This window comes from Nothobranchius furzeri, chromosome 18, assembly GCF_043380555.1.
Source record: "Nothobranchius furzeri strain GRZ-AD chromosome 18, NfurGRZ-RIMD1, whole genome shotgun sequence".
Classification (NCBI taxonomy): Eukaryota; Metazoa; Chordata; class Actinopteri; order Cyprinodontiformes; family Nothobranchiidae; genus Nothobranchius; species Nothobranchius furzeri.
The window spans coordinates 17,729,236-17,832,671 of record NC_091758.1 but is presented as its reverse complement, the minus strand read 5'-3'; the positions used below and the strand labels follow the sequence as shown (position 1 = coordinate 17,832,671).

Sequence of the window (103,436 nt, the reverse complement as noted above, 5' to 3'; positions counted from 1 at the left end):
CATTCAGCAGGTGATTACCAGGCTGCTACAGAGCCTGATGAGCTGCTGCACAGGTGTGTTGGAGCAGAACATGTGCTGGATACCGGCCCTCCAGGTCTGGAATTGAATTGCAAAATAATCAAAAGAAAAATAATCAACTTCTTTACAATGTTCCTTGTCCATTTAAACCGCAAACGGTACTGATGGACTTAGTAAAAGAAGTGAAGGAACTGAAAGCCAAAATCATTGAGAAAGACACAATAATTAATATCCTGGAAAGGCGGGTGGATGATTTAGAACAATATACAAGAATGGAGGATGCTATTGTGAGTGGGCTTATCACTAGGCACCGATCATATGCTCGAGTGACAGCAAATGCTGAGAACCAGACTGGTGAGACACTTGAAGAATCAAATACTCTTCAAAACCAAGTGTTAAATTTTTTTCAAATCAAAAATATTAATGTCGATGGTAAGGAAATCTCTGCCTGTCATGTGCTGCCTAAGAAAGATAAAAATGCAAAACAGGCTATTATCAGTTTCATGAACAGAAAGTCAAAAATTCACTTATTACAACAAACAAAAAACTTAGAGGATCAGCCGTGTACATAAATGAACACTTGACAAAGAAAAATTCTGAAATGGCAAGGCAAGCAAGGGCTGTCAGGAAACAGGGGAAAACACAGTCCACATGGACAAGGACTTGCAAAGTGTGGATAAAACTGCTCGGTACGCCAGAAGACGCTAAAGTGCAACTGATAAGAGATATTGAGGAGCTAGGGAAGTTTAAATGATGAAATTCTCAAACCAAATAGTGACTCATTACATCCTGGTAACTTCTTTTTTGTTCTTTTGTTATTTATTCTTGGATTTATATCGACTGTACATCTCATGAATATTTGATATATATCTCTCATCTAAAGATGAAGACTGGATTATGAATACGCTGAATCAAACAGAACTGGAAACATTTGTAATCACCAAGCATCAACAACAAAATAATTTAGATGACATAGACCCTGACATTAATTACTTTAGTCATGTAAACAGTGAGTGTTTTTATTATAGGGAACTACAGCTAAAGGAACAAATGAAGACAGATCAATCTTTATAAATGTAGTGAACCTGATTAGGCTCTTTTAATTATGTAGAGTAATGGTTTATGCTCTTTTATGAAAGAGGAACCATCCTACATATTTTATAGTTTTAAGAAGACTCAAAGGTTGTTTTCATCGATAAGTCGATAATATCCGTGGGTCTGTGTTTCAGTTCAATGAAGAGACAAGTTTGAAAGTTAAAAGATTTAATTCTTCAAATTAAACTAATGATTTTGAAATGACAAGCATAGGAAACAACAATCAACATTGGCAACTTTGTTGAACAATCTTTAACAGTTGATATTGTAAACTTGCTCAAATAGACCTTGTGTTGAATGTGCTGAAGATTGAGAGTGATGTGATTATGGATGCGTGTGTGCAAAATGTAGTGAAAATTGAGAATAAGGTGAGATGAATGCGTGTGTGTGTCTGATTTTGCTTCAGGAAGAAACAGGTGTCTGAGTGAAAAGTGATGGTTTGAATAAACTTAGGTTTTGTTGGAAAAGATGCATCAATGCTATCTATCGTGGACTGCCTCACCCTACGAGGACCCTCGTTCAGATCCGGAACGTCAGCGGACGATGTTTCATCCAGGTCACCTCAGCTGGCAGAGAAGACGAAGGTGTCCACCGATCCCGTCCAGAGATGCCCCCTGGTACACGTTGATGATAAAGCGTTTGCAGATGCGCTTTCTTAAGTTTAAATTACTCAGAAAATCAAAGACTCTGGACGAGTCTGCGTTAGCGGTTTCAATTCAGCTATTAGCGTGGGGGGGGGGGGGGGGGGACAGGAGCCGCAGGCTCCCTTCCCCGGGTGCATGTTCAACACATCCGAACTCTCTCGTTGACAAACTCGAACTGAATCAAGAACTGAAAACTTACCAAAAGCCTTTCTCTTCTCAAAGCAAAACTTGTGCGTCAGCAAATGTGTTTTGGAGTTTACTGTGAGAGAGTGTGTGTGTGTGAGTGTTTGAGTGAGTGTCTGAGTGTGTGAGGGTCACCACTAAAACATCTTCAAAACATTACTTAACTAAGCATTGATTCATTAGTTATTATGATTACCCAAAGCATAATAATCATTCATTTGCTTAAAACACATTTATAATGAGCAAAGTGATCAAATGATTATTTAACAACTTAAAATAAAAGAAAGGAAGTTTAAGACTTGTTATGTTATGACTAGCTTTTCCATGAGAACACATCTTCTGGCACTGCAGGTGTTCAGATGTTATGGTTTCTCCCAGACTCGCTGGCGTTCAGGTCTTAATCTGTGGGTGAAAGTTCTCAGCAACCCAGCTCTTGACCCAGCCGGGCAAAGTATAACCTTTGCACAGAAAACCCATATTTCCTCAAGTTACATCAATAATCCACATTAGTAGTAGAAGTCTCTGTGCAAACTTTAAGAGCATAAAGGCTTTTCTAAACAAGTTTAAAACTCCTTTTAGGATTATAGCCATATCAGAGACATGGATCAATGATGAAAAAGACTCAGATTTTGATTTAGATGGAAATGAGATGTACATTCAGAATAGAAAGTGTAAAAAAGGAGGAGGGGTAGCTCTGTATGTTGACAGATATTTAAGAAGTAAAATGTTACCAAAATGACAATGACACTAGACGAAGTAATGGAAAGTTTAACAATTGAGATAATAATGGAAAATCGAGTGAATATATAGTTAGATGTATATACAGAGCCCCAGGATCGGATATGGATAAGTTTAAAACCTGTATAGAGAAAATGTACACAAAAATTGGCCAAAAGGATATATTCATCTGTGGGGACTTTAACATCGATCTCATGAAGTCAAAACTGCATAAACATACTGAAGATTTCTTAGACATGATGTATAGCTTATCCCTGTTCCCGAAGATCACACGACCAACGAGAATTACGACACAATGTGCAACCTTGATGGACAATATTTTTACAAATTACGTTGAAAAAAATATGGCAGTTGGCATACTAATAAATTCTATTAGTGACCACTTACCTATATTTGTATATTTTGACATCAGCAATGGAATCAAAGAAAGTAGGTGTCAAAGGAAATCAGGGAAAGAGATATAACGAACAGACGATTTAATTGCTGCATTTAAAGAGGAACTGATGTCCCAAGACTGGGATGTAGTCTATAGGGAAGATGATGTTGACATGGCATATAGTAAATTTATTGACATATTTAAGACACTTTACAATAAGAATTGTCCAGTCAAGGTCATTAATAGAAATCATAAGTATAAAAATCTCCCATGGCTAACTAAAGGATTAAAAAATGCTTGTAAAAAGAAAAATAGTCTCTGTAGGAATTTTATTAAACTACGAACTAAGGAAGCTGAAATCAGATATAAAGTTTACAAAAATAAATTAACTGAAATAATAAGAACTAGTAAAAAGGTATATTACAGAAAAATCCTAAACGAAAATAAGAATAACTTAAAAGGTGTCTGGGATATACTAAACAAATTAAGGAATGGTGGGACAAAGAAAATACTATACCCTGAATACTTTACTGATAATCAAAGTGATATTTATGATAAAATAAAAGTAGTTAATAGAATGAATGAATATATTGTGAATGTAGGCCCAGAGCTAGCAGCAAATACCAAGCCAAAAAAAGACCGACAATAAGTGAACCATTGATAAAAACAAACTACCCCAACTCAATCTTCCTCTCAGCAGTGGATGAGTTGGAAGTTAAATCAGTTGTTGGTAAATGTAACAACAAAGTATCCACGGTATTGATATGGTGTTGGTTAAAAGAGTTATTGATGGTATTCTAAAACCATTAACTTATATATTTAATTTATCCTTCCAAACTGGTTTATTTCCTCAGAAAATGAAAGTAGCTAAAGTAATACCAATTTTTAAGCAAGGGAATAAACATCTATTTAACAACTACAGGCCAGTATCACTTCTTCCTCAATTTTCAAAAATCCTGGAAAAACTATTTAATATCAGACTAAAAAACTTTTTAAATAAACACAAAATACTAAACCATAGTCAGTACGGATTCAGAGAAAAGAGGACAAAGGCACTTGCAATAATGGAAGCAACTGAAATAATTAATACATTAGATAAAGGTAAATATGCTATTGGGAGTATTCATAGATTTTAGGAAAGCTTTTGATACAATAAAACACTCAAATCTCATAAACAAGCTACCACAGTACGGCATTAGGGGAATGGCACTGGACTGGATCACCAATTATGTATCTAAGAGACTCACCAATTATTTATCTAAGAGACAACAATTTGTGAAAATGGATGATGTCACTTCTGAAAGTATGGGGATTGCCTGTGGTGTCCCCCAGGGGTCAGTATTAGGACCTGCTCTTTTTAATATATAAATACAAAGCAAGGTTTGTGATAGTGGCGATGGCATGTCCACACTCTCTTCTGTAGCGTCATGAAGGTCCTCTAATTTGTGACAAAGGTCACATTTTTCCAGCTGGGTCAGACTGTGACTTTTAGTTCCACAGATTAATCGAGGAGTCCTGATGTCTGAAGAATATCATTCTTTATCTGCTGCTGTTCCGTCCCAGAAGAAGGACACTTCAAGTTTCACAATGATAATTTAAATAATAATTTTAATAAACTCTTTGACTTTATTGAGTTATTATAATCATCATAATCACTTGGTTAAGTATAAATGTATTTTTAATTACAAAAAATGAATTATTATGCTTTGGGTATAATTATGATTATAGTTGATGATCAGTAATGTGTGTTCAGCAAATCAGAAGGTCAACTTCCACTTTATCCATCTAACACAGTGTTTATCCAGATTAAGGGTAACTGCCATCACGTGTCGACTCATGACCAAAGCTTTCTTGCTCTGAGAGGGCGTGTTCTGAGGAGTTTGTTAAACTAACTTTCCAGCAGAGAAACACCAGTTCGTGAACCAACCACCATCACTGACGATATGGGAACTAGAGCCCTGCACAGGCCTAAAATCTGAGCCCGTGTCCGGCCCGGCCCGAGGAGGTGGAGCCCCAGCCCGACCCGGTCCGAAAAGGTTTTCAGGATTCTCTGGCCCGACCCAAGCCCGACTTTTTTTTTTAACCTTTCATAATGTTTTAGCGTGATAGAATGCTCTGCATTCTAATTATCTGTGAGAAGTGTTCTGCAGTAAAAGAAATAAAAGAAAAAATAAAAGAAAGAAAAACAGCATTCAATGCAGCTTTTTCTTTTCGAACAGAGCATATTTTCCGAGCGGCAGATGAAATTTATGAAAGCTATATTAATTGGATGCGTTTGTAAATTTATTCTGCTCTGAAAATGCGCTCTTGTGCAATTAGGAAAAAAAAGGAGCATTCTAATTTTCTGACTGCAGAGCACATTTTCAGAGCGGCAGATTAAATAAACGCCCCCAATTAATATAGTGTTTGTAAATTTAACCTGCCGCTCTGAAAATGCGCTCTCCAGTTAGAAAAATACCAGCAATGAATGCTGTATTTTTTAACTGCAGAGCAAATTTATTCACAGAAAAATAGAATGCTGCCGTTTTCATGAGAATAAAAGAATGGTTTATGACATATCAAAGTGGACATAAAATGGTATATTAGAATAGGGGCACATGTTTCAATCAGTAGTTTGAGAATTCGTTTATATAGGCGCATTTATAAACCACACAGACCTTAACTGAGCTAACGGTGTGTGAGAAGCAGGCAGGTGCTGCTGCGCTCAAGTGTTTCAGTTTTTTTTAATGAATTTGATTAAAAATAAAGGCGCCCGGCCCGGCCCGGCCCGTGTCCGAGGTAATTACATAGTCGTCGGCCCGAAGCTGACCCCCGGGCCAAGGGCTCCAGTGCAAGGCTCTAACGGGAACGGCTGTCCCTAACCTCCACCTGCTGTTCTGTCACGCCGATAAGAATAGCTTTGAATAAACGCAACTGTAACCAGCTGACGAAAAAACTCCTTCAGAGTTATTGACTTGGAGACGCAAATAGTTCCACCAGTCGAGTGACCCAAGGAGACATCTCAGGACCGATTTGGTCGCACCAGAGGTCCTTCTACCAACCTCGTGCCTGGAGGAAACCATCTCCACCTGACACTTCGGATCCAAAAAGGGGGTCTTCTATACTGGGTGAGGTAGACATTCTGACAGATTGTGTTTGATGCGTTTCTCTCTAAGTAAACGACTCAGTTAGCTGCAAAACCATAATTTCCAACCCAGAACGCGCTTCTCTCTCTGAAAGAAACCTTCTGAGAACATCCACGCATCCAAAAACTCTCATTTCATTTTAGCTTTCCATCCAGACACAGGTTTGCATTTTAAACAAGTTTAATATCAAAGCTGGTAAATTGTCATTCATGAATTGTCATTTTTAATTGTCATTTAAATTGTTGTTTCAAATCGTCAAGTTTAAGATTGTTAGTAATAAATTCCTCATTTTTAAACTTGCCTCATTCTTTGAAACGAAACACAGAAAGGTATAAATATTTCTGGTTATTGAAAAAGCAAAGATTCCTAACTTCTGATTCAAAAATAAACTTTTGCTATTAAATTTAATTATCTTAAATTAAACATTAATCTATAGATTAAAAATAGACCAAGTAGGGTGGTGTATGAACTTAAATCAATTACATAAGTATCCTGGATATTTATACTTGATATAAGCTTCATATGCTAATCTGCTTGGTCATTCTCAGAATCTACAACTGATAGCAAACAGTGTGATTCTAGTATGTAATAATACCCTACACTTCTTTCACCTCTCAGGTAGAAGTTGAACCAACGGTTGTAGACACTTCTTCCATATCCTCTTGGCTCTCCTCTTTCACCTCCTTCTCCTCTTGGGTAGAGGTTGGCGCTTCATCCATCTCCTCTTGCCTCACCTCCTTCTCCTTAGGTAGACTCTTGCTTCACCATTTTCTTAGAGATACTTCTTTGGCCTTTCACCATTCTGACACGATCTCAGTCTGTCCGTTGAAATGAATCTGAGCTTTTAAAAAGCCATGCAGGGCTGGTGGGGGTTGAGGGTCTCACGTATGATGGGTGGGAACTGTGAGGCTAACACAAAAGAGTTATCTTGACTCTAAGCAGTGCAGATCAACAATATACATCTTGACAAAAGGGTCTTATGTGTGAAAGACTAAGGCTAACACAAAACAGTTATCAAGCGTAACTAAAATTGGTTCAGATCAACAATACACATCTTCACAATAGGGGATTTCATGCACCATTACACCACATTCATTTCTTAACATACAGATCTTCACAAAAGAGACTATTGACAATACACCTGTCAATCTGGTTTATGCTAGGGTGGGGGAGCAAGGTCATTAGGTCAAAGAACAATAGACCTGTCAAAAACCTTGACGAAAGGTGGGTCCTTATATCTCTCTCTTGTAAACAGCCTGTGATGCAATAATCGGCCTGCGCATTTCCCCAAAGTAGCACATTTCGACGGAGAGCACGGATAGTCTGAACACTAGGGATGAGACGGATACTCGTTTCAGACGAGTATCTGGTACGGATAAAGCACTTTTGACGAATACGAGCATGAAACGAGTAAAGCTCATAAATATCTGTAATCGTGCTGAAAGAAAATCCTCATTGGATAACTGACTGTCTTCACGCTCTGTGATTGGCCAGTCAAATAGAGAGCCCGCCCCTCCCTACACACAAAGCTGCAGCCGGCCGGGAGCACAGTCTGTCCGGCTTATCCACGCACACACACAGACGGTAACAGATCTCGCTGTGATTGCTTTACTGTTGCTCACGCTTCTTCAGTTTTCCCTAGATTTTCTTCAGCTCGCCTCTTTTTCGGCTGAATATTTAAAGTTACTTTTTTTCGTAACTTACGTGGTGCATTTGACAAGACAGAGCTGACGTGCTGCGTTACTACCTCCGCTCCGGTCGTTTTATTTTTTATTTTCTTAACTCCCTCTCTCTCCCTCTCTATCTATCTCTCTCTCTCTCTCTCTCTCACACACACCTTAATCAACATTGTTTTGTTTAACTTTGTGTGGGGAAAATGCCAAGAACGTTAAGAAAAAAATCAGTTTAATATAATTAAAATTAAAAAATTAAAAAATATATCTAAAGTTGTGTCTGGTTCTAGCATTTCATATTTCCTAGTTTCCTACTGCATGAGTTCAGATGTATTAATTCATGCACTTAAATATTAATGTTCTGATTTTATTGAAACACTTGTTCTGTAATAGTTTCTTTACTATTGTGATCAAAAATATTTAATCTCAATTCTGAGGCTGCTCTGTAAATAGTTTTCAAATAAACAATACACATATCAACTTCTGATCAGTCCATATCTATTTCAGACTTTAAATAATATATTGATGTAAACCACACCCACTCCTGGTTAAACCACGCCCACTTTTGGGTTATGCCACGCCCATTCCGAGTACAGATACAGATACAGATCATTTAGTTGGTTGAACAGATACAGATACAGATAGTGGTGTACTCGCTCATCCCTACTGAACACCGTTCCCAAGCCCGAGTAAATGCAGAAGGTAGTCTAAGGAATGGATCAAAGGAAAAGAAAGATATATGGATAGAAGAACTGTAATGATGATAGCATCGTTTTCTATGCATTTTAGGGATTTGGGGGCATGTGACACCCAAAAAATTATTTTCCAGACCTGCACCACCTGATATTCTACCTGCACCCCTTTGTAGGGCTGGCTAAATCCGGCCCTGAAATACACTCAACAAAAATATAAACACAACACCTTTGTTTCTGCTCCGATTTTTCCATGAGATGGGCTTAAAGATCTAACATTCATTCCAGATACATAATATTACCATTTCTTTCAAACATTGTTCAAAAATCTGTCTAAATGTGTGATAGTGAGCACCGGTGCTTTGCTGAGATCATCCATCCCACCTCACAGATGTGCCACATCAAGATGCTGATCTGACATCATGAGTAGTGCACAGGTGTAACTTATACTGCCCACAATAAAAGGCCACCCTGGAATGTGCAGTTTTTTGCTTTATTGGGGGTCTGGGGACTCAGAACCGGTCAGTATCTGGTGTGACCACCATTTGCCTCATGCAGTGCAACACATCTTCTTCGCATAGTGTTTATCAGATTGTCAATTGTGGTCTGTGGAATGTTGGTCCACTCCTCTTCAATGGCTGTGCAAAGTTGTTGGATATTAGTGGGAACTGGTACACACTGTCGTATAGGCCAGTCAAGCACATCCCAAACATGCTCAACGGGTGACACGTCCGGTGAGTATGCTGGCCATGCAAGAACTGGGACGTTTTCAGCTTCCAAGAATTATGTACAGATCCTTGCAACATGGGGCCGTGCATCATCTTGCTGAAAAATGAGGTGATGTTCATGGATGTACAGCATAACAATGGGCCTCAGGATCTCATCACGGTATCTCTGTGCATTCAAAATGCCATCAATAAAATGCACCTGTGTTCTTTGTCCATAACAGATGCCTGCCCATACCATAACCCCACCACCACCATGGGCCACTCGATCCACAACATTGACATCAGCAAAGCGCTCACCCACACGACACCACACACGCTGTCTGCCATCTGCCCTGAACAATGTAAACCGAGATTCAACTGTGAAGAGAACACCTCTCCAACGTGCCAGACACCATCGAATGTGAGCATTTGCCCACTCAAGTCTGTTACGGCGACGAGCTGGAGTCAGGTCAAGACCCCGATGAGGACGACAAGCATGCAGTTGAGCTTCCCTGAGATGGTTTCAGACAGTTTGTGCAGAAATTGTTTGGTTATGCAAATCAATTGTTTCAGCAACTGTCTGAGTGGCTGGTCTCAGATGATCTTGGAGGTGAACCTGCTAGATTCAACCGTTGTATTTTACTAAAGTTGAAAGGTGTGGGCGTGGCTAAGCCTCAAACTTTGACCTGTCGCCACGCCACTCTTTTTTTCACAGCTCCCTATTGGACTCCTTTCACCCAATCACCAGCAATCTCTGGCAAATAGCAGTAGACAAGTTGAGGTCACTTGGTCTCCAGTACTGGCAGGTTTCAAAAAAAGGCGGCGCTTTGGGAGCATGGCAAAATTCGCCATGGAAATATGTTTGCCTCTCATTTCTTCAGTTATCGTGATATCGCCACAAAACTTCTGGTGAGTGATCCTAGTCTGACCCCCAATAGAAATGGACAGCTGAAGTTTGTCAGCGTGGCCTATTTTCTGAAATAGTGCCACCTAGGTCTATTAAAACTGTCAGCCCCAAGCCATGCTTTGACTGAGGATTACAAAAATTGGCTCACTAATGTAGTGTCTCAGGACCTACAAAAAAGTCTCATGCAGCCAAGCGCAAAGTTGCACAGGAGGTCGGCCATTTGGTCCAAGTACTCAATTTAGTGGTTTTCGCACACGTAGTTTGGATAGTGATGCCCCATCGCCCTTTTCACCAATCGCCTTCACACTTCTGCTATATACTCTTAAGACATGGGGGAAAAAATTCAACCGTCGGTTAGGGCTGGGCGATACTGCAAAAATAGAATATCACGATTTTTCCAATATTTTATCACGATTTCGATTTTATCACGATTTTTTATCCATGAATAGCATAACTTCAATTGCGTATTAAAGAAGAGAAACATTGAATAAACAAACATTTATTCATATTAGGGATAATCAACACAGTGCTAACACACTTATATTTTAAACTCACTCCAGAGATGATAAAAGCCCTGAGAGAAACAATTACAAAAATCAGTTTTTCTCGTTTTTCAAGTAACTTAACATAAATTAAAATCGTAAACATATTTAAAGTGCAAACATGTCAATTGCAAACGTATTGCGCAAACATTAACTTGTTCAAAATACTATGTAGCTCCCAGTTGCTCATGTAGTGGATAGTTAAGCTCAAATACGGCTCTGATGTGCAGCTGGACCAGAGATCGCTTGTGGTAGCAAAAAACTGTGCATTCTGAATATTTTCTGCAACTCTCACTTTGCATTCAGCGTACATGCGTGGAATGGCGGTGTTCGAAAAATACTTGCGGCTGGAAACCTCGTAGCGCGGATCCAATGTTTTTATCATGTTGCTACTGTTCGCACGGGACACAAATCTTTAACCAAGTGGTACGTCACTGCTTCTGTCACGCTGTTCCATCGTCTGCCGTCTCTGCCGTAGGGAGTGAGTTTTATGAGTGTTTCTGTTAGCGTTTGCTGCCTGGAAGAAGCACTAGTCGCTGCTGCTGCAGCCGCAGGCTTTTTAGCTTTAGCTGCCAGCTGGCTCTCATTGTATTGTTTGGGATGCCTTCTTTTCAAGTGATTAAACAAGTTTGTGGTGTTGCCATCACTTGCCTTGACGCTCTCCTTGTAAATGACGTTTCGCTGCTCTTTGTCGTCTGGTGAAAAACCAAACCAGTTCCATATAATGGACGAGGCATTCCTCTTCGGAACGAAAACCTCGTTGTCGCTCTCAGCCGCGGCCGAAGCCATGTTTGTTCACACACAGGTGAAAACAAGCGGGGCACTAATATATTACTATGACTCACTCTGATTGGTTAAGGGTCAAACAAAGGCGTGTCATTCGCCTGAGGTAAGTTCCCTTTTCATTCAGAGGCAGAATTTCAACAGCAGAGCTGTGAATCGTGATAAAAAGGTCTCTCAAAAATGACAGACCGTCAGATGTGTAGATCGTAAAACGGTCTAAAATCGTCATATCGCCCAGCCCTACTGTCGGATTTTTCAAAAGTTGAAAGGTGTGGGCATGACTAAGCCTCAAACTTTGACCTTTTGCCATTACATTACTTGATGTAATAACTTGCATGTGCATGATCAGATCCATATCAAACTTTGTCTGTGTGATCACTGACCACATCTCAAGACAGTGACACTGTGGACAGCTGACATCGCCTAAGCCCCGCCCCCTGACAACAGGAAGTCAATTGTTTAATGGTGAAATGCCCATATTTGTCCCCTCTAATTTAGTCAACATGACACTAAGGTCATGCACTGACTTCATGATGCTGTAATGACCATTCAGTTCTGATAGCTTTCCAGAAAGGGAGGGGCTTTGATGCCATGGTGAATTCTGGCATGACGCCGTGACCTTACGTTTGACTGTAACTTCCGTAAACAGCCTTCGATCTGCAAGAGACTGAACATGGCAATCAACAATCATGCCCTTTAGCCAATGACGCACAAACGGTTGGCGAACGTTGTATAATATCACCACAGCACCCCCTACATTTCTTTAAAACTGTAATAACTCGTACAGATGAGGTCACAACTGTACCGAACTTGCTATATGTCATCACACAAAGGCACCCAACACAATCCTGTGGTCATTGGTTGATATCGCTTTAGCTCCGCCTTCTGACAGATATTAGGCCCTGAATAACACATGCATGATGCAATTCACACCAAACTGCACACAAATGATTGTTGTCAACCTACAAACTTCTTCATGGGATATTTTCCTAAATTTGGGACAATGCCCCCTAGATACAATGAAACCTTTGTAACTTCTACAAAAAAGCTCCAAACTATATCAAACATGGTGGGAGTCATCACGCAACTGCAATCAACACACGTATGTGCTCACTCGTTCAAATCACTTTAACTCTGCCCACTTACAGCCTTTTGGCTTTAGATGACCCATGCAATGTTTGATTGATGCCAAATGAACAGAAAACCATCTTTGATGACCAAAGATGACCTCTATGGGATTTAGTTGTAAATGGTCACAGCGCCCCCTAGATAGGTTCAAACTTTATTAACTTCTAAAGACAAGAAAGGCATTTTACTTGGCTTGTGTCATCACATGACTGCACCAAACACATTGATGTGGTTGTTGGTTCAAATCCCTTTAGCTCCTCCTCCTTTCAGCTCTCTGGCACTAGAAAGCACACTCATGATTGATGCCAAACTACCCACAAAGCCATCTTTGACTCCCTAGGACCTCAATGGGATTTTTATGTAATTGGTCACAGCGCCCCCTAGATGAATTTAACCTCCAATAACTTCAAAAAACGTGGGGAGAATAGCATTAAACTTGGTCTGTGTCATCACACCACCAGTGTGGTAAAGATAGAGTATCCCCTAGTGGTGACATTGTTGCAAGTTCCCACATGCCAAAGACGGTGGCAAGAAACGGAGTCAACAGGTGGGCCACAGAGAAAAGATTGGACCCACACTGAAACACACTGAACTTGCTTATGCGAGTAAAATCAGCCAGAAGACAGGAGCCCAACTGCACAACAAGCATCCAAGCTGGGACAAAAGAAGATCAACTGAAGATAAAGCATCCCAGAACTGGACAAACCCTTCATGAAGAATCCAAGGGATCAGAACTTGCTTCTGGGAGTAAAATTGGGCAAAAGGTCAAGAAGTGTCTGACTCAACCATCAGCAGGAGAAGTGGGACTGAAGGAGACAGAGTGAAAAGAGCTCATCAGGAGACGAAAGGCCTTCATGGAGAATGCTGGACTTTGGAAGAAACTGAAGATCTGCTGCAAAGATGACACCAAATGGCCTGTGTTGAGCTAAAAAGCCTTCAAGAAGAGTCCTGGACATCGGGAAAAGACACCAAATGTCTTGTGTTGAGCTAAAAAGTATGAAACTGATGAATGACCCCATGACCTTGCTGTCGTGTGATAATGATGGATGTGTAACTGGAAAACATTTACTTTGTCTAAGCTGACCCAAGAAGAGTATAAAAAGAGCAGCTAGAAGCAGAGCTGAAACACAGTTGGGGCAGTCGACAGTGAGAGACAGAGCAGATTTGGGATAGAAGAGGTCAGGAAGATTTTAGCATTAGCATCCTCCACAGGGGATAGATTATTTTTATATTTACTCATTTTTTTGTATTTAGCTATTTTAGAGTTAGAGTTAGTGTTAGAGGATATTAATCTGAAGCTGAAGAAGATTTAGGGTTGGTGTAAGCTAACTCATTATTCTTAGTTAATTATTAGGATTAATTTCTCCTTGGGGGTAGTGATCAGTCTTATATCTACCCATTTTTTGTATTTTTTGATCTTGTAATAAACTTTTTGAAAAAGAATCCATATCCCTGATTCTTAAAGGTCCTCTTTAAAGGTTCGAGTTGGGCCCCGACCTACCATAAGGAGAGGTAAGCACATTAATTACAGGTTCCTGAATTATCAGGATTTGCTTTACGGTTTGTGACAGATTAATAAAAAGAAACCTTAAGTAAAGAAGCTAATCTTCTCCTCTCCCGTGAGTAACGAGATGTCTTAAGGATGATAAGCCAAAACATTAGTAGGTTAAATTAGGCTCTGTTTGCAAGTGTGAAAAAGTCTCCGCCAGCGTGGGTAGGTTGGATTAATTAGATAAATTGATAAATCTATGTTAGCCTGATCAACTAACAAGAATCATTTTCTAGTTACCACCGCTCACTAAAGCTGACAGGGACGCAAATTAATCCTAATAACCCAAAGAATTGTCAGCGAAGGATGGCCACCCACTGAACTTTGCCCTAGTATCTAAAACCACTAGATAACGGGAGTATCTAAAAGGAAGTGTGCTCTCACAAAGAAACATGTATGGCATATCATTTCTCCTTAAAATAGGAAACTGAAAACTGAAAATTAGGGGGTCCAAACCAGGGTCTAGTACAATAAAACTCACCGATGCCCCACGAACCCTGACAACGCAGTGCAGTCTTATTAAGTTCTAACGGAACCAGGTTTTAAAGGAACCGACAAATAGGACGTGCTCGCGACAACATGTGTAATTTAATGGTGGGCTCAGAGGACATGCTGAATCAGGGTGAGGTGCGGATGAGGAGACCGTTCGCGGTTTCTGGTGTCGGGGTGGTCGACATTTCTGTTCCGAGGACGTGCCCGGGTCACCCGGGCTGCCGGCCAGGCTGGAGCGGCGTGGAGCTGCGAGGGCCGAACGGCTGCTTGCAGCTTTAATTGATTTTGAGATCACTTATTTTACCCAATTATTTGTTCTAAACTCTACAGCATGCTTTAGTCAAAATTAGTTTTGACTCAAAAAGCCTGAGATGTGGTTTGGACAAATCATAACAAGAGAACAAAGCTGAATAAAACATTTTAGTTGGTTGAAATAAATCAAATTGTATGTATTAAAATATAAAAGTTAACGTGGTTCCTACGCATTTACATTTTTTAATTCATAACATAACTTATTGTTAATTTTGTTAAACATATCCGTCATCACCAGAACACCAAACTCACTCTTTTGACATTGTACTTCTTGTTATTGTCGAAGTTGAAATAAAGTTTTCGGAGAAAAAAACCGGAAGTTGCGTGCGCATTCTTCTTCGATCAAAACAAAAACACTTGAGTTCTCGCTTATCTCCGTCTTTACTAGGGTCCTTAAAACATGTTTATTGGGTATTGGGTGATTTAAAAGCCACTTCGGCAGCGTGATGGAGCTGCAAACGGTGCTTACAGCTAACGGACGGTTACCTTTAGTTGGTCGAGTTTAGCATCTTAGCCTAGCTTAGCGCTCCGTCAAATGGCGTCACCAGTAGGACTTCAGCCGCTTGGTCCCGACCCAGCTGCGCTACACGTCCGCTCTGTGTCTGGGAATAGGCCGCCTTTCCCTCGCCAGTGTCCCCGTCAGGCTGCTTCTATCCCGGGCAGTGTGATGGTGGAGTCGGTGGACGACGCGGAGGGTTTATATGTGGCAGTGGAGCGGTGTCCTCTCTGCACCACCTCCCGTCGCAGACTCACCTGTGCCAGGTGTATTCAGGCCGGGGACTTTGTTTACTTCGATGGAAGGAACATTGAAAGGTAACTAAACCTCACCGTGAGTGACAAAACTGTGAAGATGAATTCTTCTCATCAACTAACTCAAGCAGATTCACAGGTGTCCCTGAACTCATTGCGTCGAATATAGAAGATCCAAAATAGTCACTCGATTTTTACTTTGTAGGAGTTTGTTACCTTTGTCCACCAAATGGCAGTCTGGGTTTACCTGAGACCTGCAGGATATGAGCTCTTCTGTTACCATGGTGATCTAGCAGATTGGCATTATTGGTTCTGACCCAAAGTAAAAAATATCTAGTTTGATCAGAACTCCTTTTATTAACACTCGGGATTCTCCATCAGAAACATGTTATTCTCCCATAGTCTCACCTGTGTCAGTGCGCCCCAGGGCAGCTGTAGCTACAATGTAGCTCATCACCATCAGTGAGTGTATGAATGGATGAATGATAAACTGTAGTGTAAAGTGCTTTGGAGTCCCCTGACTCAGAATGGTGCAGGTCATTTATCATTATAATATAGCAGCTCCTTGTTGTTTTGACCCCAAATGACTAGAACCTGAGTTATAATTAAATTTAAACAAAAATATGAAACATTAATAAAATGTGCTCTTCATTTCAGTCTCGGGATAATCTAAAAGCATCTGTATTTCCACCAGAAACATGTTTGAAACACAGGAATCAGTTTTGTGTAATCTTTCATCATAAAGACTGACCTCACTCCAAATCCACCCAAAAATTAACAAGTTTACAGACTCAAAAGAGATTCAGAATATTTGTTTTCTGAAGTAGACAACAACCTGGTGTATTCATGTCTTAAGGGCTAATTTAATGCTTTATTTAACTCTTAACTGGGAATATTATTTCCATGATTTCCTACTAAAATGGGAAGAATTGATATAGTGCTGCTATTTTATGTACATTTTGTATCTCTGTGCAGATTTTATTAGCAAAGAGGATAAATGTGTCTCCTTTACTCTTAGAGGTTGCAGATCACTGAACACTGACCTCATCTGGACTTTGAGGACAATGCAGAATGTTTTCTATAGTTCTGATGTCAGGTCCTCTGAGTCTCATCTGGTTGTTTTTGTCTAGATACTCGGAGAAGTTGGGACGGCTGAAGAAGATCAACGAGGAGAAGGAGAAGCTGCAGCAAAGGTGAAGCCTCCATCAATCCAGAACAGATCAGTACTTCTGGTTCTAGACGCAGATTCCGTTTTTATCATAAATACTGGCCAACATCAACAACTCAAATGTAAAATTTTGCAAATTGTGAAAATATGGAGATTTGTCTTGGTCTTATTTTACTCAGCATTCTCCAGGCAATGGACAAGAGGCTGCAGGCTGATGAGATGGTGAGAATGTGTGCATGTGGAGAAGGGACCGTGTGTTGGATTACTGTTAAGAGCGGCCAGCAAGAAGGAGTGTTAATGTGACTGTTGTCTTCTCTCTGTCAGAAATGGAAGATCATGCTGTGTAAGATAAAGATTGAACAGCTGAAGGAGGCGGTCATCTGGAGCAAACGGGAGGTGAAGAGCGGTAAGTGTTTCTGGAGGATTGGGTCACATCATTGACAGTTCTTTCCTTGATGCTGCATCTCCTTTTGCAGATCAAGAGCTCCTGCTGTGTTCTCAGGAGGAGGCTCAGCGGCTGCAGCGCCGAGCGGTTCGACACCAGGAAAAAAGGGACAAAACGGAGCGCCACAACCGGCGTTTGGGGGAGCTGCTGGACAAGCGAACACAGGAACACCAGAGCAGGCTCAGCCAACTGGCCGCACTCAGGCGGGAGCACATCATGGAGCTCACCACGCATATTTTCCCTTTGCAAGAGGAGAAGCAAGGCAGCAGGTGAGTCAAGGACTCCGCAGCCTCCATCAGACACAATGAGCCAGATCGTTTCAACGCAGAGCTCGCTTGTTTGGGAGTGAGTGGTGGACAGACTTATGCTAAGCATAATTCTGTGCACACGAAGATGCATAAGAGACCTGGATGATGAAGCTCAATGGTTAAAGGAATCACTGAAGCGGTGTGAAGCGCTCCGTCGCGCGTCTAGACAATACCGTAGGAGGCGAGCTGCCATGGTTCGCCGCATGCTACAGCAGCGGGCTATCTAGGTGCGCAGAGCATCCCCCGGTCCCCCCCTCCTCCCTGTCCGGAACTCGACCCCACCAGTCTGAAGCAGCCACCTTGTCCGTATGAAGTCCGGACCTGTTACTAGGGGTATCGTCCGGTTTAATTACGGAAAACGTTATCCGGATGTTTGTATTCAGACACAATGGTCTTACGGACAGAGTCCGGAACATTTCCGTTTTTCATGGCCTGTCTGAAGGGGGCTCTAGATGCCTAATAAAGGATGGGTTAATAATAATAATCATCATCAAACTTATATAGCGCTTTATTAGGACACTCAAAGACACTTGCGTGAACTTTTACATCCACACACTGCCAGTGTTGGTAAGCTACAATGTAGCCACAGCCACCCTGGGGCGGTCTGACAGAGGCGAGGCTGTCATTTGACGCCATCGGCCCCTCTGACCACTACCAACACAGGCAATTTGGGTGAAGTGTCTTGCCCAAGGACACAACAGCAGAAAACCTCTGGTGGGAGCTGGAATCGAACCCATGACCCTCTGATCATGAGGCAACCCGCTCTACCACCTGAGCTACCGCTGCCCCGTTAAGCCCTGAAGCACCAGGCTTTAGGTGGTGGTGCGTTGGATGAAGCTGTGAGGAATGTCCCCATACACAACTATAGGGGTCTAGGGCTGAAACAGGTGAGAAAAGCTAGAAAAGGCGACCTATCCATGCTTTTGGAAAACAGCAAAAATTATACCATTATCCAAAAAAGCTAACCTACCTTTTAGCAGCTCAAATTGTAGACCAATTAGCCCACTGTCCACTCTGAACAAAATAATGGAGTTGCATATGATCAAATTCAAAAATATTTTTAGTAAATTACTTAAATACAGATTATCAACATACGTATAGAGCTAGACATTCTACATCTGCCCTGACTCAAATGACACATGACTGGAGTAATGAAACGGATAAGAAACGTTTGGTTGGAGCAGTCTTATTAGATTTTAGTTCAGCTTTTGATGTCATTGATCATGATTTTCTACTACAAAAACTACAGTGTTATGGTTTCAGTCCAGCAGCAGTCCTTTGGTTACAGAGCTACCTGAAAAACATGAGACAAACTGTTGTTCTATTTCGTCTAGTCTTAGCCCTTAAGCGAGCTGCTATTGGAAGGATGATCTCCGCATCAGCCAATCATGAAGAGCTTAAATGTACGCCCACCAATAGTGGGCCCCCTCGTGGTATATAACCGCAGTGACCCCACTGCTCGCCTCCTTTTTCTCTTCATGCCAAGCTGAGAGCTTCTTAAAGAGCAAATTTATCCAGAAAGAGCAAGATTATCAGAGAAGACTTACCAGCCATGTCCAGCGACGCCAGACCCTGCCCGACCTGCCAGTCGGGCTCCATTTCCAGCGGAGACCTGCACGCTAAGTGTGAGGTCTGTCTCGGGGCTCACCACGCTGGCCTGGCCTTGACCCCGCAGGCCTCGTGCCCGTTCTGTGCCGCTCTGCCCGTGGCAGAGAAGATTCGCCGGGTCGAGTACTTCACTCCCGCCGCCGACGAAGAATTTCCGGTGGCTGACTCGTACCCGCTGGACAAGGCGTTGGATTTCTTCGACGCCGGTCAGGAGCCGGCTGGCTTCAACCGGCTGGATGACGTCACCGACAGCGAGAACTACGACGAGGCGGCATCCCTCCTAGACATAACGGAGGTCGATGAGCTCCGCCCAGCGGGTCCTTCTGCCCCAGTGGCTTCTCGCTCCTCCCTGCCAGCAGTAAGAGCACTGCTCCAGGAGCTGCCCGCCATCATTTCTGCGGCAGCAGCCCACAAGGGGCTAGCTGTGCCAGAACCAGCCCCGCCTGAAGCGGATGATTTGGCGGGAATCTTCGGGGCAACTCAGACACGCTGTCTAGACCCTATTTGGCCGCGCTTTCCCGCTGCTATGAGCTGCTGGTCTGCCGCCTTCTCCGAGCCTGCCAAGCTCAAGGCGCCAGTCTCCACCTATGCGCCCATCACCAAGGTCGAGGGGTTTTCTGACCAAGGCTGGCCGTCCGTTCCTCCGCTAGAGCCGGACTTGGCCTCGCTGTTTGGCGCCAAGAACCACCTCGCTGGCCCGCGAGCTGTTCCCGCTTCAAAACATGACCAGCTGCTGACGCGGCTCACCGACCGCGCACATCAGTGTGCCTTTCAGACCGGCGCTGCAGGGAATAACATCGCCCTCCTTGCCTTCGGCGTCTCGAGGATGATGGAGGAGCTGGAAGCCCCCGAGGAGTCGAAAGCCGTCATTACTAAGACTGCTGATGCTATCCTCAATTTGTGTGCTGCTGTGCTCACCGGTTCTGCTCGCATCGCTGCCTGGCAGACCCTCATCCAGCGAGCGATCTGGCTCAAGGCCCTGCCCTCCATTCCGGAACATCTGCCAAGGGAGATGCTGGACGGCCCCATCACCACCGATGTTCTGTTTGGTCCCCATCTTAGGGGCGTCATTGAGAGGGCTCAGAAGACGGCCGAACTATCGGCTACGGTACGAGACCTGGTTCACCCTCGGTCAGCCTCGCACTCCGGCCGTTCTGCCAGAGGATGGGACGAACGGCGCGGAAGCTTCAAACGCCCAGCTGCACCGTCCGCTCCACGGAGCCGGCCTCCCACTTCGGCTCCACATCAGCGGGACCAGCGAGATGGCGGGCAACGGTTCCGGCGGGGCCAGCAGACGCCGTCTTGGCAGTCCCAGGTGCACGAGCCTCGCCGAAAGCAGCCACGGAAGTGACTCTTTGGGGGGAATGTGTGTGTACATGATTGTAATGATGTTGATGTTGGTTTTGAAATAAAACCCAAAACATGTCACTCAAAGAGCACAATCCTACAGTCCTCCGCAGAATCCTCTGCCGAGTTCTCACACATGTTCCCCACACCAAGCACTGCTGCACGCATACATGTTCCTGCAGGCAGTCATAATATACGGCCAACCGTAAGGGTGCCCTCCATTTGCGCTCCGGCCCCAGCATCCGGCCGGGCCCAACTCTCCCAGCTCTCACCACATCGTCGGGTGGGGCGAGATGTCAGGTCGCTGTCTCGACCACGCGCGGCGGCACAGTGCGCGGCTTCATCCGCTGGCACTCTGTCGCCCCCGTGCACAGGCTCGGCTCCCACTCGTCCTTCACTCTCGGACTCCACGCTCCGCGGTGCGGACCAGCCTGTTCCAGCTGTTTCGCACTCGCCCTTTCGAGCGCAGCCCTCCATGGGTCGCCCCCAGTTCTCTGGTACGGGCGACGGCGGTAAGGGCGCATGCACAACCCTCAGTCGTTGCTCACGTGACCGCGCACACGCGTCCACTGTCGGAACGCGCGCACGAGTGGCGCCGCCTTTGTATCATGAGCAAATGGATTTCGGACACCATTCATTGCGGTCACACACTTCATTTTCAGGTCACTCCACCTCCCTTCAACGGGATCGTGGAAACGACGTTCACATCGCAAGTACAGTCTCAGGCCCTAGAGCTGGAGTTGCGGGAACTTCTGTCCAAGGACGCTATTTCACGAGTCCCTCGCGGACAAGAGCTCTCGGGCTTCTACTCCCGCTACTTCATAGTACAGAAGAAGTCGGGAGGAATGAGACCGATTCTCGACCTGTCCCTGTTCAACTGCTCCATAGCAGTAATGCATTTCCGCATGTTAACGATGAGACAAGTCCTGGAATATGTGCGCCCCGGGGATTGGTTCACGTCAATCGACCTGAAAGACGCATACTTCCACATACCAGTAATTCCAAATCACCGGAAGTTTCTGCGTTTTTCGTTCAAGGGAGTTCAATATCAGTTCAATCGCCTCCCTTTCGGCTACTCGCTAGCCCCGCGCACCTTCTCCAAATGTCTGGAGACCGCGCTGCAGCCACTGCGCACGGAGGGAATGAGGGTTTTATTTTACTTGGACGATCTTCTCCTGTGCGCTCGGTCCAAGGACGAGGCGTCACAGCAAACCAGGAGGTTGACAGAGCATCTGTCGACCCTGGGGTTTTCTATAAACTGGGAAAAGAGCTCCGTTCTTCCATCCCAGTCGATTGTGTATCTCGGGGTGGAGTTGGACGCCTCCCTAATGAGAGCACGTTTGTCGCCTGCAAGAGCGGCAGATCTCTCCACGGTGATCTCCCGTGTACAACCCCGCAAGATCGTGAGAGCCCTGTTAGTCATGAAACTCCTGGGCATGATGTCCGCAGCCCATTCGGTGGTGCCGCTAGGCTTGCTGCACACAAGGCGCTTGCAACGTTGGTTCACCCGCTTCCGGGTGCACCCGATACGTCAGAAGAGACGTATGTTGAGGATTCCCCCTTCAGTGGGCGGGGACCTCGCTCACTGGGGGAACCCCTGCATCCTCTCACGCGGGGTTCCCATCGGACGTCCTGCGTCACACGTATCTGTGTTTACGGATGCGTCACTGTCGGGGTGGGGGGGGCACGTGCTTGTCCCATACGGTGGCAGATCGTTGGCCCTCCCACACGCACGAGCACATAAATGTGTTGGAGCTTATGACAGTGAGGAATGTGATCAGACACTTTGCTGCCCTTCTCGAGGGCCGTCATGTCGAAGTTCACACAGACAACCAGGTGGCGGCAGCCTACATAAATCGCCAAGGGGGAGTTCGATCCCTCCCTCTGTTGCGTGTCGCCACAGATTTACTGTGTTGGACACATGTCCACCTGCTGTCCATCAGAGCCATCTACATTCCGGGGGTCCTGAATGTAGCGGCAGACATCCTGTCGAGAGGGGGACCCCGCGACTCCGACTGGCGTCTGCATCCCGCACTGATATCACTGATCTGGATCAGGTTCGGGGAACCGTCTGTGGATCTGTTTGCGGCTCGCGAAATCGCTCAGTGTCGCCTGTGGTTTTCCCTGAGTCCCCGGGACGGACCTCCGCTCGGGGCGGACGCCTTCTCACACCAGCCCTGGCCTCGAGCGCTCCTTTATGCGTTTCCACCAGTCCCTCTGATTCCCCGTCGCTTAGACCGAATTCGGTCGGAACGGCTCTCGGTGATTCTGGTGGCTCCCAGGCGCTTGTCCGCGTCATGGTTTCCGGACCTGCAAGCGCTAGTGTCCGGCTCCCCGTGGAGGCTCCCGTGGAGGGCGGACGCCCTTCTCCAGGGGGATGGGATAATCAGACATCCTCCGGAAATAGGCCAACGGTTGTGGGTCTGGCCGCTGAGCGGTCACGCTTAGAGGCTTCTGGGCTGCCGCATGATGTGGTGGCCACGATTCAGAGTGCGCGGGCGCCCTCTACCATTGCGTCTTACGCTGCTAAATGGGCAGCTTTCCAGAAATGGTGCACGGAGCGGAATGTTCAAGCGCTCTCCTGCCAGCTGGCGGATGTCCTATCGTTTCTGCAGATACTGATGGACAGGGGCCTCACCTTCAGCACTATTAAAACATATGCTGCAGCTATCTCATCCTGTCACCAAGGGTTTGGAGATAGATCTGTTTTCAATCATCCCCTCACAAAACGTTTTCTAAAAGGTGTCAGGAGGAACAGACCTGTGTCCCGCCCGCTTTTTCCCCAGTGGGATCTAACGGTGGTTCTGCACGGCTTATCCAAAGCCCCATTTGAACCCTTGGACCAGGTCTCACTCAAGTTCCTGTCACTTAAAACTGCATTGCTGCTAGCGCTAGCATCAGTTAAGAGAGTGAGTGACCTGACTGCCCTTTCAGTGGCTCCCACATGCCTCAGGATCCGGGAAGATGGCGGGTCTGCTGTTTTATGCCCCAATCCAGCCTTTGTACCCAAAAGCATTAATGCTTCCTTCAAATCCAGGTCAATTTCATTGGCTGGACTTTTTCCTCCTCCCCATAATTCTGAGGAGGAAGCGGCTTCTCACCTTCTCTGCCCGGTGCGTGCGCTTGTACGGTATGTGTCACGCACTTCGGAGATTCGTCGTTCACAAAATCTGTTTGTGCACTACAGGGAGTCTTCCCTTGGTCAGGCGCTGTCGACCCAGCGTCTTTCACACTGGCTGTGTGAAGCCATTTCCCTCGCTTACACGTCATCGGGGCAGGATTCCCCTGAGGCACTCAGGGCTCACTCAGCCAGGGGGATTTCCTCTTCGATGGCGCTCCATAGTGGTGTGTCGATGGAAGACATTTGTCAGGCTGCTTCATGGGCTTCATCCTGTTCCTTTACTCGTTATTATTTACGAGATGTGTCTTCAGGTTCCATCACTCGTTCAGTGCTTGGACCCCAGCAGGCTGAATGAATGCTTATGGCACCCCATTGGCCTTGCTGAGATGGATTTCATCCTCTCGTGGATTATGTTTTTTTAGTGGGGGCCCCTCTCTTATCGTGCCTGCCTCAGTCTTTAAGCCTGGTCTGAGGCTGAACCTCCCTCACTAAAGGAGATTGATTGGGTGTGTCCATTGGTTGTGTTAACCAGTGTGGCGTAAACCCATCCAGCTGCGCTTTATTCCAATAGCAGCTCGCTTAAGGGCTAAGACTAGACGAAATAGAACGTTGGTTACGTATTGTAACCCCAGATTCTATGAGTCTAGTCGCAGCCCTTAAGCCACTTGGCCCCACTGGTTATGATGGAATAAGAGCCATTGGAGGCGAGCAGTGGGGTCACTGCGGTTATATACCACGAGGGGGCCCACTATTGGTGGGCGTACATTTAAGCTCTTCATGATTGGCTGATGCGGAGATCATCCTTCCAATAGCAGCTCGCTTAAGGGCTGCGACTAGACTCATAGAATCTGGGGTTACAATACGTAACCAACGATTTCAATGGAAGTTTTTCAGAAGAAAAAACTTTTTTGTGGAGTTCCACAGGGAAGTTGCCTGGGGCCACTTTTATACTCAATAGTCACAAATGATTTACCGTTTACCCTGAAGAATGCAAAGCTCTCTTTGTATGCAGATGATACTACAATCTATTCGTCAAAACCATCAGTAGAGGAAGAAGAACAGGTCCTGACTGTTGAATAGGTATTGAGTAATAGACTTGCTTTAAATGTGGCCAAGACTAAGTCAAATCAAATCAAACTGTATTTAGATTGCACTTTTCATGCATAGGATGCAACACAAATTGCTTAAACAGATTAAAATGACCCATATAACCCACATTCCCTCCCTTTCCCACACTTAATACAATTGTGACAGTTTCACCCCCATTCCACAAACCATTCCCAGACACACACACACACACACACACACACACACACACACACACACACACACTCGTCCACATAACACATTAAAAGACCACAGTTAACACTAGGCTGAGCTCAGATTGGACAGGTAATGAAAGACACGCCATCAAGGGGGCCATCTGGCTCGACAGCAGCAGCCAAGACACCAATCCAGGGCGCCCTGGGAGGGAGGGTGGCAACCCCCACCACTACCTGGGCACTACCCTAGGAGCGCTCTAGCCGCCGCCACTGACCACCGGTCCCGAGGCAGAGGGCTCCACAGAGGAAACACTGGAAGGATTAAAATATGTGACATGTAAAATATCCAATATAATGTGATTATACAAATAAAACAACATAAATGTGTAACACAACAGTAATTAAAAATAAATAAAACAAGCAATGCAATAAATAGTAATCAGTTAAAAGCTAAACTAAAAGTGTGGGTCTTGAGTCTGATCTTAAACATGAACGTTCTCTGCGACCCTGAGATCCTCCGGCAGCCCGTTCCAGAGGCGAGGGCTGTAATAACTAAAAGACGTCTTGCCGTGAGTGTGTCTCCTGACTTTAGGAATGACAAGGAGACGGCTGCCAGAGGAGTGCAGGGACCGCGAAGGTTCATATGGTAAAAGCAGTTGTGAGGGATAAGACGGGCCAAGACCATTAAGACACTTAAAAACCATTAAAAGTATCTTAAAATCGATTCTGAAACATACGGGAGCCAATGCAGTTCTAAAACTGGAGTGATGTGCTCCCACTTCCTGGTCTTCGTCAGGACACGAGCTGCTGAGTTTTGTAAAAGTTGTAGACCTGAAGTGTTGGGAAGACCAGAAGCAGGGCATTGCAGTAGTCTATCCTACTGGTGATAAAAGCATGCATCAGCGTCTCCGTATTGGCCCGAGAGAGAATGGGGCAGACTCTGGCGATGTTCTTGAGATGATAAAACCTATTTTAGTGATGTTTTTAATGTGGGCGATAGCTCAGAGTCGAAAATCACGCCCAGGTTTCTTAAGGAAGGATTAAAAGACATTGATTGTAGTTTTGGTATAAGTTTCTCTCGCTGGGCCTCAGGACAGATGACTAAAACTTCAGTTTTGTCCCGGTTGAGCTGGAGAAAGTTTTCTGCCATACAGGATTTATGTCTAAAATGCAGGTAAAAAGTGTGTCTATTGGCTGTGTGTCATCAGGAGACACAGAGATGTATATCATGTTTATGTTTATTTATTTGGCAGACGCTTTTATCCAAAGCGACTTACAATTTATAACCTATAGGGCATGTTGTGATCTGTGGGGGAAACCGGAGTACCCGGAGGAAACCCACGCACGCATGGGGAGAACACGCAACTCCACGCAGAAAGGCTGCAGCCGAGTTTCGAACCTGCAACCTTCATGCTGCGAGGCAACAGTGCTAACCACTGCACCACCATGCAGCCCATCATCAGCGTAACTGTGGAAATTCACTCCGTGTCTTCTGATGACGCCGCCAAGAGAGAGCATATATAGAGGTTAAAAGTTACTGGGTCTAAAACTGAACCCTGGGGCACACCACATGTGATGCTGTGTACCCCAGCGGAACAGGTATCCAAACTCGCCATAAAATTCCTGTCTGTGAGGTAGGAAGTGAACCATCCATGTGCATCACCAGAGAGGCCGATCTGTTTTAAGCGTACTAAAAGAATAGTGTGGCCCACTGTATCAAAGGCAGCACTTAGATCCAGTAGAACCAACACTCACCCTCCGGGCAACGTAATTAATTCTAAAATAATTTAAATCTTCAGAAGGGCCGTCTCGGTGCTGTGGTTCACCCTAAAACCAGACTGAAATTTCACTAGGACATCATTAGTGTTAATAAAATCATTAAGCTGAATGAACACAAGCTTTTCTAAAATTTTGCTTAAAAACGGTAAGTTGGACACCGGTCGGAAGTTGTTTAAGTCATTATAATCTAAATTGCTCTTCTTCAACAGGGGTCTCACCACCGCCTGTTTAAAAGCAGCAGGAAAGACCCTCGTCTGAAGCGAGCAATTCTTCAGAGTTAAAATATCATCTTGAAAAGAATCATAAAATTGTTTAACAAACCTTGTGGGAATAGGGTCCAGGACACATGTGGTGGGTCTCATTGAGGAGGAAACTATCTCAGCTTGAACCGAGACAAAACTGTCCAGTTTCCTCAGGTAGACACACACTCTCAGACTCATCTGATGCAGTTTTGCTTTGGAAGGATAAAATGTTACATCTCATGGTGTCTACCTTCTCCCTGAAGTGGGCTGCAAACTCCTCGCAAAGAGTGTCTGAGGGGGTTTTCTGGGAAGAATTAGAATCACTATTTAAAATATTAGCAATTGTAGAAAAAAGTACTTTAGAATTATTTCTGTTTGCTGTAATGATTTTGGAAAAGTAATTGTTTCTGGAGTCTCTAACTGCTTTATTGTATAATTTTAACTGTTCATTATATATTTGCTTATTTATTGTGATCTTGTTTTTCCTCCATCTCCTCTCTGCCACCCTGCAAGCTCTCTTTAGCTGCTTTAGATTTTCATTTCTCCAAGGAGATGCACGTTTTGACTTTAGTTTTTTGATTTTGTATGGGGCAAGCAAGTCCAGAGTAGATTTGAGTGTACTGTTAAAATCGTTGAGAATAAGATCACAGGGGGCAGTTGAATTAATAGGAGGGATCTTTTTAAAAGCTTCCAGAAAACCAGCGCCCACTTCAGGGGTTAGATGGCGTTTCATTACAGTTCTCACAGAGGTCTCCTGCTGAATAATACCGGTGATGTTAGAAAACACACGGAAATGATCGGGGAGTGCATCATCTCTGGAACCAGTTGGATGCTGCTGGATGAGCCTGAACTAAAATTAAGGGTGGCAGATATGATGGTTGAACAAGTAACAGAAACAGAAGTTTTGGGTGTGGTAGTTGATAGTAAACTGTTAATGTCAAAACATAAACGGAGTGGTCAGCAGGATGGGCAGATCTTCTCATATGCTGCCTTTCGGTGTGGTGAAAGGTTCACAGTTAGATTATTGTTCAGAGGTCTGGTCATGTGCTGCACAGTCTCATATTAAAATGCTGCAAACTGTCCAGAATAAAGCAGCTAGACGTGTGCTACGATGCTCACACAGAACTAATGTCAACTGGATGCACAGTTGTTTATCGTGGTTGAAGGTAAGATAGGGATTTAAGGCATCATTTCTTCTTTACTAGGAACATTATTACAACTAAAGTACCAAGAGTAATACAGTGATCCCTCGCTACTTCGCGGTTCGTTTATCGCGGATTCACGACTTTGCGGATTTTTTCTTTGGAGCCTTATTCAAGGGAAATTCGCCTATTCGCGTTATTTTTCACCGATTCGCGGTATTTTTCTATGCGAAATATCAAGAAATTCCTGGTTTTTTTTTCATCAATTTCATCATAAAATGCACTTTTTGTAATAAAACTATTAAAAAAAACAAGTAAAAAAATTTTTCTATGTAAAGGGAGGGTTTTAAAAGTCTGAATACTGAATACGTACCTGTTAAATAAATACTGTAAATATGGTGTCCCTACTTTGCGGATTTTCACCTATCGCGGCCAGGTCTGGAACGCATCTACCGCGATAAACGAGGGCTCACTATATATCAGGTGCTCCATTTTATTTCTGATGAGCACACCTATGAACCAGGCATGCTGTTGAGGGTAGGTTTATTCTGTCTAGAGTACAATAAACACCGCTAAGAGAACTGTAATGTACAGATCAATGGTTACATGGAACACATAACCCGGTCACATTATCAGGGAAATAACATCAATTCAAAATTCTTTTAAAGAGATATTTGCTCACCGAACACATTATGTATCCTCCTCATCCTAATGGAAAATTATTTAGGTATCTATAATTATTATGAAATTTAACCCATAGAGTTCTGTATTCTTTGTAATAATGACAAAACAAAATCAATAATGTATAAACGAGGTTCTGTGTTTTTGTTAATATGTATTTTTACTTTTATTGTGATTTTTGTGGAGAGAGAAATGTAAATATTGTATGGCAGCATTTCTGATAGACTCCAGTTGATACAGCTAATGGAGAGCTAAATAAAAAGAAAAGAAAGCCCCGTCCTCTTTGCAGCTCACAGGTAAACCTCTGAGTAGAAACGAGATTTTTAACCAGCTGGAGCTTTCAGATCTTTTACAAATGAACCTAAACTCCCACAACCTGTCATGTGAGCAAACATCATAAATTTCAATACTGGTATTTTGTTTCAGCTTGGATTATTGCAGAGGAATAATTCTGATTAATTTATGCTTATTAGTTATGACAGATGACACTGTCTAGTGTCGTTTATCACTAAACCTATCAGCATCAGGACATTTTTGGGTTTATGTGACCTGCTTTTAGCTTCTGACACCAGCACCACCTTCACCACCAGAACTTATTACACAAATAAGGTTGAACAGAGACTGAAATAGTTCACTAATGAGGGAGCCAAATATGATAAAGAGGTATAGTAAATGAGTGGTGCAGGTAAACGGGTCTTGTTGGTCGTAGCTCCAGTCAAAGCTCTAGAAGTCGAGTTTTCTGACTGAAGCATTTCATCCATATTTCATGTAGAAGGTTAAACTCTGCGAATGCTCCCAAATATACTTCAACTGGGCTCCAGAACAAGTGTTGGGTATTGAAATGAGCTCTGTGTTTGCCCATCAGAGATCCAGCTGATGTGATGGCGGGGTGTGACCCTGTGCTTACCTCCAGCACAGTGACCGAGCTGGCCGAGGCCCGGAGGACCACCTACCTGTCAGGACGCTGGATCTGGGACGACCAGAATGGGGAGATCAGCATCACGGGCGTCCCCGTTGCTCTGCCCAGCAACGGGGATTGCTCGGCCTACTACAGCTGGGTGGAGGAGAAGAGCACCAATCCAGGTCCAGGTGAGGCGAGGCGAGGACCGGTACTGGTGGCTGCCATGTTGACCCGTTTTGTATTTTGTGTTGACGCCATATTTTTTTTTCACTCAAGTCAGAAAGTAGAATATAAAATTTTTATGGCTCAAAGATAAGAAAACCTAAAAGATGGTTTCCTGTAAAATTCCATAAGCTCAATAGAAAATATTTTAAACGCATGTCAGGATTGTGAAAGGCTTTCTGTGATTGTCAGCTTGTTGTCATGGCAACACCATGAACCTGCTCCACTGGATGTCTTTAAGAACGTTTTTTCCTGTAATGAATAAAACCCATTTTTAATAGCAAGCTTTGGTTTTGGCAATGTTTAGTTTCAGAAAAGAATCGTGACACCAGTGAATAGGAGTCAACATTGATGTGTTGTAATCCGTTCCCCTGGAGATATAAAATCCAGCCCATAATACCAGGTCACAAGTTAAACATCTTAATATTCATAACCTTAAACATGGGTTTTAGAACAGCAGCTGTGCATGTGAACTAAGAAGTTTGCTCCTGTAAACACTAAGAGGTCTGCTGTGTCCTTCACAGTGTTGCTGTTCCTAGCTTTAATGCAGCATCTCTCCTCTCTTCAGCACTTCTTTTAAAAGCATGTTTTTTTCTCTTCAGGGTTTTATTTATGAACAGCGTTTTGTTTGGGTAGATTTTCATCTGCAGGTCAGGATGTAAGGTTCCTCTGTGGCTTCAGACGGGGAGCAGGTGTATGCTCTGGAATGCTCTGTGAAGCAGGTTATGAATTGGGTGATTGTTGCCATGGCAATTTTGAGCTCTTCAACAGGATCTGCTGGTCTGTTGCAGAGCTGGACCACATCAACCCGGCTCACACCATCAGCGCCGCTCTCTGCTACGCCACACAGCTCGTCACGACGTTGTCTCACATTCTGGATGTCAACCTGCCCAAGAAGCTGTGTAACAGGTGAGACACGTCAGGCTGCAGCAGTCCCGGAGCAGGTATCGTGTGTGTGTGTGTGTGTGTGTGTGCGTGCGTGCGTGCGTGCGTGCGTGCGTGTGTGTGTGTGTGTGTAACCCTCATTATTCTGGGTCTTCCTCAGTGAGTTCTGTGGAGAGAACCTGAGTCGGTACCGCTTCACCAGATCTCTGAGCAAACTGAACAGCAACATCCTCCATCTGTGCTTCTCTCAGGTCAGACATCAAGATCTAATGATTGTGCAGCAGCAGGACGCCGTCTGGACGCGTCCTCAGAGCTCCTCTTGTCCAGCTCAGTCTGATGCATGTTTAGTAATAATAACAGAAGGGACTGATAAAACCTGGTTCTGAACCCTGGACCTGTTTCTGTCTTCAGCATGTGGACAGTGAGAAGCTTCACCCTCATCACACTCTTAGGAACATCATGTTTCTGATCGCCCCTGACAACAGCAGTCTGGGCAGGTGAGACCGGTTCAGCGGGCTGTAGAGGTACCTGACCCAGGACCTCTCAGTGGGGTTCGGATTTAGGTTCATAAAGCTCTAGAGCAGCAGATGAGGCTGATCCACAGGTTCTGTTTGTAGGACCGGCCCATTTGAGGTCAGCGCTGACCTGGAGGAGTCGATTGAGTTTGTGGAGCCAGAAGTGTCTGGGTCGTTGGAGGAGAGCGGGGAGGAGTCGGTAACAGATGAGGAGACGGACCTGGGAATGGACTGGGAGACGGTACCCAGTCCTCGGTTCTGTGACATCCCCTCCCAGGTAGGAGCACACTTTAGCCTGATCTGTTGGACCAAATGGGTCGGATCCAGATGTTTCACTAAAAGCTGCCTCCTCCTTCTACAGCCCATGGATCTTTCCCAGAGTGCACTGCAGGTCTCCCAGCCATCTGGTAACCCTGGAGGAATGATCTCTTCCGCTGCTGCCTCTGTCACCTCCTGGTTTAGAGCTTACACCGGCCAGCGCTGATCCGGTCCGGCTGTCACACTCTTGGCAGGTCTGGGGCTGATGGGCCAGGTCAGACTGGGAGGATCCTGTGAGATGTTTATTCTGATGTTGACTTAAATAAAAGGATTTCATTGTTCCGTAACAAACACATAGAAAACCAATCGTTCCAGTGTTCTGTTCTGCAGGTTCGGGTCCAGCCGGGTCTGGGTCACAGCCTGGTACAGTGGCATAGATGTAAGCAGGGTTGTAATGGGATCGTTCATATTTGAGGTGGGTTTCTGGGTGGTGACTGGTTCTGTGCATGGAGAACAGCGACTGTTCCTGTGACTTTACAGCTGCATAAGACAGAAACTCGACCCGGTAAATAAATCAGACTCTGATGTTTCAGGATCTGTTCACTGTAACCCAAACCCAGTAGTGGTTCTGTACACGCACTTGGAAGGTGGGTGTGTTTACTTGTTTGGTTTGAAACAAAACTTAATTCAGGTCCAAGCGAGGACTCACTGAACCTGGACTGATTCTAACACACGACTCGATCAGAACCAGCTGGGATCAGCTGGGACCTTTCTGGACCAGATGGAGAACTGTGAGAACAGACCCAGCAGCTCTTCTGAATCTTTTTGTTGCCATAAATAAAGTGAAGGCTTTGGTGTCATAGTTTAAATGTTTGCATTTATTTTAGCTTGGTGTTTGGACCCAAATACAACAGAACTAATCAGGTTAGGTTGTTCCTGTAGGTTAGAGCAGCACATCTGGTTCTGCTGGTGCTGTGTTCTTGCTGACTTTAACCCAGGAACTTGTTTTTCTGCACAGAGAGGGATTGGTGAATGTGAGGAAGAAGAGTGAAATGTTTCTGCTGCAGCAGGATGGCTGAACTGGTCTCTGGAGTGGAAGCTGCACATGATGCTGGATCAGGCTGATCCTCTGAGCAGCTTTCTGTTCACCGTGTGAGCTGAGAATTAGCATGTTAGCTCTGCTCGGTATGCAGCTAATCCCACTGATGCTCAGCAGAGACCTGCTTCCTCTTCATCACATTTGGTTTGATGTAAAACACGAAAGACGTGTTTATCTGAATCTGTTGAGACACTCTTTAACTAACTGACTCAGAAATCAAAGTGGTTCTGTGTTGAAACGGAGAATCATCTTGTAATGTCCACAAATGGTCAGTTTTCACCTACAGATGACCTACAGGTCATCTACAGACCTGATTCAATCCTATGAGGTGAATTTTATATTCTAGCTGCCAACAAGCCACAAGATCCTGGACTGCTTGTTGACATCCTGTTCTTTCCAAGGTCCCTCGCAGAGCAACCCTTTTATTTAAACAACTCGCTTCAAAGAAGAAAGATTTTTAAAATTAAATATGAACTTCTGAAATTTACAAGCTAGATAATCATTAAACGTTTGCTTATTGCTACTTATAATTAAAACATAATGAAATGTTTCATTAATCTGTGCTCAATGGTTGTTTTAGCATGTTTACTTGACAAGGTCATAACATTTGCACTCACACAAGTAAGGTAAAGTTAAGCCCATGACACAATTAACCTTTTACCCAGATCAGAGCCTCCAGATCAAAGAAGGCATGTGTCTGAAATCCTTGGTAACATCCAAACTTATCGACCTTTGGTTGGCTACACAATCATAACATTAAAACCAGATCACGCTGGTGATTGTTCAGTTCTAGAGAAGGCTTCAGACCGGCCACCTGTCGCAACCTCTCTAAGATTTTGACACGTCGTCAAAACCTTTTTTTCTCACCTGCGAAGCTGATACAACAAAATAGTTCCTGCAGAACAAGCTGATTTGTTCAACTCCTTAAGAGTTATTCCTGAGACGCAAACTAGTTCCAACCGTCGTTACCTGGAGATGACTGGACTGACCTGGTCGCACTGGCAACTTAGTCTACGGACTTCGGTACACCCCACCCCAGTACTGTGTAGTTGTTAGAGGCTCTGCCCTCTCGGTCTGCTAGACAAAAGCATTTGTTGCATTTTTCAAACAGGAAGTGGGAGTTGAGTAAGAATCTAGCAGGGGGTGACTTGCTCTTTAGTAAAGCAAAAATCCTAGAATCTTATAATTAAACACAATACAGACCAGGCAAGGTGATATTCTATATTTAGAGTATCACAGCTTATTGGTCACAAGTAGAGTTAATATATATACTGAGTTAAAGTACCCAGTTTGCCAAACCCTACAATCTATAACTCAGTTTTGATGACGTATTTATTTCAGCTTCCTGCATTTTTCAGCTGAATTACAATATAAGGAATTGTACTCAAACCAAAGAACAAGAGCTAGAACATTTTTACAGAACAGTCTGATTTAATGTGATCTATTAAAGTGGTTTAGAAGCCAGGTGACAGGTGTTGCATCTATGTCTTACCAGCAGGAGGCACTGAAGTCCTGCTTAAGCACAGATTTCCTGATTCCTCCGATCAGGACCTGATGAGCAGAAATCAGGACCTTTTCCTTGACTCCTGACAAAGCTGACTATGGAGAACAATCCAGCTGATGAGCTGAAAGGGTTTTAAGGTTCCTCAAAGTCACCAGATGGAAGAGCAGAAAGCTAAGTACTAGCCAGCTAGGAAAGGAAAACGTCCAGCAGGCAGCTGTGTGCACAGCACATCCACCTCTGTCTAAAGGGCTAGTGTGACACAAACTAGAAAATAAAATGTGACCAAAAATAAAAACAAGGGATAGAAGATCCTTCGCAATTTATTTATCTTTTGTAAACAATGCATTCTTCACTGAAACAAGAAAGTGTTAAAGCAGAAATTACGCTCGTTACATGTTCAACATTCAAGTCATGAACGTCCACACAGAAGAAAGTGGAAATGGCGTACTCCACTTTTAGTTTATTATTCAAACTAAATGGAATCAAATAAACAACCTTCCTACTCACTTCTCTGTTTTTCACTTGTCCTTCAGTTGCTGTGGGCGTTAGCGAGGCAGAGTGATGCTTCTACACAACTCCAAGGCTCCATTTATTTTGATGATCTGATCACATGAATGAAGGGTCTAAACAGACCATTACAGACGGGCCAGTAAATGAGGCGGCTTTAGGATTAACGGAGACAGAATGTTGCAGAGACTTTTAATTGAAAACATGGAAGTAGCTGTTACAGATGCACCTGAATCTAGAGATCTGATGTTACCTCTGTACAAGACTCTCTTTGGGCATTTAATAAGGGCCAAGTCTCTAAAACGGATCCAGGTTCAGCTGCCAGTGCTATCCTGTGATACTCCTACTTCCCTTCTCCTCTACTGTATTGTTAAATCCTCATTTGTAAGTCATGTCAGAGACATGTCTAGAGACAGAGTACAAGTTTCGTGTTTGTTTTCTTTTTGATCATTTGATTACAGGAAATAATGGTGATGCCGAGTTGCATCCATAAGTGAAACTGCGCCAGAGTGTGTTTACATCCCACCTGCAGTGCAGTTTGTAGCAAGAACAGACAAAAACAGTTCAGTCATCACTTAGTCCTAAAAACTCACTGGAGTGCAAAAGGATCTGATCACCAGGAAGCCAAACAACTGAGTCTAAAAACAAAATCAGAATCATTTAATAAAAAATAAATCTCTGTAGATTGCTAAAAAAAGACAAACAGTACATGAACAATACCAGGTGTGTTCTGAGAAGGCCACTTTGTACTGATCCTGTAGAGGCCAGTTCTAACAGAACTACCAAACCACCAAGCACCATGCTCACTCTGAACCCACTGGGTGGTGCCATCGACCAAACATTTCTACTAGCTGGTAGAAAGTTCTAATTACTTAGCATAACTAGCTAATTATGCTCCAATCATCCATATGTCTCCATTAGCTTAGCAATCATATCTGTGCTACTTAGCCACGACCTTTAACCTGACCTGTTACAGTTAACAGCTGACAGTGTTATGAGCTAATTTTGAAAGTTTAGTTGGAGTCAAACTGAATGCATACCATCGATTAATAAATAACATGAATAAATTATCTCTGCTGTTGGAAAGTCAAGCCATGAAATCTCTGGCTGTAAGCCCCACCCACTCAAAGTCTCTTAATTGTCCCATCTTATTTTCCTAATAGAGTTGTCTCACATTTGTCCCCCTTCTCACGCATAAAAACTAAACTGAGACAAGCTCCAGATGTCCATGTCCACTGTTGGACAGACTTTAGAGAAAATCTGTCACATTTAGGATTCCAGGGACTTCTGAGGGACGCCCTACGCTAACTCGGGGAAAACCAAGAACCCTCCAGAATGTTTTGAGACATAAATGTCTCAAACAGCCCCAGCACAGTGAGACACGAGATTTAGAGACATTTAAGTGAATAAACTGGTTACAGATCTGCAACACCAACCAATGAGCTTTACTGGAAGAGAGAGATGAACCTAAATCTGTAAACCTGAACTCTAACATTCAAACGGTGGTTGGTGTTGTTCATCTTTGGTAGCAGCCTCAACCACCAATCAAAACTCAATCCAGATCCAGCAGGATGACTAAACTAAAACAATCATCTGATGAAAATGAGCTGATAAACCAAACTCACCATCTAAAACCTGATAAACTACATCTCCATTTTTACACTTTTAAGTGAGGAAAGCAGCCTTAGTTACACATCTGGGGTTTCCCTGTATCAATAAATAATTTTGTGAGCTACACTAATCAAGTATCCACAAATATAAGATCACTCCAGAAACAAGCCATCAAGGTGATTTTGTGCGTTTTACAGGAAGGAAGCCGTTTTTGATTTATATTTAAAAATGATTAATAATTCTCCTCTGAATCTTGCCATGTTGTTGTGGTTCCAGACAGAAAGTGTGTTTTGATTTGTACAGGTGTCCACTGTGTTTGTGAGACAAAGAGTTAGCTGTGGAGTTTAGCTGCTTGCTCCTTCTCAGTTTTCTCTTTGGCCTTTTCCTTCTCCATCAGCTTCTCCTCCTTCTGCAGCATCGCCATGATGTCGGCCACCTGGGAGGTAGAGATGTCGATGTCCTCCTTGTCGATCAGTTCCACCACCTGAAGAGCGTGAGGCAAAAAGACCAGGGCACTTTAGCAACCACTGAGCCTGGACCCCGGCTGGGTCTTTATGGTTGTTTTAATGTACGGACGAGAGGAGAGATGCTAGACATCACTTTTCTCCTTTGTACCTTGATGACATCATCAATGTCTAACTTCCCATCCTTGTTGTCATCAAGGGCCTCAGTGATCCGCAACAGCTTGTCCTCTGGAATGTTCTGGATCTGCCGCATGACGCTGATGAGCTCATTGATGCTGATTAAGTTCTCCCTAAAGGTGTAGAAAAGACTGTAAACAGGAAACAGTTACCGGCTTTGATGGGGTGTAAAATGTGGTGCAGACTGAGGTCACCGGGCGGTATCCATGGTTACCACATCACATCAGTCTGAGCCTCATTTTTACTGACCGCAACTTCTGGAATCTGTTTAGTTCAAGTGTAACAACACAGAGTCATTAGATCGGTTTTAACCATCTGAAGGTCAAACCTAAAAAGGAATTGGTCCTGACTTTGTGTCAGAGGCTTTATGAAATCAGTCTAACTGTTAGAGCAGGTAGTGAGGGTTACCTCTGAGGATCAGAACACAGCTGTTCTCTGCTGTGGGAGATTCCCTACCGATGGTGAACCATCAGGGCTACTTCAACAACCAGGCTATGTACTGGTACCAGTCTGTGGATCATCTGGTACTGGGCCACACAGAAGTCTAAAAGCTTTTATTAGCCTTAAGCATGCAGGTCAGTTCAGTGTTACTATGATCACTTATAAAACGGTGAAGGAATGATGAGAAGTACGTTTGTATTACAGGTGTCATAACTGACAGCTTTTAGTCAGAAGTCTGATGGGTTTTGAATTAAACCTGATGGTCTGATGTCTACCTAAGAATGTCCTTAAATGCAGCACTGCTAGTGTTGGGTTTATGTATGCTGAGGAGAGTCACAGTTCACCACTCATCTAGAGCAGCACGATGCAATGTTAGTCATCAACAAGCCAGGAAACGGCTTCTACAGCGCCTCTTACCTTGTGGCATCATTATATTTAGAAAATAATAACCTGTAAATATTTAAACGAACAAAGGAAGAGATCAGACCTGGTGTAATAAATCTGTTGAGTTAATCTAGATCCGTTTTAAGCCTTAAAACACCCTCTGCCACTTTTTATAATTTTTTTTTTTACAATCAATGGATGATTTGACAAAATTTATTTCATTACGAGGCAAATTAAAACTAATCCGTTTTTCATCCATTCCATAAAACTTTGGAGTTCGTTTACGTAACTCAGAGAAAACACAAATCTGTTTTCCTTTAGCTGGTGAGCAGCACTACACTAGTGTTGCCAGCAGGAGGCGCTGTACACAGTTAGACAAGGCTGTAACGACCAGAGAAAACACTCGAGGAAAAATCATTCATTCCCCCATTAAATGTCTTCATTGGTGGATCACCTCAGTTCAAAAAATGATATCAAAATAATTTAATACATTATTACAGAACTATGACAAAAAAAACTGTTTCTGCGACTTTCTCCCGATTTTAATGGATAACTGAAGAGAAGCCGAGCGTTTGATCACATCTTCAGACCTCGTCTGATTTTCTCCTTTTCTAAAAATAATTTTAGCTTCAGCTGAAATTATGTAGAACAGCTGGAGCTCATCTGTTTGTGGAGAGAGCCAATAGAAGGTCTGGTTTACTAAAACCAGCTCTTACCCAACAGGGGGAGTGGCTCCACTGTCCACCTGTCCGTCCAGGATGACCTTATCCTTCTCCAGCTCCAGAATGATCTTGTCAATGCGTCCGATTATCCGGGTCACCCTCTTAGACAGGCGCTGGCTGGCCTTGGACTCCTCTAAAGCCTTCTCCTGACCTGTCTTAGAAAACTCCTTCTTTATCTCCTCCAAATCCTGGAGAGAAAATATGGTCAGACAAGTCAGCCTTTATGTTCAGAAAACATCTGAAGCTTTTAGCTAAACTGAAGCTAAAGTTTGAATGGTGTCTGTTTCCAGACTGATGGAGGCACCTCGTTGTATTCCTGGACATCGTCCTTCAGCTCTTCCAGCTCTTCTTTCTCCAGAGTCAGCAGTTTCTTCTGTTCCTTCAGCTTTGAGCAGGCGTCACTCAGCAGGTCAATCTCTTCTTTGGTGATCTCCTCATCCTGTCCGACACAAACTCGTCAAACAACGGCTTAAATACTTTGCTCCTTCTATTGAATTATATTATTCAAACATTTTTCAAGTTGAACAGGTAAGAAATGACTTTTAGATGGCAGATAAACTGCAGTTTGCTGTAAAAAATTCTACATATGGAGAGAATTTAGTGAAGCCAAGCAGAAAAATCAAGACAAATGACCGTCGTAACTGTTTTAATTATAAAATTGATTGTTTTTAGCTCAGTTTTTCATTTAAAAAAAGTGACAAAAACAGCTGTTTAAAGTGTGCTGTGACCTGCTGCGGAGTCAGAAACATTTATGTGAGGCTGTGAGGTTGGCAGAAATTCTCATCTTACCTGTAGCTCTATGGACAGCCTCAGTTTAGAGAAACAGAGAATAGTTCTGTGCAGACTGACAAGCTAATGGCTAGTCACAGTGGGATCAGTAGATTACGGTCATCAAGAAGATCTTCAGTCTCAAAAAAGTTATTTCCTTTTACATAAACATTCATCCCTGTGACCATTTACATTCTACGGTAAATTAGCGGCCTGCAGTAGTTCTGGTTCAGCGTATGTAACACACGCTGAGGTCATTCAGACTGCTCTCTAAAGCAAGTAAGATTTTAATTGTTCATCTTTTTACAGAAACTAAATCCAGACAACCTCAAGGATCCTTCTAAGAACTGAGGAGGGGTTTAGACAAGACAGGGTAGATGGGTGTGTGACAAACAGAAAAGTCTGAAAAAATGATGAATGGAATTTACTATAAATGATAAAGTTAAGCTGTCTTCCTCTACGGTTGTTGCTCAGACCAGTAACTAACTGCCGTGTCAGCTTTAGGCTCGACTGTTCCTCTCTAGCAGATCAGCTCTCAGTTACCTGCTTTACAAACGAGTCTGCTGCTAGTTTGGGTTTGGGTTTAGGTTTCTGACATTAAAACCTTTTGCTGCCACAGGTCATCTCCAGGTTTATCCCACCGCTGGTAATGATAAATAAATGACTAAAGTCATCATTTGCACTTTTTTACTGTGTGGGTGTCGGAACGAGCCTCCACACAGTGAGAACAAACATCTCAGCTCTAAAGCCGATCTTCATCCGCATACGTCACATGTCACGTGACCAGGAAGCAGAAAAGCCATGTGTTAGGAGATCGTTTTGAGCCGCTGCTGTAAAAAAAAAAAAAGTGAGGCGCGAATCGGAAAAGCTTCTGCCGATCACAATTCGACAACAAATTATGACAGAACGGATAACACTCAACACACGTGGATTCTTCCTGATGTAAGAGATGAGTCTACTCTTTGATTTGTTGGTTTTGGTGTTGACATCATCATAGAGTGCAACATTCTGTGACTCTTAAAAAACAGTGAAACACTGAAAAATGCTGGCAGCGAATGAGTTAATGAAATGTGATGTGTTTCTAGACCAGGATACATCTGAGTACTTGGACACATTCAGCTGCTTTTGTGCAGCCCCATAAGGTCCTTCAGTGTGGACCAGGATGGACTGATGAAATTTCTTTTTCAGGACCTTTAGCTTTGATGTGACCTGCTTTTGTCAGCCAGTGTTTTCACCACTCTGTTGAACAGCTGGCTGTCTCCCACCGTCCCCGTAAAAAGGCAACTAATCTGTTTGTCCGCTTGCACGGCCAAAAGCTCCATGGTCTCCGCATACGTCCAGCCGGCTTTCCTTCCGGCCGGCGCGCAGTATACGTGACTAACGCGACCACCCCCTTTTTTGGGGGGGGGGGGCTCCCACACTCGCTCCAAAGGGATTAGCGGGGATGACACGTGTTTAGCCGTCAGAGGTGAGGGGCTGATGCAGCAATTTTATTACCAAGCGAGGCGGAACGAATGCCGCAATATTCGCTCAACGCCATGCCGGCATGGCACGTTTAAAGACGTACCATTGCGGTAATATTACGCCGATTTGCCGGCATGGTGTGTCCTATAAAAGCACCTTCTGACAGTGGTCTGAGCAACGATGTACTCTGCCAACCTGAACGTAGCACTGCAAGATGACCCAGAGTGGATAAGGTCTAATAAGACTAAAAAGGCTAACATTGTTTACAACTGCTGTACAACCCAAGCGTGAATCTGTGCACAGAAAAACAAATCCTACAGGGATCAACTGCTGTGGGGGGGGTCAGGGGAAGTGAAGGGGGCAACAATAAACCTAACCTGGAAACGAAACGGCTGCCACTGTTCGGACTGGGTCAAACGATAACATAGAAAAGAATGCAACAAGTGAGTTACAAAGCAGCCAAAGTCTCATAATAATCAGTAAAAAGTCTGATTTATATAAAAAATATTGAGGTTTGACAAAGACCAATAAAGATCAGGTCTTTAACAGGTCCCAAATGGTTCTAGTCTCAAGTGTAGAAAAATCTGACAGATTCAGCAAGTTTATGAAACTGGAACAAAGACAAGAAGGAGAAACTGGATATGATGAAGACCTCATCAGCATCAGCTTCTCTATAAGGCAGGAGATCAGTCAGTCTGCTGCTCTGGAGCATACAGGTGTGTGTTCACGCAACCAGGAAAGACATCAGGAACGACCTCAAAGGTCACTTAGACTCCATCATTCTACAGGAAAAATGTGGAATCATTCCAGAAAGCTGATGATTTTCCCAGGAGCGGACATCTAAGCAGGTTCACCTTGAGGTCAGCGGTCAATGCCTAAAGGCTCCATCTCAGACTCTACAGGTCTCAGTTAGCAGGTTAAAGGTCATGGTAGCTTTACTCAGATTAGTTTTATCTGAACCGCAAGTAATTTGGAACATCATCCCAACATGAAGACAATTAACCATCATGTACGACAGGATGAATGGAGAAACCAGCACCAATAGCTGCTCCCAGCGCGGTGGTGGAGGCATCATGGTTTGGGCTGTTCTGCAGCTATAAGACTCACTGAGTCTACCAGGAACTCCTCTAGAAACCAAAGTATTCTAGAGTCTAAATATGGCGTCTCTACCCAATAACTGAAGCGGAGACCAAACCATGTCACAAACTGGACCATGATCCTGAAAACAGCAGCAGATCAACAGCAGCAGGCAAAGAACAGAACCAAGAAACCGTCTGTGGTCCAGTCAAAGCCCAGACTGTAACTCGCTGTGGTGGGACCAGAGAAAACGTGTTTGTAGGTAAAACTGTTTGTTTTTCTACACTTGAGATTGGATCATCACAAGATAAACAGAGTAGTTTCAATAAAATAAAATACAAATCATTCATTTTATAAAAGGTAATGAGGGCATGGATTTTAAATCCAGCAAAAAGTGATACATTCTACTTAAATGCTGGGTTAGTTTTTAGGCAGTCTGTATCCTTCACAGTCAGAGAGAACACATTACCTTGGTTCCCTCTAAGACTGGAGCGGTGTCCCTCAGCGTCTCTGGATGAGCGGTTTTATTCAATTCTTCCTCGCTGAGCTTCACTGCAGCCGCTTCCAGCTCCAGCTGGCCTTCCTGCAGGAGAACAAACAGAGCAAAGAGCTAAAACTACAATAATTGCCCAAAAGAGAAAAAATCTCACTGCAGAAATAAAAGGCATTCCATTAAGTCCCTTTCTTTACATCAAATAATTTATGCATTTAAGAAAAATAGAAGGAAAGAATTTGCAGATCAAGTCTAAAATAAGCTATTCCCTGTAATTCATGCCAAACCCAACAGGAGTTCCCTATAGGCTTTATGTGAAAGCTGATCTTTGCAAGAACATAAAAGGTATTTTAACAACAATCTCAGATATCTAGTTAACATCTGTGTCTCTGAATAACAAAAGCAGCACCAGATTCACCTGGGCGGCCTTTTCTGCTGCATCAGCCAGCCTCTCCATCTCCCGGTCCTTCGTGTCTTGTCGTATTGCTGCCTCCTCCTGCAGCATTGTCTCTACTTTGGTCTTGTTGTCCACTTTGGACAGCTCAATCTCTGCCACCTTTAACTGGGCCTCTTTGGTCTGCAGACAGGAGGAAAGGTCGACGTGAATAAATATTACAGGTGAAACCTCCATATTTGCCTGTCAGCGGTCTGCAGAAAGGGTCATAGCCACCAGCTCTACTAGTAAATATCTTTCCGCTTAAATTAAGCTTGTTACCTTCTATGTTGGAAGAACCCTACTTATGTTTCTGTCCCACCAACCATGCCTCTAGCATCATTAGTAGCCCTAGTACCCCCTATGGACGAGACATCACTGCCCTATAACCTAGAGCCGGGGTTTTCAACTCCAGTCCTGGGGGCCAGTATCCAGCACGTTTTAGTGGTCGAGTCACCTGTACAGCAGCTTGTCTGGCTCTGCAGAAGCCTGTTAATTACCTGCTGATTGAAACCAGGTGTGTTGGAACAGAGTTAGAACTGAAATGTGTTGGATACGAGGCCCAGAAATGAATACCCCTGTCCTAGAGTTAAGGACAAAGACTGAAAAAGCAGCCCTTACCCATGAGCACCGTGGCTTTTAAACGGTCTTGTTTGAACCTAAGTACAAATCACTTCAAATGCCTCTGCAAATGTCTGCATTTCAGTCATTTTTTTGAGTTTCAGGGGAGCCATCCTAGCTTCACAACTAATAAGATGCAATGACAATAAAGGGATTCATTCTTTCATTAATGTCTTTGCAGGCAAATTAACTCCTGACTCATGTTATTGGGCTTCGGTGCTCTGGCCCCTGATAAGAGCTGCACTGAACCCTCGTTAAGACAGAAGATGACTCATTTCTGAAACTGCATACACAATTCCTCTGTTCTCTAAATGCATTACAGCTGGTTATGGTACATGTAGTGAGCAGCGTTTTTATGTTTTAAATTCCTTACACCACCTTGTAAAATGTGTTTTCTTGTTCTGCATGTCACTGTCAACATACCACCATTTCAGGAAGAGTTTGCAGTGTCGTTTTCAGCTGATCAGCAGGAGACAGAGTATCAGGGAGGTACATGGCTCGAGACAGAAGCAGCAGAGATGTTGGGATCTGCTGGTTCAGATGTAGCTCCAACCACTGCAAAAGGCAAACACAAACCTCTACAGAAGTGCTTTTGTGCACACCAGCCATGAGTTAAGGCTGTGTGTGTGTGTTCTCGTTACCTGGCTGAGCTGCTCTCTTAGTCGATCCTCTGTGACGCCAAGAGATCTCATCCCTCTCACGCGACATGCTGCCTGGACCTCGTTCACATTCAGACTCTCCACTCCCTCTTCGGCTATTAGCTAAACCAACAAACCACAGGAAGCAACAAGTAAAACACCAGCTGTAGTTTCTATAAATGATTTTATCCACATACAACGTAAAACGTAACTACAGGTACCTTATCATCTGCACGAATGGCCCTGAGCTTCATGATGAGCTGAAAGCGGAGAAAGTTATTGGTCCCGATGGACTGGAGCTCCAGAAGACGGCAGAGAGCCACCAGCTGAGGCCGAGACAGGTTGTCCAGAGTCAGCTCGTCCTCAAACAGTTTGGAGAATTTTATGATCTGCTCGTTACTCGGTCGTTCCCCAGAGTTCCTGATCTACAGAAGACATGAACACTTTACTTAAGACAGATTTACAAGCAAAAACAAAACAGTTAGAAATAAGAAACATGTACTCGACAGTTCTCATTATTATTATTTATTCAGGTAAAAACTCTGAGATATTACATTTCATCTGCAAGAGTGACCTGGACCCAGAGGGCAGCACAAGAACAATAACGGAGATTACACACGAGTGCAGCTTCATGTACCTGGAGTTCTCCTGCAACCGAGTCTGACAAATATATTTGTGTTGGTAAACAAAACAAAGAACAGTTTGACTGCTAGAGAAGTGTTTGAATTCTGTCAGGTTTAGGGGTGTGTGTGTGTGTGTGTGTGTGTGTGTGTTAAGGTTGGGTGATGGGCTGAGCCGTTACGGTTGTTTTTTTACAGGAGGCGATATGTTTATTTATTTATTTGTTTGTTACTGACGAATATTTTACACGTTACGCACAGAGAGGTAACAATCACGAAAAGATCTCCATCAGCGCATCTGAGCCTTTTCTCACCTCCTCCGCCTCTGGCTGCTGACAGTTCGTGGGCAAGTGGCGAGCTGAGGAGGGTTCTGGAGAGCGTCTGCGACACACTCGACTTCGTGCACTACAGCGCGGCGTTGAGTGGAAACCCTTCTATCTTTCAGAGTCTGGAAGACTTCTGGTTATTTCAGTTGGAGAAATGTTTCCTGATCTAAAACCTCGACTGAAGTAGCGCTCGTCGTTATTCAGCGCCTGCTTCGAGTGTGTCAGCAGAGCACGGATCCATCCAGAACATTATTTAAACAGCCACGAGTCTGTCTGAGGCACACGTCTAGAAGCTCATGACCTCTTCAGCAAGCTCCCTAGACACATTTGATGGCACACAAGCTGCAGGCGACCAGTTCAGGTTTACGCGGCGCAGGAGGAATGTGCGTTCGAGCTGCAGCAGGTGAACTGTTCCCAATTTAAGTGAAATCCTTGAATTGTATTGTTCGTGTTACTGGGGCATTCTGATCAGCTTGGTTGGACTAAATATTATTTAAAATGAATGGAAATTTAATGAATGATTATTCATAATTTAAAAGATGAAAGTGACGGGGATAAATGGATCATGTGACCTCTGGCAGCGAGCTGCCTCCTCAGAGTGCGTCCAAACGCAGCAGCGATTCCTTCCATCCCCCACTTATAAAAGAAAGACACCAGAAGTTTTTGTTCAGAAAGAAACATTTAGCTTAAATAAAATACCACAACAGTGGGCACCACAGGGAAGCAAAGACGAGGCTTCGTTTTAACATTTTAACCGTGTTTATACGTCACTCTACCAAACTACAAATACAAAATTAAACAAAAAGAAAATTATAAATTTCTCTTCCAGCAAACATTTGTGCTGCGATTGTATAAAAAATCTGTTTTGGGCTTCTGTGTTAAATCAGTCCGTGCGTCATGACGTCACATGCACGAATAAATCGTCCGTCGTCTTTTTTTGGACTGACGATTGGCGGTGGGAAAAACACAAATCGCCCAACCCTAGTGTGTGTGTGTGTGTTTGTGTGTGTGTGTGTGTGTGTGTGTGTGTGTGTGTGTGTGTGTGTGTGTGTGTGTGGCGGGTGTTATCTAGCCTTCTAAAAGTTGATTGTTGTCAGTTGTGGGCCTCAAACATAAAATAAACTTGCATTGAATTTATTTTCCCATAACTAGCTTTAGTCAGCGTGCCCCAGGGCAGCTGTGGCTACGTTGTAGCTCATCACCACCAGCGTGTGAATGTGTGTGTGCTATATAAATATAAGCCGTTTACTTTAACAACCACCATCTCAGCATAAATGGGTATTTTTATGTTTGTTTCTGTGAGAACTGGTGACAGCTGATGGTCTTTCAACTGGAATACTTTAACCAACTAAACCAGTAGACAAACCAGGGGGAGGAAGTCCAGCTTGGACCCCATTTCCAGGACAACAGCAGTAATGATTTTAGCGAGCAGCTGTTTCTGACAGCTGGTGCACAGTGGTGGTCATTTCTGCTTCATGAATAGATCAACATTATAAACTGGTTTACTTTTACTGAATCGACATTTATTAAAGAAGCACAAAATCAAATCTAAATTGGTCTAAATAATAAAACTGCTGGTTTTTAATGAGGAGTGGTCAGAAAAACAGCAGCAGGCAGAGACTCAGAAACACAAACTACTCATCCTACCCACGGCTCTTTGGTAATCACTACCAGTGCAGTGCTAACAGAAACAACTGGAGTGTTTACTGGTTTTAGTCTGGGATTGGGAGAGTGGGTTGAACTTCAGGCCCTGATCGGTGCAGAGTGGTCCTGGTTGGAGCTTCAGAACTGCATGACTCATCTGTTATGGCTGCCGGGCAGAGGGAGGTGAGGGTGCTGACTCACCATCTGGAAGAAGGTGGAAAACTCCTCCGTCACGTTGCCTTTGGCAGCCTTGTTCCTCAAAGCGATCTCCTCAATAGTGTCTTGCAAGAACTTGGCCATCTCCAGTTTGACCCTCAACTCTTTTTTCAATCTCTCCTCCTAAAAGAAAATACAATTATAAACAAACCACAGTTAAACAGGATTAAAACCACTGTGGTAAACCAAACCAGTTGTTAGTCTTAGAGAAGATAAAGCTCTGGTTACCTTCTTTGACTGTGTCTCAAAGGTGGACGGCAGCATGTTGGGGAACAGCTTTAACGCCACAGGAAGCAGAAACTCCATGAAAGGAACAATGATGAACACCAGGAAAGGCAGCAGTCTAAAGACGTCTGCACATGTTCTGAGAAACTAAAGATGAAAAACAAAAAAAGCTCAAAGGTTTGACACAGCTCAACAGAAACCGACTCCTATTTACTCCTGCAGAGGAGGCGGGACATCAATCCGTCATTACTGTTCAGTTTGACCAGGCTGTTGTTTATCTGGGCTTCCAGCAGAAAGGAGTCACCCATCAATGTTTGCCGTTTTCATTCCGAATTTCCTCAAAAACATCAGAATCACTTCTGTTTCATCTGCATGGAGCAGGATACCAACGTGAAAACTTTCGACCAACCCATTGTGCAGCGATCAACTGCTCGCCCTGGCTGGGACAAAATGACAGGAATGATCAAAAAGGGAGAAAGGCAAAACACAAGACTCTCCTTTTTGCTCTTTCCACCTGCATGTGGGCCAGTAGAGTGAAGGATTTAAGGCATCTCAACTGAAAAGGGCTTTGTCCACAGGTCCATTGACATGTATATCATCTCCTGGACATCGGAGCACGGAGGTGTGGGGGTGGTAAAGTTGAAGGAGTTTAGAGGGAGTAAATTAATGTGAAAGGAAATAGAGGAAAAGCCAACCCAGGTTAGTGATTGGGATGTAGATGAGTTTGGAACAGGCTTTCTGGGTATCTGCTGCAATTCAACACATACAAACTGGATCAAACGTGTGTGTGTGTGTGTGTGCGTGCGTGCGTGCGTGCGTGCGTGCGCGTGCGTGCGTGCGTGCGTGCGTGTGTGTGTGTGTGTGTGTGTGTGTGTGTGTGTGTGTGTGTGTGTGTGTGTGTGTGTGTGTGCGTGCGTGCGTGCGTGCGTGCGTGCGTGCGTGCGTGCGTGCGTGCGTGCGTGCGTGTGTGTGTGTGTGTGTGTGTGTGTGTGTTGGAGATGCCATGATCTATTCTGATTCCAATCTCAAACACAAGTATGCTGTGTTAATTATAAATATTCTAGAACTGTTGGTGGTGTTTAACCCTCTGGGGTCCAGGGTGTAATTTGCCATTTTTGACTCATTTAGAGTTTTCCTTTGTATTTCCAAAATAAAAACCATAACCACTGCCTTATGTGGTACCAATCTTTTCAGCACAACCTGGACTTTATGAATTTATACTTATTTTTTATATTTGGACATAAACGGGTTGCATATTAGACCTCAAATCACTCAAAAACATAAAATCCGAATTGGAAAAAAGTTGTTTATTTTACTGTGAAACCAAAAAACATTTATGACGAATGTTTTTTATAATTTAGAATGGCAATCTAGACTGTACATTTATAATAAAAAAAATAAATAAATATAGCAAATAACACATTTAAAAAATAAATTATTAGCCCTCTGGGGTCTAGGGTGTAAATCACCGTTTTTGACTCTTTTTGGTTTTTCTTTTGTATTTTCTAATAAAAACAATAAATATTGCCTTATGGGGTATCTTTTTTTTTCAGGACAACCTGGACTATCTGAATTTATACTTATTTTATTAATTTGGCAATAATGTACATGCATTTTGGAGTGGGGAGTGGCTCTGTCTCACGCCGAGATCTGACAGCTGCGCGGCGCCGCCCACTCCTCTTGTTGGATCTCCGAGGAGCTGGATCTCTGCCTTCATCCTCTACCTCATCATGACCCAACTCTTCTATGAGGAAGGATGGATCTGCCACATCATCATCATCATCCTCGCTATTTGCCTCAGACTCCGGCTGCGAGTCTCCGTCCACTTCCTCTGCTTCCAGTTCAAAAAACAGCCATACTATCTGAACTGCATGGTGGACATTTATCCTTATCATCCTTTATACAGGTGCTGGCCAGTAAATTAGAATATCATCAAAAGGTTGAAAATATTTCAGTAATTCCATTCAAAACGTGAAACTTGTACATTATATTCATGCAATGCACACAGACCAATGTATTTCCAATGTTCATTACATTTAAATTTGATATTCATAAGTGACAACTAATGAAAACTCCAAATTTGGTATCTCAAAAAATTAGAATATTCTGAAAAGGCTGAATATAGAAGACACCTGCTGCCACTCTAATCAGCTGATTTACTCAAAACACCTGCAAAGGCCTTTAAAAGGTCCCTCAGTCTTGTTTTGAAGGCACCACAATCATGGGGAAGACTTCTGACTTAACAGCTGTCCAAAAGACAATCATTGACACCTTGCACAAGGAGGGCAAGACACAAAAGGTGATTGCTAAAGAAGCTGGCTGTTCGCAGAGCTCTGTGTCCAAGCACATTAACAGACAGGCGAAGGGACGGAAAAAATGTGGTAGAAAAAAGTGTACAAGCTCTAGGGATAACCGCACCCTGCAGAGAATTGTGACGACAAACCCATTCAAAAATGTGGGGGAGATCCACAAAGAGTGGACTGCAGCTGGAGTCAGCGCTTCAAGAACCACCACGAGGAGACTCATGAAAGACATGGGATTCAGGTGTCGCATTCCGTGTGTCAAGCCACTCTTGAACATGAAACAGCGCAAGAAGCGTCTCGCCTGGGCCAAGGACAAAAAGGACTGGACTGATGCTGAGTGGTCCAAAGTTATGTTTTCTGATGAAAGCAAGTTCTGCATTTCCTTTGGAAATCAAGGACCCAGAGTCTGGAGGAAGAGCGGAGAAGCACAGAATCCACGTTGCATGAGGTCCAGTGTAAAGTTTCCACCGTCAGTGATGGTGTGGGGTGCCATGTCATCTGCCGGTGTTGGCCCACTCTGTTTCCTGAGGTCCAGGGTCAATGCAGCCGTCTACCAGGAAGTTTTAGAGCACTTCATGCTTCCTGCTGCTGACCAACTTTATGGGGATGCAGACTTCACCTTTCAACAGGACTTGGCACCTGCACACAGTGCCAAAACCACCAGCACCTGGTTCAAGGACCATGGTATCCCTGTCCTTGATTGGCCAGCAAACTCGCCTGACCTTAACCCCATAGAAAATCTATGGGGTATTGTGAAGCGGAGGATGCAATACGCTAGACCCAACAATGCAGAGGAGCTGAAGACGACTATCAGAGCAACCTGGGCTCTCATAACACCTGAGCAGTGCCACAGACTGATCGAGTCCATGCCACGCCGCATTACTGCAGTTATTGAGGCAAAAGGAGCCCCGACTAAGTATTGAGTGCTATACATGCACATTCTTTTCATGTTCATTCTTTTCAGTTGGCCAACATTAGAGAAACAAACATTTTTTCATTGGCCTTTAGAATATTCTAATTTTCTGAGATACCAGATTTGATGTTTTTATTGGTTGTCACCTATAAATATCAAAATTAAACGTAATAAACATCGGAAATACATTGGTCTGTGTGCATTGCATGAATATAATGTACAAGTTTCACGCTTTGAATGGAATTACTGAAATATTTTCAACCTTTTGATGATATTCTAATTTACTGGCCAGCACCTGTATAAGCCTAATAAAAGCCTACTAAACTGCAGAGACAATATATCTGTCCGGATCGCTCCAAAATATGAAGTTTACCATCAATATCTGTCTAATTGTTTGTTGTTACTCCGTTCGCGCCACTCCTTTCCCCGTGAAGCGGCTCCTTTTTGCGCACATCTCGTTCCTCGTGTGGCCTTCCTCTCTCTCTCAGCTACATAATAATTTTTTCATGTTCACAAGCACATTCCCTCTCACGGATTACTAAACTGCTGTTTTGACAAGTTTTCAGATTGTCTAAAAATAGGTGTTTTTTTAGTTTAGTATAACTCCGCTTTTATGTTGCCTATTAACAAAATTTGAAAACTGGGGTGTAGTTTATAATCTCCTTTTTAAAGCTGAATTCAAACTGAAACTCAGGGAAGGAGAAGAAAATATCATTTCTATAGCACCTCTCAAGATAAAAAATCACGAGGCGCTTCACAAAAACAAAAACAAAAAATAAAAAATGTAAAAAAGCATTTATAAAATGTTTAAAATTATATTTAAAATGAGCAAAAATAGACAATTGTGATTAAAAAATGTTAAGAAAGAGAGAGAGTGAACAGGAAAGAGGGAAATCAGTGGATCCTAAGGAAGGTTGAATAGGTGGGGAGAGCAGAATAAAGAGAGAGTGGTTGAAGAAGGTCATACAAAAGCCAGCTTGAACAAGTGAGTCTTCAGCTGCTTTTTAAAGGAGACCACTGAGTCCACTGATCTCAGGCTCAGGGGAAGAGAGGTCCAGAGTCTGGGGGCCACAGCAGCAAATGATCTGTCACCTTTGGTCTTTAGCCTGGTGCTACACAACCAGTAGGCTTTGATCACTGGACCTCAGGGACCTGCTGGGGGTGTAGGGACTAAGAAGATCACCAATGTAAGATGGTGCTTGTCCATGTAAGGCCATATAGACCAGAACCAGGATCTTGAAATGAACCCTGAAGTTGACTGGCAGCCAGTGAAGCTGGAGGAGAAGCGGGATGATGTGGGTGTGTTTGGAGGACTTGGTCAGAAGCCGAGTACAGGCATTCTGAACCACCTGTAGACGGTTCAGGGAGGTTCTGCTCAGACACGTGAAAAGAGAGTTACAGTAGTCTAAGCATGAGGAGATGAAGGTGTGGAGAACAGTCTCAAGTTCAGAGCGGGACAGAATGGGACTCAGCTTAGCAATGTTCCTGAGATGGAAGATGGAAGAAGGAAGAGCGAACAAGAGAACTGACATGAGAATCCAGGGTGAGAGCTGGGTCAAAGGTCACGCCAAGATTCCTGAAGGAAGGTTTGGTGTGAGAAGCAAGCTGACCAAGAGTCTCTGACTTTGGGAACCAGCTTGTCTGGGGCACAGATGAGGATCTCAGTCTTATCTTCATTTACGAGGGAGGCGTTGTCTTGCTGCTACAACGTCCCAAATCAGACCTGTTCAAAAGACGCGTATATGCGTCCATGGACCCCAGAGGGTTAAAGACATTTCAGCTGTTCTTTAGAAAGTTCACAGTTATCCATTGTGTAAAAGGTCAAAAGTCTCATTTACATACGTAGTTTTCATTATGCCTGCCGCATACGAGTCATTTGAGGCCGTTTGCTCAGCAGATATCTCGCTGTGTGCGCTTAATTTTTACTGAGTTTTCTGCCTCACGAGACGCTGAGGTGAAAATCAAACCGGTTTGATATTTTTTGCCTCACTGGGGGTAAAAACTCACTGTGTGGGCACTACGTGAGCTGCTGGATGAGCTGAAATATTATAGGGCCAATCACGGCGCATTCTCTGCTCACATGATTCCAAGATGGCAGCCCCCTGTCTGCATGTCAGAAAATAAACAAAACAGAGACAGAAATGGAAATGGAGGAAATGTTTCTACTAGTTTTGTTGATGAGGCATCGCCGCCACTGTCATTTCAAGGTTAGAGAAGTATGGGTACAGTAGCTGGAAAGAAGGGCCGGGCAAGGAGTTTATGCCAATCTACTTCAAAAGATGCGCCTTGAAAACCCAGAATCCTTCCAACAGTACTGCCGCCATGGAGAGGGTAGTGGAAACAGTGGGCCCTTCGATCCACAAGGCACCACTTGTTTATTTTTCTGACATGCAAACAGGAGGCTGTTATCTCTAAATCATGTGAGCAGAGAATGCGCTTTGATTGGCCACTAAAATATTTCCCCTCAGCCGACAGCTCACGTTGGGCGCACACTGTTTCTGGCAAAAAACATCAAAACAGTTGGATTTTCACCTCAGCGTCTCGTGAGGTATCTACTGAGCAAACAGCTGCAAACGACTGTTAGCTCAGCAGGCTTCAGTGTGGTGGTGTTCCCCATCGTTCACATACCTTCAGTGCCATAAAGCACCTGTCTGACACATCAGACAGTGCTACAGAGCTACATATCTGTGTTTCTAGCTAGCGTTTCAGATCTTTATCATCCTCACCTGTCTCCTCTCACGGCGGGACAGAGGATGTCCATTCAGGATTCTCCACAGCATTCGCCCAGCGATGGTGGTATCAATCCACAGCAATCTGAAGCCATGATAGTAGTGTTTGATTTCATCCACAACTCGCTGTCGAATTGTTCTTCTGACAGGTTCTGCATCCAGCGTCGGGCTGTAAACCGGTCCCCCCTCTTCCAGCTTCTTTTTGTCCTTTATTGAGCGCAGCAACTTCTCCACCTTCGAGTCATCCCACACTCTGACTGAGGTGTGTATCCACCGGACTCCAGGGAATTCCTGCAGTGGTACGACCATCCACTGGGCACCTGTAGTTTTAGCAGGGTACGGTGACCTGGAGCACCCTACTGCTAAAGCACTGTAGAGCTGCTGTGGGTCTATGTTGTGACAGGATTCATCTGACAAGGGCAGGGAAGGACTGACTGAGGACAGCTGGGCCAAGCTACCAAGTCTGAGCCCATCCAGCCTAAGAGAACTTGAGTGGAGAGAGAGAGAACTTAATAAACCCACATCTCAGATGTTGATGTTATTTTATCCATCTCTCAGTGAAGTTAGTCTTGAAGTCGGTTCATTTATTATCAGAAATTAAATACAGAATTATTAAGTACTTACTTTTGACAGGTGAGTCTGAGGGTTCTGCAGTTGAAACAGTTACCTTCCTGCAGTTTCCCTATAAGAGAACAAAAAATCCTTTTAAAGGTGCATTATGTATAAATGAAGTAAAATAACATCCTGTGGTAAAATGCGATTACTGCAACCACTTTAAACAACTCTGGAGCTTTTTGTCGGCCGTCGTCAAATAACAATGGTCGGTGCTGCAGTATTAGCTCGTAGAAGACACGGCACCCCACACTCATTGATGGTAAACAGTGCTTACGTCCCTCCTTCCTTTGTTTTGAAAGGAGAAAAAACTGACAATCCCCGCAGCCAGCTGGATATGAAATATGTTTCAGTATAAACTTCCTTCCAAAATGACTCAATAATTAAACTCGTTTGCAGGGATTCCCCAGAAAACTTGATAAGCCTGGCGGGCCTGACCGTGAGAGCGCGTGGAGGGGGTGGGGGTTGCGCACGGATAGCTCTGCAACCGTTTCTCGTCAGTATCAGCAGAGGGGAGGCCCGTTGTTTGTTTCACTACTGTGCCTTATCAGTGTGAGTGGAGAAGGTAGGGCCAGGAGGGTGGGGGGCTTATAAAGCGCTGGGGGAAACCCTGCTTTTGGGATTTTCTCACTGAGTGCGTTTACATGCAGCCAGTAACCCTTTTAAAACCCGAATATTCACAATAACCCGGTTCTGCACGGCCATGTAAACACAGCCAAAAACCCGGATATGTTCATAACCGGGTTTTTAAAAACCCGGTTACTACACCTGGGGTAACCCTTTTCTAACCCGAATGTTTGGACGTGTAAACGCATATCGGGATATCCCCATCATAGCGTGTGTTCTGCGCATGCTCTGTTCGCAAGGAATCTTGGTCTTTTGAGTAGCGAGATGTCTTGTATGCGCCAGAACACCGGAAGTAAACAACAAGTTGGGAGCAACATGGCGAGTCGCGGCACAGCACCACACTTTTGGAGTGACGAGGTTGCTATCTCTTCCGAACTGGGAAACATGTTGTTTTCACGGATACCGGAACAAGAAGAACCGGAAATGACGCATACTGCGTCTGGACGTAGTCCATACGTCCTGACGCTACCCCAACGTCCGCATTTAAATCGGGTTATGCAGGTTAGGGGTAACTCTTTCTATTTATGCTTGTAAACGGGTTATTCTGATCAACTCAGAAACCCGAATACCGACCTTAACCCGATCATAACCCGGATATTGGCCACATGTAAACATAGTCGGTGTAAAATTCTCACTATATTCTTACATAATGCACCTTTAGTTAAAAAAATAATACAAAATACACAAGTAAATGTTTTGAAATGGGACACAAACACACACACACACACACTACATGATTTCATGGAGCTGATCGGTATTTCAAGTGACGATGTGTTTCAGACACACTTGACCATGTGTCCTACTGTATGTTTAGTCCATCGAGGGTCAATCTACCAGACAGCTTGTTATTTTATCACATTGGTTTAAATGTAATTTAAACACAGGTCAGAAAATTAATTTGGAAACAAGTTGATTTCAATATGCTAGAGCACTTTTCCTCCATAATCAGGATCAAAGATGAATGATTAACTTTTTGTGTTGATTTCTGTCATGTATTAGTGATGAGAAAAATCCAACCCAGAAGCCAACAGAGTGGTGCTTGGTCATGCTCTTCCTCTACCTTTCATGTGGCTGGAGTCAATCCAGCAAAGTCTGGTGGAACATCACAACCAGGACTTTACTGGAACAGAGACAGAGAGGCACAGACAAAACCCACTAAAAACACTGTGGGTGCACGTGTGTGTGCGTGCGTGTGTGTGTGTCAGCCAGCAGCCTGTAAATCACTAAACCTACAAGCATGTCACGTGTGCCAGGGACCAGAACTATACACGTTATTAGCCAAACTCACTCATCACTTGTTGAAAGATAATAAATAATAAATTTTTAAATAAAAATAAATCTAATTTTCCACATCATCTTCTAAGTAAATTACTTCCAACTACTAACAAAGTTTTATAATAGAGTAAACCCATTCATGTTTTCCGCAGCAGAAATCATGGACTTGACTCTTTCTACATCCATATAAAACAGATTACAGGGTGAACTTGATACTAAGTACACCACCTTTTAAGCTACGTGAAGTAACGGCATAAAGTAGCTCCTCTAGATGGAAGCGAGCAAAACAACTCCTTATAAACTTATTATTCCTATTATTAGGAAGTCTGTGATCAGGAGATGGTTGTTAATGTTAATCAGAAAATAAAATAATAATAATAACAAAGATATTTCCTTTCAAGGCCGTTGCCTCTTTCCTTTTCATGGACCCTGATTTCCTTTCACAACTTCAAGCGTAATCTCAATAATCTACAATCAGATCAGAGTTTTTCTTATATTAGTTAATATTTCAAAGAACTGCTTGGATGGCAATAAATCATGGACTGTTCTATTCCAAGCAACATTTGCATGGATAGTCTCTTGTACCCGCTGGCGGACACCAGAGGTTCGGGGAGCCGTCAGGCTGAAGAAGGAGGCCTACAGGGCGTGGCTGGTCTGTGGGTCCCCGGAGGCAGCAGACAGGTACCGGAAAGCCAAGTGGGGTGCAGCAGTGGCAGTTGCCGAGGCAAAATCTTGGGGGTGGGAGGAGTTTGGTGAGGCCATGGAGAAAGACTATCGATCGGCTCCAAAGAGGTTCTGGCAAACTGTCCGGCGCCTCAGGAGAGGAAGGCAACAACTCGCTCACACTGTTTACAGTGGGGATGGGGAGCTGCTGACGTCAACTGGGGCTATAGTCGGATGGTGAAAGGAATACTTTGAGGAGCTCCTCAATCCCACCTACGCGCATTCCGAGGAAGAACAAGAGCCAGGAGACCTGGGGATGGAATGTCCAATCTCGGGGGCAGAAGTTGCTGAGGTAGTCAAACAACTACACAGTGGCAGAGCCCTGGGGGCGGATGAGATTCATCCTGGGTATCTCAAGGCTATGGATTTTGTAGGGCTGTCGGGGTTGACACGTCTCTGCAACATTGCGTGGTCATCGGGGGCAGTTCCTGTGGAGTGGAAGACTGGGGTGGTGGTCCCCATCTTTAAGAAGGGTGACCTGAGGGTGTGTTCTAAGGGGGATCACACTCCTCAGCCTCCCTGGAAAGGTCTACTTCAAGGTACTGGAGAGGAGGGTCCGATCGATAGTTGAATCTCAGATTGCGGAGGAACAATGTGGTTTTCGTCCTGGCCGTGGAACTGTGGACCAGCTCTATACCCTTGCAAGGGTGATGGAGGGGGCATGAGAGTTTGCCCAACCAATCCACATGTGTTTTGTGGATTTGGAGAAGGCCGAGTGTGAAGCGGCTGGGATGAGGATCAGCACCTCAAAATCTGAGACCATGGTTCTCGACCGGAAAAGGGTGGCTCGCCAACTCCGGGTCGGGGGAGAGGTCCTACCTCAAGTGGAGGAGTTTAAGTATCTTGGGGTCTTGGTCATGAGTGACAGTAGGAGGGATCGGGAGATCGATAAGCGGATTGGTTCAGCGTCTGCAGTGATGCGGACGCTGAGCCAATCTGTCGTGGTGAAGAGGGAGCTGAGCCAGAAAGCCAGGCTCTCGATTTACCGGTCGATCTACGTCCCAATCCTCACCTATGGTCATGAGCTTTAGGTAATGACCGAAAGAACGAGATTGCGGATACAAGCGGCCAAAATGAGTTTCCTCCATAGGGTGGCCGGGCTCAGCCTTAGAGATAGGGTGAGGAGCTCGGACATTCGGGAGGGACTGAGTAGAACCGCTGCTCCTCCAGATCGAAAGGAGTCAGTTGACGTGGTTCGGGCATCTGGCCAGGACGCCCCCCGGGGAGGTATTTCGGGCTTGTCCTGCCGGCAGGAGGCCCCCGGGTCGACCCAGGACACTTTGGAGAGGTAACATCTCCAATCTGGTCCGGGAACGCCTTGGGGTCCTGCCGGAGGAGCTGGTGGAGGTGGCCGGGGAGAGGACTATCTGGAGCTCCCTAGTTGGGATGCTGCCCCCGTGACCCGGACCCGGATAAGCGACGATGACGTCTCTGACCTTGATGACTTAATGGAGTTTAAATGATACTGTTGTTAGTGATGTGTCATAATGTTGTAAAGACCTGAAAAGCAAAACATTCTACATGGCTCCTGGTTCTGTGATTAGTGGCACTGTGAAAAGAGCAAGTTAAGTATGAGCATTTAAGGTATGGAACACTCATTTAAACAATACATTTGCAGTGGTCTATGAATTAACATGTTGTAAGTTGTACTGGCGGGGAGCTCAGATGTGCCTGAATCAGGAAGTACTAGTCAGCTGGAGGAGACAGTGGGTGTTTCTCAATGCCAAGGAACCTAGCCTTGATGTCTTGGCTCCGCCCCGGTTGCCTAGGAGATACATCATCGGGAGCTAAGACGTGTTCCAATGTTCATGTTCTACCGAGGTATGTGTTCTCCATTTGTTAGCCGTTTAGCTAGCTGAGCGAGGATACATGGGAGGTGTCTTGTAGCCTAGTGTGACAAGGTGGAGAAACCAGGGCCCGGGCGGGATTCGATCCCCAGACTCCCGGGTGAAAGTCATACGCTCTAACCAGTCAGCCAAAGGGACATCCCCCTGGCCAAGTAGCCAGGGCGCATGATCAATCGGGACATTGTGACAGAACGCTCACTGTCACACTAGCCTTGGTCAAAAATTACCCAGAATGCACCGCAATATTTTCAAAAAGACGGCGGATCAGAAGCCGGCAGCTACTTCAGGGACAATTTTCAATTTTAAAAGTAAGTCAACTAATTTAAAATGTTTTTTTTAGATCCAAAGAAGTTATCTATTGTTGGTTAGTTGCTTAGTAGTTGCAGCTTCAGTGGCTAGCGGGTAGTAACTCACTTATATTTTTAATTTAATAAACATATACACAATTTAAAAAGTTAAAGGCTCATTATATAATTATATTGAAACTAATACGTATAAAATATAACGTCTCCCGTGTCACGTGACGTTACGTGACCGCCGTGGAAGCCGCAGTCACGTGATGCAAGTCTGTTCCATTTAACCGTTTTCTTTGACCAAGAAAGGACAGTATTAGGGCTGCAGCTATCGAATATTTTTGTAATCGAGTACTCTATCGAATATTTTTTTCGATTAATCGAGTACTCTAATAAATTACCCTTTTGTATTTGTAAACCATTATATCAAATAGCATGTTATAATTATGAAAGACCTGTTAAAATGAGCAAGCAATTGCCAGTTACTCTTCAAGTTTTATTCAAAATTAGTTTTCAAAACTTCAGCACTTGAACTTTACTTCACAGTAAACAAATGGCTGTGCAAAAAATAAGTAAACAACCTGAGCCGATTTTCCCCTCGTGCGAGAATCTGCTAGCCTGCAAGCCAGACAGAAACTAGGAGGATAACTGTTGGAAGTAGCGCTGCGAGCGGCTGCGGCCCAAACAGAACCAGAACCGCTCACGGTGCATGCGCAAACAGCTCGCCGGCTGTTTCCCTATTAACACACGTCCGTTTTAATTTCAACACTTTTTTACTCACACAATAACAAGGATTGTCGAGAAAGCATGTTTGCTGTGGTTTTGTCAAATTATACTGATCACAAAACATTTATTTACTTTCTTTAGTTTTCCTCTCATAAATACCCATGTCCTCCTGCAGCAATCCCGAGGGACAACAAACACCAATAACACAATAAAAAGTCCGACGTTTTGTGTAAAAATGCTATTTTTTGGCACATTTTAAGTCCGACGTGTTGCTACCAGACGTACGGTGTGAGCTGAAACTAAGTGCTACAAACGAAAAAGTCGCACAGTGTCCGCAGAATATATGGAAATACAGGCTAAAATGCATTATCTTGTAGAGGCTCCGAGTCCGCATGCAGAAGTGACATTTACAGGCGCTGCAGCAGCATGGAGGATGTGGTGTTGTGCTAGGCTAAATCCATTTTACAGTATTTACACTGGAGTACGTTTTCCGCCTAACGACGTGAAAAATGGTCCCACATCTTGACATTTTCTGTCTTTTTCGCACTCCACCGGGGTCCACGTTGTCCGCCATGGCTTAAGAGAAAGTTAAGTTACATTCGCTACTCGCGTGTGCAGTCCAGTGGGCATGTGCGTCACTTATTTCAGTCCGGGTGAAACATGACTACGGGCGACTGCAAAGCCACGAATTAATTAAATATGAATTAAACGAATCCTCGAGGCAGAGAATTTGACTCGAGGGTTTTTTGTACTCGAATTATTCGAGGTACTCGAGGAATCGTTTCAGCCCTAGACAGTATACTCGTAAGTAAGGAGCCTGGCCTCGCAAGACATCGCGTCACAAGACAAGGCACCTTGACATTGAGAAACACTAGGGGTGTTCCAAAAAGGGTACTTCACGATTCGATTTTGATTATGGGAGCTTCGATGCTTCGATTATAATGATTTTTGGTTTGATTCGATTACTGGTGCCACGATTCTTCAATTATTGACATTTTTAATGCTTTTTTCATACAAGATTGTCTTCTTCTTTATCTACATTTGTAAATAAATAACCTATCAATTAATTCAGTTCCTCTAAAACTACTCTCTGTTAGTAAATACATTTTTTTTAACATTTAACTATTTTTCAAAGACAAATTCTCATTTTATGACTGTATGACGTGTAAATATTTGCACTTTGACTAACTTAACTTCGATCAGGGAAAGCTTTACTTACATTAGTGACCCCTCCATTGTTGGGGAAACACTGAAAACAGGCAAGCTAATAGAGATAATTAATTAAAGTAAACAAGATTTTTACTTCCATCAAATTTATTTAATGGAAACTTAATGAGTCTGGCATATGATAACATTACAAAAAAGCTGCCATACAGATCAAAAGTGCATTCCTCAAAATAAAATAATTCAGCTTTTTTCAGTCTGGAATATAGGTAACAGAAAAAAACTGCTATATTTGAAGGTAGTATGTTGTATTTTTTCAGAACAAAAGTGCATAATTCAACTGAACATATATTCAGCCTGGAGCTTCAGTACAGTGAGGTGAACACAACAAAATAGAGCAGAGTGACACTCATACTCATCTGTCCTCCCATACTCCCTCCCCTCCCTCTTGTCCCCCTACATCCTCCTGTTGTGTGAGATGGGCAAATGTCAACATGGTGCTACTTTGACTCTCACTCATCTCTCGAGTTTGAAAAAAGTGACTCACCAACTTCCACCCGTTCTTGTCCGATGCGAGAACAAAATGCGCTGTTACAGTAACGAAGGATTTGGTGGCAACCGATGTCCATGCATCTCATGTGAGCGCTATCCCGGTTGCCTTCTTCATGGACTCTAGAACGCTTGCTTTGGTTTCCTCATAGAGGTGGGGGACTTCTTTTTCTGCGAAATGTTTTTGGTGAGGAAGTTTATAGCGCGGCTCCATGGTGCGCACCACAAACTGAAACCCCCTGTTGTTAACTACGGAATACGGACATAGATCCGTCGCGATTAAAGTAGCTATTGCTTTTGTAATGCTCCTTGCCTTCTCTGAGTTCTTCGGTAGTTTGGAGACAGTCTCCAGGATGGAGAAAGAGGTCAAAGAGGTAGTGCCACTCAGTTAACAGTCCGGGCGGCGCGCGCGTTAAGGCTCTGGTTACGTGTTTATTTTTAGTACCGGCTTCGCAACAAAACTTTGATGTGATGTTTTTTTAAGCATCGACATTCATTAATCGATGCCGAAACAACATGTTAAGCTTTTAGATGCATTGCCACATCGATTAATTGCACCCACCCCTAAGAAACACCCAGTAGCTTCAGACCATAGACACGAATACATAGACACCTCATTGGGTGCTGGAAAGCGAGACAGCTTCACCACCATATTGGATGGGTTCCTCATTCTTCAAACCCAACTGGAATCAATGCAGAGTGGGCAATTATGCCCATTTTTTTGTGCAGCTTACAGTTGCAACAACCGGAAAACAGATCACGTGGGATTACTATTGACTTTTCTAGCCTACTCTTGGGATTTTATATTTTAATTTATTTTATCTTAGTAAAATTTATATTTTAATTAATTATTGTGTCTGATTTTGTGAAAGGGCATTGTAAAATGTGTTATTTAGTTGGGTAAACCCCTTCCTCAGTAGAACTAAATGCACAAGAGGGCAAATGGAGACCCATCCAAGATGGCTGCCGACCACCACAGTAGCTCCAATAAGCAGCGCCAGTCCACAGGGTGTCTACATATATGATGTATGTGCTTCTAATGGCAGGTTTTGGTCTCTACAGCCTAATTTCGACTTCTCCATCAGCTCCGCAAGGGAGAGAGATTGATAGAGATATTTTGCTCTCGGACTTCTCTGTCAGCTGGGGATTGTTGCAAAACAATTCCCCACCAAGATGAGAGAGAGTGTAGCGCTATCCTGCCACCATTAGTCATGTATCCGGTCCACAATAATGGTTTAACTAATATGTTTACATTGTTTTAATGCATTTCAGAGACTTTTTAACACAAACAAATTTGTTCCCCATCCACCTCTTCATGCAATCGGCACCTCTAAACTCATGTTTCTCGCCTTTTCCGACCAGGAATAAAATTTTTGCTGCTAGGGATGTCCCGAGATACAACTTTTACACTTCAGATACGATACAGATATTGCTGCCTTCAGTATTGACCGATGCCAATTTCAATTAGAGCTGAAACAACTAATCGATTTAATCGATTATAATCGATTATTAAAATAGTTAACAACTTTTTTAGTCATCGATTAGTTGTTTAATAATCATATTTTACCGCATAAAGTCTATTTTTTACCACAATCTGACATCGGTTACAAGCTGTTAAATTTGCCGCCAGTGTGTGGCAGTAATGAGCCACTGATCTACCAGTGGAGCCGTAGAAGAAGAAATGAGCCAATGGGTGCCCTCGGTTTTCATGACGTATCACGTTACTGACGCTCATCTTGCTGTGAGAGATGGCGAAACAAGAGGAAATACGGAAGAAAAATAGAAGCGACAAAACTGAAGAGAAACCCCGGACAAAAACCTCACGAGTATGGGAGCACATTTGAGACGAAAGCATGTGGGGGCTGATGCAGCAGAGGTAGAGCACCGCGGTCAAGTGAGCCGTCATTTGGAAGAGCCAGCCCGGTAAGTAACAGAAAATAAACAAGCTGGACTTAGTGTTTTAGCTGAGTTCGTTATAGTGGATGTTAAACATGTTTTTTTGCCGCGTCAGTCTGCGGTGTTCTACTTCTGATTGACTAGATGCAATCGTGAATCTCCTCCGTGTTGTGTATCATGCGCTTGCCAAATTTAGCACGTCTGTTTATAAGAATGTTCTCGTTAAGAGAAAAACGGCACAAACCCATAACTATGTTCCTCATTCAAAAAAGGACAACTCCGCGGAGAAAAATATACAGACAAGCTGTGTCCAGGTGAATATAACGCGGCATAGTTGTACACTTTCAATTTTTAAATACAGGAGAAATTCAGAAAAAGTCATTTTTTTACTATTAAAAGGCTGTTTTACTATCTAACGCTGTAAAACGCCTCACAACACATTTTTATCATGTTTCTTAAACAGTATTACACAAAATAAACATTTTTCACATTTCTCTGGCTAATTTAAACACTCCCGACTCAAAGTAAAAACCTCATGAGCTTCTTACTTAGAGCTTTTTAATAGTAAAAATGTTTTACTTTTTTTCTGAATATCTCCTGTTGCGGGCTATTTTGTAGAACGTAACCCTCAAAATAAATGATCACTGTATATTGTTAATTAATTCAAATAATATAATATTGATTTAGTGTTGTAGTGTGTGTGCTGCTTTATTTTATATGTGTACTTATTTCAGTCTATTTGTGTTTCTTATGCAGAAAAAAACAAGCAACGATGGACAACTACATGGGGAAGAAGACACTCACCCCCCAGCAATTCATACCACTTACAAACTCTATTCTAAACATGCTGGTAAAAGACATGAGGCCACTATCCATGGTGGAAGGAGCAGGCTTCCAGCTAATGCTAAAAATTATTCTGGACTGATATTTTGCACTGTTTAGCTCATTTTATACTGCTGACTGTGTTCATGTGCAATAAAATAGATTGCAGTCAACTGCACAATTCTCTTATGTTTTTTTGTTCTTAACTGAAATGCATCCATCACTTGTATAGGTTAAATAGCTAAACAATAACAAACCGATTAATCGATTAATCGAAAAAATAATCGACAGATTAATCGATTATGAAAATAATCGTTAGTTGCAGCCCTAATTTCAATATAATCACAATCAGCACAAATCATTCATACTTTGACCTATTTCGTTGGTAAAAGTTTTGTGTGGAATATATGAAAGACTTGATCAAGTGATATTACTCAATCGGAGAACAAGAGCCAATAACAGTAAGTATGAAAAAAATTACTATTTTTTTTAACCATTGGTTGCAAAAATGTGAACCTTAACGGACTGCTTATATCAGAGATTTGTAATGCAGTCTGATATAATCCAATACAGTGTTTTTGGGCCGATAATGAATTACTTCCGATATCGATATCGGAACAGGACATCCCTACTTTGTACTCCTTCAGTCACGGGTGAATAAACATTCATATTTTCTGTCATTTTCCACGATGCGTTCTTCAATCTGTTCCAGGTCTGCCGCTAAATATCGATTTACTTTTTAAGGGGGCAAAGGCTGTGCTGTTGAGAAATTTACCAGAAGCAGTCTCCTGACCAATCACAAGCTTGCGGTCTCTGTAACTTTCAATGGATATTTTAAAATGTGAGCATGTCTCCATCACCCTCTGCGAGCCTGTCGAAGAGCTCTTGCACCGCCGAATAAAGGTGTTGCGTGTTTCTGTACCCATGCAGATGGAGAGGTATAAGTCAGGCTTTATTTCCTGACATTGTGACATTTCACCTCTGATTGGCTAACAGCAACACGACTCTACCACTGACTTCAAAAGCCTGAAGGATTTCTGCTGTCTTCTGGAGTTGCTAATGCTAATGGTTAGCTTCTACTAACAGGGACATTTTTTGCAGTTTCCTGGACGTTAAACTAACGTGAGTCAAGATGGGTGAGTCCATGAACATTAAATGACAGTGTGACATAGATCTGTCAGGATTTTCGTTTCACAATCATTTCAATGTCTGTTTTCTATCAGAAGCTAATACAGGAGCTAGGTGTATGACACCTGTATGAAAAAAGTAAGAGTGACTGATTATTACCAGAAATAATGATTTAAAAAAAATCGGAGTTCCACACCTTTAATAATTGAGTGTCGAGTTAATAAAATGGAATAAGAATGGAATAATTTTTTTAAATCAATTATTAATCAGATTATGGCTTTAGTTTTGTTTACAGTCATTTTTAGATTGATAAGCTAATCGAATCAAATCAATCATTGTCTCGGTAGTAGTAACAGACTGAAACGGAACTGTCAGGTCAGAGATCATGTCCTCAGACAGCTTTAATCTTTGACCATTGACAGTCAGTCATTTATTCATACAACAACTTTAATGTCGAGCAGGTCATCAGAATGCCTATGTGTGCAGTTTAATATCAAACGGGGACAACAATGTGTCCCTAAAAGACAACCTATGTCTAAGCCAACTATTGGGTCCCACAAATCATCAATGATAAAGACGGCCTTAGCTTGAAACAAACCACCTTAAAAACCTTACCTTTGTTTTTCCGGAATTCGTTCTTTAACGACCTGGCCGTTTTCATTAAAGGTGCTCTGGATCTCGTAAACAGGATTAACGCCATGCTGCTTTAAGTCTAAAGTCGCAACCTTTAAACGGTAAATTACAAGCTAGCTTAGCTAGTCGGTAAACTGGCGACAGTTTGGTCCAAATGTCAAAACTAAAGCGCCACTATTATAGTAGAACATATAAACATGAACTAATTCACGTTCTAAACAAATTACGATACACGTTTAACTGAGAAGTGGAAATTTTAGCTTCATGCCATGTCCTTCCTAGAGTCCTCCAACAAGAGGATACTAGACTTTGCTGGTGGGTCTACACCATTTACACGCCGGCGGACGAAGCAGCGCATTGATTTGTAGGCGGAGTTTGAACCCCATTTTATTGCTCTGCTCATATCCAGCGAAAATACTCGCGTAGGTTTGCTTCACTTCAGTCACATATCTGATATAAAAACCTAAATGATGTTTTGATGCCAAGCTCCTGATGCAATCAACAAACTTATATGGCTTTGCCTTTACCAGTCGGTGATTTCCTGCATTTTCTTGTATTTAGTATCTCAAATTGACATTTGTACAGTTGTATTTATCACAATAAACACTGGCACGTCACGTCAACTGTCCGTAATTTCGCCTTCATTTCAACAGAGACGTTTCTCTCTCTCCCCGCTCGCCATTAACCCTAGCCGGGTAAAACGCCGGCTAACTGGAAGGGAATGGATGCATGTTTTTTCCTTCACGCGCTTGACAGCCGGGTTCTTGCATGACGTCAAACTCTCCAGCTCTTTTCCGGTCCGATACTTTAGGAAAATAAAAGCCGATTTTTGTGACAGTGCAAGAAATCTGACTTCTTCAAATTCAGAGACGTGTCTGTTTTTCAAATTATACGATGGACTTTAAAATTTATGAAGTCAACAAAATAAACAATAAAAGTAATATATGCCCATTGTTCGGCTTATTAGTCAATAAAATAATTGCTTCAAGATAAAATGTTCCTTTAACTGTCACTTAGGAAGTAGACTATACAAAGGCATTTAATTTCATATTCTTATAAATGTTTATAGTCTTAGATGTACTGAAATTATAAGGGTATAGAAGCTGTACTAACATTAATGACTAAACATAACAGAAAATGTAGTTTTTTCCAAACCATCGAGTTGGAAAGAACATACAATGCTACATGTTTATTTTCTTTGCTGTTTTGCAAAGATTGATTTTTAAAATGATATTGTTAATAGCTGCACCCAAATTTCAGATTTTAGACTAGTCATTGGTTGCTCTGAAATTAAATTGAAAACATATAAAGTGGTTATGAATATTAAATGTAAATAAAAACTATTGAAGTTGTCGAAAAACAGCAATGGACACCTACAGAGGCCATCAACTCTACGGTTTGTATTTTTTTCTTCTTTTCATTTGAAAGGACCGGTTGGATTCTCGCAGTGCAGCTGCCGACCAATCGGAAGTGAGTATTTTTCGCGCTGGTTGGCCCCGCAGTTTGAGTTTCCCGCAAGTGCTTGACTCGAATGAATAAATCTTTTTTACAATATGACTATCGACATTTTTTCGTTTAACCACAACTGACGAGATTCAACAGGTAAATACGGAGAAAATGTTTGTCATGATATTCACGGTGCCACTACATCACCGGAGTGGAGTCTTTACATGTACATTTTTGTTCAGACCGACCTTCCATTTTAGCAAGCTAGCTGGCTGTGCTAACGTTAAAATGCTTTTTGACCTGTTTTCTATAGAGCGCTAGTTAGCTTCGGCTAGTACCGTTAGCTTCTTAGGACAAGCTGGTGTGGCGCTTACGATGTAAACGTATTTATGAATCAGCAACTGCTATACTAGAACAAATTTTATAAGTCAGTCTAACCAAATTTTCTACATTTTGTTACGTTTTCTGTATTATTTGATTTGACTTGCTACTGACTCAACTAGCATTTGGGTGGCGGCTTTGTCTATTTGCTGGAGTTCTATTTAATGGCTGACTGGGATGACGAGATGGATGTAGTTGTCCATGGCTCACGTCCATGAGATTCCATCATCGTGGCTTTTGCTTCAGGGCATAGCCGTATCCTTAGCATGACATGATAGTAAAGTTTTTCACTGCTAGCCGGCAGATCAGAATTAAGCATAGCTAACAGCGTTTATTGCCGTCACTGTTGGTCAACTTGAGTGTTGTGTTACAATTAAGGTTAGCGTTACACTGAACAGTTTAACTGGAACAGCACAACGGATTTCAACAATGATTCAGACTCTGGCTGCAGTGTTCAGGACTCTTAGGCTGCCTCCATTTCCTTGGCTTTTCGTTAACCGGCCCCACTCATCGGGCAGTTGCCGATTCAGACGGAGCCTGCAGGCTGCCTTCGCCTTGCCACTTTTGCTTAGTCTCCGGCTAGCACATAGCTAGTTTTCAGCCAGGAATAAGCTAACCATAAACTGTGTCGGTAATGGCCGCCTTAAATCTTTGTTATACATTTGAGTTTTCTTGATTCTCATGTGTAATCGAAATGGAAATAGTTGAAGTCGCTGTTTTGGGGAGATTTTGTGGCATTTGAGTTTTACTGTTGTTGCTTTTTGATTTATGTTAGCCTCAGGTTACTGGTTGATCAAGTAGCTGCTCTTGTGTAGAAAAGCATCCAAACGACGCGGGTAGGTTTGTCCATGACAAGTGCAATCTACGTCGCCTCCAGCCTCACAGTTCACGCTCCCTTAGAGCATGTGAGTGCTATTTTCTTAACTCTGTGACATTAAACTCGATGGATGCATAACCCAGAAAATCGAGTATTGTAGGGATAACTCGCCCTACACATTATTGTACATTGTTTTTGTGAATGGCCCAAAAAAGATTATTTTTGTATCTCTTGATTTGCAGTCTGGTGAGCCTGAAGGGGTGGGATGGACGGCATTGGTAGCTCATTGCCTTTAATGCCTGAACCAGCCAATCCAGTCAGCATGAAGCAGCCACCTGAGTCTTTATGTGTGAGAAAAGGCCACGGGGACATGGGCAGTGATCCAACTCTGCTAATGGACAAAGCTGCAGCACAGCTGGCTGCCACCTTACAGGATAGCGTCCTTCAGAAGATGGCTGGCCACAGTCACAACAACCACAATCATGAGAGGCTGAAAAGTCTGACTTCCCTGGTGCTAAACGGTGACCAGGATGTGCTGCCTAAGCTGTGTACTCCAGATCCACCCATGCTACAAGGTGCTGAAGCCCCAGATGCCACCCATCAGAGCAACTGCACGCCTCTCAGTGAGCCGGAGTTAAAGGTGACCATCCCCCAGGTAGTCAAGCAGTTATCATATGAACCATCCTATGCTAAAGGGACCAGCCTAGTCACGGCCTCTGAAGGTGCTTTATCTGGACACGATGAAAGACCGGATGTGATGAACAGAAGAGGGAGAGCACACAAACCCAAAGCTCTACTAAACTGCAGTTCATCTGTGATTGCCATGGATTCTCTAGACCACACAGATACTGTTGATGACACTAGAGCAGCTGATGAGGTTTTACTTTGATTTTCTTAAAGCAAACATACTTATTTTAAACCCTGTTGCATAAATAGTTATACATCATTCTTCCTTAAGGTGACTTTCTGTTTAGTAAACAAACTAAACAAAGTTGAAATGAATTTAGTTTCCATGCTGACAAATTTAGTAACTTCTCACTGATTAACAAGCATGGGAGTATCAAACGATGGTCCTCAGGGGCTGCTATCCAGCATGTTTTAGTCGTTTGCCTGCTCCAACACACCTGAGTAATCAGCAGGTACTTTTTGGATCAAGTGTGTTGGAGCAGGGAAACAAATAAAACATGCTGGATAATGGCCCTCTGGGACCAGAGTTTGAGACCCGTGCTTTAAATTTCAGATTGAATTTATTTACTTTTATTTTTTCTATTTTAAATTTTCTGTAGTTAACAAACTTTGATTTTTGGGATTACGCTTCTGTTTGATTTGGTGATTAGCCCACTTTTCTCTCCTCCAGCATGCGCTCATGTTGGAACTGGTGGAGCAGTCAAAAGAAGAGTCTCCTCTGCAGGCTAGTTTTTCTGTCGGGGATCTGATTTGGGCAAAAGTGTCGGGATACCCTTGGTGGCCGTGCATGGTGACCACAGACCCAGAGTTCAGCGTTCATATTAAGCAAAAACAGAAGGGTGAGCGTCTGTTACTGACACCTGTAATGGTCTAGCCTGGCCTGCCAGACGACTCCTCTGTTTAATCCTGCACAGAGAAAGAATCTGGTAACTCTCCCATGCAAACAACCCCACCCCCTGGGAATTCTAACCGAAGCCAATCAGCGCTGAGCAGCTTATGTCACACACCGCGATGCTCAATTTCTCATGAACAGCGAAGATGGCGTTTGAAGTGGAGTTCGCCGCGGCTCTTTCCTCTTGGGCATGTCTTTAAAACCACAACAAAAAGAAGCGCTAAAAGCCTTTCTTCTAAAGAAAGATGCTTGCGCCAACGCCAGGCGCCATTTTTGACTACATCTAAAAGACTACAGCGTCGCGCGGTATTGTCGGCAGTTCCACATCTTTTTCTGATTGGTTATTTTTGAGCTGGTTAGTCCCACCTCTCATGTGCCTCTCTGCCTTTAAAGAGCAAGTCAACCCCTGCCAGATTCTTACTCAACTCCCTCTTCATGTTTGAAAAATGCAACAAATGCTGTTGCCTTGCAGACCAAGAGGGCGGAGCCGCAAACCAATACACACACACAGGCTCACAACGACATTGTGACATAAGGACCAGTTTACATCATAGCATACCTCTTAGCCAATAGCAGTGGCAGATTTAAATTCAAATGCAGTGCAGAGTTTTTACCTGACGACAGCACAACACTGCCAGTTTTAGGCAGAATATTTAAATTTTAACTAAGATGCACTGAAGTACCAAATAATTGACTACACGTGTCTGCAGCACGATTAGACACTCGTTTATTTAGTTTATCAGGCAAAAAAAAGTTGATTTGGGTGTGACTTGCTCTTTGAGTAACCAGACGTACTCTGCTCAGCGCTGATTGGCTTCGGTTAGAATTCCCAGGGGGTGGGGGTATTTGCATGGGAGAGTTACCAGACTCATTCTCTGTGCAGAATTAAACAGAGGAAGAGTCTGGCAGGCCAGGCTAGTAACAGTCATGGTTCAAACCTAATTTTTTAAACAAATTCTATATTTCCAGAGCAAAGTTACTAATTTATTTTGTGCTTCTTCATTTTAGAAACCAATGGCAGATTAGGGCCCTTTTACCATATACAGTATTTTGGAGATGCCCCAGAGAGAGGCTACATCTTTGAGAAGAACATGGTGTCCTTTACCGGAGAGAACCAGTACCTTGAGCTGAGCCAAAGCAGCAAAGCAGCAGCTTCCTGTTCAGTTCGTAGAAAGGTACAGTAAAGCAGCCAATCCCATGGTTCTTATGCCCTTTGGTCACGTAGAGCCATTGTTGTGACACTGTTAGGATGGACTCAGAGTTTAATCCTCAAGTCATCACAAATGTTCATTGTAGGTGAAAACCATGCATCCTTGGGAATATTGGTAGCAGGGTACTACAATGGTCCTTTGTGTTTGTTGTATTATGTTATAAAGAAAATCTCCAGGTGTTTTCAGGCAATGTTTCGTGTTTTCCTGCTGTATCAATACTAAAGATACATGTTTATGAGTAAAAACCTCTGCTAGCAACATTTTCCATCACTGTTTTCACCGTTTTGTTTTTGCCATTAAGCGAACTCCCTCCATACCACGTAAACTCCAGGCTCAGTGGAACATGGGCATCATCCAGGCCAACGAGGCCCTTAGCATGACTCCTGAGAAGCGCATTGAGAACTTTGTTTTTTTTTATGATGATGATGGGCCTCATCTGAACCCTCGCATCTTGGAGAAGCTGAAGCCAGATCAGAGTAACGTGATGATGCTAGAGTCCGAGCACAGTCCAGATCTTCTGTCCCTGCTGGTTAGTTCTGTCTGCATCAACTCCGAGGGGTTCAGTTCTCTTTCTGTCAGAAAACATTCCTCTATTAAATCAATGAATCTTTATTTCATGACAGAAGTTCACAACATCGGCACCATGTGTGAAAGCTGAACCAGCTGTACCTCAGAAGAAAGACGGGTCCAAAGATGTTCAGCCTCCTACCAAGTCAGGAAGGAGGACAAAACTATCTCCAGTCAACAGAACTCATGACCCAATGAGAAAAACCAAAATGAAGCTGGTTTCTTTTAGAGGAATGGGTTCTAAAGGAGCCTCGCTTCAAGCTCCAGGTTGGTTACGAGTTATCCAGTCGCCTCCAAAGCTGCTTTACATAAGCATTTGTTTCAGCTGACTTTGTTTTGGAGTTTTTGTCATCTTGTGTCACAAATGAAGTGAAGAATCTGAGTAAAGTAAACTTTAGAAGAGTCCTATTTTAGAGGCCCTTCTGCTTCAACACACCTGATTCTAATCAGTAAGTGATCAGTAAGCATCTGCAGAGTTCCTGAATATGTAATTCAATCAACCAGGTGTGTTGGAGCAGAGAAACAACCAAAACATGCGGGACAGGAGACTTGATGGGCCAGGAGTGGACCGCCCTGGTTTAAGTTAAACATAAAACAAACAACAGTTTTCCTCTTTCAGTAAGAAGAGAGCGAAAGAAGCTAACTGACGATGCGACGAACGAGGATCAACAACCCAATAGGAGATGTAAAACTAGCAAAAACACAGAAAAACAGGTAAATGATAACAGCTGGTTTTAATGTGGGTGTGTTTCTTCTTTATTCTGAGTGATGTTTTATTTTTCAGGTGTCAGGTTTAGAAGACACAAACGACAAGAAGAGGAGAAAGAAGAAAAATGATCTTAAAGAAGGAAAAGAACCCAGAAAACAGACGGTGAAGTCTAAAGGTCTCCTTAACGGTAAACCACGTTTAGCTTTGTTTCTTCATCTGGAATTTCACATAAACCCACTTTTTGCTGCTGTTCATAATCACCCTGGTTAGTAACTATTGATTCTGACTGCACACAGATGAGCTTAATGCAGACAAACCGAAGCGTCACAGGAAAAGGAAACAAGATGGAGAGAACCAGAACACTGCCTCTAAAGCTAAAAGGAGGCGGTCCTCCCCCTGTCCCAACCCTGAGGTCAGTCGGTTAGCAGCTCCTGAATTTTGGGACTTTCAAACTCATTATAAAGAACTGGGAACAGCGTTCTTGCATACACGATTATGATTAGAGAAGGCAAAAATTACCAGAATGTTGAAAAACATCCAGCATTTTCTAGAAATGCTGAAGGGTTGTGGGTGTGGTTCTGAGCATCAGTTAGATCCTGCTGCAGTGATGGGATCAAGTGATCTCTGGAATTTTCCCTGGGTTTCTACAGAGCTGGTTAACACAGACTCCCAAGTGCTGCCAATTCATCAAAATGCTTGAGTAAAGCTAGTTATTTGTAATTGGTTTACTTGAAACTTCAGCTGAGATTGTTTGAAGAACAATAACATTTCACACAATGAGAGAGGCTAAATTACAGACCCGTAGTTCGAGGGAGGGGCTCATTTCCTGGTTTAAACCACTCCGAGGTGGTGAAGCACAGTTATATATTCCTGTCTGTGTGCTGCAGTCGGACAGAGAGGTGAGGAGGTTAGGCTGGGTGGACACTGTGACTTTCTCACTCGTAGCACTCAGCTTCAGCTCAAACTGTACGACTTCCTCGCCGGGCAAATCTCACGAGTCATGTGCTCACACTGCACGACCCAGTTCTCGGATGCGACCTGACTGCTCACACTGTACGTCTGGTAGCAACACGTCGGACCTAAAAATATGCTAAAAATAGCAGTTTTTACACAACACGTCAGACTTTTTTGTCTTGTTTTGCCTGTTGTCCTTCAGGAGTGCTGCAGGAGGACACACAGGGATTTATGGGGGGTCGGGTGAGGAAAACGAAATAAAGAAAGTAAATCTGTGTTTTGTGATCAGTTTACTTTGACATGAACACGACAAACACGCTTTCTTGACAATCTTTGTGTAAAAAAAAAACGTGTAGAAATAAAAACGAACAACGTGTGTTATTAGCGAAATAGCGGGTGAGCGGTGTTGACGCATGATTGCGCATGCGCCGTGAGCGGTTCTGGTACTTTTTGCGTCGCAGCCGCTCGCTGCGCCTCTTCAACCCTCACGAGGAACAAGCAAAATATCAAAAACTCCAGAAGTCCGTGCGAGCTCACGATTGCTGATCGGTAGCTGGTCAGGTGGTGTTAATCGCCTCTCGTAACACCCTGTATGCTACACGACGCTCAGCGCAAAACTCGCCCCGATTTTTTTGATTCTCGCACGAGTGGAAAATCGGCTCAAAAAAGTGAAAAAGTCGCCGAGCGTACGCCCGGCTTTAGGCTAGCATGGATGAGGAGAGAACATGAAAAGGATGATTCATCAGTATTTCATCCAGCTGAGGCCTGAGCCATCTGAAAATGACTACCAGTCCTCTGACTCCGTACCCTCCCAGGTTATGGTCTACAGACGGCGTCAGATAATGAGCTGCATACGAGCAACTTCAAGCCAGACGATCCTAAAATTAAAAGTGGCAAGTGTATGTATTTGAAAAAGAACTGCTGAAATTAAACGCAGCAATAAATGTGGTTTTTGCTTCTGGTGAAGGAGGTGGAGAGAAATCCTTCAGACTAGGGTGTGTGTGTGTTGACTCACTCTTTGTAGGGTATTTTTCAAACTGTAAGTGTGGGCGGAGTAAGACTCTGGTAGGGGGTGACTTGCTCTTTAACGTTGCCTTTTGCAAAAGGACTTGCCTTCATCAAGTTCAAGTTTGAAATAATTCTTCGGAGTTTATTAATATGAGAGTAAACCAGATGTCATGCTGGGCACCTGGTTTATGGGAGCGTCGCACGTGAAGTCTGGAGCCCCGGTTAGATGGCTTGTTTATAAACTAAATTAAATATAGTCAGGAAACTGACAAATGAAGATTTTAAATATACTTTTAGATGTTTTATAATTGGAGGAGCTGGTATTTGTGTTTTCCCTAAAGTACAGTTCACCTTTGCGTTTCAGGGTTCTGGGAGTGAAGAACGTCCGGATTCTCCGAGTGACAGCCTAGATGGGATAAAGAAGAGCGAACGGAAGAAAGAGTTTGTCTGTCAGGTAGTTTTGTTGTTTCAGTTTGTCTTCAGACTTCTGTGGTGGTTCTCTGGTGTCACTCTCACACGCACACTGGCGGGTATGTGTTTTCTACAGATGTGTGAGAAAGCCGGTGAGGACATGGTGTCGTGTGAAGGCCAGTGCTGTGGGATGTTTCACCTCCACTGTTTGGGTCTGTCTCTCAAACCTGATGACAAGCTCCTCTGCCCAGAGTGCAGCTCAGGTGTGTAGAAGACGTAGCCATGAGTCTGATTGTAGCTGCAACAGGAAAACACTCCAGGTGTGTTTTGGTTCATTTCTCCAGGAGCACATTCATGTTTCATCTGCAAACAGCTGGAGGGTGAGGTTCGTCGCTGCCACGTCCCTCACTGTGGGAAGTTTTACCACGAGTCCTGTGTCCGCCTCAACCCCCTCACCATGTTTGACAATAAGGGCTTCCGCTGTCCACTCCACGCCTGCCTCAGCTGCCACTACGGCTCCCAGACCAGGCCCAAGTCTACCAAGGGTGAGAACCATAGAAAGTTCTAGTTTCAGTTTGGACTTCTGTGATGTCCTGTGGGTTAAAAGTATGGAGGGTGACTTGAATGTAGACTGGATGGAAACTAAGGGAAGGCCGATAAATGAAAAGCTCTACTTCACATTCTCGTCGTCGTCGTCGTCTTCCTCCGCTTATCCGGGTCCGGGTCGCGGGGGCAGCATCCCAACTAGGGAGCTCCAGGCCGTCCTCTCCCCGGCCTTGTCCACCAGCTCCTCCGGCAGGACCCCAAGGCGTTCCCGGACCAGATTGGAGATGTAACTTCTCCAACGTGTCCTGGGTCGACCCGGGGGCCTTCTGCCGGCAGGACATGCCCGAAACACCTCCCCGGGGAGGCGTCCAGGAGGCATCCTGACCAGATGCCCAAACCACCTCAACTGGCTCCTTTCGATCCGGAGGAGCAGCGGTTCTACTCCGAGTCCCTCCCGAATGTCCGAGCTCCTCACCCTATCTCTAAGGCTGAGCCCGGCCACCCTACGGAGGAAACTCATTTCGGCCGCTTGTATCCGCGATCTCGTTCTTTCGGTCATTACCCAAAGCTCATGACCATAGGTGAGGATTGGGACGTAGATCGACCGGTAAATCGAGAGCCTGGCTTTCTGGCTCAGCTCCCTCTTCCCCACGACAGATCGGCTCAGCGTCCGCATCACTGCAGACGCCGAACCAATCCGCCTGTCGATCTCCCGATCCCTCCTACCCTCACTCGTGAACAAGACCCCGAGATACTTAAACTCCTCCACTTGAGGTAGGACCTCTCCCCCGACCCGGAGGTGGCAAGCCACCCTTTTCCGGTCGAGAACCATGGTCTCAGATTTGGAGGTGCTGATCCTCATCCCAGCCGCTTCACATTCGGCCGCGAACCTACCCAGCAAGAGCTGAAGGTCAGAGCTGGATGAAGCTAGGAGGACCACATCATCCGCAAAAAGCAGAGACGAGATTCTCCTGCCACCAAACTCGACACACTCCACACCACGGCTGCGTCTAGAAATTCTGTCCATAAAAGTGATGAACAGAACCGGTGACAAAGGGCAGCCCTGGCGGAGTCCAACCCTCACTGGGAACAGGTCCGACTTACTACCGGCTATGCGGACCAAACTCACGCTCCTCTGGTAAAGGGACTGAATGGCCCTCAACAGAAAGCCACCCACCCCATACTCCTGGAGCGTCCCCCACAGGGTGCCCCTGGGGACACGGTCATAAGCCTTCTCCAAATCCACAAAGCACATGTGGATTGGTTGGGCAAACTCCCATGCCCCCTCCATCACCCTTGCAAGGGTATAGAGCTGGTCCACAGTTCCACGGCCAGGACGAAAACCACATTGCTCCTCCTCTATCTGAGATTCAACTATCGATCGGACCCTCCTCTCCAGTACCTTGGCGTAGACCTTTCCAGGGAGGCTGAGGAGTGTGATCCCCCTATAGTTGGAACACACCCTCAGGTCACCCTTCTTAAAGATGGGGACCACCACCCCGGTCTGCCACTCCCTAGGAACTGCCCCCGATGACCACGCAATGTTGTAGAGACGTGTCAACCATGACAGCCCTACAACATCCATAGCCTTGAGATACCCAGGACGAACCTCATCCGCCCCCGGGGCTCCGCCGCTGTGTAGTTGTTTGACTACCTCAGCAACTTCTGCCCCCGAGATCGGACAGTCCATCCCCAGGCCTCCCAGCTCTGGTTCCTCCTCGGAATGCGCAATACTTCACATTCTACTTTTAGAAACTCTAGGAAACCCCACAAACTCTCTGGACTTATCTGGAGTCTAGAAACTTCTAATCAAGATCAGCTGTTGGATGCATTGGCCCTCTACTATCTGCTGTAAGTTTTGCTGACGTACCCTGGTCTGGTGTGTTCTGACTCTCCGCTCTGCAGGCCGGTTGATGCGTTGCCTTAGGTGCCCTGTAGCGTACCATGTGGGTGATCTGTGTGTAGCTGCTGGGAGTGAGATGATCACAAACACAGCTATCATCTGCACCAACCACTTTAATGCCAAGAAGAGCTACAGTCACCACAGCCACGTCAACGTCAGCTGGTGCTTCGTCTGCTCCAAAGGTTGGTCACCTTGGGGGTGGGGGGTGTCATTACTCACGGTCCTTTTAGGGTGTGGGTTTGATTAAAGGCTAAGTTTTACAGTAAGAATGAGCTGCTTGATACAGCAACATAAAAAGCAATTTTGAGAGCAGTCAGGTTAAAGAGGTCATGGTATTTTGTAGCTGACTTTATTCACTAACCGGAGTAAGATCTGCTCTGAGGGAACAGCAGAGCTACTCTGACACAATACTCATGTTCTTTTTACATCTTGAATGTTGCTTTGAGTTGAGTTTTGCTGCAGCGCTTAAGTCGCACTCTAAAGATGGAAAGTCACTTTGTCAGATTCTAGAAACATTCTTTATTTCAGGGGATCTGATCTAACACATCAGCAGCAACCCCTGCTTTAGTTTTGTTTACATGACACGTCCAGGTCAACATGGATTAAAGCTTTTACGTGGTGTTCAACAAATCTATTTAATAATGTCTCTAGTTTTAAAGCAACACTAAAGAGTTTCCCACATCTCCCTCCTACTGGTTGAAAGTGGAATTACAAGCCACGCACAGCCTCCTGTAGCTAGCACGAACAACAAGCTAACATGAGTCCACTAATACTAAATATTAGAGTTGCAGATTCACATCCAAATTGTGATTCCTACTTATAAAGATTCAGAGTCGATTCATAAAAGTCTAGAATCGATCCTTTCGGAAAGCCTTTATGTTTGCTGCCGTGCTTCCGAGCATCCCTGAACGCATCTTCACTGGAGCTGGTGTAGGTACCGGGTCTGCTCGGGGGTCCTGCGCCTCCCAGTGACATCATGCTAGATGACTTGCTGAACATAGGAATTACAGAAGTTACGATGCAGCGTTCGTAAAAGTTACTTTAGCGTGTTGACAATGAAGATTTTGATTGGTCCGAACAAATTTGTGGTTGTAGTCCTGTAGCCCAAAAAAAACCCACTATTCCGGGAAATGTTAGTATTGCCAAAGGACATAAAACTAAAAATGTCAACTGATTAACTGAGACCCTCAGCAGCTCTTGATTTTGATGAAATGGGGAAAATGAAGATAAAATAATTTTTGTGAACAAATAACAAGCAAAGTTTTGAATGCGTGAATGGATTTATTTACAAAAGAACTGACAAAACATACAGAAGAATTCCACATTTATACAAACAGAAATGGCTGCTAATTATGTAAATGCATTTAAAAACGTTCACATACAGCGGGTACGGAAAGTATTCAGACCCCTGTCAATTTTTCACTCTTTGTTATATTGCAGACTTTTGCTAAAATCAATTAAACTCATTTTGTTTCCTCTTTAAGGTACACACGGCACCCCATATTGACAGAAAAACACATTACTTTAGACATTTCTGCAGATTTATTAAAAAGGACAAACTAAAACATCACATGGTCCTAAGTATTCAGACCTTTTGTTCAGTATTTAGTAGAAACGCCCTTTTGAGCTGATACAGCCATGAGTCTTCTTGGTAAAGATGCAACAAGTTTCTTACACCTGGATTTGGGGATCCTCCTCCATTCCTCCTTGCAGATCCTCTCCAGCTCTGTCAGGTTGGATGGTGAACGTTGGTGGACAGCCATCTTTAGGTCTCTCCAGAGATGCTCAACTGAGTTTAAGTCAGGGCTCTGGCTGGGCCACTCCTTTGTTATTTTAGCTGTGTGCTTAGGGTCATTGTCATGTTGGAAGGTAAACCTTCAGCCCAGTCTGAGGTCCTGGGTACTCTGGAGAAGGTTCTTGTCCAGGATGTCCCTGTACTTGGCTGCATTCATCGTTCCCTTGATTGCAACCAGTCGTCCTGTCCCTGCAGCTGAAAAACACCCCCACAGGATGATTAAGCTCCGTTTGGCAGGACGGCCTGCTCTAGGAAAGGTTCAGATTGTCCCAAACATCTTCCATTTAAGGATTATGGAGGCCACTGTTCTCTTAGGAACCTTTAGTGCATCAGAGATGTTTTACAACCTTGACCAGATCTGTGCCTTGCCACAATTCTGTCTCTGAGCTCTTCAGGCAGTTCCTTTGACCTCATGATTCTCATTTGCTCTGACATGCATTGCGAGCTGTAAAGCTTGGTTTATGCTTGAAGCATTCACTTTCCGCTTGGTGATGCGGCTCGCGGATGGAACGCGCTTCACAACTTGCACCGTTTATGGTTCATGTGGCTCGTCTCTGCGGTGAGCCAATATTCTCCCAAACTGAACGGGGCAGCATGGAGCTCTACGGCAACACTACACCATAGTAGAAGTAAAAATGACTGTTCACAACATGGCATTCCAGCATTTTTAACAGCGTCCTCGTCTTTTCCGACAGTGCGAGCTATTTCTCTCCAAGAATTATTAACAACATGTTGATCACGGCGATCTCTGAGAGCTGAATCATACAAATGTCTGTATTTATGAACCTCTGCCATACTAGTTCTTGCCAGTCCGCCATGTTTTTCCGCTTCCAACCGTCCGCGTGGTTAGAAATTTTCCTAGGTGCGTGTTGTGGAAATTTTGGGCTGTGCGGAGACGCGGTGGAGGGGCATGGTTGTTAAAATGACGCCATTTCGCCACGCGGAGCCGTGCGGACCTCGCGGACGCGTCAAGCATAGACCAACCTTAAGGTGTTTTATTTGTGTGTGGCTTTCCTAATCAAGTCAAATCAGCATAATCACACACAGCTGGACTCCAATTAAGTTGGAGGACCATCTCAAGGATGATCAGAAGAAATGGAAAGCACCTGAGTTAAATATGAGTCACAGCAAAGGGTCTGAATACTTAAGACACTGTCATATTTCAGCTTGTCTTGAATAAATCTGCATACATTTCTAAAATTCTGTGTTTTTCTGTCAGTATGGGGTGCAGTGTGTGCATTAATGAGGAAACAAATGAATTTAATTGATTTTAGTAAATGGAAGCAATATAGCAAAGAGTGGAAAATTTGTCTGAATACTTTCCGTACCCGCTGTATAAGAACTGTTGTGCTTTTTTGACAAGTCTAATGTTTCACATTCTTTACAAAATGAAGACAATATAATGTTTTATTAACAAATTACAATTATAAAGAACTCTCTCCCCCTGAGATCAGAGGACTCAGTGGTCTCCTTTTAAAAGCAGCAGAAAACTCACCTGTTCAGGCTTTTGTGTGACCTTCATCACCACCCTCTCCTTATTCTGCTCTTTATACCAACTCTGCCTTTACTGGGATCCACTGATTTCCCTGTTTCTTATTTATTTTCTCTTTCCCTTTCCTCACATTTTCTTTTATTAACCACATTTTTTTCAGATTTTAACCACATTTGTAAAAACAATATCACCATATATTGAGGATTTCACCTCGATAACAATAAATGGACGGTAACTACAGGTATGCGCAGAAACAAAAGTTGTCCACTAGATGGGGCTGTCGCATGTATTACATTTAGTCACATTTTTACGTGACTCAAAGTGGTACAGCTTCTTAAAGAGACATATATGTTAGAATGTCATCACACAAACATGCACATAGGACCTTGGGGGGGTAGGCAAATCAGGGGTGCAGGTATGGATCCTATTTCCTTATTCCTGTGGCAGCCTGCTCCCCAATTTAATTTGCACATTAAACACTTCCACCAATGACATTCCACGCAAACACACACTTAAGGTCTTGGGAGTGAGCACACAACGGCATTTGGCATGGGGATCCTGAGTGCCGGTGCCCACTTCCAATTTTAAACTGCACTTAGACACAGGGCTATGGGGGGAAGTGGGGCTGTATGGTTGCATCAGGTGGCGAAGGACAAATTGATCTGTGTTAAAAAGTCTCTGAAATATTTGAACACATTAGTAAATACACTATCCTGTATGATGAGTGTCATTGTGGCAGGATACCACAGAAAAGTGCTACACCGTCTGTTGTTCTGGCAGGGAATTGTTTCGCAACGCTTCGCTGCCTGCGCTGAAGTTTGCATGTAAAACCCTTTCCGACACTCCGTGTGCGTCTCTCCGTTGCAGAGCTCACGAAGAAGAATAAATCAGGCTTTAGCCTCCTTTAAGCTCCCTCAAACTAGTGTAGGCTGTGCCGATGTTCACTCTGGGTTTAGCCCTTTGCTTCGCCTCTAAAGACATTACTTTCTTACTTTTACTTCCAGGCTCCGCTATGATGCCAACAAAAAAAAGCAAAGTTATTCTTTTTCTTTCTCCTTCTGTCAGGAATCTTCGCATGACCTTTGACCCAGCTCTCACCCTGGATTCTCATGTCCGTTCTCTTGTTCGCTCTTCCTTCTTCCATCTCAGGAACATTGCTAAGCTGAGTCCCATTCTGTCTCGCTCTGAACTTGAGACAGTTCTCCACACCTTCATCTCCTCATGCTTAGACTACTGTAACTCTCTTTTCACGTGTCTGAGCAGAACCTCCCTGAACCGTCTACAGGTGGTTCAGAATACCTTTGCTCGGCTTCTGACCAAGTCCTCCAAACACACCCACATCACCCCGCTTCTCCTCCAGCTTCACTGGCTGCCAGTCAACTTCAGGGTTCATTTCAAGACCCTGGTTCTGGTCTATAGGGCCTTACATGGACAAGCACCATCTTACATTGGTGATCTTCTTAGTCCCTACACCCCCAGCAGGTCCCTGAGGTCCAGTGATCAAAGCCTACTGGTTGTGCAGCACCAGGCTAAAGACCAAAGGTGACAGATCATTTGCTGCTGTGGCCCCCAGACTCTGGACCTCTCTCCCCCTGAGCCTGAGATCAGTGGACTCAGTGAACTCCTTCAAAAAGCAGCTGAAGACTCACTTGTTCAAGCTGGCTTTTGTATGACCTTCTTCACCACTCTCTCTTTATTCTGCTCTCCCCACCTATTCCACCTTCCTCAGGATCCACTGATTTCCCTCTTTCCTGTTCACTCTCTCTCTTTCTTAACATTTTTTTAATCACAATTGTCTATTTTTTGCTCATTTTAAATATATTTTAACCATTTTCTAAATTTTTTTAAATATTTTTACATTTTTTGTTTTTGTGAAGCGCCTCGTGATTTTTATCTTGAGAGGCGCTATAGACAAGATATTTTCTTCGTCGTTGATGATGATGATGATGATACATCACAGACACATTTTTTTAATTTGGCTTTTGGTCAATGATCGGTCTTTTGTGCTGTGACTCTTCTGTTTTACTGACTTCTGTTTTTATTGACTTCTCTTTTATTGGCTGTTTTATACATTTGTATTGTTTTTATGTGTTTCTATTTTATGACAGCTTTTATCTGTGTTTAATGTGTATGTATGTGTATTTGAGTGGCTTTTTAGGTTTAACTCTGTGCAGTCAGCTGACATGCTGTTTTTAAATGCGCTATATAAATAAAATTGGATTGGATGATGATGATGATGATGATGATGACAGTCAGCGAACTGAAAAAGCTAACCACTAGCTTTTATATCGGCAGTGTCAGCAGCTTTTGCCGTAAAGCAGGTAGAGACCTCTCACTAGTGTTCCTACCTGAACCACAAAAGTGCTGAGTGTTGTTTCTGGTCAGAAGTGCAGTGTGACGTTGCTCAAGTGGACGCCTCAATAACCACTGAAACCAGTTGTTTTGGGCGTTCGACCCTGAATGCCCAAAACTTACCACGCGGGTTTCTAACCACCTCTAACTCACTGACTGAAGCGAGTTAGTTATCCCAGACAGCGTAGCAGCTGTCTCATTAACAGACCTTTGGTGTGAATCACATGAATGTGCCTTGCAGGAGGACAGCTGTTGTGCTGCGAGTCTTGTCCTGCAGCCTTTCACCCTGACTGCCTGAACATCGCTATGCCTGATGGGAGCTGGTTTTGTAACGACTGCCAAGCTGGGAAGAAGCCAAAGTATAGAGACATCATATGGGTTAAACTGGGGACATATCGGTGAGACAAATGTATACCTGTTGTCTTCAGATGCTTAGTAGTAAATAACGAAACCACACTTTTATTTTGCTGCTCTGAACTTTTTCTCTCTAGATGGTGGCCAGCGGAGATCCACCACCCTAAAAACATTCCCACTAATATCCAGCACCTCCGACATGAGATCGGAGAGTTCCCGGTCTTCTTCTTTGGCTCTAAGGATTACTTCTGGACTCACCAGGGAAGAGTCTTTCCCTACATGGAAGGTGACCGGGGCAGCAAAAACCGGAGAAAGGGAATTGGCAAAGTCTTCAAGAATGGTAAATTCCTGCTTCCTGCCCACAAGCGCTCCATCAAAAGTTATAATTCCTAACTTCCCCATAGTGCAAAGCCTCCTGAACAGCCTATGTTCAGTGAAATGGCGTTAACGACCTTCAGGATTGATGAGCTAGCAGCTAGTCAGAGGGAAGCCAAACTCAAGTGTTGCATCTTATCTTAAAACAGCTTCAGTCTCTAGAATATCACAGTGGTCAGTCTGGTATTTTACTAACATTTACCTCGGCGTTGGTTTGACCTGACCGCGTGTTTGTGTGGTGAAACACTCGTGTAGCAGCAGCAGCTAGATGGTGCACACAGAAGCATCCTGGTGTCATGTCTGGAGATGAGAATGTTTAGAGCTACAATGTTGATGAAATGTTTTTTAGAAAGAAATATGATGCTGTTTTGTGCTTCTCAAGAATTAACACAAGTATAAACATAAGAGTAACAAACTAGACATTTCAGGCTTTTTTTTGTGCTTTTGTGCCAGTAGCTATTAGTAGTGAGGTGTTTAATTTTTTCATGAAATGATAAAACACAGAAGTTCCGATTATGACCATCATTTAATTCCTAACAAGAACAAGATGCCCCAGAAACATTTATATTGTTCTAAATCCAGTGGATTTCCAGAGTTAGCATGCTACCGCTAGCTTCTCCGTTCTGTCTCTAACACAACGTGTGTTCTCACGCATTTGCTTGATCGTGTTGCTGACAAAACGTGGTATTGGGTGGTCTCATTAGCGTGTGACTAAAAGTTTCCACGTTTAAATAAAACAATGTACTTAATAACCATCTCCTTGTTGCTCTCTCAGCTCTGTTGGAGGCCGAGGCTCGGTTTAAAGAAGTGAAGATGAAACGAGAAGCCAAGGAAGCTCAAGAGATCAGCCGAAAACCACCTCCTTACAAATTTATCAAGGTGTGAAATAAGTTATCAAACAACGCTGACATGCAGTTGAACAGAAGCTGTAAGTGATCATCAGAATAAACACAATTGTTGCTTTTTGTTTAGAGTTCTGCTGCCTTTATGTGTTTCAGGTGAACAGGCCTTTCGGCAGGGTGCAGGTCTACACCGCAGATGTGTCTGAGATTCCTAAGTGTAACTGCAAACCGGCGGATGAGCGGCCATGTGGGTTTGAGTCTGAGTGTCTGAACCGCATGCTGCAGTACGAATGCCACCCTCAGGTGTGTCCCAGCGGGGAGCGCTGCTGTAACCAGGACTTCACTAAGCGCCTCTACCCAGAAACCAAGATCATTAAGACTCCTGGGAAGGGCTGGGGTCTCATCTCCCTGAGGGACGTTAAGAAGGTGAGACAAGAGATGATCATCCTGCCCAGTAAGCGATGCCACCTGTTTGAGTCAGGGTCATGGCACTCCAGATATCTCCAGGGTTAGGTAACGGTTTTAGGTTTTACACAATAAGTTCTATTTACCTCTTATTTCCTGTCTTCTGATCTGAAGGTCACTGGAAGGTTTGGAAAACGCTTGAATTATAACAAACTGGTTTTAGCACAAAGAGGCTAATGAGACATGGTGCAGTAAATATTGTTTTCAGCATTAATTTACCTTTTATTGTGAGCTTATTTCAAGTTGAAAATGATAATAAAAAAAAATACAACTGAATTCAGAATAAAAGGGTAAAATAAACCAGGTTCAGTTGGTCAGCTCAGAGTCAAACACGAGCTAGCTTAGAAACCGGAGCGCTAATATGGAGCCACTTCATAATCTGCAGCAGCTTGACTCAGGGTGGAGGTGTCTGCTCCGCCTCATGGCTGCTTCCTGGTCACCTCCATCCATCTTTTCCTCAACAGGGAGAGTTTGTGAACGAGTACATTGGAGAGCTGATCGACGAGGAAGAGTGCAGAGCAAGAATCAAGTCTGCTCATGAAAACAACATCACCAACTTCTACATGCTCACCATTGATAAGGTGAGATGTGGCCCTGTCTGTGCTGTGAACGGCTGAGGAGGTGGTTGCTCTGCAGTGTATCGGGGTGCTGTCTTCAGCTGCAGTGCCTTTTCTACTGGGAGCTACAGAAACAAACTGGTATTGCATTGGGAGTGCTACACAGCAGCTGTATCACTACAGTTGTCAATACTACAAAGACCAGCTAAATCCTGCCTGCTGATTCTCTTATGGTCATAAAAGTGGCAACAAGCTAGACTGTTGTAATAAACATCCTCTTGGGAGCGTAGAATGACTCAGCATTTCTTCTGTTTAAGGACCGAATCATTGACGCCGGTCCCAAAGGAAACTACTCCCGCTTCATGAACCACAGCTGTCAGCCCAACTGTGAGACGCAGAAGTGGACGGTGAACGGAGACACTCGAGTTGGCTTGTTTGCAGTCTGTGACATACCAGCGGGTAAGTCGCTAGCGGGGTCCTACGCTTGGAATACGTACAGATCTGATTAAATCCCAAAAGATGTTGATAAAAACCAAAATCTGAGGTTTTTACAACACACACCGGTGTGTTGCTGCTTTGTTTGTATTTAACACGTGCTCATATTTATTGGGTGTGTGTTGAAGTTTAAACTGGTCCATGTTAACAGGTGTGTTTTAAGGTTGGGCGATGGGACGAATTAATCGACCATCTGCGATGGGCTGAGCCATTACAGGGTATCCGCGGGTCCTTAAAAAGTCTTAAATTTACTTTTCCAAATTTAAGACCTTGAAAATCCCTAAAAATGACAAATAATCCTTAAATACAGTTTCCAAAGGTCTTAAATTACCAGACCCAATAAACTAGATTATTTTATTTCTATGACATTTTCGTGAATTTCAGCATTTTTTGTCTACGATGTTGGCGTAAGCGGAACTGTGCACATTCAGTTGGTTGTGAAAGGGGACTATTTTTAGATGAGCACATTAGCTGGTTCAGCTAGTGGGAGCTTGCGCCATGGAGAAGTGCAAGTTTAATGGTAACTGGATGGCTAATTCCATGTTCGCGACGTGGTTAGCACCGGTTCCAGGCAATAGCTGTAAATTATAGCTTAAAATTAATTTAAAAAATAGCTTAAATTTGGATCTGGATCGAAAGGAGTCAGTTGAGGTGGTTTGGGCATCTGGTCAGGATGCCTCCTGGACGCCTCCCTGGGGAGGTGTTTCGGGCATGTCCTGCCGGCAGAAGGCCCCCAGGTCGACCCAGGACACGTTGGAGAGGTTACATCTCCAATCTGGTCCGGGAACGCCTTGGGGTCCTGCCGGAGGAGCTGGTGGAGGTGGCCGGGGAGAGGACGGTCTGGTGCTCCCTAGTTGGGATGCTGCCCCCATGACCCGGACCTGGATAAGCAGAGGAAGACGACGACAAGCTTAAATTTGGTCAAAGTGGCCTTACAAAAGGTCTTAAAAAGTCTTAAATTTGGCTCCCTTAAACCTGCAGATACCCTGCATTACGGTTGTTTTTTACAGGAGGCAATTTGTTTATTTTTTTGTTTGTTTGTTATTGACGAATATTTTACACGCTACGCACAGCGAACATCGCAGAGGTAACAATCAAGAAAAGATCCCCATCAGCGCATCTGAGCCTTTTCTCACCTCCTCCGCCTCTGGCTGCTGACAGTTCGTTGGCAAGTGGCGAGCTGAGGAGGGTTCTGGAGAGCATCTGTGACACACTCGACATCATGCACTACAGCGCGGCGTTGAGTGGAAACCCTTCTATCTTTCAGAGTCTGGAAGACTTCTGGTTATTTCAGTTGGAGAAATGTTTCCTGATCTAAAACCTTGACTGAAGTAGCGCTCGTCGTTATTCAGCGCCTGCTTCGAGTGTGTCAGCAGAGCACGGATCCATCCAGAACATTATTTAAACAGCCACGAGTCTGTCTGAGGCACACGTCTAGAAGCTCATGACCTCTTCAGCAAGCTCCCTAGACACATTTGATGACACACAAGCTGCAGGTGACCAGTTCAGGTTTACGCGGCGCAGGAGGAATGTGCGTTCGAGCTGCAGCAGGTGAACTGTTCCCAATTTAAGTGAAATCTTTGAACTGGGGATCCGCGGTTCTTAAAAAGTCTTAAATTAGCTTTTCCAAATTTAAGGTCTTAAAAATCCTTAAAAATGACAAATAATCCTTAAATATAGTTTTCAAAGGTCTTAAATTACCAAAGATCCAATAAACAAGATTCTTTTGTTTTCCTGCATTTCTAGTTAGTCTTCAGCATTTTTTGTGTATGATGGATGGATGGATGCGTAAGCGGAACCGTACACATTCAGTTGGTTGTGAAGGGGGGCTATTTTTAGATGAGCACATTAGCTGGTTAAGCTAGTGGGAGCTTGCGCCATGGGGAAGTGCAAGTTTAATGGCAACTGGATGGCTAATCCTACGTCCGCGATGTGGCTAGCACCGGTTCCAGTCAATAGCTGGAAATTGTAGCTTAAATTTAATTTTAAAAATAGCTTAAATTTGGTCTAAGTGACCTTAAAAAAGGTCTTAAAAAGTCTTAAATTTGGCTCCCTTAAACCTGCAGATACCCTGTTGAATTGTATTGTTCGAGTTACTGGGGCATTCTGATCAGCTTGGTTGGACTAAATATTATTTAAAATGAATGGAAATTTAATGAATGATTATTCATAATTTAAAAGATGAAAGTGACGGGGATAAATGGATCATGTGACCTCTGGCAGCGAGCTGCCTCCTCAGAGTGCGTCCAAACGCAGCAGCGATTCCTTCCATCCCCCACTTATAAAAGAAAGACACCAGACGTTTTTGTTCAGAAAGAAACATTTAGCTTAAATAAAATACCACAACAGTGGACACCACAGGGAAGCAAAGACGAGGATTCGTTTTAATATTTTAACCGTGTTTATACGTCACTCTACCAAACTACAAATACAAAATTAAACAAAAAGAAAATTATAAATTTCTCTTCTGCTTGTATAAAAAAAATCTGTTTTGGGCTTCTTCTGTGTTAAATCAGGCCGTACGTCATGACGTCACATGCACGAATAAATCGTCAGTCGTCTTTTTTTGGACTGACGATTGGCGGTGGGAAAAACACAAATCGCCCAACCCTAGTGTGTTTGATCGTAAGCGGCTGTTTTGTGTTGCAGGAACCGAGCTCACCTTTAACTACAACCTGGACTGTCTTGGTAACGAGAAGACCGTCTGTCGCTGCGACGCTCCCAACTGCAGCGGTTTCCTTGGAGATCGACCGAAGGTTAGAGATGATGATGTGTCTGTTTTGTACTCCGATGGGATTAGCAGGATCAGGTTCTAGTTTCGTCTGAGCTCCAGGTAGAGGAATCAAACGGTTCTGGTTCTGTTGGGTCGGTTTAACCATCGTTGGTTCTGTTACGCAGAACTCAAACGGTCAAACAGCGGAGCCAAAGGCAAAGAGGTTAAAGAGGAAGCATAAGAGGAAGAAAAGTGAAGGGAAGAAGATATCTGAGGACGATTGTTTCCGCTGTGGAGATGGAGGACAGCTGGTGCTCTGTGACAAGAAGACGTGCACCAAAGCCTATCACCTGACCTGCCTGAACCTCACCAAAAGACCTTTTGGTGAGATAAACACCACATGCTGATCTACAGATTTAGCATTTTGCTAGATCATGAATGCTATCGGGACTTCTTTGAAGAAGACTGTAGACTGAACTTCCCAGAACAGCCTTTGTCTGACTGACTGGAAAATGTTTATTTGTTGGTACTTCAAGTGTTTTTAGTAACCGATGATATTCCACACCATAGCAGCAGCACTAAAGAGCAGCACGTTTACTAGCCTAGCATTAGCTGCTTCTTGCTAGCAGATGCTAGTATAAAGTTGCACATGAACGTTGAACTGACCTTAGATGTGTTGCTGGTTAAATTCCTTTAGTTAGAACTTGTTTACTTGATAAAACTGGTTAAACAAGTCCAGCTGACTTCTGTTTCACTTGGACATGACGCCCTGTGAAGGCCCTTCACAATAAGAGCCCCACACACACTTATTTTATAAGTCAAATGTAGTGATACATACAAGTCTGTTCCGCAGTGAGGCGATGGTAGACCGTCTTTGTAGACCAGAGACGCTCTATATGTTTTAAACCTCTCCGTGTGTGTGTGTGTGTGTGTGTGTGTGTGTGTGTGTGTGTGTGTGTGTGTGTGTGTGTGTGTGTGTGTGTGTGTGTGTGTGTGTGTGGTCGTGTGGTCCTGCAGGCCGCTGGGACTGCCCCTGGCACCACTGTGACATCTGTGGGAAAAACTCCGAGGCATTCTGCCATCTCTGCCCAAACTCCTTCTGTAAGGTGCACCAGGAGGGGGTCCTGCGTCCCTGGCCCCCCACAGGGCAGCTGTGCTGTATGGAGCATGAGGATCCGGAGGGAACTGCCCACCAGGCCCAGGTCTTTAGCTCTGAGATGAAGGCCACAGCTGCCACGACAGGTACCGTCACCGGCCGCGCCAAAGCCTCCAGGAAACCACCGGCAACCAAAGGCTCCAAGAATAAAGCCGCTGTGGTCTGAAGGAACCTTCCAGAGAGCCAAACTGGACTTTACACTTTAGTCACACTGGGGCCCCACGCATCTTCATCATCATCACTAGAGAAAGCTGTTGATCTCTCACACCCAACTCTACCTTTACATTTAACACTTCCAAGTCTTTGTTGACCCAAAACATCAGTTGGAAACTTTTCTGGATTCTGACTTCTAACAAGCGGCATTTTGGTTGAGTTATTTTTAGATCCTAGAACAAAAGACACCAGAGTTCCTCAGCTGCCTCGCCCTGTCAGCTCTTACCGACACGGATCATCTGCTGCTCCAGTGTCATCCAAAAGGCCTCGTCTGTGTACGGGAGCAGCAGTGTGATCAGAAGGGTTTCATCTGTCATGTATTCTATGTAAACAGACACTATGGGGCGGCCCCACCTGTAGCCATAGATCACCTGTAAATGTAGACGTTAGTTTACAAACCAGTCTTGTTTTAGCACCCTTGTATTTGAAGGCTTTTCGTTTGTTTGTTTTTCATCTAATCCTAAATAAACAGCAACAAACCATTTCCACAGGAGTTGGATGGAAACAGCTGGTCACACACTAAAACACAGTTTCTGAGGTAAATTGTGAAATCAGGTAAATTCCCAGCCAGTCTGGCGACTTGACGTCCAGCCGCCGTGTCTGAATCCTGAGATTGTTCAGATGTCCTCCGAAGTCTGGGAATGTCCTCATGTGGTCAACCAGAGACCTGTTGGACTCACCTGGTCATCTCAGATTTACTTTGAGACGATTAGTGACCTCTGACCCCTGTAAAAGAAACCAATAGGAGTTTCCAGTTGAGAAATGAAGGAAGGTTTTTTAGGGAGCTTCACAGAGAAATCAGGTTATTTTTATTTTTTTCAGAATGTTTCATCTAGACGGTGCTCCAGACTTGGTCTGTTAATACCTGTCTCCATCTGTAAGCCTCAGTCACCAGGAGCCTGTCTTGGAGGGTGGGGGTAGTCAGGCACTAAGGTAAACCTGGTCTGGAGACAGTTTCTGCTGTAGGACAGACTCTGTCCAGACCGAACCCCCAACCATTTATTTCCTTATTTAATCTGATCTGGCGTTCGGCTCCTGACCCCGTGAGCGTGAACATGCACGTTTGATTTAGGATTTTCTGTGTACCATTCTGTAATTCTAACCCTGTTGAGTGAATGTAGTCCAGCGTTTGTAAGCACTGTAACCCCGTAGAGCTGAGGTGTCGTGTAGCGGTTCCCTCCTGTAACTACTGTCGTAGCAAACAGACTAATGTGTACATACTGTATAAGTACTAATAGTGATTCAGGTTTTGTAAATAATACAATTTCTTTACCCTCGTTTTTATTTTTTGTTCATGCAGTGCTGAAACACGTGCAGGATCTCACATCAGTTGAATCACGCAATAAAGTAATTGAATATCTCCTGCCTGCTGTTTTCTGATGAACCTTTTCGTTTTGGATTCATTTATTGGCTGCTTTACTGATTTAATTATGGAAGTCGTGTTTGGAAAATTATGGCCAGTTTAGACGAGTCAAGTTTCAGTTTCAGTTTTCACATCGGATTATGTAAATGAATCTTGGAGGGACTTAATCCTAGAGCAGGGGTGTTTAATCCCAGGCCTGGAGGGCTGGTAGCTAGCACTTTTGTGGCTTCTCTAATGCGACACACTTGATTCAATGGTTGAGTCACCAGTGCAGCAGCTCATCAGGCTCTGCAGACGCCTGTTAATCACCTGCTGATTAAAATCAGGTGTGTTTAAACGGATTAAAACTAAAACGTGCTGAAAACCAGATCTACAGGCCAGGAAATACCCCCGGACCCATCAGACGACAGATGGAGGTCATCTTGCTGCAAACACTGTAGGATGTCAGCTTTTCTCATCTCCAGATTCAGCCGTCACCTGTCCGGTCTGCTATCCACCGAGGGATTAGAGACTTTAGCAAGTCGGTCTTCTGCAGAAACGACCCGGTGACTACAGTTCCCGCAGTCCTACCAGATGTTTATTCTCAGCAGTCTTGTCCCTTCTTGTGAGTGAGTGGTTTGTAGGTCTGTTGGACCTGTCCCGGTGTAACCCCGCCCCTCAGTGACCTCTGGAGACGGAGCTGGTTTTAGAGTTTTATTTGTCTGCAGAACCTCCAAAAATTAATTTTGCATAACAGTAGATCAGTGTCCGAGTACAAAACACCTGCTTAGTTTCTGTGTAAAAATATGCTCTCATACATCAAACCTGTGCCCCCACTCCCCCGCTCATAGTGCAAATGCTTCAGATCTGTGAGGCACATGATGGATACGATGGAGTTCACTTCCTGTTTCGCAGGAAGCTGAAGGACAGAATCAGCCAGACTGTGTCCAGATGAATGACGTAAGTGCAGCTGACGTATTAATACTTAATGACGCCGTCAGCTTATTTATGGTCCCAGGCGACGACCGCTCCTCGCTAGTGAACATCTCAGAGAGCTTCAGGTGGCAACTTGACATTTTTCAATCTAGAAGGGAAAATAAATAAAAACTAGCAGAAAACAAGATACAAAAATAAATACGGACTCTGTTTTAATCCAGCTGTTTGAGGCTTTCTGGAGGAAAGTGAAGATGCTCGGAGGGTCTGTCGTTCTTTTCCGACAGACGCTGTGCAGCTCGTTCTGGAAGAGTTCTGGTGTCATCAGGAAGCCAGCACGCCGCGGCGGATGATGTCAGAGCCGTACTGGCGCCCTAGCGTCGGGTCGCCCCGCAGCTCGTAGGAGTGGCACTGTTTGAGGCAGGGCTCCAGCTCGTCGTCACCCCCTCTGGAGGTGGGGCTGAACCCGTCGTTCTCAGTGCCGGTCCGGAGTCGTGTTCTGGGGTAAGACGGCTCGGGCGGGTTGGTGAACGGTCTGAAAAGTTCTTCCTCCTTTGACATGGCGCCCAGCGGTTTCTCGCTCCTCTTGGGAATCCTGAACTTGCCCCAGCCCTTCAGGTGCCGGGCCACGGGTCTGCTGGCCGTGTCGGGGGCTTTCCGGAGCCAGCTGTTGGTTCTGGACACAGCCGAGACATCTGGAACCACGCTGTTTCTGGTAACTTTAGTGTCCGAGGTCACGTCCACACAAACTGAACTTCTTTTGGTCATTCCGTTGTTAATGAAGTGTTTGTCTAAATCTGAGTTCCTGATGTCGATCAGCCTGATGGACACGGTCTTCTCCAGATGTTTGGAGCCCAGCTTGTTCTTCACCTGACAGAAGCTTTCGGAGACATTGTTCTTCTTCCCTCTCTCCTCCCGCTGCTCCTCCCGTCTCACCAGAACTTTGTGTTCTGGTGCCGGGACGTCCGGCCTCGGACTCTTCTTGCTCTCGAGTCTGTGCAGCTTGATGGCAACAGTTTCAAGAAGGACGTGTGGCTTCTGAAACTTCTGAAGGGAGGTTTGCTGGTTGGCGACAGACTTTTGGACTTTTCCATCACCTGCGGGTTCTGCAGGGCCAGATGGTTTGACGCTGGAGCTTCTGCTGTCCTTCATCTCCAGCAGCTTACTCTGATTGTCCTTCTTAAGTATGTCCGATGAGTCTGAGGGGGTTTTACTGTCTTTCTTCCGTTTTTCCTGCTTCAGAAGACCTCGTTTGGCTTTCAGTCCTGAGTGTCCCACGGAGGAGCCGGACAGGGAGTCCTGAGAGGATAAACATCCAAGAGAGAGCAGGTTCTCCAGATCCTTGGATGAGGGATCACCTGAAACACAGACAGGAGGTTCTAAACCGGAAAGAGCAAACAGAACAAGAGGCGACGACCCGTTAGACACTGGTCTAGTGACCGAGACCAGACTGGACTCACCGTTCAGCAGCTCGTGGTCCAGCAGCTTGACTTGGTGCTGGAAAATCTGCTCGTGGACTTTACACAAAGACCGCTTTATCTTCTCCCTCCGGGTCACCATGTAGGTCAGGTTCCGGACCTGAGGAGCAACGGCAGGAAAATGCTGAGTCGGATTCTGACCGCGTTAACCTGGTAAAGATCAGCCTCCAGCCGAGGAGCGGACAGGAAAACATCTAAACCCGCTGAACTCTGTGTGGATCTGAGATCTCAGATGTCCATGTCTTAAGCAGCTAAAAACAAAATAATGTGTAATTTACAGTGAAGACGGGTGCTGTGATGGTTTTCTGTCTGAACCCAGCCTTACAGCAAACACACCACATGCTGACTCCTCCTCCAGGAGGAACCTACCCTCTCCAGGTCTTGGCGGAGGTGTGTGAAGAGCTGAAGGCGTCTCAGCAGCACCTCGTGCTCGTGGCGTGCCAGGCTCTCCTCTTCGTCCTTCTTGGGCATGAGAAAGGGCTGGTTAAAGTTGACTTTACGTTTCAGTTTCCAGTACTGGTAAAGAAAGTCCACCAGCTCCAGAGACAGCTTCAGATTTCTGGCCACCTCCTCCACCCCTGCAAACTGGTAGAACTCCTCCTCCATCTCCTGGACCTTCAGCTTGCGAAGGTTGACCCTCTTCTCCTGCTGGAGGCTGCTGAGCTCCTCTTCTCTGGATGTCCTTCCTCTTTTGTCTCTGGTCCCGTCTTCAACTCCTGGATCTCCGTTCCTGGGCTCAGGGCCTTCCAACCCCGAGTGTTTGGGACAGAACGACTTGAACTTCACCTCGTCTTCCTCGGTGAGGATGGTGTTCATCTCCAGGCTGGCTTGGAGGCCACATGTCACATGGAACGCAGTCCGGCAGTTTTTAGCAGAACACTGAAGAAGAAAAGCATCAAAGTCCAGATTTTAGGTTTTAAAACATGAAACGGTCAAAATTTCCCTCCACAAGTTCATCATGTAAACAACCCTGAGTTTCTGTGGGACTGATCCGGGTTCAGCCCGAAACCATCAGCTGGACTCTGCAGTCACACGAGGGTCCAGATCAGATAAGACCAGATCCTCCCAATCTGAGCCCTACAGAACCAAACCCAGTGTTGGTGTGGGTGTGAAACTCGTTTAGCTCAGACCTGGATGCAGGCGCCGGTCTTCTCTTTGCACAAGCAGCAGATCAGAGCCCATCTGTTGGTGGGAATGTGGGAGATGTTGGTGATCGGCTCCATTTTCTCTGGACTCCCGATGCTCACCTGCAGCAGAACCAACAGAACGGGTCAGTAAAACCGGATCGTAGCTCACGAGTCGGAGCAGGAACGCGATCAGAGACCGAACCTCTGGGATCCACAAGGCACAGCTGACGTGGACCCACTTGGTTCCGCTTCGAGTCGGCTTCATGGCTCCGCCCTTCTTAGGACACAGCTGACACTTTGGGAGGATGCCGAGAGCGCAGATCCGACACAGCCAGCTGCCTGTTGGAACCTTCTGGATCCCGTAGCACGCCTGAACACACCAGACACATTAACCATTAACTCCACCCTAACACCACCCTCACGCAGTCCTAACCATCTGCTGACCTGATGAACACAGATGTTACACTTGTCGCAGAAGACCATCTCGTTGTTGTCCTCTCCATCAGGGGACTGGCAGACGTCACACACCACGTCCTCGTCGTACTCGATGCCCAACCCCTCCTCCGTCTCCATCGTGTGTGTCATGTTTTCATGACAGCAGCGCTCAAACTCCTCCATCACTCGCTCCATCGTGAGCTCATCCAGCAGTGGCATGGCTGGAAAGGGAGTGACAAATAAAGTCTCCCGGACATTAAGGACTTCATTTAATCAGCTAAAACCACCAGTCCCAGTCTCACCCATCTCTGTGAACTCCTCATTTATGATCTGCAGCCAAGCCACGTCTTCCTCGTTCAGGTCGTAGCGGCACATCCCTTCTGCCAGCGTCCGGATGTCCACGTAGCCCAGCGCCTCGCTGCCAGATGTCCGGATCAACTTCTTCGGCCTGGTGAACATCACCTCCTTCCCTTTCGCTGACAGAACTCTGTGGGACAAATAGGAATTTACAGCAAACACAATTTATCAGGGAGGGACCCGACTGGTGGGCTGCAGTCCAGCGTGGTCTACCTGGCAACAGGCTGTGGGATGGACTGGGGGCTGACTGGGACCTGGACGCCCTTCTCCCACTCTTGTCTCCACGGATCAGCGAGGACATAGTAGTCCTCTGTGTTCAGCTGGTACGAGTCGTGCACTTTCATGGCCGTGATCAGGTCCGTTCTAAAAACCTGCAGCACAAGAAGTTGGTTTAAGACCAGTGTGCACACACACACACACACACACACACACACACAGTTTGTAGCAGGGAGGAAAACCACAAAGTTGATCAGCAAGAATTAAAGTTTAGTAAAATTATCTAAGTACTTTTATTTCCCATCAGTTATAATTTCGAGCTTTAATGAATAAAAGTGGCTTAACCAACCAATCAGAATTCCACTGGCCTACTTTTCTGGAAAATATTGATCAATTTATTATTTTATATTATGTAAACTGCTAAAAGCAGGTTGGTTCAGTAAGAGTTCCTGTAGAACCAAAGCCCACCAGCTGTAGCTCAGATAAGTAGAGAAAGGTTTGGTCCTTCTGTAGGACCTAGATAACAGATGAGAGGAAAAACAGCTGAATTAAATAAAAAGCTGATTATATATTTATGAGGTTTGGTTTTGGGAGAGGGCGATTAGTAAAGTCTCGGAGCAGACGTACCTCTGAGGGTTTCTGCCCGGTCCCCCTCCTGTGCTGGGACGAATGCTGGGACCAGCAGGTGGAGTTACCTGGTGGAGAAACATAAGGGTTACTAGTTCTCTGAAAACAAGTCGCTAAAACTGGAAAACCTAAGAACGTTTGTAGCAACGGGCTTTTTGCTAAACTTCTTTTGTTGCATGCCCACAACAGGAAGAGAGAGAGATTTTCCAGCCGTGTTCACATCTATATTCGGAACGAGTCTGAATGAGTCAGCAGAGGCAACACTGAGCTTACTTTCGTTGTCGGAGTCATCACTGCTGCTGGGGTGTCTGCTTCTCTTCATTGTGTTTTGTCTGCAAATCTTAGACATGAGGACTCTTCGCAACACAGAAACAAAGATGTAGATTACGAAAGTGAATACAAGCGAAACAATGCAGCAATAAAAAAATACATTTAACTCAAACACAAATTTAGATGATTCTGTTTGGTCCAAAAGTTTACACAAGAGTTCAATCGATGTGGGTAGTTCTATTGCCGATGGCGATATGTACAGGTGCTGGCCAGTAAATTAGAATATCATCAAAAGGTTGAAAATATTTCAGTAATTCCATTCAAAACGTGAAACTTGTACATTATATTCATGCAATGCACACAGACCAATGTATTTCCAATGTTCATTACATTTAAATTTGATATTCATAAGTGACAACTAATGAAAACTCCAAATTTGGTATCTCAAAAAATTAGAATATTCTGAAAAGGCTGAATATAGAAGACACCTGCTGCCACTCTAATCAGCTGATTTACTCAAAACACCTGCAAAGGCCTTTAAAAGGTCCCTCAGTCTTGTTTTGAAGGCACCACAATCATGGGGAAGACTTCTGACTTAACAGCTGTCCAAAAGACAATCATTGACACCTTGCACAAGGAGGGCAAGACACAAAAGGTGATTGCTAAAGAAGCTGGCTGTTCGCAGAGCTCTGTGTCCAAGCACATTAACAGACAGGCGAAGGGACGGAAAAAATGTGGTAGAAAAAAGTGTACAAGCTCTAGGGATAACCGCACCCTGCAGAGAATTGTGACGACAAACCCATTCAAAAATGTGGGGGAGATCCACAAAGAGTGGACTGCAGCTGGAGTCAGCGCTTCAAGAACCACCACGAGGAGACTCATGAAAGACATGGGATTCAGGTGTCGCATTCCGTGTGTCAAGCCACTCTTGAACATGAAACAGCGCAAGAAGCGTCTCGCCTGGGCCAAGGACAAAAAGGACTGGACTGATGCTGAGTGGTCCAAAGTTATGTTTTCTGATGAAAGCAAGTTCTGCATTTCCTTTGGAAATCAAGGACCCAGAGTCTGGAGGAAGAGCGGAGAAGCACAGAATCCACGTTGCATGAGGTCCAGTGTAAAGTTTCCACCGTCAGTGATGGTGTGGGGTGCCATGTCATCTGCCGGTGTTGGCCCACTCTGTTTCCTGAGGTCCAGGGTCAATGCAGCCGTCTACCAGGAAGTTTTAGAGCACTTCATGCTTCCTGCTGCTGACCAACTTTATGGGGATGCAGACTTCACCTTTCAACAGGACTTGGCACCTGCACACAGTGCCAAAACCACCAGCACCTGGTTCAAGGACCATGGTATCCCTGTCCTTGATTGGCCAGCAAACTCGCCTGACCTTAACCCCATAGAAAATCTATGGGGTATTGTGAAGCGGAGGATGCAATACGCTAGACCCAACAATGCAGAGGAGCTGAAGACGACTATCAGAGCAACCTGGGCTCTCATAACACCTGAGCAGTGCCACAGACTGATCGAGTCCATGCCACGCCGCATTACTGCAGTTATTGAGGCAAAAGGAGCCCCGACTAAGTATTGAGTGCTATACATGCACATTCTTTTCATGTTCATTCTTTTCAGTTGGCCAACATTAGAGAAACAAACATTTTTTCATTGGCCTTTAGAATATTCTAATTTTCTGAGATACCAGATTTGATGTTTTCATTGGTTGTCACCTATAAATATCAAAATTAAACGTAATAAACATCGGAAATACATTGGTCTGTGTGCATTGCATGAATATAATGTACAAGTTTCACGTTTTGAATGGAATTACTGAAATATTTTCAACCTTTTGATGATATTCTAATTTACTGGCCAGCACCTGTAGAAGTCACAGTCAGCCGATTCTTTGGGCCTATTTTTAAGGCTGAATTTTCCTACCTTATTTACACACTAAGATGTCACTAATAACAGTGAAAGCACAACGTTCACTGAATTTAACTAACAATATTAATTTTGCGTGCATCTCCATGTTTTAATTATTTGTTTAATCAAAGTTAATCAAAGAAATGAATAACAGACACGTATTAAATATACAAAACAGGTAGGTAAATAAAATGTTAATCAACAATAATGTTTTAAAGCAAGTGTTATTCAGGAACGTAAATACACATTAAAAAATTAAATTCAGCAGCAGCAGTGGGCTGCCAGCGGAAGTGCCCGACTATATGTATAATAACTGGTAAATATCGCCCTGATATATCGGTCTATTTCAAGTTTACATCCAACAACAACCCACAAATAAACAGAAACACCACCTGCCTCCAAGGCCGCAGAGTAGCAAGAAATTACAGCCTGGACTTAAAGAGCAAGTCAACCCCTACCAGAGTCTAACTCCACTCTCACTTCCTGTTTGAAAAATGAAACAAATGCTGTTGCCTGGCAGACCGAGAAGGCGGAGCTGCTAACAAATACACACACACAGGCTCACAACAGCATTGTGACATCATAATGTACCAGTTTACATCATAGCATACCTCTTAGCCAATAGCGGTGGCAGACTTAAATTAAAATACAGTGCAGAGTTTTTACCTGACAACGGCACAACACTGCCAGTTTTAGGCAGAATATTTAAATTTTAACTAAGATGGACTGAAGTGCCAAATTATTCACTACACGTGTCTGCAGCACGATTAGACACTCGTTTATTTAGTTTATCAGCAAAAAAAAATTTATTTGGGGGTGACTTGCTCTTTAAATAAGATATGTGTTCCAAGCCGGATGTGTGTGTAACTAACAAAATAAAAAAAAACTTCAAAGTAATTTAAATGAGCACGTTTTTATTTAAATGTAACAAATGAAGAAATGGAAATGTTGTTTATTAAAATATGATGGTGACACCACCACATGAACCACTTATTTTTTTGAATATTATAACCGGATATTGTCATTTTAAACTCGCTTCACTTCCGGTGTTATGCCACTTTCCGTTTCCCGTTTACATAGACGCTGAAACACCAATGTTAATCTGAGCAAACGCGTTTGTATTTTGCTTCGTAAGAACCATCGGCATATAAAAATAAGAACTGGCGGCTTCCGTAGACTTCCGAAGCGGCCGTACAACGTAATCTCAACGTACACGCACACACAAAAAGTGTTGACAATTAGTAGTTTTACGTTAAGGCAGACAAAATAAAAACAGACCCCACGTTTGATGTTTGATAATATCAAATTGATATGATAGGTCAAAGAAAATACAACAATAACTTACTGAAAACGGTTCATTAAATGCTGCGCTGATCACGTAGCGAATCGGCAAATCTCACCAGATAACCTAACTACCAGTAGATTCTAAACACCCGTGTCCGTGACGCCCGTGTTGGTGCAGCAAAAAGTGACGCTGAGAAAAAAAAACTACAGCGGAATCCAGAAAGCGGCTGTGTGTTCCGTTAGATAATGATGAAAAATTCCAAAAGACCCAAAGTTGTTCTGAATTTGAAAGATCTCACGGTGATTGCAGCTATCGAACGCTGCTAGCCCGATAGCTGCTGCTGTGTGCATCGTCCAGGCCAACACATACCCGGCGCCTTAATGGCGTAATCATCAGATAACTACTTTCGCTTGCAGTATCGAGACACAAGAACCGGTATAACACAGTTCACGTCACACAACTTCACTCTAGGGGAAAAAAACTCAAAGCAAAACAAATATGCCTGGGGTTAGCAACTTCGGAGCTAGTTGGTAGCCATTGCAGACGCTGTGTCCCTTATTAAATCAGCCACTGCCGCAATCAGTCAAAAGTTAGGGGTCAGATATTAATGCATAAATCTTACACAAGTTCAATATACATCTCTGGATAAGAAATATTAATTAACATGTAAACACAAGTTGGTTTTCAGTGTGGCTAACCAGCAGTAGAGAGTGGGATGTTTACAGAACGGGCTGAGGTAAACCTTTGGCGCCATTTTAAATGACGACGTCGCGTTTTCCTAGCGGACCGCTCGTGCGACCATAACGGAAACTTGCCCACCTTTCCCGATTACAAGATTTGTTTACATGTGTGCGTGTTAATAAGAACACTTGAAATAAGTTGTACAGTACGTACGAGCACGTCAGACCGATGCAAGCCGATGCTTGAGTTCGCTGTGGGGCGCAGTTTTAGCTGAGATCCGCTTGACCCGTATTCCAGAGCGGCGGTCTGGGAGGAGGTTACCAAGGGACTGCAGCTGCGCCCGGACTCCGCTAGAGGGCAGCACACTATCCCACAACCAGATCGGAGATGAGTATATTTTATTATTGCCGTGATCATAAACGTCCAAAGTATTTTACCGCCTCAGGAAAATAATGGATTTGTTTATTAAGAACCAACGGATTAACTCAAATTTATCACAATTCTTGTATTAGTGTGAATGACTCAGCTTTCCCAACACCCACTCCTTTTAGGGCAAACTGATTATTAAAGAGACAGATCATATAAAAATACCATTTATAGTTTAGGGTTTACTGCTAATAAACACTTGGTATCTTTAAAGATTCATTTAAATTATGTCAGCTGAAGAATTGTGTTTATAACATGGAGCTAAAATAGAAACGTTTCTTCTTTACACAACATTTTTCTTTCATTTAAAGTTTTGTACAAATTTACTTTTTTAATAAATATAAATGAAATGCAAATATTTGCACCATTGATTTATAAAATTTAAACACTTTTAGATTCAAATCAAGTTAATTAACCTTTAAACATATTAATTTTAACCACCTGATCGAGGAAATCAGCTTCCTGCAGTAAAAATTTTATTCTTTTAATTTAGACCTGTTATCCTTATTTAGATAGTCGTGATTTTAATTAGTGCATATCTTTTTGTGATGGCATAATTTTGAACTACAAATTATCAAAAGTATGTTAAATTATTATTTATTATAATTTTTTATGAGGTCCTAATAGCCACTTGTCAGAGGAAATTAAATGTACACCAAACAGAAGGTCTATATAATACAAAATTAATTAATTATTATGAGAATTTGTTAAATTTGTCATCTCCTTTAATCTCCTAGCAGAGCATCTCACCAGCACGGTTTAGTTATTTTGGGGGAAAAAAACTCTTTTTGATGAAAATTCATTATTTTGCTCTGAAATTTACAACTTCACCGAGTGTGATGGACTGGAGACCTGTCTAGAGCAGGGGTCCTCAATTATAATGGTCCGACAGCCACTCACAGAAAAGACCCAGAAGCAAGAGGTCCGGAGGGTGGTGGGGGGTCTGCTGTTTGGATTGCAGGCTGTGATGCACATAACACACAAGCTTGCATAATAAAGAAGGACAACACCTGTCCCCCTCCAGCTAGGCTGTGTGACTGCGCTAACCTGTCCTGTGTGACCCTCACCATGTAACCCTCATGTCCATGCTGTCTCTGGAGGAGCAGATAGGAGACAAGATCTCCTGTAACTTAAAATGAACCAAAGCTTCCTTTCTCTTTAAGCTGAATTTAACATCAGTTTATCATCATGAAACAAAAGAATAAAGTGGAACAAAAACGTCTATATTTTATTTCTCTCTCCTTTTAACTTCTCCGTGTCCCTAAATAAAAGAGACAGATGATTAGCTGCAGCCGCCGTCACTCACCCCGCTCGGTCCCCGGATCTCCTTATCACAGCACTCAGTCTGATTGAGCGCTTCCAGGAGAAATAATAATGAAATTATGAAAATAATAATGTGTGTTCGGAGGAGCTCTCTCTCTCTCTCTCTCTCTCTCTCTCTCTCTCTCTCTCTCTCTCTCTCTCTCTCTCTCTCTCTCTCTCTCTCTCTCTCTCTCTCTCTCTCTCTCTCTCTCTCTCTCTCTCTCTCTCTCTCTCTCTCTCTCTCTCTCTCTGTCTGTCGCTGAATGAGCGAGCGGAGCGCTCTGTGTGAAAACCTGCTCAATTAACATAATTCACGGCCCAAATCCAACAGAACCGATCGGGCTGATTCGGTTCGGGTTCGGTCCGAGGTTACAACTCCAGCGCTCAGCCCTGCAGGACCACATGGGGGTGGACCAAAGTTTCCTACCCGGTAAATGTGGAGAACACCGCGGCGCGACAGATGTGGATGTTGCGCTGGTGCCGCCGTTAAAATAACAAAACTACATTCCACTATAATTGATTATGGACGGTACTCTTCTATGATGCAGAATCGTTTATGCCCGCATCTCATGCATTGATTGTTTGATTAGTTTCCTCAGCAGCTCTATCCTACACCTCCCGGTCGCCTATCGGGGGTGGGGGGTGCACGCGGGGTTCGGGGGCCACAAATAGAGGGCTCGGCCGGACGTGGCCCGCGAGCCTATTGAGTACTGCTGGTCTAGGGTAAGGGTTAAGAGTTAGTGAGTGAATGAATTTCCAGATGTTTCAGAGTTAAATAAAGACTAAAAATCAGCTGCATCAATAAAGCCCACCACCAGGGGGCGTTTATTGGAAAAAATGTAAAACTTCATTCATCACCAACAAGAAAACACAAACCGACCCAGGCCTGTTCAGAAATCAGATTTCAGCTGCACATCTGGATGAGACACACACTAAAACAGCAAACAATTACATTTGACACTTTACTCAGTAAAAAAACAAGAATAAAAGAATACTGATAAATGGACCCAGAAATACATGCATGGTGACACTATCACACATTTCTCCTAAAGACCGTTGCAAATACTCCAATATTTTGTTTTCACTTAAAGAAGCCCAAAAAAAAGAGTTACTGAGTCAAGATTACATTTACAAATTAACACAACACGGAGTACAGCCAGCAGCGTGAGGACAAGAGGTCAATACATCCTCCATTAGTCTAACCCAGCATTTCCACTGGATGCGTAAGCAGCATGTAACGTAATAGAAGCATTTTACTCATGAGTTCCTTTCCCACTGGCAGCGTTTCAGAAGTGAAACGGGAGCGTCGTTGGTCCCAGTAGATAACAAAATCACAGAATAATTGCAAGGCCACGCCTGATTTCAGTAGCTAACACAATAACAAGCAAAAAGAAAGATGACAGCGTGAATCCAAAAATATTTATTTCCTTTCT

General features: G+C 44.0%; 4 protein-coding genes across 9 annotated transcripts; 2 read left to right on the top strand and 2 right to left on the bottom strand.

Annotated features, from left to right (window-relative positions):
- Nucleotides 1-15,275: 15,275 nt before the first annotated feature.
- On the top strand, nucleotides 15,276-31,951 carry atg14 (autophagy related 14). 2 transcript variants are annotated; one of them, XM_015969410.3, is made up of 11 exons: nucleotides 15,276-15,777; nucleotides 16,845-16,907; nucleotides 17,062-17,104; nucleotides 17,207-17,288; nucleotides 17,359-17,596; nucleotides 29,731-29,906; nucleotides 30,732-30,849; nucleotides 30,986-31,076; nucleotides 31,237-31,322; nucleotides 31,443-31,617; nucleotides 31,702-31,951. In XM_015969410.3, the coding sequence occupies exons 1-11, from the start codon at nucleotides 15,500-15,502 to the stop codon at nucleotides 31,822-31,824; spliced, it is 1,473 nt and encodes a 490-aa protein (XP_015824896.1). In that variant the 5' UTR covers nucleotides 15,276-15,499; the 3' UTR covers nucleotides 31,825-31,951. The 2 variants fall into 2 exon arrangements, with proteins under 2 accessions (XP_015824896.1, XP_015824895.1); XM_015969409.3 differs by having other exon boundaries at nucleotides 29,683-29,906.
- Nucleotides 31,952-35,882: 3,931 nt separating this feature from the next.
- letm1 (leucine zipper-EF-hand containing transmembrane protein 1) lies at nucleotides 35,883-65,553 on the bottom strand. 3 transcript variants are annotated; one of them, XM_054741841.2, is made up of 14 exons: nucleotides 65,255-65,553; nucleotides 53,602-53,659; nucleotides 52,975-53,464; nucleotides 47,036-47,179; nucleotides 46,793-46,930; nucleotides 44,223-44,426; nucleotides 44,005-44,124; nucleotides 43,787-43,918; nucleotides 42,728-42,886; nucleotides 42,286-42,399; nucleotides 38,812-38,946; nucleotides 38,502-38,695; nucleotides 36,935-37,091; nucleotides 35,883-36,803 (listed from the first exon to the last, which is right to left on the bottom strand). In XM_054741841.2, exons 1-14 carry the CDS (start codon nucleotides 65,337-65,339, stop codon nucleotides 36,651-36,653), a joined length of 2,283 nt encoding a protein of 760 aa, XP_054597816.2. In that variant the 5' UTR covers nucleotides 65,340-65,553; the 3' UTR covers nucleotides 35,883-36,650. The 3 variants fall into 3 exon arrangements, with proteins under 3 accessions (XP_054597816.2, XP_054597817.2, XP_054597818.2); XM_054741842.2 differs by having other exon boundaries at nucleotides 36,935-37,073; XM_054741843.2 differs by lacking the exons at nucleotides 35,883-36,803; nucleotides 36,935-37,091 and adding an exon at nucleotides 37,582-37,851.
- A 1,181-nt stretch (nucleotides 65,554-66,734) lies between these two features.
- nsd2 (nuclear receptor binding SET domain protein 2) lies at nucleotides 66,735-89,787 on the top strand. Of its 2 annotated transcripts, none has more exons than XM_015969403.3 (22): nucleotides 66,735-66,874; nucleotides 68,159-68,793; nucleotides 69,274-69,442; nucleotides 70,504-70,670; nucleotides 71,008-71,235; nucleotides 71,330-71,540; nucleotides 71,893-71,987; nucleotides 72,058-72,169; nucleotides 72,279-72,394; nucleotides 74,309-74,398; nucleotides 74,492-74,618; nucleotides 74,700-74,900; nucleotides 76,807-76,986; nucleotides 82,685-82,841; nucleotides 82,935-83,137; nucleotides 83,948-84,051; nucleotides 84,171-84,440; nucleotides 84,944-85,060; nucleotides 85,354-85,495; nucleotides 88,181-88,287; nucleotides 88,430-88,628; nucleotides 89,262-89,787. In XM_015969403.3, the coding sequence occupies exons 2-22, from the start codon at nucleotides 68,182-68,184 to the stop codon at nucleotides 89,564-89,566; spliced, it is 3,912 nt and encodes a 1,303-aa protein (XP_015824889.3). In that variant the 5' UTR covers nucleotides 66,735-66,874; nucleotides 68,159-68,181; the 3' UTR covers nucleotides 89,567-89,787. The 2 variants fall into 2 exon arrangements, with proteins under 2 accessions (XP_015824889.3, XP_054597814.2); XM_054741839.2 differs by lacking the exon at nucleotides 66,735-66,874 and adding an exon at nucleotides 67,790-68,004.
- Nucleotides 89,788-91,655: 1,868 nt separating this feature from the next.
- On the bottom strand, nucleotides 91,656-100,624 carry jade1 (jade family PHD finger 1). 2 transcript variants are annotated; one of them, XM_015969406.3, is made up of 11 exons: nucleotides 100,489-100,624; nucleotides 96,402-96,484; nucleotides 96,129-96,196; nucleotides 95,499-95,656; nucleotides 95,231-95,415; nucleotides 94,938-95,149; nucleotides 94,696-94,863; nucleotides 94,497-94,613; nucleotides 93,736-94,245; nucleotides 93,349-93,466; nucleotides 91,656-93,246 (listed from the first exon to the last, which is right to left on the bottom strand). In XM_015969406.3, exons 2-11 carry the CDS (start codon nucleotides 96,475-96,477, stop codon nucleotides 92,213-92,215), a joined length of 2,646 nt encoding a protein of 881 aa, XP_015824892.3. In that variant the 5' UTR covers nucleotides 96,478-96,484; nucleotides 100,489-100,624; the 3' UTR covers nucleotides 91,656-92,212. The 2 variants fall into 2 exon arrangements, with proteins under 2 accessions (XP_015824892.3, XP_015824891.3); XM_015969405.3 differs by lacking the exon at nucleotides 100,489-100,624 and adding an exon at nucleotides 99,655-99,787.
- Nucleotides 100,625-103,436: the final 2,812 nt, after the last annotated feature.

What these genes read in the sequence shown, in the direction of transcription:
- nsd2 (XM_015969403.3), top strand. Translation starts at nt 68,182, where the DNA reads ATGGACGGCATTGGTAGCTCATTGCCTTTAATGCCTGAACCAGCCAAT. An exon ending in ACACTAGAGCAGCTGATGAG is followed by an intron (nt 68,794 to 69,273) that starts GTTTTACTTTGA and finishes TCTCTCCTCCAG; the next exon opens with CATGCGCTCATGTTGGAACT. An exon ending in CAGGCCCAAGTCTACCAAGG is followed by an intron (nt 74,901 to 76,806) that starts GTGAGAACCATA and finishes TCCGCTCTGCAG; the next exon opens with GCCGGTTGATGCGTTGCCTT.
- letm1 (XM_054741841.2), bottom strand. Translation starts at nt 65,339, where the DNA reads ATGGCGTTAATCCTGTTTACGAGATCCAGAGCACCTTTAATGAAAACG. An exon ending in CCCGCCGTGAGAGGAGACAG is followed by an intron (nt 47,180 to 52,974) that starts GTGAGGATGATA and finishes TTTCATCTTTAG; the next exon opens with TTTCTCAGAACATGTGCAGA. An exon ending in TTTCCACCTTCTTCCAGATG is followed by an intron (nt 44,427 to 46,792) that starts GTGAGTCAGCAC and finishes TGTCTTCTGTAG; the next exon opens with ATCAGGAACTCTGGGGAACG.
- jade1 (XM_015969405.3), bottom strand. An exon ending in TGATGACTCCGACAACGAAA is followed by an intron (nt 96,197 to 96,401) that starts GTAAGCTCAGTG and finishes TTTCTCCACCAG; the next exon opens with GTAACTCCACCTGCTGGTCC. An exon ending in GTAACATCTGTGTTCATCAG is followed by an intron (nt 94,864 to 94,937) that starts GTCAGCAGATGG and finishes TGGTGTGTTCAG; the next exon opens with GCGTGCTACGGGATCCAGAA.
- atg14 (XM_015969409.3), top strand. Translation starts at nt 15,500, where the DNA reads ATGGCGTCACCAGTAGGACTTCAGCCGCTTGGTCCCGACCCAGCTGCG. An exon ending in GAGCACCAATCCAGGTCCAG is followed by an intron (nt 29,907 to 30,731) that starts GTGAGGCGAGGC and finishes GGTCTGTTGCAG; the next exon opens with AGCTGGACCACATCAACCCG. An exon ending in TCCATCTGTGCTTCTCTCAG is followed by an intron (nt 31,077 to 31,236) that starts GTCAGACATCAA and finishes TTCTGTCTTCAG; the next exon opens with CATGTGGACAGTGAGAAGCT.